Source organism: Mus musculus, chromosome 10 (genome assembly GCF_000001635.26).
Source record: "Mus musculus strain C57BL/6J chromosome 10, GRCm38.p6 C57BL/6J".
NCBI classification, from domain to species: domain Eukaryota; kingdom Metazoa; phylum Chordata; class Mammalia; order Rodentia; family Muridae; genus Mus; species Mus musculus.
In genome coordinates this window covers 42,714,201-42,844,413 of record NC_000076.6, presented here as the reverse complement: position 1 = coordinate 42,844,413, position 130,213 = coordinate 42,714,201, and the positions used below count along the sequence as shown (strand labels likewise).

At 41.6% G+C, this 130,213-nt stretch overlaps 1 protein-coding gene and 1 long non-coding RNA gene across 6 annotated transcripts; one reads left to right on the top strand and one right to left on the bottom strand.

The window, feature by feature from the left end:
- Positions 1–11,899: 11,899 nt before the first annotated feature.
- Sec63 (SEC63-like (S. cerevisiae)) lies at positions 11,900–82,918 on the bottom strand. Of its 5 annotated transcripts, none has more exons than NM_153055.3 (21): positions 82,526–82,918; positions 60,873–60,972; positions 55,000–55,114; positions 53,123–53,235; positions 49,578–49,639; positions 48,150–48,208; positions 46,681–46,731; positions 45,559–45,667; positions 42,687–42,781; positions 42,460–42,592; positions 40,432–40,524; positions 39,184–39,338; positions 37,743–37,890; positions 33,489–33,571; positions 31,919–31,978; positions 31,576–31,749; positions 29,201–29,359; positions 27,945–28,046; positions 20,435–20,533; positions 16,433–16,537; positions 11,900–15,523 (listed from the first exon to the last, which is right to left on the bottom strand). In NM_153055.3, the coding sequence occupies exons 1-21, from the start codon at positions 82,647–82,649 to the stop codon at positions 15,380–15,382; spliced, it is 2,283 nt and encodes a 760-aa protein (NP_694695.3). In that variant the 5' UTR covers positions 82,650–82,918; the 3' UTR covers positions 11,900–15,379. The 5 variants fall into 5 exon arrangements, with proteins under 5 accessions (NP_694695.3, NP_001346212.1, NP_001346215.1 ...); NM_001359283.1 differs by having other exon boundaries at positions 31,576–31,746; NM_001359286.1 differs by having other exon boundaries at positions 39,184–39,334.
- Positions 82,919–89,888: 6,970 nt separating this feature from the next.
- Gm15199 (predicted gene 15199) lies at positions 89,889–104,395 on the top strand. The gene is made up of 3 exons (NR_166108.1): positions 89,889–90,003; positions 98,285–98,373; positions 103,569–104,395. It is a non-coding gene; the product is annotated as a predicted gene 15199 (long non-coding RNA).
- The last annotated feature ends 25,818 nt before the right edge of the window (positions 104,396–130,213 follow it).

Below are 130,213 nucleotides of genomic sequence, written 5' to 3'. Positions count from 1 at the left end.
TCCCTAGAAAGAGCCAGGCTTCCCACTGCTTTACCTTAAGATACACAGCTTGCAGGACTCTAAATCTCTGCTGTTTAAGGACACACCATTTGAGAGACCCTGTTACAGCAGCCTCACATACTAGCATATCTAGCTTCCGGATTGCCAAGGCCAGATTGTTCAGGGGGAAACACCATGACTCCAAACAACTTGAAGAGGAAGGGGTTTATTTCAGCTTATAGGTCTACCTCACAGACCATCTCTGAGGGAAATCAGGGCAGGAACCTGGAGGCAGGAGCTGATACAGAGGACATGGCAGGATGCTGCTTACTGGCTTGCTCCCTGTGGCTTGCTCAACCTGCTTTCTTATAGAACCCAGGACCACCAGCCCAAGGGTGGTACCACCCACAATGGGCTGGGCTCTCTCACAACAGTCATTTATCAAAAGAAAAACACAAAAAGGAGTCGCAGCCTTCCCCACAGGCCCATCTGTTAGGTGTACTTTCTCACCTGAGGTTTTTCTCTCCCCAAATTCCAGTGTATCTTATATAAATTTGACATGAAACGAACTTGCATGAAGGTCGTGACCACAGAAGCAAGTATCTATGGCAGAGCCAGTCTCATCTCAGATGGGACCCTACAGAGGGGTGAGAGAGGAGCTATGCACAGGGCAACCAGTGTTACTGGGATCCTTGAAGAGATCTGCCCCATTACACTGGGCTGAGTCTGTCCCAAATGCCATGTAATGGACACAGAGTTCTGTGCACCACTCACTGGGTGTGAACTCAGTGTCCAGATGTGAAGTTCCCAGAAGGCTCTTGGCTCAGGGCTGGTAGAGGTGAAATGAGGACAGTCATATTCCTGCCCAGTGGGACAGTTCCTGTGTGGCTCAGAGCCCAGTGCAGAAGCAAATGCCCTGAAATAGCAAAACACAGATTTGCACAATTAAAACGTTATTATACAAATTATTAAGGTCCCCAAGAAGGAAACAGGCCATAGGCATCAAGAGCCACAATTTTTGCTGATTAAAATAATTAAGATGGTTCGTTTCTTTTCTCTTCCTTTTAATCAGTGAAAGAGTTGGCGATGTGAGAGGAGCCAATGCCACAGGGCAGAGCTGTACCACAGCTTCCTGTAACAGAGAGAAGGCTTTTAAGAAAACTTACAAGCCTTCATGCCTACTTTGCCTCAGCCCCAACCCTTCCCTGCCTGCCTCCACCAAAACTCATTCCTATCCAGGAAAAACAAAAACAAACAAACAAACAAACAAAAAACCAACAAAAAAACAGTGGATTCAAAGTTGAATTTGCTTATCAGAAAAATAAGGAATTTCTTTTTGTGTTATTATATGTCTCAGATACTTCATGGGATATACATGACAAAAATTAATTTGTTGTTTATCTGAAATTCACATTTAATTGAGTATCCTTTTGTAAAACCTTAATCTTCGTCGCACAGTAAGTTCTAGACAGAGCTGTAGATAAGTGTGATGGGGTGCCTGTAAGGATAGAATTTGCAGCATGGCCAGGTGACCTTTGAGTCCTTCTCCAGGGCCCCAAGGCCCTGCTCTTCAGAAGCTGTGAAGGTAGCTGTCCACTCCCACCTTAGGAGGACGAGGTTGGCGCTATCCACCTCAGCCGAAAAGAGAAGGAACAGCGACTGTCATCAGCTCCCAGAGAGCCTTGAAGAAGCAGCTGGCTCTAGGGTGGGAGATAGTCGGAACCAGCCCTGTAAAACTAGATGGGTCAAGCCACCCTGAACTCCAGAGGGGCTGCCGCAGGAACATAGCTGGGAGGAGTCCTGGAAATAGAGGACAGCACTGTGGGACTCAGGGCATGGGCCAGGTACCCTGAGCATCCAGCAACCCTCCTCAGCTACCTCGCGCCCCCTGGCGGCCATAGCTAGTCAAGCATGTACGCGTTCCTGATCCCAAAATCCAGCAAGGGAGAGGGGGGTCCCCAGGGAACAGTGCTTCCTCAGTGGCCACTGATCTGAAAGTATCACTTTCAGTGTCACTTTGCAGTGACTACCACCGCAAGTTGCTCACGGCATCTGCCCTGTCCTCAGTTCCTGCTGCAAATGAAGCCTCTGGCTGGATGTCCCAGGAGAGATTACAACCTTGTCTAAGGACATCTTTGCCAAATGAAGTCTGCTCTAGTGAGGTCAAGGCAGCCTAGTTAGTGTCTTCAGACCCCACCACATGACCCCCTGGGCGGAACAGGATGGTTCTGTCTCTTCAAATAGGCTTAAGTGGTGGGGAGGTAGCCAGTGGTAAAGCATATTCAGCTCACATGAGGTTTCTGTCATTGACATCTCAAATATAGAGCTTGTTTGAAAGGTGTAAACAGGACGAGAGTGACAGCCCAGCAGTTAAGAGCACTCACTGCTCTTTCAGAGGATCTGGTTCCGTTCCCAGCCCACAACTGTCTGTAACTCCAATTCCAGGTGGAGCCGGGCCACAGCACCCTCTTCTGGCCTCCGTGGGCATTACACCACGTGGCTCACTATCTCACAGGCAAAATATATACATCAGGTGAAAAAAAATTAAGGTGCAAGTAAAAGACTGTACACCGAGAATGTCTTCCTCATCCCCCGAGCGCAGCACTTCCCAGCTCGGCTTGCTGACTCAAACAAAAGGACGGAAACCTGCGCTCTCAGTTGACGTCAGCAGCTTCAGCCTCATGGCCCTTCCATAAGTCTCTAGACCAAGCAGCCCTCCAGTAGGAGGTGTCCTGAGTGCGAAGCCAGAGTTGCCTCAGCTCCTCCTGTGCCCCAGGCTGTTAAAGGGCGGAGGCAGCCAGCACTGTGTTCACGGGACTGATTTTCTTCGTCAGTTTTGCTATGATTATCTGTCTGGATTTTACCCAAATGCTTCTGAGATGTTGCTATGAGGTGGGGCTTTTTGTTTGTTTTTGTTTTTGTTTGTTTGTTTGTTTTGGTTTTTAAGGGCAATGATGTTTAAACCACTAGATCAAGTCAAGCAGATTACCCACCTTCCTGGCCTCATCCAATCAGGTGAACGCCTTAAGGAAGTGGCTCATTCTTTCCTGAGGAAGGAATCCTGCCATTAGATGCCTTTTGACTCCAGACTGAAGAGCCACTCTCCTGGGGCTCCAGACTGCCAGGCTATCAAGGATATTCCAGACTAGCTGTATTTCATGTGTTTTGTATATGATAGGATCTGTGATCTTTTGGGGGGTTTTGGAGACAGGGTTTCTCTGTGTAGTCCTGTCTGGCTTTGAACTCAGAGATCTGCCCAAGTGTTGGGATCAAAGGCATGTGTCACTATTCCTGCCGTTTTTATTTTCAGAAATGGTCTCACACTGTAACCCAGGCAGGCCTTGGACTTGAAGCAGTTTACATGTGCTGTGGTGAACATGTGGAGTGCTGCGAGCCTGTGCTTTAACCAGCCTCTGCCCACGGACGTGTATGAGGGGGGAAGAGAGGGATTGTTGTGTGAAATGATACATTCCTCCGCCCCTGGAGAGAGGGGGACGTTCAGGACACTCAAGGAATGTATGGGGCTCACAGGGCTGAGGCTACATAAGCAGTAGATAGTGGGGGGCTCTTGGGGAGACAGCTGCCTACAAGTTGTGCAGGACCCTCCAAGGACACAACTTTCATCCGTCCTCACCTGTACCAGGTGGGCTTTGAGGGAAATGCAACCACCCAAGTCGTCCTCGCTTCTGTATGTCACCCTTCATGCATGTTCCTATAAGTGCCCCCTCCCAAAACAAAACAAAACAAACAAACAAACAAAAAACTCAGTGGTTCGCAAAGCCAGACTTAGATGGAATAATTTCTTTGGTCTGCTGTTGCCCCATGGGGACAAACAGGCATCCTGTTCAGGTCACTGTGAGAAGTAATGCAACAGACACATGAACTGTGTTTCCGTTTTCCTTTCCTTAATAGAAAATGAGCCTCAATCGCTTTTCGGGGATTCGTTGGCCATGAAGATGCTGGGTTTTATGAAGTGTGGTAGACATGCAAAGAAGACCAGAGCAAGGAAGACCTACCCATCTGCGGCGGCGCATGGGGTCAGCTACAGACAGCAAACAGCTCTCTGGAAGCTGCCTTCACCACACAGAACCACTTCAAAGCGGTTCACTTTTAATTATGTGTACACGTGTAGGGAGGATATGTACACATGAGCGCAGTGTCCACAGAGACCAGAAGAGGGCATCAGGTCCCCTGAAACTGGAGTTGTAGACTACCGGATACAGGTGCTGGGAGCTGAACCCCAGTCCTCCGTAGCTGCCCAGCCATCTCTCTAGACCCATATAGAACATTTTACTCGGGGTCACCTCCTGGTGGCTCAGCTCTGACTTGGTGGGAGGGCTCCAGGCCCACCCGTCTGTCAGTACAGGGCAGTGGGCTTCACACCTGAGCTTCCCGCCAGCTGGCCCAGGTCTGCACTGGGGCCAACTCCTTTCCCAGTCAAAGATGCTTCCTCTTGCATTTGTTTGAAAGTCCTGATTCCTAAGAAACATTTTAGGGGGAAAAAAGAAATCTTTTGTACTTCCCACCCCTCAGGATCTGCCCCTAAAAACTGTTTAGGAAGGAAGGGCTGTTTTCAAGTCACTAGCCCATTTTCTTCCCAACCCCTGCCATTTTTTTTTAAGTTTGTTGTGATTTTGCTTAGTGGAGAGGCCAGTTTTCTGCCAGTTACGTGGATGGCAGACACCTTCCCCACTCTGTGGCCTCGCTTTTATGCTCCCTCACTGTCTTTGAAAAACAAGAGACTCGTCATTCAAATACCATTCAACTTTTCAATTTGTTTTTTCCATTGGGGAATGTTTATTGCATCCTGCTTAAAATGTATTTTCCTACCCTTGGGTGATAAACATATTCTACATTATTTTCTAAAAGACCCCATTGTTTTGCCTTTCAAAGTTAGAATTAGATGCCACCTGGGTTTAATTGTTGTATACGGCAAGAGACAGGACCATGTATCATTCCTCCCCCCAAATGGACGTGCTAGCGTCGAAATTCTGTATCCTAAAATGCCTCTCGCCATACACCACCCCAGCGTGTCCTCTGGCACCAGCCTGGTGCATACATCAAGTGGGTACCATCCACAAATGTGGCTTATTCCAATGCCAAACTAGATCTCCTCTCCCCCTCTCCATTTTAGTTTTATTGTGGCAAATTACACAAAATGAAAGTTACCACATTAGTTAGACATTTGGTACGCATCCTCCAGTGCTACTTAGTACACTCATCATAGGCAGCCATCGCCACCATCCACCTCCAGAGAACTTTCTGTCTTGTAACACAAGTGCTGTGCCGATTGCACGGTAGGAAACTCCCCACCTTTCCTTCCTCCAGTGTCAGAAACAACTGCTTTACTCTCAGCTTTGGACAACAGTAAAGTGCCTCAAATACTGAGAATCACAGAGCAGCTACCTTTTGTGACTTATATTTTCCATAGCACAATATTGTGTATGACGCCAAGGTTTGTGTGTGCTTTAGCATGTGGCAGAATCTATTTCCTTCTTAAGGCTGAGTAGCCAGTTCATTTTGTCTGTTTGTTCAACAGTAGTTGCTTGCGTCATTTCCTGTAACCATTCTTTTACCTACCACCCTTCTCCACCCCAATCCCATTCAACCCCCTAACACTAGGTAGGAGAGAAAGAGGTGTTTAGAGGAGAAAGAGGTGTCCATCTCTTTAGACTATTTCCTGCTGACTAGGAGTGTCAAATTCCTTGGGGCAGTGTTGATCTTCTTCATCAAAATATCCTATTTCTTCTTGTCTCTTTGCTCACAACCACTTGACAAACCACAGCAATAGAAACCACCAGCAGCAGGAAGAGCAGTAGCCTCCCCTACCTCTCTGAACTCTGGCACGTTTTATACCCTTTCAAGAGTCCCCAGAATTCCAAACGTAAACTATTCCGCAGCTGGCAGAATCACGCCCCTGCCAGAGCATGAGACAAATCATAGTCAGCTGCTGCAGACAATCTGAAGCAGCCCCATATCCGTACCCAGGGTTAAAACATAATCACATAACATAACTGGGTTTTTTAAAGAAACCAACATTTCTCACTACACCTGTTTCCACGTTTTAGCTATTTACAGCAAGGATCACACTGTACCAACATCTACTGTCATATCTGTCAGGTACACAGCAGAGACCGCTCCCCCAGGCCAACTGAGGAGCCACTGTGGTGGGAGCATCTGGGGGTCAGTGGAGCATCTGGGGATCAGTGGAACAATGCACAAGAGTCCCAGCTTCCTCGGCTTCTTGCCAACACTTGTTACTTTGTTTCCTTTACAGTAGCCAGGTTACTGACACTGCACTTCTGTAGTTGAGCAACTCCTGGTGAATTTACTTGAATATTTTTATAATCTTCATAAAAGTATTTATCCAAGCCTTTGTCCAATTTTGAAGCAGGTAGCTTGTTTTTTTTTTTTTTTGTTTTTTTGTTTTTTTTGGTGAGTTTTTTTAACTTCTCTATATATTCAGGATATATATTTACATAGAATTTTATTTAATATTTAATTTTATATAACTATTTTTCCACTTTGTAGCTTTTCTCTATGTTACCCTCCCCATTTTTAAAAAGATGTTTTCCTGTATAGCCCAGGCTGCCCCTGAAATTTTGGTCCTCCCAAGAACTAGGCTTATAGACATTTTCCACGAAATCAAATTTGTCTATTTTTTAAAATTTTGTTGTGCATACCTTAGGTGTCTTATCCAAGTGATCACTGCTAGACTAAGAGCATGAAGGGTTTCCCTGTATTTTTTTTTCCTAAGAGTTTTTTATAGCCTTAGGTCTTAATACAGTTAGCTCTTTAGTGCTTTGTGAGTTGATTTTTGTGTATGATGTTAGTAAGTAAGGCTCCAAGTTTATTCCTTTCCTATGCATGTCTGGTCTTTCCAGTACCGTTTGTTGAAAATGCCACCTTTTCTCAATTGACTGGTCTGGATACCTCTGTTAAAAATTATTTGACCAATATGGGTGTGGTGGTATATCCCTTTAGTCCTGGCAGCCCTTTAGGCAGAGGCAGGCAGATCTCTGTGATTTCCTGTGTACGTGATCTTCACTGTGAGTTCCAGAACAGCCAGGACTACATAGAGAGACCCTGGCTCAAACAAAATAAAAATGGACAAATGACAAAAAATTGACCGTATATGCAAAGACTTATTTCTAGACTCTCTATTCCCTTTCATTAGTCAGTCTGTCTGTCTGTCGCCATGTCAGTAGCATGCTGTTTTGATTATGGCAGTGTAGTAAGTTTTAAAATAAACACGAGTGGCTCCTTTAGCCTTGTTCTCCCCCAACCCCCCACTCCAAGGGCTCCCTTGAAATTCCATATAAAGTTTAAGGCTGTTTTTCCGTTCCTGTAAAAACAAAATGAAAAATGCAACAAAAACTCTGAGGATCCCACTGACTGTGGATAACTCGGGAGTACTGACGCCTCACTAATTTTCAGCCTTTCTATCAGGAGTGTGGAATCTGTGTCTTCTTTAATCTCCTTCAGCAATACTTCATAGTCCTCATCACCGTAGTTTAGTCCTAACGCTTTTTACTCCTTCTGATGACACTGTAAACAGAATCGTTTTTTTTCTGACTCCCTTCTCAGACTGTAATGTACAGAATATACAATTAACTTTTATATGTTGCCTTTGCATTCTGCAACTTTGGAGGAACTCATCTGTGAGATCTAACAGGTTGCATACAGAACCAGAGCGTGTGTGAACAGGAATGAGCTCGCTTTTTTTTTCTTTCCGATTTTGTTGCCTTTTGTTTCTCTCTCTTCCCTAATTGCTCAGGCTTGAAATCTCAGCTTCAGGTTGAATAGACCTGAAAATGGGCACCCTGCCTTGCTCTGATCTTACAGGGAATACATGGGGTCTTTTCCTGCCTTACATACACTGTGAGTTCTTCGCGTGGCTTTGTTAATTTCTACCGTATTTTACTCTCCCTTGCCATTTGCTAGAACTGCTCATATGAACATCAACACTGTCTCCTCTGGGGAAAAGTCAGTTCCCACCCCTCATTTGCTCAACTTCTAGCAGCTGTGAACATCGGCAACTCTAGTCTTGACCCCATGATCTCAGGACATGTGGACATCATGGTCTCCTGGCTTGCTCCTTGCCCCAACCTCACAAGCCCTGTGCTGGGATTTTAACATACTTTTTACTGCATCCAACCCGAACCCTAACCTTCTCAGGGTCATGAGAAGTAACACAGGGAGTCTCACCCTCAAATATCTGAGCAGGACACCACTCCCATTTCAGTTCAACAGTATGCTCAATGAGCTAGACTTCAGTTACTCTGAAAGCCTCCTACCAGGGCAAACAGTAGCTCAGTGGTAAGGAAATCATGCAGACTGTGCACTGCATGAGGCAAGTTTAAGTATGTCTTTTCTTATTATGAGCATATTGCTGGGTACCAGCAAATCGAACTGAGAAGAGCTTTTATGAGCCTTTGAACTTGACCTAGTGTTCATGCCCGGAGCAGCTCCTTCACTTTTACCCTTCATCTTTGTTAACATCAAAAAAATTCTCCAGGCCAGGCCTGTAATTCCAGCAGGAGGACTGAAAGTGCAGCCTTAGACAATTTACTAAAAAAAGGTTAAAGAATAAATCCATACAAAAGTTTAAGGTGTGAGCACGGGAGGTGTGCTGGGAACATAGCTCAGTCTACCTGTGCTTCTCAGCATGCCCAGGGCCCTGGATTCTACCTCTGGGCAGGAAGGCAAGTCTCTAAGAAACAACAAACTATCTGATTTGGTTAAGAAAGGTGTCTTGAACAGATCTTTCTAATGCTTTGGGTTAAGGTGGTAAAAGTGAAGGCTCTTGGGCCCACACTGTAGAAAACAGTGAGTGAGTGGGGACGGTGTTTTGAGCGTCTGGGGTTCTCTTGGGCTCCTAAGGCCACCACATTCAAGACTGGGGGAGAGTATATCACTCAAGACAGACCTACAACGAACACTTCAATCTCTGACCTGAGAGGGATTTAAAAAAGCACTTTCATGCTTTTAGCTAACATGGGTTACCCAACTTGGAATCTCACAAAGCTGGACACAGCTGGATCCAGTGTTGTTGCAGCCTGCGAGCCCTGAGCTAGGGGCTGAGTCATGTGTAACCCCAGGCCGACTGATGGGAACACTCATGGCTGAGGTGAGCTGGTGAGGTAGGGTTGCTGAACACACTAGGATGGGATTTCCATATCCACACATGCATTGGAAAGACAAAGGAACGGGGGCTTTGGAGTGTGCACAGGGATGCCTGGGTCCCCACTGCAGCTCTCCAGATGTAACAAACCCCCTCTTCTCTGGCTCTTTGTTCTTTATGTTCCTTCTTCATATCATGTCTGACTCTCAGAGGGGAAAGCCAGGAGCCAAGTGTCTCTCAGCACTCTCACCACTCCTGCCGTGGTACCACTGCAAGGAAGGCGCGTCGGGCCCAAGCCTCAAAGATTCTGTTTGCATGTGCTTTTCTTTGGAGGGACTTAGATTAATTGGATGCTAAGCACCAAAGAAAATTCCAGAAATCAGGAGGTAAAGGCTTTTTAAAGATTTCATACTCTCAGAAACTGTTCCACCGTGTAACACACCAAATATAAGAATTCTACTCCACCCTTAGTACTGCTAAACTTAAAACTCCATGTGAAAAATGCGCTCCTGAGGTGTCTGTCACTCCTGACATTTGGTGGGATACCCTGTCATTAAGTCAGAACACTTGAAAGACACAGGGGCTTGTCTTGTGCAAAGAAATACTGCAGTAGATCATAACACCAGTCTCACCCCCACTCTCAAAGGCACTTCTCAGATAATCACATTAATCCTGATAATTTCCATCATAATAGATGCAGACCTGTGAATAGGGGTGGGGAGGTGGGGCAGGCGCTCCTAGGGATCGTGGGAAAACTTACCCACAAGTTCTGAAGCCGGAGCTTTGAGCCAAAGAGGGTGCCTTGAAGCCTGTCACATGGGCATTTCTCCTGCCCTCTCCATTCTCCTTGCCACTGCCCTGTGTGTTTAATGTGTTGTCAAGAGGAACAGTAAGCTTTTGAAGGGAAGTGACTAGAGTCCCAAGAATGTGGCAGAGAATCAAGGAATTAAGAAGCTGGAGAACCTTTGCATGTGATTGTGAAGACAGACAAGTTAACAGGATGGGGATGAAGGTTGGCAGTGCATGGCAATGAGGAGGTACGGTCACCCCAGGCCTCTTACTGGATGCCATATTCCCCTGAGAAATCCTCCAACCTGTTTCAAAGTCCAGCAATTCTAGTCCTTCACTGAATTTTTTAAACCAACATTCTCACTGGTAAATGTGACCAGCCTCTCTGTTCTCTGTACTCTCTCCAAGTGAGATGTCAGAGACAGAGCAGTAAGCAATCTGCCCTCAGAGGGCAGTGAGGATCACTGGTCACATTCAGAACAGGCTCTCAGGGGCCCCCTGATTACTCCCAGCAGAGGGAGGCCCACAGCAGCCTGGCAGGGTGCTAGGGAAGGGTGCAGATGGCAATAATCAAAACCTTCTAAGGTTACAATGTACAACAGGTGTAGTGGTCACTTTTCAGACAGCCCCTTTCTCACTGTAACAGACTGAATTCCATGTACAAAGTTCTAGATTAGTAGCTGCATGTAAGTGAACTATCTTCAAATGAAACAAAGCTACCCTTAATAGTAAGACAAACATTTGCAAGAGGCTTAAATGTACATTACCAAATGAGATGGTCTTTTTTTTCTTTTTAAACTAAGACCGTATTCCATTTAAAGTAAGTGCCCTGCACCTCCTGGTATAATATTATTTATGCATACAGTATCCCACATGCTAAAAGGCCACTGCCCATCTCTTACCTTTAGGTACACTTTAGTGCGTGCCATCTGTCTCTCTGTTTCTCTCTCTCTCTCTCTCTCTCACACACACACACTTTGGTTGCATGCTGCCCTTCTCACACGTGTGTCTAAACAGCCATGGTAGACAGGCATCATCTCCCCCGTAACAGAGGACATGCTGTTACAGCAGTAAAGAGTGAACAGCTCTGTACACACACTATTTTAAATGACTAGATTTCCAAGTTCCTCTGTTGATATGAACAATGTCAACCTGAGGCACTTGGCATCGCCCCCATGTAACTTGGAGGACAGGAGAGGTTTGGGTGACATAGAGCTCACGGTGTACCTTACCTGGGAGTTGGAGCTAGCATCCAGAAAATGTGGCAGATTAGCTTGCACAAAGAGAAAAATGCCAGACCCTTGTAGCTGACACCATACAAAAAACTGAATTTTATAAGGAGCACATCAACGTTTTACCTGACTGGCCCTTCTCTCACAATATAAAGCTGGGCACAGTGGTGCTGTCCTACAGTCCCAGCTGTTCAAGAGACTCAAGGAAGACTGTGAGTTCAAGAATTTGAGGCAAGACTGGGAAACATGCAATCACTCATCTCAAAAATAAATAAATAAAAATCATTTTTGAAGTATTGGTTTAGTCTCCCCAAACATTCTTATAAAGAAAATGAACTATGGCCCTATCGCCCTCTACTGGAACCAGGCTGGAAAATACAGGGTAACTGTGATGTTTACAATCGGCTCATACCTAAGTGGTGGTCACTGCTACCATCATGCAGGCACGTGGCTCCTTCTGCACTGGAGGGATGGTCCTTCCCACACCAGCCTTTAATTTGCAGCGGCTAATGACTACCCAGCTCATGGAAGGTACAGTCCTTCCTCTTTCATGGCCCCACTCCAAGGGCATCCATCCTCTTTGTTCTTCTGGGCAGCAGGAGATCTAGATACAACAAATGAAGCCTTGCCTCCTGGTGTCAAAGTATGTCACTGTCAACTCAGATAGCAGAGTGCCAAAAGCCCCAACCTTCAGCTCATTGAAACGTCATCCTATCTATACGACAAAACAGTAGTATACGAATCTTTTCATCACACACCGAAATCAGGGAAAAAATAATGCACCAATAAATGTATTATTTATTTATAAATTATATAAGTGTACAACTGTACAATATATTATGTACATTATAAAACACATAAAAATAGAAATTTAAAAGGATGAGATTAAATACAAAGAATCATTATTTTAACATTTTCTCAATGGACTTAGTATCTGCATACCCCCAGGATGTATACCCCTGCCTGAAACCACAGTTCTAAAGCATGCCCATGATTGCTATTTGGATTTTTAGCTCAGTAACAGGATAATGTACAAGGTGGCATCTGTTTTGTTTGTTAAGGTTTGTAAAATAGCCCTAGTGTCAAGTTTAAGTGCATGATGATGCTAACATCTCAAGACACACTTAGCTAACCACTGCACAGCTGGTAAAATGTCATGCTTCGGTTCACTGGTCGTTGTTTCACTTTAAGGCAGACTAAATAGGGGATTCATAGAGTCGAGAAAATGCTTCAAAAAAGAAGCATTTAACAACAAAAGATGCATGTTGCTTTATTCAAAAGGGATAAGGGGCTAGGCAAAGGCCACCTAACTTAATAGCTAGTTCCTTCAAACAGAATTCCTCTGCCTAGTGACAAGCTCAAGCAAACAAACAAACAAACAACAACAGGAAAGGAAAGGAAAGGAAAGGAAAGGAAAGGAAAGGAAAGGAAAGGAAAGGAAAGGAAAGGGGAGGTATTGGCCACTGTGCCAGTGGAGAAAGGAGAAATTCCCACCATGTGCTGACTAAAAGTCCAAGTTAAGTCCTTAACACAGAGAGTGTCCATATAGCTACAGTGCCTAATGACAGAGCCCGGACATGGAAATTCAGTAAATACATGATAAACAATCCCTCAAAAACATGTAGTGCATTTGAAATACACATTATTACTAAACAACACTCCAGTGTATGGTAGGAGGCAGCTGGAGCGGATACCTGAATACATGTAGCAGATACGTTAACACCAGGCGTGGTGGCTCTTGCTTGTAATCCTATTACTCCGGAGACGGAGGCCAGAGGAGGATTACAAGGTCCACATCCTAGGCTACACTGTGGGTCAAGGCCAGCCAAGGCTATATAGTGAGTCTCAAAAACAAAACACAAATCAAGTCACACAAAGAAAGCCTCAGTACACTGCCTCATTCCACATGGCAGGAACTGGTGTCGGACAGGCCCGAACGTCCCAGCACAGCAGGACAGTACCACTCAACAGCCTGTTCTTCTCCACCCCTAGGGCATGCTGGGAAAGGCAGAGCAAAGAACGAGATTGCTCCACACACAGAATCTTAATTCAATGTCTCGAGTCTTCTCAAAAATCCCAACAGTTTAGAGACTGCGAACATCTGCTTTTGGGTCTGAGACCTCAGTCAGGTGGCCCGATGTCAGCCTTCGCACCTGCCACACTTTCCACTAGCAGGAAGACCCCTTGTGGAAAGCTCTATTTTGACAGACATTCTGCAGATCTAGAGATTAAAACTTTTACACAATGTAAACTACTTAATTTCATAATCAATTTCACTCTGTATCTCCCTTCAACTAAATGCAAACTCAGACAAATTATTAATCCAGAGAAAAATAGGGATGTGGAGTTAAGTGACTGAGTAGAGAGACGAGCACCCTAGCTGGAGTCTTTCCCCAAAGCACTTGTTAAGAGGAAAACTGGTCCTTTAGGTTGAGATGTTGCTACACATCACAACATAGGCAAACAGAATCAAGTTGTTGGAATTTCCAATCATGGAAGACATGCTGTTTTGTAAGCATGGTGCTGTTATCAGGGTGTAAAATCCTCACCAGAGACTCTCAAGCCAGAGAAGCCAGTTGTTTGAACAGTCTGTATACCTTTCAGAGGGCAAAGAGCCACTAGAGAAGCGGTCCTTGAGCCTGGCTCCCTCAGGAAAACTAGGAAATGTGACCAGCACAGCTCTGGCTGTTCATCTCTGCTCACCTGACACAGCTGACTCCCTCCCTCCCTCCCTCCCGCCTGCGTCTAACAGCGCCAGCCAACCCTGGAGCTTCCCAGCCAGTCTCGATCTGAAGGCAAAGCCACACCCCCGGGCCTGCAGAGGAAGGAAGCAGGGTTCCAGTGAGAACAACTATTACATGTTACATCTTAAATTTAGAACAATAACAAAAAATTCATTTTTGGTAATTTTTAAATTTTATTTCCAACTACTGTAGTAACAAAATACCAGCGATAATTCTGCAGGAAGAGTAGCAACCTTTTAAATAAACAGGTGATAAGTTAGTATTGCAACAGTACTTTGGCCTATGGAGAGTTTGATAGGATTATTGCAGTCAGTCTTATAGTACTGTAGACGTGTGTGTCCTCTATGTCTAGTAATAAAAATATTCCTCTGACCTCAGTGACTCATCACACACACATTTCTACTCTGTGTTGAGCACTATCTTTTAGGTTGTACTAAATGAGAGAGAAGAGTTCTTCCTCCTGGGCTTTCCAAGAGTAGACAGAGATAGCAGTCACTTCCACAGTGAGGTACAATATTAAACTTTAGAGTTGAAAAATAAAACATTACCCTATTTATGCCCTTTCTCTAGGAGTAAAAAGACACACACGATTACAAACATAAAATGAGTCAAACTTCTATTTTATTAACAGGAGTCCAAATGAATACAAAAGTGCCTCCTTTGTATGCTGTAGTTACTGTCTTCAGAAGGCTTCGGACAGAGTCAGGTAGGTTAAACTACGAATGTAGTGCAGCTTTTCTAGTGAACCTTTTCCAAAAGGCTGAATGACATCAACCGAGCGTCAGAGAACGTGTGGTCCCGGAGTAACTTTTGGCCCTGAAGCTTATCGGATTAATTCGATCCTGCACTGACACCACCAGAGGCTTTAAGAGGCTGTAAGCCAATAAAAGCCACTTTTATAACGTCTGCTAACTCTGGGCAATTAAGAATGGAAAATTCTAAAATGTAGCCCTCTGTATTATGTGGAATGTGTGAGAATGCTAAGTTATGGCCAAGATAGATGAAAATTATGGTTTCAACTTACATATGGAACTGTTACAATCTTACCATTTGTAAAATATTGATAAATGAATAATAGAGCTTACTAACAGATTAAAAACTTGAGCAGACATTACTTAAAACATGTGTGATGCTTATCATATTTTAATGTTTACTAAAACTAAAGCTGAACAAAGAAGAGCTCCTCATTTATAGATTGTTTTCATGTGCCTTGACTTTTACTGAGAGCATAATCTATCAGGTAATGCACAGCCCACACTTCTGGACAGTTGGAACATCAAAGGATTTATTATCATTTGCAGATGAGATAAACGCACCACCCCATACCTGAAAGGCTTTAAAAACCCTTTTCAGATTGTACCCTGGCACCAGCGGCCTCTTTTTTGCATCCGTTTCTAGTAAAGTCGGCAACCCTTCCCTCCATATCAGCCCTCACTGCTGCTGCTTTATGACCTCTCACAGAGCAGCAATGTTTGCAAGGATGTGCAAACGCTGTAGTCCACTCACTCGGGTTAGTCTCCACCTTCCTCTTCCTCCTCCTCTTCCTCAAAGCTGTCTTCAAATCCTTCACTGTCTTCCTGGTCTTCGTCACCTTCTATCGCTGTGTCCCACTGTGGGTGGTTTTCTGGCACAGGCTTGGCCTCATGAACTTCCAACTATAAACAATTAAATACGTATGTCAGAAATTTGGAGAAGAATAATGAAAACACTATCTAGTGAAGGTTTTCTCTGACTGTGGCAATCACAGAGAGTGAACTTTGTAGCTGCAACTCTACATTCAGCACATTCATTACAAAGATTCTTCATTCTGCAAATAAAAACGCTAAATATACTTAGTAATGTAATTCAATTTCTAATATAGTTCAACATTTTGACTCTGTGGAAGTTCAAGCATTTAAGAAAGTATTTCTATGGCACAAACTACTAGCAACCATGATTCCTAAGCAATAACACTGAGTGGTCTCTAATTAGAAGTCTTTGGCTGAAGAAAGAAAAATTCAAGTATGCCTTCCAAAGACTTCTAGGAAGTAAAATTCTATGGCCAACACAAGAAATACAGAGCTTTCAGGAGGAAAGACAGACTCACCTTTCCTGTCTCCTTTACTCTCAACAGTGTCACAATCATTTAGCACAATCTCACTAATCTAAGAGATGACGTGTATGAAAAGCTCAAGGGAAATGAGTAAAGTGTGTTTCAAACCATACACAAAGTTTATGTTCTAAGATGATTTAAAAAAAAACAAAAACAAAACAAAACAAAAAAACCCAAAAGTACAAAAAAAATCTTCATTTCAGAAATCAACAAACACTCCAGTAAAGTCTAAGGAAAAATGAGTCCTGTCTCCATCTGACCCCCACCAGCCTTTTTAAAGCCCTGAGATGTATCACATGTTACAGTGCATTAAAACGACCACTAAAGCAACGTACAATCTAAGTTCAGGGCTCCCTAAAAATCTAGCTATTACTGAAGGCGTATGAGGTGGTCTTTCTCTGTCTCCAGCCTGCCTCAGGCATTTGCTCAGGGCCCACTCCATGTGCCCTCAGTGACTGCTCACTTGTCCTACCTTCAGTGGTTTAATCTGATCCAAGCCCATATAGGAGTCTGATCTCAGGAACACTGTATACTGATAATTTCCAGGCTTGCCGGGTGCGGGAAACTTCAGTTCTACCTAAGAAGATAAAAATCAACACTTTAAAGACCAAGAGAATGCCTTTAAACTTCCTGCCTCAGAGGGTGGAGCAGATGATTTGCACACACTGTCATAATAACAAACAGCACGTGTGAGTTCCATCTCATCTATTATAAACTCTAAACAAAAAGGAAATCAAATTAAGCAGAACTACTGGGGTTCATTTCTATGTACACAGCTCAAGAAAGCATATTAAATTCTATGCTGCCACCTTAACACTCAAAAGAAATGCAATAAAGAATGAAAGTATGAATAAATGAAAGGTTAAATAGACTTGGCTAGATAAAAAGTAATTTTTGCCAAATTCTATTTCCATAATAAATTATTTATGCCTTAAAAATCCAAAAAGAACACTTCAAGACTCAGGGAGGAAGGTGCAGAAAGAATGTAAGAGCTGGAGCAGGGATCTGCTGCAGAAAAGAGTCTTGAGGACATGACAGGGCCGCTGAACTCCCAACTCACTGCAGCGGTGGTTATACCACATAAGCCAGCAAGACCCAAGACTCCCAAGGGACTGCTGCTGGCAGTTAACAGTTGCTGGGGACGAAGGTGCCCACTTTCCAGTAAACAGCTTTTCACCCACGTTCATGCGAGCATCCAAATGAAACTCAGTAGGAAACATACAAATACACACACACACACACACACACACACACACACACACTTACTTGTTGGGAAAAAGGGCTTCAAAGGGCAAGGGAAGAAGAAATCAGAGGGAAGAATAGATACAAAACAACTAAAAATCACTATATTCATATATGAAACTCAAAATTATGAAAACAAATTTAAAAAGAATTACATATTTTTACTCCATTATATTTCAATAAATGATTTGTTAGTTTTAATAAGGCCCTTTACTACCCTAACATCTATCCATAGCAGAAAAATAAAGTATAAATTACATAAAACTATATAAAAACAAGCCCAAAAGGATATTAAATTTCCAATCAAGTCATAAACAAATACAAACAGTAACATAGCTTTAGAGATTTCAATTCCATATGAGAGTAAAAATGCATATTTAAAATAACATTTCTATACTCTAGTTATCTGCCTCCAGTCTCCAAATTCCAGATTTTTGTAGCCAATATTATAAATTAATATAGGTCATTGTGGTGAGAATCTGTAACCCCAGACCTTGGAAAATTGGGGCCCGAAACAAATAGGGGGAATACTCATGTTCATGTTTAAAGACTCACTTCCTCACAATAAAAGAAAGACATCCAAGTTAAGAGATAAATAAAAACAAGGGAACAAACGTACACACAAAAATATGCCCGACCTCACTGAGTGTCTACTTTCACTGTTAAAACAAATTCAGACTATAGAATAAAAAGTGATTTACAGCCAAACCATCACTGCATGCTAAACATTTGGTAAAAATATCCAGAGAACAGTACGATGCCCAAATAACATACCACAGATGAGGTTCACCAAACACTCTGGAAGTAAGGAAACCTTATCACTACAAATGGGGACAAACACACACAACGTGTGACACATGAAATATGTGACCAGTAAGAAATGTAGTGAGTAAGCAGTGAGACAAGTTACACTGATACTCTAACAAAACAGCCTGGCGGAGTCTTGCAAAGGATTGTATGAAGAAACAAAAAAGGAGCTGCAAGTTCTGACTCCAGTGATCGCCACGCTTGGCTGGCGTGTATGTACCCAGAGAAAAAAGGACTGAGAACAAAAACCAAGTGACCTTCCTTTTGCTTGTGAACTTGAAGAGGAAGCAGAGCCTGTGGCAGATATGCAGGGCCATGAACTGAACTGTGACGCTGCATCACATCAGTGCTCACTCTTAACAACTGCATTACACTTGTGGCAAGAGACTGTAACTCAGGAGATCCAGGCCCAAGTTTTATTGTTAGAAGAAAAAAGGTCGGTTGTGAAGCACAGTATTTGCCAACTTTTGTGTAAAAATTTGGGGAGGGCAAATAATCTGTATATTATCTACATAAATACCACAAGGAAAATACATTAAAAATGGAGTGCTGGGCAGTAGTGGCACACGCCTTTAATCCCAGCTCCCAGGAAGCAGGGGCAGGTGGATCTCTGTGAGTTCGAGGCCAGCCTGATCTACAGAGCTAGATCCAGAGCACCCAGGACCACATAGAGAAATCCTGTTGGTGAGGGAGCCCCAGTAACAACAAAATAGATGACATGAACTGTGTAGGCGAGCCGAGCACTTGCCTGACAAGGAGAATTGCAGACTGGGAGTGGAAACAGACTGAGAGAAGTGTGTTGCAGTCAACAAAGTTGAAAGGAATTGAAGATCTAAAGAGTGTTTTGGCATGGAGATACAGAATTTAAAGTTTGCCCTTCTGGTTTTAAGACTTGCCCTGGCCCATTATTTCTTCACTATGTTCTCTTCCTTCCTTTTGAAATGACAATGTTTATCCTGTGCCATTGTATGTTGGAAGTATATGATCTGCTTTTTGATTTTGACCTTATAGGGGGATACAGTTAAGGAAACTGCCATGAATTTCAGAAGAGAATTTGAACTTTAAAACAATGTTGAGACTGTGTCAGATTATGGGGAATTTTGAAGTTGTGCTGAACCCATTTTTATATTATGATATGGCTATATATGGGGGTAGAGAGTGAAGTGTGGTGGTTTGAATAAGAATGGCCTCATATGCTCATATATTTATTGAATGTTTAGGCATCAGGGAGTGGCTCTATTTGAGAAGGATAAGGAGGTGTGGCTTTGGGGGAGGAACTGTGTTACTGGGGGTGGGCTTTGAAATTTCAAAAGCTCATGCTAGGCCTAGTCTCCCTTTCTCTGCCAACAAATCAAGATACAGCTTTCAAATACTTCTCCAGCACCATACCTGTCTGCTGTCATGCTCCCTGCCATTATGCTAATGGTCTAAGCTCCTGAAACTGTAAGTAAGACCCCCCCACTGAATTCCTTCCTATGTAAAAGCTGCCTTGGTTATGATGTCTCTTCACAGAAAAAGAACAGTAATTAAGAAAGATCAACTTTAAATCTGGATCATTTAAGGTCAGAAGACCCACCCTAAACCTGGGCCACACCTTCTAGTGGTAGCTTATATAAAAGACATGGAAGACAGCAGCTTTTGCTCTTTATCTGCTTGCCCTCACTCTTATTGGCAAGTTCATATATCCTACTGCTTTGGGATTCCAACATACACTGAAGACCATCTGAGACATCCAGTTTTGTGGACTGTTGAGAGACAGCCATTGTTGTACTAGCTGGACCACAGCCTGCAAACCACTCATACACACATCCACACACACATCCATATACCCCAAGATACAGTAGAACAGAATACAGCTTCCATGAGTAAACAACTTATTGAGTAAATGACCCTTCATCACAAACTTGAGAGCTACAATACAATCTATGATTAACCCTTTGATGGCAACATAATTTGATGACATATTGAAAGGTGATGGGCAATAGGAGGCAGACCCTGGCTAGAGGAAGTGGGCCACAGAAGGGGTGTGCCTATGAAGGGTCTATCTTGTCTCCTATCCTTTCCCTATTCTCTCTGCTTCCCGACTGCTATAAGAACAAGTTTACTTCTGTGTCTTAACCTTGTCATGAAAGTAAAAGTAAAGGACTATTTGTCAAACATGGATGACCCTTCTGAGATTAATCCTCCCTTCCTTAAAACAAAACAAAACAAAACTATTTTCATTCTAAATTAGATGTGTGTGTGTACATACACATAAGTGCAGGTATCTGGAGAGACCATCATGTACCCCAGAACTAATGTTACGGGCTGGCCCCAACAAAAACAAAGAAAATGCAATGAGCAAAATACAGTAAGCCACATTATTAAAATTTTAATGAAACATCATAAAGGTAAGATATTAAAACAAATATTGTTGGCTAATTACCTCTTCTGTATCCTTCAGTGTGCACACATGATATGGCATGGATATTAATGTTTGTTCTTTCCTATCTGCAATATAAAGCCACCACCACTCTTGTTTTTCCTGCAAAGGGGAAAGAAAGAAAGAAAAAAAAAAAAAAAGAGTATGAGTTATCAGAAAGAACTGGAGAAACAGTTTAAATTTGTCTTGATTTTGAAAATGCTATCCTTGTTACAATCTTAATACTGATCCAGGCACTGTATCAACAACGACTGCAAGATACATTCATTCATTCATTCATTCATTACTCCCCAAATAATTTTTGGAGTTTCAACAACCCCATAAAGGCTACTAATAGATCTCAATCTTAAAAATCCACAGTTTTTTTAAAAAAGATTTATTTATTTATTTATTTATTTATTATATGTAAGTACACTGCAGCTGTCTTCAGACACTCCAGAAAAGGGCATCAGATCTTGTTATGAATGGTTGTGAGCCACCATGTGGTTGCTGGGATTTGAACTCAGGACCTTTGGAAGAGCAGTCGGCACTCTTACCAGCTGAGCCATCTCACCAGCCCCACAGTTTATTTTAAAATGACAAAAGGTATTCTAAAAAAGGGAAACACTTTATATTAAACAACATCATAACGTATAAGTAGAAGGGACTTGGGCAGCGTAATACATTAAACATTGTATCTGTCATCTATATCTATCTATCTATCTATCTATCTATCTATCTATCTATCTATCTAATTTATTTTTGACAGGTTTCTCTGTGTAGCTGCCTGCCCTGGAACTCCCTTGTAGACCAGGCTGGCTCAACCTCAGAGATCCACCTGCCTCTGCCTCCTGATTGTTGGATTAAAAGCATCCGCCACCACTACCTGGCAACATCTTAAAAGAGAGCACCTCAGATTCGAAGGGCTTCTATCCATCTTTAATTGCACACTACTATTTTAGAAAGTTCAGCATTTCTAGCTGAACTTCAGAAGATCAGAACAACAAAAAGCTCATTAGGAAACTGCCACTAGAATGCACAATGAGAGAGAGCTGGGAATTAGAAATGATAGAACAAAGGGCAGAAAATGCTTTTATTAATAAACACAAGCCTCCATGTGCCCGAAACCATCACTGTGCTGCAATAGTGAACTAATGCTAGGTGTCTGCTTACATCACTTCTTTTAAGTAGGGACTGAGCAGGAAAGATACCTTCTTAAGTGGTTTAAAGGAAAATGTTAGAAGCTAAAAGTAAACTCCAGGATGTGCTAAATATATATTAGTCAAAAGAGCACTATCCGAAACTCTCAATTTTCCAACACTTAGAAGAGGTCCTGTTTTTAAAAAAAGAAAAAAAAAGAGAGAGAGAAAAATTCTATTGAAATAATTTCTTTGGAAAATATTTAAACCAGTATCAATACCTTTTCCATTTATTTTACCCTTAAAAGGTCGCTTAGAAACATTTTTGCTTGACGATCTTTTTCATTTTTAAATGTTTGTGGTTTTGTGTGTATTTATTTGTGTGTGTTTATATGCATGCTGGTGCAAGTATGCTATGACACATGTGCAGAGGTCAGGACAACCAGTGGAAGCAGTCCTCTCCTTCCATCATGTTGAAACTCAGGTCAGCAGGAGGTTCCTTATCTACGACCCACCTCACTGGCTTTTTCATTATTACTTTTGTGTATCTTTTTAACAATGCTACTTTAACTCAACAAAGAGCTCTTTTGTTAAGTGCAATAGGTTACAGCACTCTTAGAATGAGCAAGGCTAATAAGTAAATCACACATGTGCACTGATTAGAGCAGGAGAATGATTGTCTCTCTCTGTATGTGTGGAGAGAGGGAGAAAGAAAGAGACGGAGGGAGAGGAAGGGAGAGGGAGGGAGGGAGAGGAAGGGAGAGGGAGGGAGGGAGGGAGGGAGAGGAAGGGAGAGGGAGGGAGGGAGGGAGAGGAAGGGAGAGGGAGGGAGGGAGGGAGGGAGAGGAAGGGAGAGGGAGGGAGGGAGGGAGAGGAAGGGAGAGGGAGGGAGGGAGGGAGGGAGGGAGGAAGGGAGAGGAAGGGAGAGGGAGGGAGGGAGAGAGAGAAATATCTTTTATTTGCCAGAATTAATTGTTGCCTCAGAGGCTTACTGTCTCCACTAACCTAGCCTCTGTACAATCTAATCCAGGCCTAGAATGTTTTCAGCCTCTGAGACTTACTGCTAAATAAGCTCACCATTTCTAGTTTTCTTGCTGGCTGGTCAACTCAACTGTTCTGGTCCAAAACTCCTCTCCAAGCTGACTGATTCAATCTGGCTTCTTTTTTCCTCTCTTAAATTGCTTTTCTATCTTGACCACAGCAGCCCCTCTCTCCTCTCTTCCCAGCCCCACCCTTACAAATCCCTCTTTTCTTGGCCTCCCTGCTTGGCCTCAAACTAACTCTATCTGTTCAAATCTTCTGGCGCCTCATTCCCTGGCTTGTTCTCTCTGCAACCTGTCTCTGTACAACCGTCCTGGTAAAATCTTTTTCTCTGCACTGCTTTAAGTAACATTTTCTCGTGAGAGTTGGACATAACCTATCCTGTCAAATCTTGTACTCAATTAATTTGCCACTCAATTAGACATCACTTTCAAACATGGCTTTCTTCTATAAACTAACTTTACCTTCATTGTTTAGGATTAAAAGTGTGTACTAAGGGCATGTCTGTATTCCAGCCAAAGAGATTAAAGGTGTGTGCTAAGTGGCAAGCCACACCACAACTAGAAACAGGTTTTATCAGTAAATATCACACTGTAAAGTGTGTGATCACATATCCTGCAACGTTTGTTTCGTATACAAAGTATACAAAGTTTATACAAACCAAACACTCTCAACATGCAGTGTCAATGGAGACCTCGGCAGGTGTTCAGATTTGCTGTTGCAGCATGAAAAGAATGAGTGAAGCTGTGCTCATGTTTACAATATAGCTTAATTATGAAAGCAGGCGTGGTGGCACATGTCTTTAATCTCAGGAATAGGGAGGCAGAGGCAGACAAATCTTTGGGGAGACAGGGCCCACCATAGTGGCACTGTGTTGCACCCCAGCGGTGTGTGGAGGGCTCTGTGCCCCTTCTCAGTGCTGCTTGCGGGGCCCTCCCTGCTGCTTCCCACCTGCTTCCCACTGGCTGTGGGACACATAGAACCTGGCCAGCTCCCTGACAATTCGCACAGGGGTGTCAAGGGCTTCCCTTGGCCTGGTGGGGTGGCAAGCTGCAAGCAGGCAACTCAGCTGAGCACAGGCAGGGGTGGGGAAGCGTCCTTGGGCCCCTAGAAAGGTCTGAGACTAGGGCCTCCTGTGGCCCTAATGAAGATCTCCCCAAATGGAAGATGAGTTCCCAGAGAACAGGGCTCCAAGCAAGGACAGCCTGGACCGGAGAGACCCCAATTTGGCAGATGTCTCCTTCCACACCGGAACGTAGAATAGACTCCTGGTCACTCATTTTGTTCAGTGAGTGGCTGCTACCCTTCCTGCCAGGAGAAGTGCTCACTCCCTGTCTGAACAAGATGCAGATGTAGGCTGTAGATGTAGCCTCTGAGTTGTAATGAGAGGGTCTCCATTGACACCATCCTGCCACACTTAGCCCACCTAGAAACAACAACCACTCCCTTCCACGTGCCTTAGGGTACTCTGTGCAGTCACCTACCTACTCAGAGCTAGAATAAACAAGACAATATGCTGCTATGTTAAGGTGGCAACCCAGGACGGCTTCAGACTGAATTCTTAGAGGCTCTGCCCCCAACGCCCTCTGCCCAAAGATTAAAAGTTGAGATTGGTCTTCTGAGCCCAAGTCTATTGTCTGTCCTGCCCTTGTGTGCAGCTGGGCTAGTCGGTGATCAAGGAAAACAACTTCATCCTATTGGCCCCTTGCCACTAGTGACTTTTACTGGAGAATTCAGAACTCCCGCTTTTCAGAGATTAATTAAACCCTCAAGATTTAATTAATTTCCTAGAGACAGTCCTCTTCACCCACAAGCCCACTTGAGATAATTACCAACAGCTCTGGCAGGTTGTCTTCACCTCAGACAGAGGCCAGGAAACTTCACCAAGCAGCTATCTGTGCTGGCTTTCCCTGAACCCACCCAGATTGGGACTCCAGTCCTGATAAAGTAAGGAGGGTTTCTTTTTTGTTCTTTAATAATTAAAGATTTATTTATTTATTTTATGCATTTAATACACTGTGTTGCTATCTTCAGACACACCAGAAAAAGACATCAGATCCCATTACAGATGGTTGTGAGCCATTGTGTGGTTGCTGGGAGTTGAACTCAGGACCTCTGGAAGAGCAGTCAGTGCTCTTATGCACTGAGCCATCTCTCCAGCCTGTAAGAAAGGATTCTTAAGTCACCAGTCTCTACTGGCAGGTATCAAAACGACTAATTTGGCCAAAGATGAAAGTAGTGGTAGCTCTACCCTTTATCAGGCAGCACCAAATATTAAGAAAAAAAATGACAAGGGGTTTAGGGACTAGAAAAAGGTCTAAGAATGAAAACAAAAGACTGGTGATCTGACAGAGATCCTGTTGGCAGCCACGGCCAATCCCAGAGGACTATAGGAGATGCCTGAAACAAATGACTTCTAAGAAAGAGCTAAGGGGAGCTGGGGGGCCCTAAAGTGCAACATGGGAAAGAACCAATGTACTTATTATAAAAAAAGAGGGCCACTGGGCCAGAAAATACACCAAGGAAAAAAAAGCCTATTCAAACCATGGCCTTAAAAGATGCCCATGGTAACCCTAAAAATTAAAAAAAAAGAAAGAAAAAAAAAAAGAAAAAAGCAAAGCAAAGCAAAGCAAAGCACCAGCTTCCTTGTTGCTAATAGAGCTTAACATTCTACTCTGTCTTACTAAAACCTGAAAATGAAGTCTCTTCAAAAAAAAAAAAAAATCCTAGGTCCAAGGAGCAACAGGAATTAAATAACACTCATGGCCTACCTACCCAAAGAACAGTGGACTTGGGAGTGAACAGGGTAACCCATTCATTATCCACCCAACAGCCCCTAATCCCTACACCTCCCCCCCCCCCTTTGAATGCTGTTCCTCCTAAGCGCCAATGGTATATGGTGCTAGATTTAAAAGAAGCTTTCTTTGGCTTACCCTTGGCACCCAAGAGCGAAGACCTGAGAACCCAGCATCCTAAGCTGACTCTCCTACAGTTTGTGAATGACTTCCTGGTGGCACCAGAAATCAAACAAAAATGTTTAAAGGAGACTAAGACCTCTTGGAGGCCCTGGAAAGTTCAGATTATCAAGCCTCTGCTAAAAAGGCCCCATTCTGCCAACTACAGGTGATTTTCCCAGATCTGGGAGATACATATTAAGAAAGGTCAGAGGTGGCTCACTGAGACCAGACAGAAATTTCTACACAGCTTTGGGGTTGCCAGATGTGACTAAGCCCTTCCATCTCTTCATGGACGAAAGATCTGGCCAGTGGCCTACCTGTTAAAGAAATTAGACCCAGTAATAGGTTTAGAGGCACAAAGCCCAGAGTTTAAGAAACATAATTCATAGAGGTAAAACCAGAAAAATTTAGATATAAATATTTACTGATGTTTACAGATACCTTTTCAGGTTGGACTGAGGCTTTCCCCACCAAACATGACACCACATTCATAGTGACAAAGAAGCTCTTAGAGGACATACTGCCAAGGTATGGGCTTCCTCAGATGATAGTCAGACAATGGACCAGCTCTTGTGCCCCAGGTAAGTCAGAGACTAGTCAATATTCTGGAGATTGATTAAAAACTTGTATATATAGACCCCAGAGTTCAGGACAGGTAGAAAAAATAAACAAAATCCTAAGAGACCTTAACTAAACTGACCTAAGAGACTAGTGATGACTGAATAACTCTCCTTCCCTTTACTCTCTATAGGGCATGAAACTCCCCTTACCAGATGGAACTCACCCCTTTTAAAATAATGTTCGGGATACCACTCCACATGGTTCTTAACATACCAGGCAGAGGTCATCACTGAGTTCGAGGAGTGCCAATTGCTAGACTATCTCAAAGGTGTCCAATGAATTCACAAACAGGTTTGGCCTAAACTTCATGTTATCTATGAAACAGGTCCCCCTCCAGCCAGGGGTTATTAAGAGCCTCGTTAAAAGGTCCCTATGATGTCATCTTGACCACATCCATCACTGGGAAGGTCGACAGGATTACAGCATGGATCCAACACATACACGTTTACAGTTGAAGATGACCCTGACCAACAGGAAGAAACTCAGCCTCAAGACTCCCTTCTGTCTCCCACTGTTGGGGCCCCTATCCAAGCTATAGGGACACCATGAGAACTGGACAATGACAAACCTGACCCCCTCTAAAATATGATGGTCCAGTCTTTTCAGGTCACCAACACAACTTGGCCTGAATTAGCTGAGTCATAAAGACATAGCCCTGTTACTAGCTGTTTTCATGAGATTAGACATAGCTGACACTGGCACTGAGATGACTGCCCTGATGTCACAAACAAACATGATGATAGACTGAGACAATAATTCACTGTCAGCCTCTCCATAACACAGCCTATAAGCTTCAGGAAGTCTCATTAACCTTCTAGTTACCAGAGAAAGGGGGGAATAAGAGGCTAGGCCTACTCCATCTTGGGACCAGACTCCCATCTTAAAAAAAGGTAAAAGAAAAAGAAAAGAAAAAGAAAAAGAAAAAAGGCTGAGAATCTGACCTGCAGCTATAAATTCAAGCACCAGGAAGGACCCCTCAGCTTGTCCTTGGCCAGAGTTACTCCCTAGCTACTCCCTAGCATCAGTTATTCAAAGATTAGTCTGATTGTTTCAGATGTACTTTCAGACTATAATTGTATACGGTCTTGCTTCAGAACACCCACCAGACAGCTTATGATAGACATTCAATTAGATGCTTGCCGGTTGGACCCCACCCCCTCACCTTCTCCTACTTTTTTGTAAAACCTTGTCCCGATGAGAGGTTGAGGCTGTTTCACCAGACCTTCCTGAAGGTCTGCGGTGTCTGCGGTGAGTAAACCCAACCTCGAATTTGTACTAAAGAGATCCTTACGTGATTACATCAGTCAGCTCCTTGGTGGTCTTTTGGGGTCCACGAACACTTCCTGGCACAAGAGTACCAAGTAACTATGTAAAGAACCCTCGGAAGAATTTTTTCATCCTACTTAAAACTCCATGTGGGTGGAAGACTCAGAACAGCCAAGTAACCAAAGTAAAACTAATGCATTCATCTATCTTATAAGCCTCCTCTCACTTCTAAATGAAACAGCCATTAAGCACAATACTCAGTAACAGGACCAGAGATGACAGAAGAATAGGAAACCATACAGACTTAAAAACTAATCCCCTGTCAGCAACATATTCATGGAAAATAATTCATGCTACAATATATTCTTTGTTATGAGGGTGACCTATCAAAAATAAACTAGTTATCACACCTTGGAGCAGTAAGCATCCCACAAAGCAGTGCACAGCTAGTGAGAAATCTACAGAAAGCAGAAATGGAATAACAGCAACACTGGGCTGAGCGAAACTCACCTCAGGAAAGTAGAGACTATAGACAGGGTGTGTTATCTTTGACTTGGTCTCCAGAAGAGCTCTCTCTTTCCTCTGTATACTCTGTTGTAACTCTTGCCACTCCTGGGAGAAGAAAACATCAATATGTGACATTTGATATCTCTCAGAGATCATTTAGATGCGTTTTTAGCTTTTACTCTTCACAATGCCAACTAGCTACAAAGGATTTGAAGTTCATTTCCACAAACCTCATGTAACTATGCCTCTAAGCCCTACAGCACACGACAAGACTGCTCCAGATCTGACCTTAATGAGCCTGCAACACAGCTTCCTTCCCTCTCCTTCTTGTCTTCATCTCTACCTACACTCCTCTCAAGTTACCAAACTATTTCACTCACCCTAAACTCTTAAATGCATGTTCCCAGTCTTTTAAACTTCTAACTCCTTCAGGACAGTAAAACCCTAATGTATAAACTTCTGAGAGAAGCCTACAAGAAATATCCCTCTGCCTCAGAACTTAGCTGATCACATCTTTATGCCATTACTTCAGCTTTCATAACATATATTAATTTACTTTAAATCTGCTGGCCCTGATATCTAGCATGTTCAAAGACAAAGAAAAGAAAAAGAAATAATACAAAGTAAAAAGAAAAAGAGAGCAAGAAAGAAACTCATCTGTAAAACCTTGATTTGCATCTGAGAATACTAGATACAGAAAACAACACGACAAACCTTTCTTAGAGTGGAGCTGGGAAAATAATTTCTGAAATTCTCCGAGTCTAAAAGCACTCAAGATCTAGCAACTAATCAAAGCTTTCCCCTTTCCTGATTATCTAGTACCAGGGTTACTTCTAAATATGCTCTGGAAGGCATGGAAGGTCCTCTAAGGGCTGCTCCTGCCTTCCCTTACTGCTATCTCCAGAGACACTTTCCATCACTGCACTTTTCCTTAAGAGACCAGACTAGTGTCACTCAGACACAGGACCTGCTTCTGCTTTGTAATTTCAACAAACTTAAGAAAACTGGGATTTCTAATCCTTGTCTGAAACAATTTTCCTTGAGAATACCTCAAAACAAACACATTTGTAAAGTAATGAGATTCTAAAATGGATGAGTTAAGGCAAGCAAACAATTAAACAAATGAACCCCCAGCTCCAGCAGTCATCAGAAACAGGATTCAAGTGATGTAACTAACACATCTGGACCTGGGGTGTGCACTGGCTCTGCTCTCAGCATAAGAGGGTAAGGGGGACATGGATAAGGACACCAGGTCTTACTGCTTCATCATCTTTGCTTTGTTTCTCATCTTGCTCTCTATCAGACTCCCTGTCACTACCATCTTCTTTCTCACTCTGAGAATCTCTATTGGTTTCTTCCTCTTCAGAATCACTGCCCTTGTCAGAAATGTCGTCTTCTTCCTCCTTTATTGCAGCTTCCTACAAGGCAAAATCAAAAACAAAAGTTCTGAGCATCCCAGTCAGTATTTATCGTTTTGAGTCTCTGAAGCTAATTCACTGTCCACAAAACTAAACTAGCTCGGGATTAGAAAGGCAAAAGGCAGAAATGGAGGGCATAAAGGTTAAAAGAAAAATTGTCTTCCCTCACAACAGCTGCAACTGCATATGTGGAGTAATTAGAACATCTATAAATGGTTAAAATCAATGTCAAGTCATTAAGATGCTTGATACAAGGTCAATGTTTTAAGAAAAAGCTATTACATGCCTGCAAAGCAGTAAAAGCCACTGAAACAAATTTTATTTCTTTCATTTAAAATAACCAATAAATGTTATCAAGTGCACAGCAATACAAATGTCCACACCTGTCATTTACTGCTGAGAAAATATAAAGAAGCTCTAAGTTAACGAAGACAGCCAAAGAGGGTGAACAAAGACTCGGTAACAGTACTATGTTAATTCCCCGTTCAAACCAGAGACCCAATTATGTCTAAATTTAGTAATTATTTTTTAGAGAAAATTACTCACTCTAAATGTTTAGCTGGATGCAAAATAGTTAAGAAAATCAGTAAAATTACCATCTAGGGAATTTACACTATCATGTGGAAAGGCCGAGAGCCGCAGTAGAGCTAGCGTGACACTGGCTTAAGGAGAAGCACATGCAGTGGGTTATGGTGATGGAGGGACACATTACAAGCACTATGGCCACTTGTTCTAAACAAAATGCCAATGTAATTCAGCAAGAAAAGGGTTGTATTTTCAATAAAGACTGGAATAAATATCTCAGAATTTACATTGTCAGGGAAAATTCATTTAAGGTAGATCACAGAGCTGAAGATAATATTTAAATGAATTCACAGGTTGCACTCATGAACAAATACACACACACACACACACACACTTACACACACCCACTCACATGCATGCACACCTACACACAACATACATTCACAAACACATAAATAATAAGTTTTTGGGGGGTTTTTTTGCTTGTTTTTTGAGAAAGTTTTTCTCTGTATAACCCTGGCTGCTCTAGAACTTGCTCTGTAGACCAGGGTAGCCTCCAATTGCCCCTGCCTTCTTAAAGATGTGCATCAACATGCTTAGCACAAACAAACAAACACACAAACAAAAACAGAAAGGAAGGCGGGAACGAAGGAAGGATGAATGGAAAGAAAAGAAAAGGAAAGAAAAAGAAGAGAAAAGAGAATACACATGTTTAATCTCAGCACTGAGGAGGCAGAGGCAGACGCAGGTTTATCTCTGGCCATCTTGGTCTACATACTAAATTCCAGGCCAGCCAGGGCTGCATAGTAGGATTCTGTCTCAAAAAATGAAAGAAGAGAGGAAGGGGCAGGACTGGAGAGATGGCATAGAGGTTAAGGGGCACTGGCTTTTTTTCTAGAGAACCCAAATTTGACTCCTAGCACCCGTGTGGCAGCTAACATCCATGTGTAATTCCAGTTCCAGAGTACCAAGTGCCCTCTAGAGAACCTAATAGGTTAGGTATCTGGCTAACTAGGGCACTGTATATATATGGTACACAGCCATTTATATAGACAGATTAAAAACAATCTTCCACATAAAAATAAACCTTAAAGAATGATTTCACTTATATGGATTTATTAGTAAGTAAAATCACAGTGACTAAGTCCCAGTAGTGAGAGATGAATACTGAATGGAAGAGCCACTGACTATGAAGGGACTCACAGGAGCTCTCCTGAATGCTAACAATGTTCAACATACCTTTTAGGTATTTATTTTTGTGTGTACATGCCTGTATCTCTATGTGGTATGTGCACATGTGAGTGCCTATAGACATTGGGGATGACAGATGCCCTGGAGATAGAGTTCCAGGGAGTTGTGAGCCACCTGATCCAGGTGCTAGGAATAGAATTCAGGTTCTATGCAGGAACATAGATCCTCTGAACTACTCCCAAGCCCAGAGCTTTGAAATCTTTACTTGGGTACAGCTCAACAATAGGGTACTATCCTACTACACATGAGGTACTGGATTCAATTCCAGCATTTGGAAGGGAGAAAATAAAGAAAGGATGGCAAATCTTGGCTTGGACTTAATGTAGATGTTCGTGTGTGAAATGTAGGAACGGTATGTACATTTGAACAGTTTAACACACACACACACACATACACAGAGTACATCTTAGTAACAACAGTAACAGAGACTGCAGACTCACACTCCCAACAACTCCATTTGCTTGCTTTTGCTTCTGCTGCTTTGCCTGAGGTAAGGGTACAGTTGTGGGTTTCTTTTTTAAAGGCTTCTTTTTTTTGGATTTGGGCATTTTCTTGGGTCCTTTGTTCTTCTGCTGCCATCCTCCTTTTGCCTTGATCTTGTTGGCATCACTCTGCTGCAAACCACATATGACAATTAAGGCTGAACAGTCATCTTTAGAGGAGACTGATGAAAATAAGTGTTTTCATAATCTGCATTATGCCCCGCAGTAATGTAAGTCAACCACAGAAGTAAAGAGAACATTTCTTCATCAAGAAGGTAAGAGAGTTCAGGTTGTTAGTTACCCCGTCTTCTGTGGGCTGCTCCTCAGCGGCGCAGATGGACTGCTCCTTTTCAAACACTTCCTAGGGCAACAAGAACAATACTATTAGCCCATAGTTGTCTTTCAGATGGAAAATAAAATCTTTCAAAATGTTTGTCCATAAAGCTTTTGTTAATCAGTTGCAATTGGGAGGGTGAGTAGGCTTGGCAGTTATAAGTCTGTACATACCCAGGTAGTAACCTTCAGAAGTATCTCACAGCTATTGTAAATAGACTTCAAAAGCAGAATCTACTTAAGTTAACAAACTCGATGACTTAATATATGCTTACTCGTTTTAAAGTCAAAAATACTTCAATTTAAAATATCACTTATTCTAATACTAATCAAGCAAGAATATTATAGTGGAAATTTGAATATATAACACTATTCTAATTTTCACCATCAAGGGAGTACTGTAAATTTATTATTATCAGATTGCCAAGAAAATCCACATATCCTAAAAGTATAACCACTTATCATACAATTTAAAGCTCAATTAGAACCTAGTAAAAATGCATACTGAAATATGACAAGTGGTAGAGATTATGTGTAATAAATATCTTTAGAATTATTAAAGCAAATAAATTAAAGCAAACATAATTATTAAGCTCTAAGAGACAGGCTAGTCTTATTAAGAAGTCAAGATGGCACTACTATTTTGTTTGTTTTTATAGTTTTGACAGGGATCATGTAACCCAGCTGCCCTAAATTCACAATCGCCCCCTCTCAGCCTCCTGAGCCCAAGTTGCTGGGATTATAGGCATGTGCCACTACACTAGAACTGTAAAGTATTGCTTTCTCAGTTTGTCTGCAGTGATGGGTAAAAAGCCTAGCACAACACTACCAACACTGTGTGTGCAAGGGTGCACATGTGGAGCCAGAGGTTGGTGTCAAAAGGCTTATTTTCATTCACATTAGTTTTTGAGGCAAGTTCGCTCACTGACTTATAGACTTGGCTGGACTGGCTGGCCAAACAGCCCAAGGGATTTTCCACAAACACACATAGACAAAATAAAAAGCCTGAGTGATAACTTTATTAATTAATTTGAAAGGTAACAGAAATATGTAACAGAAATAGGTCCTGGGTTCAATTCTAAGAACCCATATGGTGGCTCATAACCTCCATAGGTATAGTTCCAGGGCATCCTATGCCCTCTTCTCACCTCTGTTTACCAGGTACTCATGTGGTGTAAATGCATACAAACAGGCAAAACATTCATACACACAAAATGACTAAATCTTAAAAATAAATTAAAGCCATACATGATGGATAGCACATGCTTACAATCCCAGTTCTAGGAAAGTGGGCCTCTGGAATGAGCTGGACAGGCAGCCTCACTAAATTGGCAAACACAAGGTAAGTGAGAGACACCATCTAAACAACACCACTGCAACATCAGATACTGACCTGCAGTCTCCACACACATCCATGTGTACCATGTGCAAATACATGTGCATTCTCACACAAACCAACAGATACACAAACAAGTCTCCATAGTAATAACTCTACGTAAGTAAGTATAGCTACATGAGTAATACAAATAACTACTCACAGCCATGGTCTGCCTCGTCAACTTAACCAACACTGTAACTAGGGATCCTACTGTGATGTTGTTGCTATCTTCATCATCCAAGACTGTGAGACAGGAGGAACAGAACAAAAGAGAAAAAGAAGTTCTCAGTCAATGCAAACAGAAATATTTACCTTGCCCAAAACAACTTGGTACTTCAGTATTTTGAACATATTTTTAAAAGAGTATTAAAATAATTCTCCAGGTCATCTTCAACAATTGTTTCATTTAATTCTTAAAGAACTATTATGATTTATTACCATTTCCACTTTAAGAAACCAAGGTTCACAGCTGCACTAGCACTGCCTTCAAAACCAACTTTGTAGATACAGTATAATTTTACTTCTCTGACCAATGCCTGAGTAAAAGAATAAAATAGTAAAATCCAACATTCCAATGACCTTAAACATTTAAAAAGCAACATTTAAAGCAGTAACTTCAATATATTGTCTTTATAGTAAAAGAGCGGCTAGCTTTGGAAAAACATGTTACAACTAGAACAGGCAGGCAGGACGATTAGCACTGCCTGTGTACAAGAATGACATACATGCACGTTTGTGTAGAATTCCATATTTCTATAAAAGAACACTGTCCAGCAGATGTGGTGGTTTAAATGAGGGTGGCGCCCATAGGCTCATGTCTGAATGTTTGGTCCCCAGCTGTAGCACTATTTTGGTAAGAATTAGGAGCCTTGTTGGAAGAGGTGTGTCACTGAGGGGCTGGGCAATGAGACCCTTCTAGCTGCCAGAGTGAGTCAGTCCTCTCCTGGCTGCAGCTGGATCAAGATATAGAACTCTCAGCTCTTCTTCAGCACCATGTCTGCCTAAACGCTGCCATGCTTCCTGCCTTGATAAAAACTGAACGTCTTAACCAGTAAGCCAGCCCCAATTAAATATTGTCCTTTATAAGAGTTGCCTTGGTCATGGTGTCTTTTTACAGCAGTAAAACCCCAACTTAGGCAATGATCTTCGAAGTTTCAAAGCCCATACCAGGCCCAGTCTTGCATGCTCACTCTCTCTGCCTCCAACTCCCAGATCAGGATGCAAGCTCTCAATTACTCCTCCAGTGCCACACCTGCCTGCCTGATGTCAGGCTCCCCATCATGATGGTCATGGACTCACCCTCTGAAACTGTAAGTCCCAATTAAATGATTTCTATTGTAAGTTGCCTTGATCATAGTGTCATCCCAGCAATAGGAAATTAACTAAAAGAGCAGAGAAGATGGCTCAGGAGTAAAAGGGCTTGTTCTACAAGCTTCGGGTCCACAGTGTTACTTGTCAGTGCCTACATGAAAAGCCAGGCATGTAATGTATGTGTAGTACCAGCATTGGCGGTGGAGACTGGTGGAATCTGAGAGCTAGTTGGCTGTCCAAACTAGTCAAAAGAGCTAGCTTCTGGCTCACTGAGAGACCTTTTACTGCAATGTAGCAGGAAAAGGATAGGGAAAATGACCAAACATCTTGCTCTAGTCTCTGCATGCTTGTTTATCCACATGTATATTCTCATGCACGCAACACACATACACATACTCTCACACACACACACACACTCACACATACACCCCTCCTGTACACCAAGACTTCCTCACATGATGGACTATACTTTTCAAAACATGTGTCAAAATAAACGTTTCTCCCATTTTCCTCTTAAAATTGCTTGTAAGACATTTCTTTTTTCTTCTTCTTGGTTTTTCGAAACAGGGTTTCTCTGTGTAGCCCTGGCTGTCCTGGAACTCACTCTGTAGACCAGGCTGGCCTCAAACTCGGAAATCCACCTGCCTCTGCCTCCCAAGTGCTGGGATTAAAGGCGTGCACCATCACTGCCCGGCAGGCATTATTTTTTTATCAAAGCAATGAGAAAGATTACTTTTTATACCGTCTACTCAAATGATATTCATTTTCTACAAGATTTTATCTGTAAGAAATTTCTACACTGAGAATTTTTGTTTTTACTGTTTATACTGCCTTACAAATTTAGTTCAGCACATCGTTCTGACCTTTCTGACACACCAACACGTGCAAAACAGCAGTCTCCAACAACTTGTAACTGCTACCTACCTCCACCATGGTTGTTAAGTTTGAATGTGTGGCTCACCCTACAAGCCTCCATTGTCAGAACTCAAACCTGGCCCACATATCATCTAGACTTTCACTTGGCAGTACCTGTGACATCTGCTGTATCAATGTGTTCATGTATCTGGTGGGGAAACAGCTTGCCATGAGATGCTATGTAGCCTCGAGTGATAAAGGGAGAACAATTATCTCCAGCACCATATTAAGACTTGGTCCTATATTTGCTACTCGTCCTTCAAACTCTGTGACTCCCATGACATATACAAATAACATAGTGAAATAAACTCTTACTTCCTTGAAGACAGCCTCTTCTAACATTTTTTTCTAATCATGAGTTTTACAATAATTGACCATAACAAAGATTATTCTTAAACCCCCAACTAGATTTGGTTCAAAGGTAAAATTGTAAATGCAGTTTTTAAGATTTATTTGTATACGTATGTGTGGGTGCCCACAGGTATGCATGAACACAACGTGAGTTATATGTGGGTGTGAGCCACTAGGTAGAGGCTGTGAATTGAACCTGTGTCCCTTGCTAAAGCAGTAGGTGGGGTTTTTTTGGGAGGGAGGTGTTTTCTTGTTTTGGTTTGGTTTGGTTTTTTCAAGACAGGGTTTCCATGTGTAGTCCTGGCTGTCCTGGAATTTGCTTTGTAAACCAGGCTGGTTTGAAACTCACAGGATCCACCTACCTCTGCCTCCCAACACCTGGGATTAAAGGTGTGAGCCACCACCTGACACACTTAACATCTGAGGTATCTCTCCAGCCCCTAAATGCAGCATTTAGATTAGTGACTTTAAAGTCTAAAAACTCACTAATCTAGAAGAAAACTCCCAAATCCCAGAAAAAGTTGTCTAAAGTATTTACTATATGTAAATACTCTGCAAATGTCCTATATACTACATAAACCAAAACCAGATGACACTATTTGCTTCCCTGTTCCAAGCAATTTTAGAAAATCATTTACTTCTCATTTATGTTAGGTTACAAATTCAGTAAGGCAACGTGCTGTAAGCATAGCTCTCCAGCTAGTAAAAGTACAGAGCACTCACTATTTTTAACATGAATATAAGGTGCAATGTCTGTCATCACCTAACACTAAGCATCCATTATGCTCTGCTGTTAATTCTATAATCAGCTAGATGGTGAACTCTTTATGGACAGAAATTATTCCTAATATGTCCCTGCATCTTTGTCCTCTCAACAGTGAGTTGATGAATGCTATAACTCGGAACTATACCATAAGACAGACTAAACTAATAATCTGTATTTCTGTGTTCAAAGATATTATTCAGCTATGAAAATTGTGACAGGGCAATTATATTGGTAGGAAATAAGTCGTTTCAATTAAACAGATACAAAGTTTAGAAAAACACACGAAGCACAGGCACAGTAATTTTCAAAGCTTACTATAGATGTTATTCTCAGCACTAGATAACTATTTCGTTTAATAATGTACGTGAGACATCTCCTCCTTTCATCACACGTGGACATCTCTTGGATTCTTTGGGAAGTTGAGCTAGCACAAGAGGACAGCTACCACGACTCCACTGAAAAAGCACTGAAGAAGCTGCCAATGCACCCAAAGGCACTTTAGAGATTGTAACTGGTATTTTAAGTCCATCAGCTTGAAGAAAGACTCCACAGCATAGGCAGGATTAAGACAAAAATGGCAGCCTATGACATGACATGAAATAAAGCAGGAACCACAGGAAAGGGGTTCTACATTCTACACTCTGGGCATAACCTCCTGTCCAGCTCCATGTGTGAAGAATTCAACTAAGGTTAAAATTCCCATATCCTCACTCTATAGGTGATTAATACACACACAAAATAAAAATCCAATGTCCAACTATAAAGCAGTATCCTCGTACTCAGCACAACTGTGACAAAAATAAAAACAGGGTTTTGACAAGAAAACTACAGCTCTGCAAAGTCCAGTTGCAAATCACATTATTAAGGTGCTGTAAAGAAGGACACATTGGAGCATGCCTGACTATATCAGCACTAAGAGGGCAGAGGGAGATTTCTCCACGTTTGAAGGAGCCTGACCTAAAAGTAAATGCAGGCTAGATAGGACAATGTAGTGAGATGAAGGGACAAAGGACGAGTTGAGTCAAATAAAAGAGAGCAAGTCATCAATGTGCAAAGGGAAGCTCCACTCACCCTGTGATTTTATGTCCATGGTCACATACGGGAAACTCCCAAGGACCGCCATGACCTCTTCATACTTTTCATCTTCAAGGAAGTGTAGCAGACTATGACGATCTGATTCTTTTAAACTAACCAAATCCTGGATAGTTTTAATTTTGTACTAAAAAAGAAAAATAAATATATGAATGAATGAATGATGGAATGAATAAATAGTTTCGTCAAATGAAAACTACTGGCATGCTGACCAAATAAAATCCAGCAACTTCATAAAAAGTTATCATTATGGGTATTTCAAAGCAAGACCATTAAAACTAGGTTTTTGTTTTTTGTTTTTAATAAATTCATTACAGGGTTTGTTTTTAATCAAAACAAAAAAAAACAAAAAAACAAAGAGCATAAAAATAAAAACATGTTCATACAGAATCCTGATCCAATCAGTAACTATTGTCTTAAGTTTACTTTCAGCCTCAGAAAGAAACCTTCTAAGTACAGGTGGCCTCTACTTAAGTACTAAGTACTTAATTTTTATTTTCACAGAGATTAAATCATGAGGTAGGTGAATTTCAACTCTAGGATTCTGTTGTAAACTGTTGCTTAATATAATGGCAATATGATTAATGAGCAGAACTTGGATACTGATTTCTTATACATTTATTTCCTTTAATACGACCAAATCCAAAGCTATCTTCTGCTTTCTTCTTTTACTTTTATCTTTTTCTCTTTTTCTCTTAAAACAGGGGCTCACCCTATGGCCCCGGTTGGCCTCCTGTTCACTACTTAGCCTAGGCCTCAAATTTTCTACAACCCTCATGCTTCAACCTGCCTCCCAAAATGCTGAGCATACAAGCTCATATGACCACGCCCAAAAGTAATGATTAAAATTACCTACCACAACTATAACTTTGGTTTCTTTTATTTCCCAAACTTTTTCATTTCTACATACTTCCGAGATATTCAAGTGTTTATTAAAGTTTCTAAAAAAGCAGTTTTCTTCATCAATGTATCCTCCCACACCCTGTAACTAGGTGGTACTGAACCCAGGGCATGCTGAACCCACGCAGACCACGCACGCAAGCACTCTACTGCAGAGCTTCAGCGTTAGTCCAACTGTATTTTTGTGAATGCTTCATTTTTTTGTTTGTTTGTTTTGGTTCATACTCAACTATAACAACTGCCCAACTTTAAGTCAAAAATGAAATGAAAAGTATATGGTGTATTATTACTTGATATATAAATCTTTGCAATGCAAAAATAACAAAGTACTAAAATTTACTCAACGCAAAACAGTAATCCTATAGTAGTAAAATACTATAAAACCACCTAATCAAGAAATACGAACAAAAAAGATATTCTAAGTCTAAGAAACCCACACAACAAAGTCTAGAAAACTTTTTTCCTCACATTCCCTTGTGATACAAGTTGCTAAACTCTGAGTAGAAAGCAGTCCACAAACCTTTTTATGATTCGAAACTCTCCTAAGATTGTCCTCTTCAATATGAGGGAGCTGCAGAAGGGGAGACTTAAACTGCTGGAGCCCCTGAACAGCCATCTGGGAAAGCTTCATACAGTTTTCTAAGGATGCCAAAGTTGGAGCACGAAACTCCCTTTCTTAGAAAGAATAGGGAAAAAAGAAACAAAAGAGCTGTATTTTTTATACTTTCATTGCAAGGAATAAAATCACACTAACATTTAACACCTAAAATTCAAGATCCAGATATTGATTTTCCTTTAAAAGCTACTGAAAAAAATGCTAAAAATACATAAAATTGGTCAAATGTGTATTACCCAGCAACAACTACTAATTTAACAAAGACCTCTATATCAACTCCAATAATCATAAAGTATCAGGCACTAACAATATAACATGACTTAATTTGGAGGGCACCTATAATCTCAGCCCTTGGATAGCAATCCTAGCACTCAGGTTGCTGAGGCAAGAGGACAGTGCTTTTAAGACCAGCCTGGATGATGTAGTAAGATGCAGCCACAAACACACAAATCACCAAAATGTTCTGAGCCAGGCATGGTGGAGCCACAGCGGAAACCTATTGCTTAAGAAGCTGAGGCAGAAAGATGGAGTGCAGAGCCAGATTTGGCTACACTGCAAGAGCCTACCTCAAAAAATAGAAGAGTAAGAAAGATTTTGTAGTTTTAGATGTATTTTTACGTTTACTTTTTAAAACAATGAAATTGTTGTGTGAAGTCCAGACTGGCTTCAACCAGGACTCCTACCTCGGCCTAAGCAGTGCTGAAGTTACAGGTTTAAGTCACGCCTTGCTAAAACCTCTAGCGTTAACACCAACAAGTAGATGTTGCAACATTCCAAAGGTACTGTAACACTGCCAAGAATTAAAATCACCCACAACAACAAATTTTAAAGTCTCCATTTTTTAGCCCCTCCCTTTCCATTAATGACCAAAAATTCCTTTTCTTTTCACACAAAAAAACAAAACAAACAAAAAATATGCCAATTAAAGAATTATTTTAAACTCACTGTGAAAATACAAAAATAACTCAAAAGTATTCAGAGGAGGAAGATGCACTAAAAATAAAGCAATGAAAAGAATGAGACCATAAGCAAATCTGAGAGCCTGACTGATCTGGGATACAAAGTTGTAATTAAACACTCATAAATCTTTACACTGTGAAGTATTGTAAGCAAATGATTTCAGGACAAAGTATAGTTACATTTCCTCCTCACCTTCACGGCTCCGGGCCATTATTATTAGCTGGCAGATTACATTAACCATTTCTTGAAGCAGAGCAGGACATTTTTTCAGCATGAACTGTTGATCTGAAAAAAACAAAACAAAAGAAACTGAAATAAACTATTCTAATCTTATAGTCAAAATATCTTTCCCACTTGAAGCCCAAGGCTAACACAAAATGTGCAGGCCCTTATATATTTTACCCAGTCTCAGAATCTTAATGTTTAAGAGAATATTTCTCAACATTACTGCAAACAAAAGACAGAAAGCCATCACTAGCATAAGATTTGGCAAAGCCAAAATTCTAACATAATGGGGTACTATTTATTATACATCCTGTTTTTTCTTTATAACAGTCCTAATCATAAATTCAATTCCAATCTTGCTGTCTTTGAGAATGTTCTATCTGTGCTGCTCCGCTACATTCCTATAACTGTGATGAGAATAAAAATCAATAAATACAGAAAGGGAAGGAAAGAAGTTAATTAAGGGGGATAGCTAAGCACTTCTTGTGCTTAGCTTGTGCTCAGCTTGTGATGCAAGTCTGACAACCTGAGTCCAATTTCCAGAAACAAATATAAACAAAAACAATGGGCTGGCAAAGATAACTCAGTGGGTAAGAGCACTGACTGCTCTTCCAGAGGACCTAGATTCAAGTCCTAGCACCAACATGGTGGCTGACAACAGTACTATAGTACCAGGTGGCCTCCTCAGGCACTAAACACATATTGTAAGCAAAATGCTCATACACATTAAAATAAAAAATATATTTAAAAAAATCTAACAGCCTGGAAACATAGCTAGGCAGTAGAGATTTGCATAGCATATTAGGTCCTGAGTCCAAGTATCAGCAATACAGAAAAATAAATGTGTTTTAATTTTCCATTTGAGGGGGCTGGAGAGATGTCTCAAGAGTTATGAGCACTGGCTACTCTTCTAGATGACTTGAGTTCAACTTCCAACACCCACACAGTGGTTCACAACTTGTAACTGCAGTTCCAAGGGGACACAATGCCCTCTTCAGGCTTTTCTGGTACCAGTATATACATGCAGAAAAGAATACCCAGATAGATAAAACTATCTTTCAAAATGAAATCCATTAAATTTTGTATTCTACCTAAAAAGCAAGCCACCTATGTGTAAGAAATGACTAGTAAAAATGCCTATATATGTACACAGAATATCAGTAACAAAACTACTAATGTATTTCAAAGTAATTCCAATGATGATGCCTAAAACTGTCCCTTCCTCCCACCCTAAGCACCCTTTCTAGCACCAAGCACTAAGCACTGGATGGCCTTATTTTCACAAGTCCTAGATTACGTCACTAGTTCAACAGTGATGCAGTAGGAAGATTTCATTCAAAAAGAACATTTGTTTTTAGGATGACAAGTTTCTAAGTTCCAACTGAAAAGGAGATGACATTCATCGATGGTCTCTCTGGAAATACTTCCATCTCAAGCCAAGGCCTTTGTTTTAAAGAGTAAAAGTAGATAACTTCAATCACAAACCCATATCTCTGTAGCTACTACTGAGAAATGGGGGGAATCATGTTGGATTAAGAGGGTCAGATATTTGCTGTAAAATATACTTTTGTCCCTCTAGAAGGCTTTCAGGTTCTTTTTTTAAGAAACAGTAGGAGTCAAACATGATGCTCCACATCTACATTCTTAGTCCAGAGGAGCTGAGAAAGACCAAGGATAGCAGACAGACTATTGCGGACCCTGTCTCAGAAAGCAAAGCCACTGCAAACGCTTCTGCTAACCTGCAACTATTAAACATTTCATACAAAATACTCTCATCTTCAAATAACGTATTTTGTATTTGCCAAAGCATCTAATGCAGAATTTCAACTATTTGCAAAGTAATTATATACCATATAGTTTTTTTTAAAAAGAAATATAAACAACTATTTGATTGAAAAAAAAAAAAAAGACCAGCATCTAAATGTTGGGTCACCAGGACCACTTATATCTGTTGCTTCGGTCCCTTAAAACCCTTCAAATGTTAGTCACAAATACCTTCTTCCAGTGTCTCAGGAATTTTCATTCTAGCAAGATGAGACAGTAAAAGAACTCTGGCCTTCAGGCTGTATGGACAGGTGAGTGGAGGTTCATTCTTCTTTAAATTTATGCTGCCAATTTCCCTGATTAGCTAAGACAAATAAAAGAATTATTCAGAAACATAACATGAATCATTCACTTTTGAACTTTATTGCTCATTGAGGAATTTGTAAGATGAGCCTAACCTGTGGTATTAAAATATTATCTGTTGGCCTGCTTGTGGAATCTTTATTATACTGAGGGTCAAATTCAGAAGCTCCAGCTAAAACCATGATGAGACCTATGGGAACAAAACCAATATAATGGTAAATAGTGATTTGTTTATTGATTTTTCTTCCTAATCATGCAAAATGCTGAAAATCATCTAAGTAAATTAACATGTCCCACTAAAAACAACAACAACAACAAAAACCCAACAAAAAAACCTTTACTTTTAAAAATACACACAAGTGTTCATCAAACTAAGGACACAAAAGCAACCGGTCATTAAAATGGCATGCTTCTAAACTAAGCATGTGTTCCAGAAAAGCCTGCTGGAGAGCACTAGTGTGTCATGTGATGTTAGAGTGTTGCATGTCAGAGAGTGACCTCCAGTTTAAGTATTACCAAGAGTGAGAGATTCTCCTTATTCCATGACTTTTCAGACTGTCGAGTAAATGAAAATTCTGGAACCTTGGCACACATGATTTCATTGCCACAGTATTATCCTAAAAAGCTCTTTAAGGGCCAGCACTGTGATCGCCAATCTCATTTTAAGCACCAGTCTTACCTTTAACACAGCAGAACATATCTACATAACAAAAGGAAAGTGGGACTGCAGCAGTGCTGAAAAGCGAAGACTATAGGTCTGTCACTTCCTGGCTAAATGACCTAGGCAATAGTCTTCACATTTCTCCTTGTACTTTTAGTTTCTTCAGCTGTGCCCCAAAACTAGCAGGCATAGCAAATGTATGTACTACTGGAAATTTTTTTTTTTTTGGAGGGGGAGATAGTCTCACCACGTAACTTTGGCCTGGAACTTGGTATGTAGTCCAGGCTGGCCTGAAACTCACCAAGATCTGCCCGCCCCAGTCTCCCAAGTACTGGGGTTAAAGGTGTATACCACTACACAGGGCTCAAATATTTTCATGTGGGTCAAAAAAAAAGAAGAAAAGAAAAGAACTGTTCCAAAGACAGATGAAGGATGTATAAATAAATCCACCAGCTGAAAAGTGCTTTGTGACAGAATGACATGAGACTAGTTACCATTCTCTTAAGTCAGTAGTATCCCAGGGGAAAACAAAGACCATGAAATGTTCTTGTAAGGAACTAAGTTTCTATAGTAGTACTAGTTCCTATACTAGTCCAACATAACAGAAAGTGATATTCATTCTTTTCTACAGTCTATTTACTATACACAGTGAAGGATTTCACATTCGTACTCAATTATATCCTAGATTTGGACCGTATCTGTCCCTCCCTTTTCAGCTAGTATTCTTTCTTTTCCCAGATAGTCTTGCTTTAACTTTCATGCCATATGTATGTGTCTGTGAATTTGTGTGTGTGTGTGTGTGTGTGTGTGTGTGTGTGTGTGTGTATGTATGGGTAGATTTATATATGCATATTTAGGATTTTATGTGTACACATAAAAATCTAGTATATACTTGAAAGAAATCATGTAATATTTGAAGGGACACTAGCCAGCTTGTAAACATAGCTCTGGTAGGCCTTGCCCTTCTCCCTAAGTCCCTCTGCCTTTCTAAAAAACATTTAGATTACATTCCTAAAGCTAACCACCAAGGCCTATTCCCTTATTTGGCCACTTATTCCTCCTGAGGCTGATTACAAAGGTCCGGCTATCAAAGATTTAAAGTCCAGCAATCAAAAGCCCCCTTTTGATTAATTAACATGCCCAACTAAAACTCAACAGCTCATCCTTACACGGGGTTTCCCCTTGTACCTTCAGAAACTGCCATCTGCCTATGGAGCACATCAGTCTCCTCTCTATCCCAAGGCAGTCCTCTGCCCCTCAGGAACAAAAGCCCCTCCCCTACCTCCTCATCTTCATCCCCATCTCTTGTCTTTGTCTCTATCCCCTGTTCTCTGTCTTTGTGCTGAGACCTTGCTCTTTGGGTTTCTGAGATGCTGATTTCCTACAATACTGTTTTGAATCTCATTTATTTTACACAATATAGTTATCTCCTGTTTCATCAACTTTCTTGCAACTGTCCTAAGTTCATTCTTATACACCACATCTTCCTTGTCCATTTATCAGTTGACAGACACCTACACTTGTTCTGTAACTTGGCCATTGTAAACAACACCACAGTAAGCATGTATGTGGAGGTACCTGAGACCTTTAGGTACATTCCCAGAAGTAGTATAGCTTATCGTATGCTGACTTCTATAGCTGTTGGACTAACGTACATTCTCACCAACAACTGCATCCTTGCCAGCATTTGTAAAACAGCAAGTCTTACTAGAATTAGATAGACTTCTTCCTTTTGAGACACTGACTCCTAGGCCAGGCTGTAACTCACTATGTAGACCAGGCTGGCATCAAACTTGTGACAATCCTAATACCCCTGCCTCTTCGAGTACTAGGATTACAGGTGTATACAATTACACAAGACTCTCTAACTCTTTATGTGTTCTAGACATGGATCCTCTCTCAGCTCTATAGTTACCAAACACTTTCTCCACTTTTTTACTCATTTAATTGTTGCCTTTGCTATGCAGAAACTTGGTAATTTTATACACTCTCATCAGTCACATAAACTAGTCACCTGACAAGAGGGAACCTTAACTGAGGAAATATCTACATCAGCTTCGCCTGTGGGCATGACTGTGAGGGCATTTTCTTAACTGCTGGTGGAAGAGGTACCATTCCTAGGCAGGGGGCCTAAGTCACTGAATGTGAGGCTTGAGAGGGAGCCAGTCAGCAATGGTCCTCCTGGTTTCTGGTTCAATCTGATAAACTATAAAACTGAATCTACTATAGAGTTTAAAAAATATATAGCAACATATAAATGACTCGGAAAGCAATGCAACGAACAGCAGTTACTTAAGTTTACTTACGTTTCATATCCATATTTCGAGTTTTATAAACAAAGTATGTATAAATCTGTGTTGTACGTATTAGAATCTGGTCTCCACTATATCGTATTGACCGATACCACCAAGAGCCCTAAACACAAATAGAATCAGACAAGATATAAAGCATGAAAAATGATAAACGTCAAGCCTGATGCAGTGCAGTGTGTGTGTGTGTGTGTGTGTGAATTTTCCAAAAATTTATCAAGAGCAAAGTGTTTGAGCTTGGTCTATATTTCAAATAATTTAGTTAACAAATACTTAAATTGTCAGAAACCCAAACACCAACACAAATCATCAGGCATGATTAAAATACTTTAGGTTTTAGGCAGAAACAATTTAGAAATTGTTTACAATATAAAACAGTAATAAAACCACCCATTGCTATAAGCAAACAAAGTAGCTTCTAACACAGAATTTTCTAATAAATATTTAATACATTTAGGAGCCATTTTATAGCTGACACGATTATTTTCTTATGAGATTGGATCTTACACAACAATCCTATGAAGAAAGAGGTCAAGACAGATGCATAACAGGACTCATGGACCCACACAAACTCCAGGATCAAAAAGAACACAAGGCACAAAAGAAATAAACTATGTAGTCATAAACTTTTTAGTAGCTCTGCAACTAAATTACTACACAGTTAGAGGTTACTAGGGTCTGGGGATATGCCTTAGTGGTTAAGACCATGTTCTACTCTTCTAGAGAAGCCACAGTCTGTTCCCAGCAACCATAGCAACTAACCCACAATCACTCTAGCTCCGGGTACTCAAACACTCTCTTCTCAACTCCTCAGACACCTACTCTCATTTGCAGATACTCTATACACAAACATAGATACATACATAAAAATAAAAAAATAAAAATAGGCTGGGTGTGGTAGTACCTTTAATATCAGCAATCAGGAAGCAGAGGTAGGCAGATCTGGAGGCCAACCTGGACTACCTATCAAGTCCCAGTGCAGCCAGAGTTAAGTGGAAAGACCCTGTCTCAAGCAATAATTGTACCTTTTAAAACATGAAGTTGAATGGACTAAATTCTAATAATCAAAATCTTATCAAGCAACTACCAAAAAAAATAGTAAAAAGAGGTAAAACTTACCACCACAACAGGAAGAATAACCATAAAAGCCAATCCATACACAAGTAAAACCTAGAATTCAAGAGAAAACAGCTATGCCTTGGTCAGGTAAATTATAACAATGTTCAGACTTACAAAGAAGACCCACTATTAAAAGCACTCTGTTATTTGGTTCTATATAATGGAGGTGCCATTTTTTTCCTTTAATTCTGCAGACAGCATAGCTGAAGTATAAACAGAGCTTGTCCTATGTCACACAAACAACAGAGTTACTACATTCAAACTCGTTTTTATCTGCTATAACAAATCATAGTTTAATTTACTATTTACAGATATAATATAGATAACTGCAGAACTTTTATAAATTTTGTTTCCCTTCCAGTCAAGCACTTTCTTCTCTATTCAAATCTTGCAAAAATAGTGCTAGGAAATAAACTGTAAGCCCTTACAAACTACCTCCTGTGCCTAACTACAAATGTGCCATTTTATTATTTGTATTTGATAGTAACTATTGAACTATTGAATTTCCATCTACAGCTTCATCTGAAATCTGTCAACTATCTTTCTCTTTTCTATTATTCCCACAGTAACCCTAAGCATGGCAGATGCAGTTAAAGCAGCAAGCACAGAGCTCTGAAGATTATCAATTTTAATGTCACAAAATAGCAATTTTCAAAACGTATTAGAGCTAAACTGTATATAGTCTACTTTGAAGATTTAAAAAAAAAAACACTCCTCAGATCAGCAAAATAGCTTAGTAGCTAAAGGCACCTGTCACCAAACCTAACAACCTGAGTTCCATCCCCAGACCCATATGATAGGAAATAACCAACTCCAGCAAGTTATTCTCCGACCTCCACACTTAGGTTGTAGCATGGGAACACCCACACACAGACATAAACATAGGGGGAAAATACATTTAAGAGTAATAAGGAAAATTATATTAAAATAAAACAACTCCTAAATAACTACTTTCATGAAACCACAAGTAGAAAATCGTCAATTTTTAAACAATATATTAAGACAAATCCTGATTTATAGTAACTATCACTGATGTAGCAAATCTGCCCAATGTCCCAATGCTCCTCCTAGTATGGAACAGATCTTTAATTTAGCATAAAATATCTTGGCATGAGTAAAGGTGAAAAAAGTAAGTGAAATTATGAATTCACTTTAGATAAATGCATAATTATATAAATCTAGTAGTTCTCAAGCCAAAAGTAAGACACTATCCAAAAATACTTTCAAAATAAGTTAGTAAACCTTGAAGGTTTCAAGCTTATCCTTAGAATACATTGTTCTAAGCCAGCAGTATAATAATGGAACCAATTCTTTTTCTTTTGCTAAAAATTACCTTTCAAAACACAGTAAAAATGTGAACTGCATGCCAGATTTTGTTTGTGCGAGCTTTCATTATATTACACCCTATAAACAGCATATAGCACAAGTATACAAACACATTAGAATAGGCTTGATTTAAATGCACTTACCAGAATTGAATTTTTCTGGTCAACTATCCAAGCTGGCAAAGCAATTCCAAAGCTTGTAGCTGAAATAAAAATAAACCATTATTTCAAAAGACTTTGAAATAAACTAACTTTATTTACCTGTATCTCAAACTTATGTTCCCTCCCATTTCCCCCCAAAACCTTTAAGACTCCGTTACATGTATCTCTATTATACAAACTTAATAAAATGCACCCAGGCGTCTCAAACTTTTGAGAGACTGAGGCATGAGGATCACTGCAAGTTCAAGATCACTGTAGGCATGTCTCAAAATAAATAAATTTATCTATGTGTGTATGTAATGTATGTATGTATGTATGCATGCATGCATGTATGTTACAAAATAGTGTGCATATGAAAATTCATAGTTCTCAATGGAAAACTTTTCTCAGTTTCTTTTTCCTAGAAAACACAAATTCTTTCATAGCTTGAATACATATAAACATGAAGATGCAAGAACTTAGTAAAGAAAAAACTTCTTACATGTCTCATGGTATGTACACATATGTGTATATGCATGTTCATGTGTGAAGGAATATGCTTACATGCAAATGCTATGTCTATGGAGAAAAAGGTCAACATCTGTTGTCTTCCTCAAAAGCTCTTAGATACCTAGGTCTAAATAATTTGCAGAATCTAAGTAGCCAGCTCGCCCAAGGGATCACCTGTGTCTGCTGAATGCTGGGATTATGAGTAGGTACAAAAATTTTAGGTAGGTGCCAGGGATCTGAAATCCAGCCTTTTTTTCTCACTGAGCCAGCTCCCCAGCACTCAAACAAAAGGAAAACAGATTTTTCTTAGATTTTTTTTAAAATTATTTTTAAACTACATGCTTGTGTTTGTATCTGTGAATAGGTTTGCTGCCTTTTTGGTTGTGAGCCTCCACTTTAACATAAGAGCCATCTCTCCAGTCTCAGCTAGCTCACTGGGTCAGAGTACTTGTTGCTCTTGTAGAGAACCTGAGTCAGTTTCTAGGGCTCACAACTATCCATGGGATCCAATATCCTTTTCTAACCTTATTATATACACATAAGCAAAACACATAAATAAAATAAATTTGATAAAAAGAAAAAGGAGGGCTTGTTGCTCTTTTAGGACCCATATTCAGTTTCTAGTCCTACAAGATGGCTCACAAAAGTCCACAACTCCAGTTATAGGAAATCTGAAACCCACCCCCACCCTTTCTGATCTCTATGGGCACCAGTAACACATGTGGTGCACAAACATAAATACAAGCAGAATACTTATACAAATACAAAATATTTTTAAAATCTCTTTAAACAGGAAAGGTTTGATTTATTCATCTAATCCATGGTTGTAATTTTCATACCCACAAACTGAGAAAAATCAATATTCCTCTGACTCTATAGTTAATATTTTCATAATATATAACACTTTTATATTCACCACACCTTGAGGCCCATCTGGATTTCCAAATTCTTCCCAATTTTTCCGAGACTCTTCATCTGTTAAACTAGCATGAAGAAAAAAAGTATAAAAATTAGAAAGCCATACCCCCAAAAATAAATATTCAAATGCAATAATTGTATTAACCAATTGATTGTTTTAGATTTATTTTATTTCATTGTGAGTGTGTGTGTGTGTGTGTGTGTGTGTGTGTGTGTGCATATGTACACCCACACACAAGTACCCACAAAGACTCTGAAAGACCCTGGAAGTGGAGTTACTGTTACAGGAGGTTGTGAGCTACCCAAACTGGGTGCTAGGAACTGAGCTCTTAGGTTCTTTGGAAGAGTGCTAAGCACTTAACTGTTCAGTGTCCAAACTCTCCCCATCTGCAGCAAGGCTGAGGTTTTGGCTCACTCACGAAGGGCTTGCTATGTAGGAATGAAGCCTGGAGTTTAGACTCCACAGTACCCATATAAATCTGACAAAGGTATGGTAGCCCACTAACCCATCACTAAAGTGGCAAAAACAGGATATGCCTGGAGCAAACTGGCTAGCTGCTGTGTGATTTAAGTGAGTGAGGCTTTCTCAATCAATAAGATGGAGTGTGATCTAGGGAAACACCCCACACCAACCTGCCTCAACATGCATTCACTCCCACCTGTGTAACACACACACCACACCACATAGATATGATATATACCCTCCCCAAAAGGGATCAATAAATCAAAGAATCAAAAACAAAATCGCTTTGAAGTCAAAGAAGGTGTGTGTATGTGTGTGTGTGTGTGTGTGTGTGTGTGTGTGTGTGTGTGTGTGCGTGCCCTACTGTCAGAATATGCTACTAATTCATAGACTTTGATACAAATTCTTGATTACCTCAATTTAACCAGTGAAGTCAGATGAATTTCAAAGGCTACTTACTACATTTTCTAAGAATGTAAGAAATGTTTTTAAGTGGCTTTTATTTATTTCTCTACAGCCTATTTGTAAAATTTCTCCAATGAGCACACTAATAATATTGTTAATCATGGTGATAAAGATAGTATGGTACAAAAACTGACATGTACAGAACAGAAAATAGATTTGAACCCAGAGTTCTGAACACCTCAGTTTTAATAAAAATGTCAAAGACATACACTAGGGGGGAGAATTCTTTTCAACAAATGGTGCTAGCAAAAGAGGATCTCTTCCTGAAGAATGAGATTAGATCCACGTCTCACAGTCTGCACCAAAATAAACAAACAAGCAAACAAACCCCTGAATCAAAGATCTTATTTAAAAATCAGAAATGCTGACTATGCTGAAAGGACAAGGACAACACTTCAGTACAGCAGGTGCAGGCAACAGACTTCTGAACAGAACTTCCACGAATAGGAAACAGGCCACGGAACTAACAAATGTAATCTCAAATGCGATCAAATGAAACCAGAAGGGCTTCTGTACAGCGAAAGAAACTACTGACTGATGGACAGAGTTTACAGAATGAGAGAAAAATCTTTACCAACTACACTCCACACAAGAAGTTAACTTCTAGACTATATAGAGAACAGGGTAAGATATGTCCCCTTTGTCCTCCATACCATTTGGTCTTTCCCACTACAACTATATCAGATTTGAAGAGAGGAAGAGAGCAGGATGAAAGCTAACTGGGAGGAAAGAAAAAAGATAGGTTCCCACACACACACACACTGCAATAGAAAGAGTTTATATTTCACCTTCTACCAATCCTATACCCTAACACTTGGGGTTTTTGTTGCTCCTTCTCTGCCCACCAGACTAAGAAAGAAAAAAAGGAAAAAATGCAATAGCCAATTAAGATTTTTTTTCTTTTAAAGTGTTCAACATCTCTAGTCAGACACAATGGTGCATACCTTTAATCCCAGAACTCAGAGGCAAAGGCAGACAATCTGAAAGTTCCAGGCTCTAGGGCTTCTTAGTAAGACTTTGTCTCCAAAAATAAAAAATGAATAAAACATTTGGGATTTCATCTTACCCTTTTCAGAATGCATATCAGAAAAACAAAGAACAGAAGCAGAGAGGAAATCCAACCACCACTAGGATATAAACTAATGCAGCCACTATCGAAATCAGGATGGAGGCTTCTCAAAAATCTAAAACTAGAAACTAGCACTCCTGGAAGGCTCTACATTCTAATACCACACAGATACTTGTAGTCATGTTTACCAGTTATAAGAATTTTTTTCTTCACAATAACAAGGATATAGAATGAGCTTAGACTGCCATCAAAAGAAGAATGGATAATAAAAATGTGGTACATTATTATTATTATTTTCTTGTTGACCTAGATGTAGACATAGATAAGATACATTGTTATTGTTAAGAAAGCTCATGGGCTAAGAGTATAGCTCAACAGAGTGCCTGCCAAGTGTACACAAAGCTGGGGATGGGGGACAGCTATATTATTCACAAAAATATGCACAGATATTTGCACATTTATAAGCTTTTTTCTTTCTTTTCTCAAACACAGGATCTCACTATGTAGCCCTGGCTGCCCAGGAACTCAACATGTATATCAGTATGTCCTCAAACTCAAATATCTTCCTGCCTCTGCCTTCTAAGATTAAAGATAGACACAACCATGTCTGACTTAGAAGTTTTTGTTTGTTTATGGTATTTCTGTATGTGCATGTGTGCGCTATGTGCATATCTACAGAAACCAGAAAGGGGTATTAGATCCCCAGGAGCTGGAGTTATAGGCAGCTGTGATCTCCCTGAGAAGTGCTAGGAACTGAACTTGAGTCCTCTGGAAGACCTGCAACTGCCCTTAATTTCTGAGCTCTCTCTCCAAACATGAGCCCTTCCCCTTAAAAACAATTAATATGATAGGTTCCACTTTGTAGATCAGGCTGGCCATGAATTTAAGCCTCCTGAGTGCTGTAGTTGGATTCAACGCTAAGACCCAGCATGAGTAACATAGCCATGCATACCTTCTAGGAAATAGGAAAATTAAAACTGTTCCTTGGGTATTGATTCTAAGAGAAGAGTTACCTGGATACTTCATAGTAATACATGTTGAAGATAATATATGAGGGAGGGAGGACTTAAGTGTTGTATAGTTTGTGAACTAATTTTTTTACAAAGTAAATAAAGATGTAACAGCAAGCTGTGTAAGTGATGTGAATGCCAAAAATTTGGAAACCACTGTATAAAATGTTCAAAAGGACGTTTACTGTGTTACCTACTAGTTAAAGAGATAGATAACTGTATGTGGGAAATGAGAGTCATCTAACTACTGTGGTGTTAGTTTTCTTTTTCCTTTGAGGAAGGGAATTACTACATGTCCCTGCCTAGAATTGATTATGTGAACCATGTTTGGTCATGGTGTCTCTTCAGTGCCAGTTCGAGTTACTTCAGGGTTAATTAACTACCACTTTGAGGCTGCTGAGTAGGACCATCAATGTCAGGTTCAAATATACCTGGTTAACATGTAATAAAAGTATGTCACTCATTTTACTTACTACTTTCTTAAAACAGAAATGTGTCTTTACATTTCCTTTCTAGAGTGCAGCAGGCCTGTGGTACTCACGCTGCATATGCTTTTGCTATCCTCATGAACATGACTTCATCACCTCCTTTATCTGGATGATATTTAAGTGACAACAAGCGATACTGTTTCTTAATTTCTGCCACTGTTGCTCCCTAAAAGAAAAGCTTTGTTAATACATAAGAGCACAATGCAATAAGGAAGGATACAAATTTTATCTTAAACCATGAACCATTTAATATTCTGACAAAAGAAGCTAACAGCTTTCCTATACATTTTGTCTCTCAAATTTCATCTCGTATATACTTCTTTTGTTCATTATATTTATTTTTATCAAGCACTTAACTATATGGCATGGAATATACTAGTCACTGATGATAATGGCGGTGAAGCCGGAGAACTCCACATTTAAGTAGAAGTACACTGGTTTTACGTATACAAAGATAATCAAGAATAAACAAACTAAGTGCAGTTCAAAAACCAACAAACCAAAGATTAGCCTCCTTTACAATCTAAGCAATATCTCATTTCATCTGCTTGCCAGTATTTTAAAATTAAGTAAATATTTTTAAAAATGAACTGACCTTGCTTCTCAATCTCACTTTTTATCAATAATTTTTAGATCATTTTATTTCCCCACATCTTTTTATTTTATACTCTTAATAACCATGATGATCACAGTTATAAAAAAAAAAGAGAGATACTGGGAAGAAGATATAGCTCAGTGGTTAAAAGCTCACACTGCTCTTAAAAAGGATGCACAAGTCTAGTTCCCAACACCAAGGGTGGGCAGCTTCAAGGAATCCAATGTCCTCTGCTGGCTTCTGTATTCCCACTTGAACACATACACATTCACAATTAAAAATAAAATAAAATCTAAAAAAAAAAAAGGTGTTTGTAATAAACAGAAATCCGACTATATGCAAACTTTTCTACAAAGCAGAAACCTACAAAAATGAGCATGCTCCTTAATCTGAATTATATCAAGATAAAATCAAGCAATCCATTGAAGAAATAAGATGTTTAAAACCACAATGAGCCGGGCAGTGGTGGCGCACGCCTTTAATCCCAGCACTTGGGAGGCAGAGGCAGGCGGATTTCTGAGTTCGAGGCCAGCCTGGTCTACAAAGTGAGTTCCAGGACAGTCAGGACTATACAGAGAAGCCCTGCCTCGAAACCCACCCCACCCCACCCCTAGCCCCCACCCTACCCTACCCCTACCCCCCCACCCCAAAAGACCACAGTGAATTATCAGATTCAATCTGGCTACTAAGCTGTTCTCCAGACCTCCTTCTCTCTCTTCATTAACTTCAGTTCTCACTTCATTCTGTAGAGGTTTATCAACCAAAATCTCACCAAAGAACATATCAAGAATTATATAATTTCAATGATAATGATAACAGTTTCTTACAGGAACCCCCAACACAGACTTAAGATATTTCATGCATCAATCAACAAAAATGTTTTAAAACTATAGTAACTTCTCATCAAGGTCTTTACATTTTACCAGTTATAAACTAATACTTACTAGTAGCAACCAACAATAGAACAAATATATTCAAATGATAATGAATGAGATCTTATTTTAATAAAAGAATTAATTTACTGACAGGGCTGAAGAAATGGCTTGGTACATAAAAACTGTATGTACTACTCTCCTTGAGGTCCTGAGTTCCATTCCCAGCACCCACATTAGGCAGCTTCTAACCACCTGTAAACTCCAAGGGACCCAACCCCCTCTTCTGGACTCATGACACCCAAGAACACACACAACACAGACACAAATAAATGAAAAAGGGGGGTGGGGTAACAGACGAAGTCTGACTTCTTTTGGAAATATCTAATTTGTTTTAGAGCATAGACCTTTGGTGTTTAAGGAACTGTTGAATTAATGATTATTACACAAGAATACTACTTACAGGATCCAAATTTAGTACTTCATAAGGATTGTACTCTTGATATTCTCGGTCTGTTTTGGAAACTTTGTATGCAAGAAATAAGAACAGTGCCCATCCTGCAAGCAGAACTATTTTCCTGTTTAGAAAAAAACAAAAACGAAAAGACAAATGACATAAACAAATCCATCTGTATGGCTCTCTGCAAGCTAAGGACTAGAACAGTTTAAAGTGATTCCACATCACTATGCTACACTACTGACTACTCAGCTCTGTAAACTCCTGTTACAGCAAGGAGTGAGAAGTATCTTTTTCACTTGAATTCTCTAGAATCTAGAATGTCTCCCATGTAATAAATACTACCATTTATTACATTAAAACTATACTATTAGTTGCTATTTGCAGAATTAAATACTGAAATTAATAGTAGACTCATTAAATTAGATAAACTATGTAAAAGGTAAGCAGTCAAGAAACCACTTAGTGTAAAAAGATTACTCCTGACCTACAAACTACATTTAGTAAGATGGATTTTAAAAAATTGGTCAGGCATACAAAGGAATTAAATAGCCTTCTTTAAACTGCAAGCTTAAAAATATTCTAATGTCCATCAGCAATAACTACTTTAGAGGGACTAGTCAAACCGTGATGTAGCCACACAAAAGAACACTTTATAGCTAGCACATTTTCTCTCTGTACTGCCTTGGTTATCCTGGAACTCACTATGTAGATCAGAGGGCCTCAAACACAGAGATCTGCCTGCCCTGAGTGCTGGGATTAAAGGTGCTCACCACCACCCGGCTTAATGTTATGTGTGTGTGTGTGTACACATATATTATATATGTAATATAATACATATAAACCAAATACAAACATCTTAAAATGTCTATCAATGAATTACTAGACAAAAAAAATTAATTTTGATCATTCAACCACAGTGAATTTACTGACAGTAAAATTTGGCATGAAAGAGAAAGATTTTTTTAACATTAAATTTGAAAGGAAAAACAGCTTCAAGCTAGGTAAAACATAATCCAATATCTATAAGAAACATTAGAAATAAGAGTATGAAGTAGTCATTACCTTTAGAGATGTTATTTTAGACCCTTTGTATCACAATTTGTTATAATTAATAGGATTTGTTAGATATAAATATAAGATAAATATTAGAATGACTAGTTTTAAGAACAAAGGAAAAAATCCTCTGTGCTCTTGGTTTCTATCACTGCACTGAGAGTGCACATCTAGGGTGTTCCCATCCATGCTAGGCAAGAACTCTTAGTTACACTTTCAGCCTGTGCTTCTGCTCTTTGGCAGGAACCTAGCATGAATGCACTTATCATTCATTTGGAAATAGGCCTTTACATCTGGAATCATCTAGGCACTTCTTAAATTTTTCTACTTACCTGATTTTCAACAAAAACACTTTTTATACTTCAGTGTTTCATAAGCTTTCCCCACAATCATGAATTTGCACTCTTGGATCTTTGTCAAATTCTCAGTCCCCATGTATGTGTGTCTACCTACACAAACTCTATATTTGTCCTTCAACTCAGCTAAAATGATCTATCCTTCAAAAGCAATCCTTCACCAAAGATGAAGAGAACACAGTTACAGCCACAAAGCAGCACAAACAACCTTTAACTTGCTGCAAATTCCTTGTGTACCTGAACAACAACTTCTAAACCAAATGCACGCTCTTGCTCTCTCTCTCACTCACTCTCTCTCTCTCTCTCTCACTCTCTCTCTCTCTCTCTCTCTCTCTCTCTCTCTCTCACACACATGTAGCCCCAGCTGCTATATAAAGGAAGATGATCTTGAACTTCTGGCTTCTCCCGACTTGACAAGCCATGCAAGTACTAATCATGAAGACATGGCCATTGTACCTGTTTTATAGAATGCTAGGGACCAACCAAAGGCTTCCAGCATAGTTGGCCAACACTCTACAATAATAAGTACCATCCCCAGACATATTTTAAACCTTATAAGAGTATATAACTTCGCTGGGCGTGGTGGCGCATGCCTTTAATCCCAGCACTTGGGAGGCAGAGGCAGGTGGATCTCTGAGTTCCAGGACAGCCTGGTCTACAAAGTGAGTTCCAGGACAGCCAGGGCTACACAGAGAAACCCTGTCTCGAAAAACCAAAAAAAAAAAAAAAAGAAAAAGAAAAAAGAAAAAGAATATATAACTTCAAGCTGTTTTCTAGCCTATCTAAATGCCTACATATATGCCCAAAGAGGAGAGAGAACCCTATGTTCCCCATCTCTTTCCTGGCCATGTACAGGCAAGGAATAAGCCACAAAGCAAAACTCACTAGCTTAACTCCCACCACTATTACACATCAAATAAAGAAAGTTTGGCAAGCTGCCTAAGCCTTATACATCTCAAATTCATCTTCTATGATAGGTCTGACAATTAAATGAGGTTTAGAATGTTAAGGACTTTGAAAGTGACTCATAGACAGTAAACAATAATCAATTCATGGTAGCTATAGGCTATTATTAGTAACTCTTCCCCAAATCTCAAAGGCTAGGGATATAGATCAACAACAGAACACTTACCTAGCATTAACAAGGTTCAACCCCACTAGAACAACAACAAAAAAACCCTTACCCATACTTATAGCCCACTTAAAAGGACTTCTCTGTCTTGGGCCAAGAAAGGAGCCCTTCTGCTCTTAGCAAGTCTTCTCCCAGTCTTTACTGCTATGGTTTAGAAAAAGAGTGGAAAAAGGTGGTAGAACCAGGGTTGGGGTGTCAGTTCAGTGGACAAGGCTGAGAATCAGAATTCATATCTCTATACACCCTCATAAAAACCAAGCAGGTATGACGGCCCACCAAACGCCCAGTGCTTGGGAGGCAGAGATGAGATCCCTGGGACAAAATGGCTAGACTATCTAGGCAAACTCCATGTTTAGGGACAACTATGTATAATAGGTTGAAATGTTACCTTATCACAATCTAGATCACCTAAAAGGAGAGCTTCGATTGAGGAAATGCCTAGATCAGATTGGCCTATGAACATGTCTGGGAATCATCTTGATTATTAACTGACAAAGGAAGACACAGCTTTACTGTAGGCAAGTACCATTCCCTAGGCAGAAAGTCCTGAGCTACATAAAAACAGAAGAAATCTAGATGAAAGCTAGTTAGAAGAAGAAAAAACAGGTATATTTCTCTCTGCCCTTGATGACTGTAACTGGCAACAGGAAAACAAAACAAAACAAAACAAAAAACCCCTAAAACTCCCTACACCTCAGTAAATAAATTAGAGAGTAATCAATACCAGATGTCAACCTCTGGCTTCCATACAAAGACATATCCATGTTTAACTGTAGTTATGAACCTACTCACATTTGAACACACATGCACCTGCACACCATACACAAAAAGATGTAGTGGATCTTTAAGAGATAAGGTCTAGGGGACCAGAGAAATGGCTTAGTGGTTAAGAGCACATATTGCTCTTACAAAGGACCAAGTTGAGTTTCCAGCACCTACATCAGGTGGCTCACAACTGCCTGTAACTCCAGTTACAGGGGATGACACCCTCTTCTAAATATCAAATATGTATGTATGCATGTGTATGAATATATGTGTGAATGTATAGATGGATGGATGGACAGACAGACAGACAGACAGGCCCTTCTGACATCTACCAAGTTGTAGTGCTACTCCAAGGACACAAATGAATGGGGCTTTCAGCCTCTAAAACTGAAATAGGCCAAATAAGTCTTGTTTCTTTATAGTAACAAAGAAAAGAATGAACTAACATATTTACTAAAGTTAAAATTGTTTTTTTGCAATCCCTCCTAAGAGTCACGTCTCTGAACCATATCTATGTTGTTAATCACAGTGCATCAACACCTTCTATACCTGATGCATGAAGGCACACAACAATTACATATAAAATTAATAAAGATAATTTAAATTAGAAAAATCTAAACATAAAGCTGAAGTTTACTAGTGCTCCCAATAATCTTTAAAGAACACTTGAAAATGTTTTTTCACACACAATGACTCGTCATCAAAACAAACATCATAAAGCAAAGATAATAATGAAAAACCACAAAAGGCAAAGCACACATAAGGAAAAGAACAAAATATGCCAGATATGCTAAACTCTATTAAACTCTTCACATTTGGCATCTATTATCAAAGCCAAGAAGAGAAGAGAAGGCTCATGGCGGGATCCCGAGCTGACAAAAACTATCCCAGTCCATAAAACCACATTCTAATTTTCAGAGCGCCAAAGCAAAGAAGAAAACCATATTTATGCTATGTGTCCAATTTTCTAAAAGACTATATGGTTTCTCCAAAAAGACAAATATTTCCCTACATTTAGATTCGGTAAATTAACTTAGAAAATTGTCTGTTTTTTAGCCATATTTTAAATGTAATTTGGAAGTAACTTCCAGAAATTACATGGCTTTGTTTCAAAGATACTGTCAGAAAAGAAGCAATATATAGCATAAAATAGCAAAAGGTTTCATAACTTCTAACTTTATTTAAATGTCATGCCCTAATCTTCATTTGGAATTAAAGATTATTTATTACTGAAAATGCCTTCAACATTTTTTCCTTGAAAGCTGAGGTTCAAGGCTGACAGGATGGCACCTGCTTCACAAGCCTGACAACCTGAGCTCAATTCCCAGAACCCTCAGACAGGTGTAGAAGAAAAGAAATAACCCACAAAGCTGTCCTTTGTCCTCCACAATAAGGTAGTGAGTGGCACACGTATGCCCACATACACATCATATACACACAGTAAATAAAACAAAAATAAAAATTGAGTGGAGGTTTAAGTGCCTCAAGTATTGAGCAAAAGCAAGGTGGGGGCTTAGAAATAAAAAGATTGGCCTAAAGCTAGGAGTAGTGGTCCAAACTTCCACTCAGGAGCTGGGAAGACAGCAGCAGATGGACTCCTAAGAGTTTGAGGCCTGTCTGATCTATTAGTTTCAGGCCAGTCAGGGCTACATGGTGAGGACCTATCTCAAAAAGTGTGTGTGTGTGTGTGTGTGTGTGTGTGTGTGTGTAAAATCTTAACTTAAAATGAAAATGAACAGCAATTAAAAGTGAGCAAAAAGTGCTATTGGTCTCAAAGCTAACTTTGCCTTTAGCTTTACATCACTGAGTAAGACCACCAAAGCTAAGATTCTCTCTCTATGCAAAAACCCTCAAAAAAAATCATCTTATTTCAAACCCCTGAAGTAACACAACTGTATTTAAAATAATCCTCATCATTTAAAATCATACTTGAAACTACTACATGTCTCTCTTTTGAGCAGGTAGACCAGTAATTTACCAGACACTCTTCAGCAGTAGCAACTTCCAGTTTCTGTCCTAGATAATCTGGTGACTCTGAATTCCAGACTTGATGTAAAGCCTCACAGAGTTAAACACATCCCAGTGACTGCTCTAAGCAAATAACCTGCCAAAATAAAGGGGAGGAGGCTCTGCTCCACCACTGTTTACTGCATGATCTTGGCCACATCAGTTCACTTCTTAGCCTCAGCCTAAGGAAAACCATCACACCCTGAAGGTAAATACAGAATCAAATAAACATCGTAAGCACCTGGAAACACATGTGCTAATAAACTTCAGTTATCCCTTGAAATGCACATCTGATCATGCTAAAATCTTTATTTCCATATAGACCTCAACATAAAACTCCAATTCTAACACATGGCATACAGTCTTCAGATAAGAGCTGACTACATACCTTTTCATTTGACTTCTAATCTATTCACAGCTCTCAAGCTTACTATTCAAACCTCACCTCTCTCACAGGCCACAATTTCTTTACAGCCACACATGTAAGCCATCCTCCAATTCCCTATGAAACCTAGAAAAGAATAAGTACTCAGTATGTGTTGTTATTGAAATCCATTACTTACTTTACTGTAGGAATAATATTTGGCTGGGGTTTTAATAACCGTAAACGATACCACATACATCTTCCATATACTTTTCTGATATTCTTTAATCGAATTTGCTCTGTCAAGAGAGAAAAGACGAGTTAAATTATTTTTTACAATGAAAGCTGAACCAGAGTTAATATCATACTAACCTTCATTATTACCCTAACTTCTTGTCGAAACATATGCCCTGCCTATTTATATAATCCCTATAAAAATTCATAAACTATGCTAAGTTGTCTGTAAAACAAGTAATACCTAGAAATTTTTAACTAAAAAACAAGTATTTTTTCACGTGAAACTTCTCTGAAACTTTAGAAACTAATTTAAACATAGAATGTCTTGGTCATATAATCAGTTGTCTGAGCATTTCACTCCTATTCTCTCCTTGTACTGAACAAAAAGTATAAAGTAGTTAAAATATGGTTATTTAGGAACCAAGGATAAAACAACATTCTTCAAGTATAGAAATAATTACCTGGTAAGATATATTTTAACCAAGAAGGTTCAGAATTGTATCTACTGAAAATATAAAACTAACAGAACTTATAGTTTTAATGTGAAAATCAACTGACAGCCAAAGTCCTATTGGACAGTAAAATTCAGTATCACAAGTTTTAATTATTTTGTTTTATTGGGGAAGTAGGCCCAATCTGTAAGAACTTAAGACAGATTTGTGTAAGAGTTGTGACAAAAGTTATTTTCATCACTATGAAAAACTGCAATTCAAAGAGAGGCCCATTGGACTTGCAAACTTTATATGCCCCAGTACAGGGGAACGCCAGGGCCAAAAAGGGGGAGTGGGTGGGTAGGGGATTGGGGGGGTGGGTATGGGGGATCTTTGGGATAGCATTGAAAATGTAAACGAGGAAAATACCTAATTAAAAAAAAAAAAGAAAAACTGCAATTCAATTAAAAATTTTAACCAATCCTAAAAATGTCATGCTCTGTTTTACTAATCTTGTATTAAATAATTCCTCCCTAGATTTAAAAAAAAAAAAAAAAAAAAAGTCCACAGGGCTGGAAAGATGGCTCAGCAGTGCAGAGCATAGCTGTGGGCATAGCTGTGGGCATAGCTGTGGACATAGCTGTGGACATAGCTGTGGGCATAGCTGCAGCATTCGAACGGGCTGGGAAGAAGCTCTATGAATGAAGTGCAGCTAAGGTCAGCAAGCCAAACCATCTTTAGGGGGAAAAAAAGTACATGCTTAAAAATTCCACAGCTCCTAGCTATGATGCCTGGAATGTTCCCAACAAAGGTAGGATCGTGTAGCTGGGCTAATTCTGTTTTTTGTTTTGTTTTCTAGGGGTGGTGTTGTTGCTGTTTACCATATTTTTAAAATATATACAAAACTGAACTCTTTACATGAGATACCAAGTAAGTAAAGCAATTTGGCACACAGGGCCAGTGAGGCATTCACTGGGTAAAGGCACTGACCACCAACAATGCCAACCTGTTCCATCCCTGGTATCCATATGGTAGAAGTAGAGAAGTATCTCTGGCAGGTTCTCCTAATGTCCACGTGTATACCAAGGCATGGATATGAATCACATATATCTCTCGCATATTTTTGAATTCTTAAAATACCAATGGGGGGGAGGGGGTTAGAGTGATGACTCAGGGTTAAGAGTACTGGCTGTTCTTCCAATTCCCAGCACCCACATGGCAGTTCACAACTGTCTGTAACTCCAGCTGACACCTTCTTCAGTCCTCTGTGGGAACTGCCCACACGTGGCTTGTAAAACATACTCAGGCAAATACTTTTATAAGACAGAAGTGGTAGCATACACCTTTAATACCAGCACTTGGGAGGGGAAGGCAGACATAGACAGGCAGATCTCTGTGAATCTGAGGCCAGCAACCTGGACTACAGAGCTAGCTCCTAAACAGTCAGGGCTAAATAGAGAAGCTCTGTCTCAAAAAACAAAACAAACAAAAACAACAACAAACACCCTTACACAAACAAAAACAAAAACAAAAACAAAAGCCACCAGGTAGGAAGTTCATTGCCCTATTACTAACTAAATAGTGTAATAGAAGTATCCACATGTTACCTAGCAGGAGTATCAATGTAATGAAGAAGGATCCAAATAGAAGAAGAGGTGGTAACAGAGAAGGAGTTTTATATACGCAGGTAGACTGACCAAAAAAGTTAATATATCAAAAGCTAAAGTCTACTTTTCCATGTCAGAGAAGATAATGACAAATATGAAAAGATAGGATACTAAGCCTGGACTATTAGTCTGGAATTGAAAGTACCTATATGAAGTACTATATTTGTACAGGTACTGCTCTCTCTATAAATTCCTATGTATTCTCTACCTCTGTAAACTAAGTAGAACTAAGCAGCAAAATCCCAGTAGCAGTGAACATGGTATACAGAGTTTGGCCTCTAAACAACTGGAACCAGAAATCTCAATACCCAGAAACCAAACATCTCTCTACCTTCCCACCAAATATTAATTACCACAGAGGAAAAGGGTAACTATCCAAAGTGGAAGCAAGCAGTCCAAGATGGCAACATCCTCACGCAAGGAACTAGCAAGTAATCTTAAAATGACAAATGGATTTTCAGATAAGCGAATTAAGGATCTTAAAATGGGGAAGTTATTGGAGTAGGCTCAACTATAATCAAATAGTGCTTCTCAGAGAGACATGGCAGCTAAAGACAGAAAATGATAGAAAAAAAGAAACCAAAGGTTTGACTGATGCTCTTTTGAAGATGAGCAAGGGGCCACAAGTCAAGGAATATAGACTGTCTCTAGAAGCAGGAAACAGTCAGCAAATTCTACTTCAAGGTCCCCTCGCCCCCAGGAACATCATTACTTTCTAGTAAGACCCATTGTACTTGTAGCATCCAAAACTATGCAAGATTAAATCTGTGCTGTTTTAAGCCACTGTATGTGATGAACTGTTACAACAGCAACAAAAATTTAATACAGAAAAATCTGACAGACAACATATTAAGTGACCAATGAATAATGCCAGTAAAAGAGCAAACTGAAATCATATGCCATCTGACAAAAATGCAATGAAAAGACAGGCTCATCACATAAAATCTGAATCCAATCATGGAAAAGCACCAGACAACCCAAATTTAAGTTCATTCTATTAAATAATTGGCCTATAATATTTAAAGTCAGGGAAAGATAAAGAACTATTCCAGACTAAAAGGAAGACTAAAGAAACATGTCAACTAAATGTCATGTATAGTTCAGAACTTGAATTTTTGCTACAAAAGACATCACTGAGACCAATGATAAAACCTCAATGAGGTCTGACAGTAAGATACAGTAATGTTAAATTTTCTGGCTTTCATGGTTAAATAATGAACTTTAAAAAGTAATGCCATTGTAAAGTTTTAATCTGCTTTTCACTAAGTTTCAATGGACTCCCATTTTCTAGTATAAACCTAAAAATCCCCTTATAAGACTGTATAATAATAATAATAATAATAATAATAATAATAATAATAATAATAATAATGCTAAAGTCTATGATATGAACCAGACAGCTTAATCTAATCAAAGGAAGTTTCTCCTAATGTCCCTGGTCAAAAGAACATGCACATGGTCTTCAGCTGTGCAAAATACATACCTTACAAGCCATGCCCTTGGACCCTAAAAATAGTAACTTACACTTTTGAAAGAATGTTTACATCAATCAATGAATATTATAGAAGACTGTTACATATTAGGTCACATGTGGTTATGAGCAATCATGTGGATGCTGGGAACTGAGCCCTGAGTCCTCTGCAAGAACATAAGTGCTCTTAATCTCTGAGCCATCTCTCCAGACCCTAAGACATGCTTTTTAAAGAAATTATACATTTACAGAAAAGGAAGCAAGTTTTCCCTTTACAGATACATGTTATGAAAGAGGATACAAAACTAATTGTTTTTCTAGTTCTAATTCTGCCTGGATTTGCTAGGTTTGGTGGTGGATAAGTATATAAAATATATTTGATACTTAAAGTGTAAAACTTAATGTAAAACTCCACAGGTTACATTTCAAATGCCTACTATAGAAATTCACTACATTGTATAAACTTTTGGTCTGGTTAATTTTGATATATATTTTTTATTCATTTACAAGGGTTTTTTATAATATAGTTTCTAAAATTAAATATAAGGAATCATATAGGTTATAACCTAACTAGCAAAAGCCATCACCTAATAAATAAGACTCTCAAAGAGATCTGATTTAAGTTTTCAGTTAAACAGGTATATCAGTACATAATTTGATAGTTTAAAGACCATAAAAACAGAGAAATAATTCTTAGAACATACCTGTACTCAAGTTACTAACCTTAATAAGATAATGATAGATGCAATTTATTTAATTACAATTAAAAGATCAAAAATGTGCCACTTTTTTCTAAAGTAGTAAGTCCTTAAGCATTCCCTAAATCTTCTAGTGTCCAGAAAACAGTAATAAGAATTAAAGATTATATTCAACATTCTGAGAAGTTCGAGAATGTTAGTTTTCTAGTTACCTGACGCCTCTCGGCATCTCGCTGACAGTGTTTCAACTCACTTGGACAATACCTGTTCATTGTCTACAGTTTTTTAAATCGATTAAAAAGTAAAATGGGTGATGTCTTGATACTTGGTCCCCAAGTGATGGCACTATTTGGAGAGGTTTAGAAGGTGTGGCCTTGTTGGAGGAGGTATGTCACTGGAAGTAGGCTATGAAAATCTAAAGACTCTCACACCATTGTGGAGTTTACTCTCGCTTCTTGAACTTGGAGTTGAAGAGGTAAAGGCTCAGCCTTTTGCTCTAGCCTGCTGCTTGTTCCCATGCTTCCCCAACAAACAGACTCTTATTCCTCTGGAACCATACGCCAAATAAACCCTTCCTTCTATAAATTATCTTGAGCACAGTGTTTCATTTCAGCAATAGAAGTGATCAATATAACAAACAAGCAAGTTTTTCTACAACAATCATCTAAAAGTATCCTTTAGATACAATGAGAATTTTATTTTAAAACATTTAAAAAGCCAAACATCAACAACAAAAGACCTGTGAAAAAACTCAGAATGATCTTAGTTAATGTTTGTCTGCCATTTTTTGCATGTCATCTAAAGGCAAATCAATAAAAGACATAATTATCCCTAGGGGTATATTCTCAACTGGAAGTATTGGTTGCCACTGTAAGCAAATTTTGTTTAAAAACCACTTTAAAAATACCATGGCTGGAGCAGGAGAGACGACTCATCAGTTAAGAGCATCTGCTGCTCTTACCGCAGACCTGAGATCAGTTCCCAGTACCTACAACAGAGTGTTCACAAGGACCTGTCATTCCAGCTCCAGGAGACCTAATACCTTTTCCTGGAGGCCCCCAAACACATGTGCACATACATGTGCACACACATAACACATAAGCTACACATAAAATAAAAATCTTTAAAAAATGCAGTGTGTGGTTTTAGTACATATACTTAATGTAATATGTTGTATTTAGCACTTATAGGAAAATTTCTAAGATCACATTCAAACCCAAAAGCACTACATCCCTAATACAAATGAAATCATTTGAGCCAGGCATGGTAGCACATGCCTTTAATCTCAGTACTCTGGAGGCAGAGGCAGGCAGATCTCTGTGAGTTCCAGGTCAGTCTGGTCTATAAAGTGAGCTATAGTTATGTGCCAACATGTCTGAATAAAAGAGTTTTCTAAAAAAAAACTGTTAGGTGACTCAAAATAGCTTTAATGAGACAGGCACTGGGCTATTTGCCTAGAACCCCAACTAAGCAGGAGACTCAGACACAATGATCACTTAAACCTAGGAGTTTGAGGCCAACCTAGACTTGGATTAAAAAAAAAAAAAGACTAGGGTCAGAGAGATGGCTCAATTGAGAGCACTGCCTGCTCTTCTAGAAGACCCAGGTTCAATGTCTAACATCAATATGGCAGCAAGCAACCATCTGTATGTAATACCAGTTCCAAAATATCGGATCTTCTTTTCTGGTCTCTTCCAGTACTACACATGCATGTAGTGCACACGCAGTGCATACATGCAGGCAAAACACCCATATACAAACAAAAAATACCTTTGCTGACAGTAACATTGAATATACAGGGAACTTGGAAATAATTACTTCTTGAGAGGCCAAAAAGATGGCTCAGTAGTTAAAGAGCTCTTACTGCTCCTGCAGAGGACCTGGGTTCAGTTCTCAATACCCAACTCTAACTCCAGAGGATCCAACACCCTCTTTTGGGTCTCCATTAGCACCAGACATGCATGCATAAAGCAAAAACACTCACGAAATAAATCTAAAACTGGTAACTGTTTCTTAAAATGTAAAGGAACAAAAATGTATTTTAATGTAATATACTTTATAGTGTATGGTTTTAAATAGACAAGTTTATAAATTAAACATTTTATGAAAATACGACTTTATCCATAAAAGGGCAATCAAGCTTATCAGAACTTTTTTTCCCATCTTATTAAGAAACAGAAAATCAGGGCTAGACAAAGCAGTGTACTTACTGCTCTTCCAAGAGGACCCAAGTTTGTTTCTAGCCCTTGAAGGTAAGCAGCTCATAACCACCTATAACTCCATCTGGAGGGGAACCAAAGCCAACCTCTGACCTCCAAAGGCACCCACACATATGTGATATACACTAACACAGACACATAAAAGTTGAGTAAATAACTTTTTAAAAAATCCTTGTGTTTAATAAAAAGAAATTGCAAATCTGACCTCCTATGGCTTCACTTCCTAAAACTCTTCAATAGCTCCCTATTGCTCTTAAGATGAAATCCAAGCTTCTTATAGACACATCTGTGAACGAGAGCAGCTCTCTGACTCTTAATCCCAGACTATTTTCCTCATCTGCCACAGCTCTGCCACTTTAATCTTTTTTCTTAGAACATGTCAAACACTTTTCTGTCTCAAAAGCTTTCATACACAATTGTTCCCTCAGCCTAAAATAGGATTTTCTCAAGCCAACATAGAACAGTAAATGATTAGGCTCCTCTTTGACATTCAATTTCTCAACCATTGAGAATGCTTCAGGATGGCCTTCAGAGAACACTAATACACAACACTTGTTATAGGGCAATTTAATGGTTTATATGTAAAATGCCAATTACTCCCTCAAAACTCCCAGGAAGTAACCATCAGTACAAGGATGTCTGTATTGTTCACTCCTCTATTCTACTAACAGTTTGGTATTTAGTATTTGTTAAGTATATAATTTTCATTTAGACTTTCAATGAAGTCTATAGCATTAAGCATGTAAGTACATTCTGTTGTAAATGCTGTGGATGTTGCCAATTTTGAACAGTTAGTTCATTCCTCCAGGAAAGCATCAAGATGGACAGAAAAGCTAGAAATCTCGATGGAGGGTTTGTGACCATCAAACAGAGCAAGATTACTGTCACTTCTGAGATAACTTTGTCCAAAAAGTATGCACCAAAAAAAAAAAAACTTGAAAAAGAATTAAGACTAGTTTCATATTGTTGCCAATAACAAAAAGAGCTATTAGATATGTGACTTTCCGATTAACCAAGACTAAGGGGAGGAAGAGAATTAAGATGCATTAGTCTATAGTATTTTGTATGAATTCATAAATAAAATCCAGGAACAAAAAGGAATTTAAAACAGCTGATTATATGCTATCTCTAAAAAAAAGTCAGGTGAAACAAAGTTTACAAAAAAAAAAAAAAGTACTAGAATAAAATAGTAAACCGATTTTGTGCTGAAGAGTGAAAAGGCAAAATACTAAATTAAGTTTGGCAAGAGTATCAAAACTTGATCTTCTGAGCATCAATACTGGGAAGTGATATGAGATCTAAGAGGAGAGCCTGCTGAGAGATCCTTAAACCACTAGGGGCATGGCTTAGGAAGAGATGGTGGCACCTGTATCACTCTGGCTTCTAGTTCCAAGATGTGATCCTTCCTCTACGAACACTCAGAGAACTACCATAGAGCTCTTATCAGTCAGCACTATGCTGTTTGGTTTTCAGCCTCCAAAACACTTAGCCCGGGTTATATGAGACCCTGACATAAAAAGACAAACAAACACACAAAGGAAAATTGTGTTATACTGTATGACAAATAATAAAGGAATAACAACAAAACATGCATGAACCACTATTTTTTTAAAGGACTTTATTTTTGTGTTTATGTGTAGGTATGTACATGAACCCAAAGAAGCCAGGAAAGGGCATCAGCTGGATATAGGTGGCTGTGAGCTACTTGCTGGATGTGGTGCTAGGAACCAAACTTGAACAAAAGCAGTAAGCATACTTAGCTGTAAAATCATCTCCAACTCCCAGAACCACCACTCCACAACTATTTTCATTTTATATAATTAGCTGATCTGTTTATTTGCAGATAGGGTTTCACCAGCACCCTAGATGCCCTGAAACTGTATGTTGTCCAAGCTGGCCTCCCTAAGATCCACCTGTCTCTGCTTCCCAAGTGCTAGGATTAAAAGCGTGTACCACCACAGACTGGCAGGAACCACCACTCTTTTTTCTTTTTTTTTAAGATTTATTTATTTATTATATGTAAGTACACTGTAGCTGTCTTCAGACACTCCAAAAGAAGGAGTCAGATCTCGTTACAGATGGTTGTGAGCCACCATGTGGTTGCTGGGATTTGAACTCCGGACCTTCGGAAGAGCAGTCAGGTGCTCTTACCCACTGAGCCATCTCACCAGCCCGGAACCACCACTCTTAAGCAGCCAATATTAAAGCCAATTTTAACTCTTCTATACTCAAGGCTGTTGAAGGCTGAAAATTTATCTTACCCATTAATTATAAATGTCTCTTCTGTCTGCCTGGAGTATATTAAGTACTATATAAATATGTAAAAAATGATAAACTCTTTTAAAATAGTGCTTAGAGAGAACATCTACTATGTACCAGGACCCTTTAGGACACAAAAGATACAACAAAAACATTCTTGGTCCAGACATATAGTTCAGCTGGTAGGATGTTTGCCCAGCATGTGAGGCCATAAGTTCCAAACTTAGTACAGTATAATAAACCAGGCATGATGGCACTTGTCTGTAACAGCATTTCTGAGACATATACAGGAAGATCAATGGGAGATCGAGTTAGAATGACAAGTTTATGGTCATCCTCCATTAGTTAGAAGAGCTGGGGGTTCTCCTGGGATGAGACTCAAAACTCTACACACTATATAGTCTAGAGGATTAAAGAAATAACAACAAACAAGTAAACACAGCAGAGGAAATTGAGGGTAGGCAGAGCATCTAAATTTGACAAAGGGAGCTCAAAGAAGATACTGCTGTGAAGATGACATTTGAGCAAAGAAAATAGGGATAGAGGAGGTGGTACCAGAGGAAAAGCACTGCAGGCAAAGCAAACAGTAACATGCAAGGGACGTGAGGGAAGAGTGGTCTTCACAGAGAAGTTAGTGAAGATTCTACTGAGAAAGGAAGGATTCATAAACACAGGGAAGGCTCATGACCCCTTTCCAGATAAATTTTTACACAACCCTGGACATATGTGTATAAAATAAGTACATACACTGGTCAAGTATTTATTGATAAATTATAAAATTAAAAATACTTCTTGGCATACATATTGTTTTTAACATTTGCATACTAATAAGATAGATTTGCTTGTTTATTTTTAGTCTTGGTTGAATATTTAATACTACAGAATATAGAGCATTTTCAATGTTACTTGAAACCTTGAGTTTTATAACCCTCAAGGCTGATAACTATACTTTGCATACATACTACACATTTACTAAGTACTTAAGGCCATTTCAGAAATTATTGGAAATTTGTCCTAATCCCAAACCAAAATTCATTTAATGGTTTTATTTTTTCGATTGAAACTCAAGTCAACTCACCACACAGCAACTGTAAAAGCCAAACATTCCAGGATCAGGAGAGATGGCTCAGGAGTTAAGAGCACTGCCTGCTCTTCTAGCAGACCTGAGTTCAATTCCTACCACTCATTTCAAACTGCTCACAATTACACCTAACTCTAGCTCCAGAGGTTCAGACACTCTCTTCTGGCCTCTGTAGAAACATATACACACACATACATCTAAATAAAATAGAATAAATTTTAGGGGGCTGGCGAGATGGCTCAGTGGTTAAGAGCGCCGACTGCTCTTCCGAAGGTCCGGAGTTCAAATCCCAGCAACCACATGGTGGCTCACAACCATCCGTAACGAAATCTGATGCCCTCTTCTGGAGTGTCTGAAGACAGCTACAGTGTACTTACATATGATAAATAAATAAATCTTTTAAAAAATAAATAAATAAATAAATAAATTTTAAATCAAACATTCTGGGCTAGATAAATGGTTTAGCAGGGAAGAGCACTCTTCCAGAGAACACAAATTCAGTTTCCAACAACCACATGGTGGCTCACAACTATCCAGAACTCCAGATCCAATGCTCTTCTGAACTCCACAGGCACAAACACACATGCATATAAGCACTTATATATACCACATAAAAATAGTAAATTCTTTAAAAATATTCTAACAATACAATACAAACATATGCTAATCTTGTACTTAACATGCCAAGGAATAACAGAAATATTAACTCTTTTTTCCAAAACTAAATCATTATGGGCCTCTAAAAACAGAAAATATGTACTATAACAACACAGCATTTACAGGAGTTTTGAATGAGCTGCAGTGTTTCAGGCAGTATATACCAAAACTGTGTTCAGAACCAGGGCTCCAGGGAAGCTCAGGGGCACAATGCAGGTCAGTTGTAACAGAAAACCTTGAACTCATTTTTCATCTGATTTTGAACCAAAAATTAATTCCAAATATTCAAAAGTTTCAAGAATTAAAGCCATTACATTTCTTAGAAAAAAATGATTAAATTTGTATAACCTTGAAATTGGCAGTGTTATTCCAATAATATAAACAAATAAAATAAATTGGACTTAACAAAATTAAAGCTTTTGGGTTTAAGGTTCATTAAAGGTCATTACCAAGAAAGAAAGTACAAAGAAAATGAGACAAAATACTTGCAATTATTTATCTAACAAGAATACATAAATAATTCTTACAAATTAACACAAAAATAAAAAACAAACAAAAAATGGGCATAGGATCTGAATAGACATACAAATGGCTAGAGTGTACAAAAAAGCAACAACAACAAAAACTCAAAACAAAAGCAAACAAAACAAACAAACAAACAAACAAACCCTCTCAGTATTATTAAGAATTAGGGAAAACTATATCACTTCAAATCCATGAAGATAGCCACGATTACAAAAGGGAGGAGGGAAGAGGCATTCATTAGTGCAGCTATGTAAAAACTGCTGGCAAGAATCTAAAGCGATGCAGCCATTGTGGACAAGTCTGACAGTTCCTCCAAAAGGTAAACACGGGGTTTGACCAGCAATTCCACTCCTAAAAACCTTCTCGAAAGTGCTCATAAGAATCCAAATGATGGCTTGGGAGAGGTGGGGAGTGGAGAGAGGGAAGGACTCATTTTGCTGTAAGGGGCAGCTCCACTGAGTAAGTATATAAGCAACACAAATTGGACTTTTTGTAGAGTGGAGACATACAGGGACACCTGGGAGGACTGCAAAGTGAGTGTGATCAGAGTGTAGGATGTGAAATTCCCAAATAATCAATAAAAATATTATGTTAGGGGAAAAAAAAACACGTCCAAACACCCTGATACATACCACTGCTCACTGCACTATTTGCAGTAACCTAAGAGTGGACAGTTTCATGTACTCTTCAACAGATGTACAACATATAGAATATTCTGGTAAAATATTATTCTGTCATAAAAACAACTTAGTTTTAATAACAGGAATGTAAAAGCTTAAAGCTCAAGTGAAACAAGTCAGATATAAAAATCACCTAGGGCCGGGCGTTGGTAGCGCATGCCTTTAATCCCAGCACTCAGGAGGCAGAGACAGGCAGATTTCTGAGTTCCAGGCCAGCCTGGTCTACAGAGTGAGTTCCAGGACAGCCAGGGCTACACAGAGAAACCCTGACCCCGGAGGGGGGGGGGGGGGGGGGGAGGAAATCACCTAGGATTGTAAGAGACATATATGCCAGGAGAGGTTGTACTTCAAAGCAGCATGTCTGGCACAGCTGTTTAGATCAGCTTCTTAGATTCTGTTTGCTCTCATTATGGAAGAGTCTACTGACTGGCACACGGTGCAAAAGTGACATAAACTCTTCAGCTGGGCTTGATACAAGGGGCTTTATGACTTCAGTTGTGTTTTTCACATTTTTTTCACTTCATGAAGCCAGGTCCCAATGGATCTGATGTACCTTTTGAACACATCCCACATTTGTTCATACTATTTTTTTATCACTATTATTCAAGCCTGCATGTCTGTCTGTATACCACTTGCATCCTGATACCTGCAGAGGCTAGAAGTGAATATCAGATCCTCTGGAACTGGAGTTATGGTTGGTTATAAGTTGCCTTGTGGGTGCTGAGATCAAACATGGGTCCTCTGGAAGAACAAACAGTGTTCTTTATCACTGGATTATCTCTCCAGTCTTAATTCTAAGGCAGAAGGACTGCCAAGTTCAAGACCAGCCTGGGATACATAGTGAAAACCTGTATCAAATCCTGCCCCACAAAATCCACCAACTTCATAAAACCTTCTCTGGGGGCAGCAGTTAGCATACTGACTGCTCTCCCAGTTGACCCAGGTTTGATTACCAAGACCCACATGGCACACACTTGCCTATAAATACAATGCTCTCTTCTAACTGCATGCACATACACAGTGTATATACATACATGCAGGCAATATACATATACACAAAAATAGATCAGAAAAACAAATACAAATATTTTAAACTTTCCTAACCACCAGGCGGTGGTCGCGCACACCTTTAATCACAGCACTTGGGAGGCAGAGGAAGGCAGATTTCTGAGTTCAAGGCCAGCCTGGTCTACAAAGTGAGTTCCAGGACAGCCAGGGCTACACAGAGAAAGAAAACCAAAACCAAACAAACAAACAAAACAAAACAAGACAAAACTTTTCTAACCTTTAGTTTGCCACTATTACCTCAACTAGATGCTAATACTCTATCCAGCTAACCTCCACAGCATTTGTTTTCATTCCTCTTACCCTCTCTTTAGAGTACTCTGGATAGAGTTAATTCAGGCATCTAAAACTATACCTCATGCAAGTTACCCAAACAAGACCATGTTTACTGTATTCAACATTTTATTGTTTTCTGTACCTGCGAATGTCAACCAGTGAATACTACTAATCAACAACTATTAGATTGAACTACATGATCAAAAGTCCAAAGCTGAAAAAATTTTGGAATCTATATGACAAAATTCCTTCATCCATGACAAAACACAATTACAAACAGTAAGGAGTATTTTTTTTCAAGAGTATGAACATGAACTTTCAAGGAAACAGTGTGGCCTTGGCAGGCATGGTATAACACTTCTCATTGATAGAGTCTGACCCAGCAGTGGTGGCACATGCCTTTAATTTCAGCACTTGGGAGGCAGAGGCAGGTGATTTCTGAGTTCGAGGCCAGCCTGGTCTACAGAGTGAACCCCAGGACAGTCGGGGCTATACAGAGAAACCCTGTCTCAAAAAAGCCAAAAGAAAGGGTCTGGGTAATGATGGGAAATGGTGTTTTGCTTCTTGTTTTGTTTTGGTTTGGTTTTTGGTTTTTTGGTCTGTTTCGGTTTGGTTTTTACATTTGTATTTACGGAAGGGGGTGGCACAGGAATATGCATGTGAAGTTGGGATAAACCTGCAGAACTCAGCTCTCACCTTCTAGCATATGGGTTCCAGAATTCAAATTCCAATCATAAAACTTGTTGAGCCATCTCACTAGACCCAGAAAATATTGTTTTCAAGAGTTTCTCTATGCAACCCTGTCCTGTAACTCCCTCAGTAAACTGGGCTGATCTTGAACTCGGAGACCCACCTACTTCTGCCTCCCAAGTGCAGGGATTAAAGGCACACACTACCACCACCATGCTCTTTGTGACTTTAAGCCATGTGTTTCAGTTTTGAACCAATGAGATCTCTGCCACCACAGCCTAGCTAAATCCAGGAAATTTTTAAAGTGGCATCTAAAGGCTGAGCACGGAAGGAGGAGGAGGCAGAGCGTCCTTGTCCGCCCTCCCCACACCGTGTATGTGTGTGTGTGTGTGTAAAACTTTCTTTTTTTTTTAAAGATTTATTTATTTATTATATGTGAGTACAGTGTAGCTGTCTTCAGACACTCCAGAAGAGGGAGTCAGATCTCTTTATAGATGGTTGTGAGCCACCATGTGGTTGCTGGGAATTGAACTCAGGACCTTCAGAAGAGCAGTCAGTGCTCTTACTCGCTGAGCCATCTCTCTCCAGCCCCTGACTTCTTTTCTTTTCTTTTTTTTAATGTTCATCCCAATCTTTTTCACTACACTCAGTTCCCAAACTATAACTGCAATCACCAAATAACTTTAAAGGGAACAGAAATCAGTTAAGGGGAAATAAATATATAAGAAATAAACAGTCCAAACTATCTCAGAATTTTTTAAATCTAGTTATACTTCTAAATCCTAACATCTCAATGAAATAAGCTGAGATGGACTCTCAGTTATACTTAGGGTCCCCCAACTTCCAAACCATTCTCCACTAGATTCACAAAACCCACACCAGCCAGGTGTCATTGCTCTACTGTTCAAGTCAATAATAGGACAAAGAATCAACTCCAAACTGCTCACTTGATCCAAAGTGCCCGTTACATTTCAAGTCCTCATCACTTATGTACAGAGCACCCATGCTTTTGCAGTGTTTCCCCTAGTTAAGAATGTCCTTCTTTTCAAGATCCATCTTAAATCACCTTTGCATGAAGCATTTGCCCAAGCCCCAAAACAGAAATTCCGTTCTCCTTCAGCACTTTCCACTTGCTGTATTGATATTATTATAACATGCAATGTTTACTTAATTACAGAAAGGAGTACAAAGTAGCAACTAAAAGAGAAGCTTTGGAATAAGACTAATTTGGGTCCAACATCCAATCTTACAGCTAATGGCTTGAGGCAAGTTGAATACCTCTCACCTCCCTGAGGTCTCAGTTTTCTAATATAGGTAGCACATTTCCTCAAGTGCTATTCAAAGAGCATTAAGCACACCTCACCTTAAGACTAATAAACAGATGAGGTGAAAAGGGCTGTAGTTCTATAACTCTTCCTTGGAGGGGCAAGTGGGGACAGCCCAAGTAAGACTATTTCTAAAATGATCCTCACAGAGAATTCAGGAAGATGGAGACGCAACAGAAGAATCTGTCTCCCTCAGCTGTACAACTACACTGGCAGAAGCTGTCTCCCTCGCAATACGACTACACTGGTAGGATCTGTCTCCCTCAGCTATACGACTACACTGGCAGGATCTATCTCATGAACTGTTTTGAAGGCTTACATCTTTTGAAGGAGGACTTCAAATTAAACTGTGATAAACTTGCCAATTTTGGCCTTGGACACTACTCCAAGTCCATGGAGCAAGTCACTCTTCAGGTGTTTCTGGAGTAGCTTGCTGCTAACAACAAATAGAGACCCAATATTTAAAAAACAACAAAACAAAACAAGTTCTCTCCAGTCATGCACAAACCAACAGCAGAAACATTCAGTTACCCCATACATAGTATTTTCTGGGACTGGCCTGTATGTTAGGCCACAAATTATCTTTCATGTGACTACATGTGATGACATTTTTAAAAAGTGACAAGTAAAATGACAACAAAAGTAAAATTTAATAGAACTATAATCAAGAATCTAACACATCAGAGAACTTGGAAAGCTTTAAAGATGAATGAAAATAAAACAGCCGGGCGGCGTGGTGGCGCACGCCTTTAATCCCAGCACTTGGGAGGCAGAGGCAGGCAGATTTCTGAGTTCGAGGCCAGCCTGGTCTACAGAGTGAGTTCGAGGACAGCCAGGGCTACACAGAGAAACCCTGTCTCGAAAAACCAAAAAAAAAAAAAAGAAAAGAAAAAAGAAAAAAAGAAAACAGCACATACCAAAAATTTTGGGGGCACAGCAGGAATATTCAGTGGAAGGATTCATAGTTTAAATACAATAAGATCATGGCTATAAGAGAAAAAAGATCAGCTTTTGTTCTGTTCATTCCTTCATGCTTTTTAGTTTTTAAAGGTGTATTTCATTTTTTGAAGGGGCACATATGTGGCATCATACCTCAAACTCAGAGGACAAATTGCTGAGGTGAATACAGCCAAGCTGATGCTGTCCACCAGCCTCTCTCAGTATCACCAGTACCTGTTTCAGAACCACCCTGGCTAGCATACCCTGCTCCCTATCCTAAACTCTCTAGCATCATGTCTTCATTCATTTATTTGTTCACTCATACAGGTACACAGTGAGGCCAGAAGAATGTGTTGGACCCTCTCTGGGAACTGAACTGTGGTCCTCTGCAAGAACTGCTGAACATCCATCCCTAAAAAAAAAAAAAAAAAAAATGGTGTGTGTGTGTGTAGGAACCATGGTGAATATGCAGCTTTTGTGGATAACCTGCAGGAGTCAGTTCTCTCTTTCTACCACGTGGGCTCCAAATATGGAATCTAAGCTATCAAGCTTAGCAGCTTGTACTAGTAGAGATGTCTCTAGCCCCTTTGTGTTTTTCTGCACTGGGTATTTACAGCTTAAGAAAAAAACACTAAGACTGGAAACAATCTATCTATCACCTAGCAGCAGCATCTACAAAAACTGAAAACATGTTGGGCGTGGTGGCACACGCCTTTAATCACAGCACTTGAGAGGCAGAGGCAGGTGGATTTCTGAGTTCGAGGCCAGCCTGGTCTACAAGGTGAGTGAGTTCCAAGACAGCCAGGGCTACACAGAGAAACCCTGTCTCGAAGAAAAAAAAAAAACAAAAAAAACAAAACAAAAAAAAAAACTGAAAACATTATTTGCCAAATGGAAGAACTTCTATTGTAGTTTTGCAGGCATATTTACACATACCCTTTTTTTCCCCCTCCTCTAAACACCTTGGGAGACCTGGTTGGTTCGAGGTTTTCTGTTTTTGAGATAACGTCTCATTTAATAGCCCAGAATGACCTGCAATCTCACAATCCTTTTACCTCAGCCTCCATCCCAAATGCTGGCTTTACAGGTGTGCACCACAAGCCAGCCTCATAACCAGTTCCTGATTCCTTTTTTAAGAGGGTCTTTTTTTTTTTAAGATTTATTTATTTTATTTTATGTATATGAGTACACTGTAGCTGTACAGATGGTTGTGAGTCTTCATGTGGCTGTTGGGAATTGAATTTTTAGGACCTCTACTTGCTCTGGTCAACTCTGCTCGCTCAGTCCCTGCTCGATCCAGCCCAAAGATTTATTTATTATTATACATAAGTACACCGTAGCTGTCTTCAGACTCACCAGAAGAGGATGATCTCATTACGGATGGCTGTGAGCCACCATGTGGTTGCTGGGATTTGAACTCAGGAACTTCGGAAGAGCAGTCAGTGCTCTTACCCATGTCCCCAGCACCCAGTTCTTGATTCCTTATGGCAAGCTATTATTTTAACCCCTAGGAGAGGAAGCTTGAAGTTCAGAGTTAACTAAAATAGAGACTAGGCTAGATCTGAAACCTTTTTAAACTGGGATTTTCCTATTATAGTACTAAAGGATATAAATGGAACTACTCACATCCTCAAATAAAAGGTGATTGACTTATATGCTAGTTGAGAAAACAAGTAACATTTTAAAACATTTCACTAACCTTTCAAACAATAAAAAAACTTGAGTACCTAAGTAATAAATCAAAACTGTGTGATAACAGTATCACTGCACGTCAAACACTGTTCTCAACACTTACCATAAAGCCCAGTTTAATCTCCATTCTAACTCTATAAAAAGAGACTTCTCTATCCCTAATTTACAGAGGACCATGCTGAAATACAAAATCCACACAGTAACCTGCCAGGCCAGGTTTCAAAATCAGGCAGTTTTGAAAAAGGTCAGGGAATCTGAAACTAAACAGACATCTGAAAGATGGCACACACAGATTAAGAGTATTTGCACCCAGGCTGGGTGGTGGTGGCACACACCTTTAACCCCAGTGCTCATTAGACTAGTAGGCAGATTTCTGCAAAGTTTGTAGCCTGGCCTATAAATTAAGTTCTAGGACAGCAAGGACTACACAAAGAAATCCTACCTCAAAACAAACAAACAAACAAACAAAAACAAAACAAAAAAGAGCATTTGTGCTCACTTTTCCAGAAAATCTCTGTTTGGTTCCTATCACCCATACCAGACAGGTCACCACTACCTGGTAGATAATTCCTGCTGTAGGGGAATCTGAAACCTTGTACTGGACTCCACAGGAACGCACCCTCACATATTCGTACTACCCTTCCCCCACCACACACACTCCCCCACACACACACACCATTCAAACGTTATTTTTTAAGGTATAAATAAATAGGCTGTGCATAGGTGGTGGCACATGCCTTTGATCACAGCATTTGGGAGGCCAAACTAAATCAAACCAGAAATGTAGGCTTACAGAAAGAATAAAATGGCAATGCACATACAAAGTCACAGTACAGTATTGGTGGGAACTGTATATGTGTAGGAAGTGGCTGAGGGAACTGCAACTATTTCAGAATTTTAAGAATGTCTAAAATACTAAAGACTCAGATCACAGTAACTACTTTGGAATCTATGAATGGATAACTACAATATACTGCTTATAAACTGCATTTAAACTTGTCTTTGGGAATGGAGAGATGGTTTATAAATTAGGGAGCACTTTCTGCTCCCACAGAGGACCTGGGACTCTGTTTCCAGCACCCACAGAGTGGCTCACAACCATACATAACTCTATCTTGACTTCCTGAGGATCTGATACCATCTTCTGTCTCCTCAGGCACCAGGCACTCACATGGTACACCTACAGACAAGTAGGCAAAACACTCATACACATAAATCAAAATCAAAATCTGAGTTGTCTTGACACAAAGTATTACTTTCAACTACCAGAGCTTTAAGCACTGCTCTATAAGTGATTCTTTAAGCTATGGAAATCAAAAAGGTTAGGGCATTAATTCTTGTTTTTATTCTATGATGGTAATATCCATGTAGACCAGTATCTATGTGTGAGGTTAGAGGACAAGTTTCTAGTTTTGGTTCTCCCAAAAGGGTCCAGGATCAAACTCAGATGGTCAGGTTTATAGGGGAAATGCTTTTAACCCACTAAGCCAACTCTCTGGTCCTAATTTCTGGTTTTCTGTTGGTTTTGGTTTGGGAGGGGTAGTTTGGTTGGGGGGGGTTGTTTGTTTTGTTTTTTAGCAAAAAGCTCACACCAAAACAAATGTACTACCCAACTAACTCCAGCAAAAGCCAATTCCAAGAAAGTTCTCAGGGCAGCCCTCTCAAGTTTAGTTACAATTTAGACCTTTTGTTACAAAGTACGGAAAGTACCGTATATACATACGAGCTCCCTGAGTTCCTGAGTTCCTTTACCGTGTAGCCTCTCCTGAGAATCACTCTTATAAGGAAATCTATACCCTTCATGTCATTCTATAGATCCAGTTTATCAGCCAATATGCAAAGAGCCCAGAGGACCTTTTGCTATTAAAAGGAGTATGAATTAAGTATACTTAGCCCCACTCAAAACATTAAAACCAAGACAAAAAGATTCCACTAATAATGTTCACAAAATAAGTTCAGTTGCCATATCAAATATGGCAAAGACTCTAAACTCAGTTTTGCCTGCCTGTGTCTCCCAAGTACTGAGATTAAAGAAATGTGCCGTCCCATACCAAGTTCCTCACCACCTTTTAAAGAAGACCTTATATTCAACCCACCATCCCAACACCCCTTTATCTTCTAAAAGCAGTGAACAAATGACTACTGAAAAGTGGGCCCTCCCTCCTTGTTGCTTTTGTTTCTTTTTTTCTTTTTATTTAATCACTAAGTATGGGAGTGGATGTAGTCCTCTGAGGTCGTCAGAGGACTACTTAAGAGTCAGTTTTTCCTTTCAACCTGTAGTTCCAAGGAGCTGAATCAAGTTGCCAGGTAAGCGCCAGGGCCCTTTACCTGCTGGGCCATCTTGCCGGCCTATTTCTGAGAGGACATCTCTCAGGTTGCCAGACTGACTTTGAACTCACTATGCAGCCTATGTCAGTGGCCTTGAACTCTTATTAATCATCCTGCCTCCACCTCTCAAAGGCCTGGAATAATATTTGTGAGCCATCACACTGGGCATTTAACTTAAAATACTGAAAAAATTGGCTTAAGTGGGCGAGCAGTCAAGGAAAAAAAAAAAACATTTTCTGTATTATGACACCAAAAGTACATACAGCCACTGATTTAAAAATATATATATATATATCTAAACAAACTTGGAAACACAGAACTCAAGAGTCCGAAGTGAAAATTTCATAAAGCAACCCAGAATGAGAAACGACGGAGGCTAGTAACTTTGGGTAAATTGTTGCTACTCCGCTTATTGTGAAATGTACAAAAGAGATGCAAGTGTTGCTTGCTCTTTATCTTAAATTTACTTGAGTTCTATTATGAAACTAGATAATTTTATAGGACATTGAACTCTCTCTTCAAAGTGTAACAAGTCCTGAGCTTCACTGCTAACAATTCTTCCCAAGCTGCAGTGCACAACCTAGACAACTTAGATCATCACCACACCCAACCTAAAAGCAACTTAGCAGACACAGAACGCTCTCCCCCAGAGCCGCTGTTATACTCGAAACCTACTAATTATGGTTACCACCACCAGAAATAACCCATTAGGCGCTTGCTGTAAGTGCCATCAGCTTTAAGAATAACCGGTGCCATATGTCTTAGTAAAGTGCAACACAGAATCCAACATTACAATCTTAAACCTAACATCCCCGGAAACTGCACTGGGTTGCGTTCTGACGCGACCTTTAATGTGGAAAGACTCGAGAACTAAAAGCAAAGGAGCTTGCGACCCCACCAACTACCTCCTTCCATCAACGAATCCCGCTTAATCCTTCATGCCTGCACTTTTCCGTTGTAAACAGGAAACTCCAGAGGAAAGGAAACGGAGAAAATCCTATTTGTGCTTTTATAAAAGGAATAACGGCAGCGCTCTCCAACCCCCACGATGTGATTGAACAAATGAAAAAAGCAACCGGAGGAAGTGACGGGGTGGGCTGCTGGTGAGCTCACTTGGAAGTCCCAAACATGACACCCAGCTTAGGGGTGCCCCCAAACATCTGTACCAACAGCTGCAGCGGGGACACCGGGACAAGAGGGAGAAAGGGTGACGGGAGCGAAGGATGCGGAGTTGTGCCCACACGCTCTTATTCCCCCTCGGCCAACTCTTCTCTCGCCCCCCGTCCCAGCCCAGCCCGCTCCCTCCAGAAAGAACACCCAACAAAGCCGAGGCTGGGGAGACAAAGAGGCGGCAGGCGAGGGGCGTCCAGAACAATGCGGATCGGATCCCCGCCAAACTCCCGCGGACCACGCAGGCGGGCGGACAGCCCCGGAAATCGCCGCCGAGCTCCGGCCCCGTGGACAGCGGCCCTCAGGCCCCGCCGCCCAGGCGGCGTCCCTGGGACGCGGAGCAGCACCGGCGGGCAGGACGGCGCGGCCCGGAGCGGAGCGGAGAAGAGCGGAGCGGAGCGTCCGCCCGAGCGCGCCAGAGCGGGCCGCCGACGGGACTCACCCGCGTTCTGGTCTCGCGGCCAGAGGTAGTAGGTGGCGGGGATCACGATGAGCCCCACGAAGGAGGTGAGGAAGTAGAAGAAGGTGTTCCCGCTGTCATCGTACTGGAACTGCTGGCCCGCCATGGCTCCGCCTCCTCCGCCGCGCTCCCCTCACCGCCGTCGCCACGACCCCGCGCTGCGCTCCGGCTCCCGGCTCCCAGCGCCCCGGCCCCGTGTGGCGTAGCTCGGACGCCGCTACCGCCGCCGCCGCCGCCGCCGCCGCCGCTCTCCTCCCCGCCCCCACGCCGCTCTCACGGACACGCCGCCGCCGCCGCCGCGGCCGTCGCCAACTCTCGCGAGAGGAGCTAGTTCCCGCCCCACGCGGCTGTTCCCTCCCCGGCCGTCTCCTCCACACGCTCACTGAGGGAGACGTGGCGCGCGCAGCAAAGAAACTCTGTTGGACCCCGCCCGCGGCCCCGCCCCTGAGCCACGGACCACGCCCTCTGTTTTCCATAAGCCCGCCCCCGGGTCCCGCCCCCTGCTTACCAGGCTTTCCTTCCCAGCACCCTTCCCGGATTCCAGGAGCTTTCTTGCCAGGGTCCCCCAAGCAGTGAGCAGAGGCGAGCGTCCTAGGTGCGATTGGGACCTGAGCTTTTGCAACCTAAGCGAGGTTGCCAAACCTCTCCACTCTCTCCTATCCCTCTCACTTTTCCTCCACGTGAACCTCATGGAAACAAGTGCCATTAAAATAGGGAGCAAGGAAAAATAAATAAATGAAAAGAATAGGGAGCAAGGAACTCCTCAGAGTTCCAAAGCCTTGGTATTTGGAGCTGCCAGTTCACTAATGCTTTCTGTGACCCAAGCGATCATGTCTTCAATTTGTCAGTAAAACATGAAATAAAGCAAAATATAGATCGGTGGCTCTCAACCTTCCTAATGCTGCCACACTTTAATACAGTCCCTCATGTTGTCGTGACCCCGAACCGTAAAATTATTTTCATTTCTAGTTCATAACTGTAATTTTACTACTGTTACGAATTGTAATGTAAATATATGATGTGCATGATATATATACTCCCTCTAAAACGGTCTTTTGATAACTCCCCCTTAACAGGGTCAGGACCCACATATTGAGAACCAATGTCATATATGCTCTATTGATGAGAAAATTCAGACTCAAAACATTTTCCAGAGGTAACGCTCAATGGTTTGGGTTTGCTCAGGGCTTGAGGATCCAAACCCAGATCGCTCTGACGCCCCAAAGAGCCGCTGGCACTCCCCTGCAACCTGTGGGCAATCTGAAGAGGCAGTCACTCTCTGCTCCTGGCCACCGAATCTCAAGCTGGAGTCAGCTGAACTGCAGGATAGTCCTCTAACCTTGCAAAGATCCCACCAGAGTCCAGTGGTGGCCTTAGCAGGGTGGGTCCCAGTGTCTGCACTGCCCTCTGTGGATCAAGAGGACACAGGGCACTTTACACAGGACCGCTGTGAATAGTAAAGGAAACTGTGCAATATCTTTAAAAAGAGAAGCTACCGCGCAAGTACAAACATTCTGCTGTATTTTTTTTTAAGATTCATTTTTTATTTTTATGTATATGAGTACACTGTAGCCATCATGTGGTTGCTGGGATTTGAACTCAGGACCTTCAGAAGAGCATTCAGTGCTCTTAACTGCCCGTTTTGTTGTTGTTTTGTTTACTTTGCTTTTTGTTGGGGGGGGTGTTTTTTTTTTTTTCTTTTTGAGCCAGGGTTTCTTTGTGTAGCCCTGGCTGTCCCGGAACTCACTCTTTAGCCAGGGTTGGCCTCGAACTCACAGAGATCAGCCTGCCTCTACCTCCTGAGTGCTGGGAATAAAGCTGTACACCAGCACCAGCGTTTAAGGATTGTTTCAAGACTAGTCAGTTAACTACATGGCTTTTCAATATGCCTTCCATTGTCTGAGAGGAAATCTGGTTACACAAGCTCTTTCATTGAATGTCTCAAAACCAGTATTTATCATAATGAGTCATGCTTCCCCTTATACTAGATTATGTTCACAAGTATTCTGTCTCCCCTTTCAAATTCCAATTTAACAGCACATTTCTGAAAGCCACTTTTGCTACATTTTTCTGCCTTGTTCCCCCCCCCCCACTCCCCCGTAAAGTTTCCAAGGACTTTATTGTAAGAGGGAAACTTAGAAGTGGAAAAGAAACTTGGACTATGAAATCAGAACAGAACTAGGGCCATCCTGAGGCAGGATAGACAGGGAATTTGGGAGATTGAAGACAGAAAAGGGGACCTCATCCCAGAGTACTTAATGCCAGCACTCAGGTAGCAGAGGCAGGCAGATCTCTGTGCATTTGAGGCCAGCCAGGGCTATACAATGAAACTATCAAAAAAAAAAAAAAAAAAAAAAAAAGCCTGTCAGCAGGTGAGAATCAAGAACTCAACATTTTTGTCTAGGATGCTGACCTAGAGTTGACATTCATTTCAGACATAGATATTTCATGTTAAAGTAGCAACAACCCAAACTTACGGCCTGAACATATATGACCCAGGCAGGCTCTCATTCCTTTGCCCAGACATTGCCAGAAAAATCACAAACAATACTATTTACAGTAAATCTATCCAACATCTCTGGGGACCAGACTTTTCCTACTGACTGTAATGCCACAAAATGTGCCCAGGAACCATCCTGTGGAAACATAGTAACTTCAAACTCCATCAAAATCTCGTATGACTATTGTATCAAACAGTCAGCCATGGCTGTCTTTGAGTGGCCCCAAGCCCTTGCTCTCTGTCCAGCTGCAGTTCCAAACACTCTTTCTCCTGACCTCACGCTTAAGTCTCAGTTCCAGTAGAATTGACAGAAAAGAAAAGAGAAGAAAAAAAACACCAACCCTCCACTTTCTTTAGTTTAGTTCCAGAATTCTTTTTGAAAAACAAACCCATGAGTCCTAATTGAGCCTGAGTGGTGGTCCCTAAACTCTAGGGGACCTCCTGACGCTGCTGGGGAAGAGGGCTGCCACTGGAGAGCTCTGCTCCCATTATTTGCTGACACACAGCCTTACTGAAAACATGCACCACTCACAGACTTGGCTCCTCTGCAGCAGGTAGCCTTTGCCTTGGGTAGGCTCTCTTGTCAAGTCCTTGCATGTTTTCAGGATATTGAACTGGATTTTTTTATAACTCCATTTATGTTTAACTCAGCATTTCTGCAAAGATAATAGATCTGTTTCATAAACTTATGGCAAAATAAATTAGCGATTATAACTCCTGCCAGTTATGGTGGCATGTGCCTTTAACTCCAGCACACTCCTTTAAGCCCAACACTCCAGAGGTGGAGGCTAGTAGATCTCTGAGTTTCAGGACAGTCTGATCTAAAAGCAAGTTCCAGGACAGCCAGAGCTACATGGTAAGACCCTGTCTCAGAGAGAGAGAGAGAGAGAGAGAGAGAGAGAGAGAGAGAGAGACTGACCATGAATTCCTGCCTCTCCTTTTTCTACCTCATAAGCACTGGGACTGCAGGTCCTTCTACTGATGATATTAACTTACAAAACTATTTCTTTTAAGAGATCATTTTAGTGAAATTGTTAATAATAGTAAATGAATATGAAAGAAAATGAGCCACAAACACTTATTGTCCTTAATTTCAGCATATGTTAAAATGTATTTTAATATCATTTGTGAATATGTCTGCAAGAGCAAAATTGAATCACTTTCATTTTAACCTCTTGGTAGTTTATTTTCTCTCAGGTACAGAGGTACAGAAAGCTTATTTTTGGGCTTCTGTTAATAATTTGCTTTTTCCTTAGAGTGACTCTTTCATTTATTGGTAAGTCGATGTTGTATTACTGGAATTGACTTTCATTTATGCATGCCAAAGTGTTTGTGTGGCTGTAATGACATTATTCAGATTTCTGTGTGGTGAAGTTAACTGCAGAGACTAGAAGAAACCAAATTATTAAGTAGGTATGTACAGTTAGTTCTATCACACACACACACACACACACACACACACACACACACACACACACATCCACACCCACACCCACATCCCAATAGAGTAGTCCCTTCATCATGATGTGCTCCAAACCTTCCAGCTGATGCTTGGAAACCCTATAGATACTCTCTGGGTTTTTCCTACACATGCACAAATGCTGCGGTTTCTCCATCTCAGTTATATCTTGTGCTTATACATGGTGGCCAGGAATGTTGAAGTTAGAAATATAAGAGCAAACCTAGAACAATTTTCTTTTTCTTTCTTCAAAAGCAAGACACTGATTTAAAATCACATCTAATGATGATGATAGAGGACTTTAAGAAGGACATAAATAACTCCCTTTTAAAAATACAGGAGAACCCAGGTAAACAGCTAAAAGCCCTTAAAGAGGAAACATAAAAATCCCTTAAAGAATTACAGGAAAATAAAATCAAGCAGGTGACAGAATTGAACAAAACCATCCAGGATCTAAAAATGGAAATAGAAACAATAAAGAAATCATGAAGGGAGACAACCCTGGAGATAGAAAATCTAGGAAAGAGATTAGGAGTCATAGATGCAAGCATCAACAACAGAATACAAGAGATAGAAGAGAAAATCTCAGGGGCAGAAGATATCATAGAAAACATTGACATGACAGTCAAAGAAAATGCAAAATGCAAAAAGCTCCAAACCCAAAACATCCAGAAAATCCAGGACACAATGAGAAGACCAAACCTAAAGATAGTAAGTATAGAAGAAAGTGAAGATTCCCGACTTAAAGGGCCAGTAAACATCTTCAACAAAATTATAGAAGAAAACTTCCCAAACCTAAAGAAAGAGATGCCCATGAACATACAAGAAGCCTACAGAACTCAAAATAGATTGGACCAGAAAAGAAATCCCTTCCATCGTATAAAAGTCAAAACACCAAATGCACAAAAGAAAGAAATTAAAAGCAGTAAGGGGAAAAGGTCAAGTAACATACAAAGGCAGACCTATTAGAATTACACTAGACTTCTCACCAGAGACTATGAAAGCTACAAGATCCTGGGAAGACGTCATACAGACCCTAAGAAAACACAAATGCCAGCCCAGGCTATTATACCCAGCAAAACTCTCAATTACCGTAGATGGAGAAACCAAGATATTCCATGACAAAACTAAATTTATGCAATATCTTTCCACAAATCCAGCTCTACAGAGGATAACACAAGGAGGGAAACTACACCCTAAAAAAGGCAAGAAAGTAATCTTTTAAGAAACCCAAAAGAAGATATCCACACAAACATAATTCCACTTTTAATAACAAAAATAACAGCAATAATACTTAAATAGGACCCAGCATTTTGCTGCATACAGGAAACCCACCTCAGTGTCAAATCAAAGACAGAAACTACTTCAAAGTAAAGGGCTGGAAAACAATTTTTCAAGCAAATGGTCCCAAGAAACAAGCTGGAGTAGCCATTCTAATATCAAATAGAATCAACTTTCAACCAAAAGTTATCAAAAAAAGATAAGGAAGGACCATATGAAGCTCAAGAAGAAGGAAGACCAAAGTGTGGATGCTTCAGTACTTCTTAGAAGGGGGAACAAAATACTTACAGGAGGAAATATAGAGACAAAGTGTGGAAGCTGAAGGAAAGGCCATCCAGAGACTGTCCCACCTGGAGATCCATCCCATATACAGTCACCAAACCCAGATGTTATTGTGGATGCCAGGAAGTGCTTGCTGATAGAAGCCTGATATAGCTGTTTTCTGAGAGGCTCTGCCAGAGCCTGACAAGTACAGAGGTGGATGCTTGCAGCCAACCATTGGATTGAGCATGGGGTCCCTGATGGAGGAGTTGAAGAAGGGACTGAAGGAACTGAGGGGGGTTGTAGTCTCATGGGGGGAGCAACAGTGTCAGCTGGCCTAACCCTGTGGAGCTCCAGGAAACTGGACCACCAACCAAAGAATATACATGGAGGAACCCAGGGCTCCAGCTGCATATGTGGCAGAAGCTGGCCTTGTGGAACATCACTGTGAAGAGTGGCCCTTGATCCTGTGAAGGCTCAATGTCCCACTGTAGGGGAATGCCAGGGCAGGAAGGCAGGAGTAGGTGGGTGGGCAAGGAAGCACCCTCATAGAGGCAGGGAGAGGGGATAGAGGGTTTCCAGAGGGAAGACCTGGAAAGGGGATAACATTTTAAATATAAACAAAGAAAATAGTCAATAAAAGAAAAAAACTTATACAAAAAATTTTTTGTATAAACAGACAGGTTTTGGTAAACTTTTCATTTTCAATGCCAATCCCAAAATCTGGGGTGTCGCACACACTAAGAAAGTATTCTGCCACTGAACTGGATTCCTAGCCTTAGTTCTGGTCAGTTCTATTTTGCAAGATTTCCATCCAAGTTGGAGCTAAGGAGTTGAACCTAGAGCTTTGTGTATACCAGACAAATAAGTGTTCTACCACTGAAATACACCTCAGCCTAGAAAAGAAAATTCCAGACATTTATTATTGTATATAACCAACATGTTGAGTACTTTTTTTCAAGGCCAAACAAAGGGTATCACACTTTCTGCTTACAATTTCTGAATCTGACAGTAGTTTCCGGCTCCATAGATTCCAAACAATGCTTTTCCATTGCCAATACAGTTCCTCCTATGATCTGTCCACAGTGTGAATCATTATCCCTTCATGGTCCTTTGGTGAGGAGAGATGTAGGACCTAGTGCCACTTAGGCATCTATAGATTATAAATATCTGTATATGCGAGTTAACTACTAAAAGTAATTTACTTTAGCATCTATCTCCCATCAATAAATGTTCACCATCCAGACAGGAACAGATCAGAAAGAGTCACTTGTGTTTGACACAGACTGAAAGCCAGGCTGGATGATATGTGAGTCTGACCCTGGGGTAGAATGAATATTCTTAGAAGTAACCACATATAGGGACAACTATACAGCAAGTTAGAATATCCCTCATTCAAGAAGAGATGATAGGGGGATAGGTGGCTCAGTAGTTAAGAGATTGGCTGTTCTACCAGAGGTTGTGAGTTCAATTCCCAGCAACTACATGGTTGCTCACAACCATCTGTAGTGGAACCTGATTCCCTCTTCTGGTGTGCATGAAAACAGAGTACTCATATACATAAAATAAATAAATATTTTTTCTTTAAAAAGGAGGCTATAGCAACTGTAGAGTCATGGTTGACTCCAGGCAGCATAGGCAAAACTTCCTTGCCCACCAAAACATATTATTCTGAGCCATCACTGCCATCCCTAATTCAGCAGTGGGAAGGAACTATGACCTACAGACTGACTAAACCCAGCCCTCACTTTAATATCTGATTCACTGGACAAGCTGGCAAGAGCTCAGAAGTCTTGAATGAGTAAACTTGCCCTGCAGGTTAGGTCATTGCTTTGCCAAACAGTGAGACAATGGCCAGACTCCATAAGAACAGAACTGCAACGAACAACTCTTCCAGCAACCAGTCCAAGAAGGCAAGCTTCACCCTCTGCTACAGTTGGCCTTGAACTTCAAGACTTGGTGAGTGGCTATTAGCTTCACATGGTTTTTGCTTCACTTCCAAATCGGGATCAATTAGGCAAACACACTCCCCAAAGCAAACAGAATGCCCAGCTTCTAGTCTGCCTGTCTCTAGCTTCTCCATACCCTAAACAACATTCAGAGGATACCCAAGGCCTCCCTTTCTGCTAAGTCTCTGAAGGCCTCTCTTTATGCTAAGTGTCTCTTACCTTCCAGCCTGACTATGAGTCTCGGTCAAACACAAGCGACTCTCCTGCCACAGTAGACCTCGAATTCATAGCATTGGTTTGTTTCAGTCTGGGTAGTGATCATTTATTGATGGGAGGTAGATGCTAAATTATTTACTTCCATTAGGTAACTCTCTCGAACTCTCATATACACACATATTTACAATCTAGCGAAGATTTGGAGTCTAGCCTAAATGGTACAAGTATCTACATCTCTCATTAAACTCCGAGCAAACAAGACAATCACTTGTCTGTACAGGACTACAGAAATAAAAAGCTGTTTCAGAATATAACCTTCTGCCTATCAGCTTGTGGGACATTCCCTGTTCACATGAATGAGAAACAATTACCAAGCCCTGGACAGATGCACTTTTCAAACATTTTGTTGACTACGATTCACATCAAGAACATACTTGGGGCCAGAGCGATGATAGCTCAGTGGTTAAGAGCACAGGCTGCTCTTCTGGGGTTCTCGAAAGGGTAGCCAATGCTCTTATGATCTGAGTCTTCTCTTCACCTCCCTCATCTCCATTCTCTCTACAATGCAGCATACACGCAGGCAGCATCCACATTAAATAAAAGTATTAAAATCTTAGGCAGGAGAGATGGCTCAGAAGGTAAGAGCTGGCTGCTCATGCAGAGGACCCTAGTTTGATTTCCAAAATCTGTGGGGGCTCACAAGCATCTATAACTCTAGTCCCAGGAAACCTGATACCCTCTTCTGGCCTCCAAGGGTATCAGACATGCATGTGGTACACAGATATACATGTAGGGAGAGCACCCATACACACGAAATACTTTGTGTTTTGAGACAGTCTCTCTGCATAGCCCTGGAACTCACTATTTAGATCAAGCTGGTCTCAAACTCACTGAGATTTGCCTGCTTCTGCCTCCCAAGAACTGTAGTTTTTTGCTTTCAAATGAGATGTATTTTAGATTGTGGCCCTGTATATTACTAAAGAAATGTCACGAAATGAAACGCCTTCACCATGTGCAATGCAATGTGATATTTTCAATCTGTTTTTAAATTATGGACTTTTTTGAGCCAAGGTCTCACTATGTAACCCCAGCATGGCCTTAAGCTGTGTATACCAGGTTCTTCTCACAGTGATCCTCCTTGGCCTCCTGAGTGCTGGGATTTCCAGTGTGCACTATAACATCTGGCTTTATATAGTTGCTTACACCAATATAAACAAATTATGCATATTAACATGTAAAATATACCTTTCAGTATAATCTAGTAGCTTTCTAAAGATGTACGGGGATACACTACCATAAGTGGTAGATGATACCCTCTATGTGTATTCTTAAACATTGATCTTATTATCAGATGGGAACTTTGACTTAAACAACTCCGCTGCAGTTTTCAATCTTAGCATGAAATCACATGTGAGATTGCCACTGGGCTCGGTGACTCACACCAGTGATCTTAACTCTTGGAAAGCTGAGGCAGATCTAAACTCTGAGGCCAGCCTGGGCTATATAGCAACACACACACACACAGTATTTCTGGGTCTCACTCCCAGAGTTTCGGATACAACTCCACAGGTCAAATTTTGAACAGATTCTAGGTGCTGCTCCTGGTCCAAAAACCACACTGCTCTAATCAGTCATTTTCATAAATCAATGTCTCTTTTTATAGAGTGAATAACCACTTCCAAAATTATCTGATTGCCATGTTAAGTTCCTTGAAGCAAAGAATATTGCATTAGCTGAATATTTGTAAGTCTGAGTCAAAAATAAGGATTTGCAGGGGTCTGTGAGATGCTCACTGGGTGAAGGCACATGACACCAAACCTGACAAGCTGAGTTGGATCCTGGAACCAACTCCACGTGCCCACCGTGACACATGCACACACACACACACACACACACACACACACACACACACACACACACACACACAGACACACACACACACACATGTGCACACACACAAGGAGGAAATTAAAAAGTAAGGACTTGAGGGAGACAACCAGCTTCCAGGTTCCACCATCTCCGAGTTATTTAAGCGTTTATTTCTTTAGTTAATAGTGACGCCGTGTGCTGAGGGCCCATTCTAGGCTCCAGACTACAGGCATTCTGTAGTCTGGTAAGGGAAGATTTCCCTTCCGGGTGGTTTAGAGCAGCTCGGAGACCGGCGTTTATTGGGTCTTTTGACAGTTTAGTTCCCTGTAGATAAGGACAGGTGCACTTCTGTCAATGGAAGGGTGACAAAGCAGGCCACTGCAGCAGGTTTTATAGCCCTGCAGCTCTCTGAAAGCCACTGTCTGGAACACAGCAGAGCTGCTGGGTGCTCATTACCATGACGGTTTCCCACCCACTCCTCTGATTCTGATAAGAACGCTGTGCAAGTATCCCTGGAGAGCCCTAAACTCCATGGACCACGGGAAACACGTTTTAAAATGTCTTTGAGCACACAGTTCTCCAAATCGTGTTAACCAAAATTAAAAAGTTCTTACAGCAGCGCTCAAGAGCTGTGTAGGAATGTCTTGAGGAAACCTAACCTAAAAACATCCCAGTGCTGAGGTGGCCCTCTATAGCGATTGTATGAGAATCTCTCTCAGGTGGTTCCAGTTGGCAAGCAAAGTTTTGAAGCATATTTCGCGGACTCCATCCCATAGCTGCCTCCAATTACCATGACAACCAATATCCTGCTTAAGTGTGTAAGTACATGGGAAGGCAAAGAGATGCTATCAGGTGATCTCTAGGTCCCCTAATCCACTTGGGCCAGTGGTCCTGGAAAGCTCTGGGAAAAAAGGGGTTGGGGACTACCAAAAAGCTTAATGGCTTCAGGGCTTCTGTTCATATGTGGAGATTAGTAACTCCTCAATATTAACATAAACATGAATCCCTTAGGGGACTTTTTAACTTTTTAAAATGCAGCTTCTGTTTTAAAAACTACTTTTTTGCCTTGTGACTTTAAAAAAATGGCTCTTTTTTTTTGACTAGTTTTGTTCTTTGATAATTTCATACCCATATATAATTTTAAGTGATTTCTAAAATGGCATTTGTTTTTTTTTGTGAGGGTGGAGTTCACAACTTACAGGAGCAGGTTTTCTCCTTCCACCGTGTAGATTGCAAACATCAGTCTCAAGTCATGGGGCATGGTGGTGAGAGAGAGAGACAGAGACAGAGACAGAGACAGAGACAGAGACAGATCTCATTTCTCTCCTTTTACTTTGTAGTGTGTTCAGGGGACAAACTCACTCACTCCTCAGCCACTTTGCCAGCTCTGGTAGTGTATTAAAGTGGGGCTGGATAGACAGCTCAATGGCCAAGAGTGCTTGCAGCTCTACCGGAAGGCCAGGGTTTAGATCCCAGCATCAACATCAAATGATTTGCAAATACCTCTGACTTCAAACCATCTGATGCCTCCTTCTTGCCTCTGTGTGCACATGAGTATGAAAACACACATATAAATAAAGTAAGTATTTTAAAAACAATAAAAAGAAATGAAGGTTTTGATTAGGTCTGTAGCCTTTCTCCTGCTGGGAACTGAACCCAGGGTCTGCCCCACAGGAGGAAAATATTCTGCCACCTAGGCAGCCCTTGAGCTTGTAATCTTCCTGCTTCAGCTTCCTAAGTACCTGGAATTAGAGGGATTTGGTTATTGCTAATGGAGTGTTTTCAGAATTTTGGTTGTGACAAGAGAAGCCAGTAAAGAAATTCAAAGAGTTCTGGTCTGTGTACGTAGCCCTAAGAGAATGCTGGCTATTGTGAATAAAGACCTGGGTTAGAGTCCCTGCACTTTAAACTAAAATCCTGAGCATCAGCTAGTACACAGAGGCACCCCTCACAGCTAGTGACATAGTCACCCCTCACTGCTATGCTAAAGGCAAGAAGTGGTGACACAGTCATGGCCCAGTTGATGTCATGTCACAGGGACCCATGAAGCAGGGGCTACGACTACATCCAATTTCCTCAGAAAAGAAAGAGGGGTTAGGATGAAGAACCAGACCTGGGAGCACACACAAGTAGGAAGTGGGTATTTCTATTTTGTTTCATTATTTTATTTTGTGGTGTTTGTTTGTTTGTTCTGTTTTATACATGTGCTGTTTGTTTGGGGGCTTTGGGTTTTATTTGTTTTGAGATAGGTTTTTTACTGTATGTTCCAAGCTGGCCTCCAACTTAACATCCTCTTGCCAGCCGGGTGGTGGTGGCGCACGCCTTTAAACCCAGCACTTGGGAGGCAGAGGCAGGTGGATTTCTGAGTTCGAGGCCAGCCTGGTCTACAGAGTGAGTTCCAGGACAGCCAGGGCTACACAGAGAAACCCTGTCTCGAAAAACCAAAAAAAAAAAAAAAAAAAAAAAAAAAAAAAAAATCCTCTTGCCTCGCCTCCCATGTGCTTGGACTACAGCCATGTACCACTCCTCCTGGCTTAGAGGCAGGTCTTAAAGACAGACAGTCTAACTCCAGGATAGAGGTGTGTAGCGCTGGGTCCACCTACCAGTCCATTCCCTCACCAGACTTATTCCTCTTAGCAATGTGTTCTTCTAGACGTCTGGCTTCCTCCTTGTAACTTTAATTTTTTTAAGTCTATTATTAAGGATAGTTCTTAAATGCTTTAACCTCCCTTTTTAGTCAACCACCCACCAGAGGTGTGGGATAGAAAGGATACAGAGGAAATGGACCTGTTTAGAAATGGTTCTTTGGAGCAACTCCCATCTGTGTTGTCTGGAAATCAGCAGTTCAGTTCACAGGTCAGCAGCTGCAGCAAACACTTACAAACACTTCACAGATCTAGCAGCAGTCCTGTTTAGTAGAGTCGGGAGAGCAAACAGGAATCAGCAGCAGAGAAAACCAAGTCTCAGCATTGGCACAAGTCAGCAGGAGGGACCAAGAGGGGCACCAGGAGAAGTTCTCAACTGTGCCTCTCAGGGAAGTGAAGATCAGCGAAGACACGAGACCAACAACTCTTGCATAGCTAGCTCTATCAGCACGCCAAGCTCCCAGGCTCCATCACTGTCAGTCAAGTCCTATTTATACCCTCCAAACATCACGTGTCCTCCACAGGTCTTACCTCAACATGTGAGTCTGTCTCAGCTGACATCACTTTGAGTCCTCCAAAGCAGCAAGAAGGTGCAGCACACCACCAGAAGTTTCTTGGTGTGCTTCTCTCTATGGAGCTCATCCCCCAATGTAAGGCGGACCAATACTTGTATGATGTTAATGGAAAATCTTTTATCATGTGTCCTTTCACGTGCTTGCTTTAGCAGAACATCCATTTACCCGTGTCTGTTTCAATGAAACGTTTCTTCACAAGTCTGCCTTAGCCTTTCACCCATGTCCACTTCAGGAAAAGACTCCTTCACATGTTTGCCCCAGGAACACACCATCCAACACAACTGACTCTCCAAAGAACCCTTAGGTTCCACATCACCACCTAGTTTCCTTCTCAATCAGACCTGTGTACATACATCTGCCCACTGCGGACAGGGCTCAAGGATTCTACTTAAAGGGCTCCTTAGAACTTTGCAGACCAATGAATGCAATCAGCTACAAAGAAGAAGCTGCTCTGGGAGCCCCCAAGGCTCAGCTCCAAACAGACCGTGTTAGCCCTTTATAGAATTAGGAGGGTAAGGAGGAGCCAGTTTGGAAAGGGCTTTGAAGGTCAGATTAACTTAACCTAAGCTTTATAGGCAAATTTTATGATTATAGCATTAATATAATCAGCAGGAATAAAGAGAAAGAAAAAAGGACAAGATTTTGATTGCAAATCCATTCACTCAGGCTGCCTGCTGCTTGCAGAACATGAGTTCCAGCCCTAGCAATGAAGATAGTCCTGGTGTGTCAGCTCTAAGGATTCACCTCCAGGAAGGTAGCCTGTGACACTACTGTATATTCAGTGCTTGTATTAGGATTGTATTGCTGTGAGGAGACATCATGGCCATGACAACTCTCATAAAGAAAACCATTTTTTTAAAGATTTATTTGTTTGTTTGTTTGTTTGTTTATTTTACGTGATTACATCGCTGTCTTTAGACACACCAGAAGAGGGCATCAGACCCTATTACAGATGGCTGTGAGCCCCCATGTGGTTGCTGGGAATTAAACTCAGGTCCTCTGGAAGAGCAGTCAGTGCTCTTAACTGCTGAGCCATCTCTCCAGCCCAAGAAAACAATTTAATTGGGACTGGCTTACAGTTCAGAGATAAAGTCCATTATCTTCGTGGTGAGAAATATGACATCCTGCAGGCAGATATGGCACTGGAGAAGGAGCTGAGAGTTCTACATCTTGATCCACAAGTAACAGAGAGAGAACTAAATTGAGCTTCAGAGACCTCAAAGCCCACCCTCACAGTGACACACTTCTCCACACCTACTCCAAAAGGCCACACTTCCTAATAGTGCCACTCCCTGTGGGCCAAGAATTCAAACACATGATTCTATGGGAGCCATTCCTATTCAAACCACCACAGTGCTGTAGACATTGTGACCCAGTCTCCCCTGTAAATGTGGTACGAAGGTGTCTTAAGTTGGAATCAGATAGGGAGAGAGAACAAGAAAAGACACAAATCCAAAATGTACCCTTATGGAACTAGAAAGAGGGTTAGTGATTAAGAGCATCTGTTGCTCTTGCAGGATACCCAGGTTAATTCTCAGCACCCACATGGTGGCTCACAACCATCCACAACTCCAATCCCAGGGGATCCAACACTGTCTTCTGACCTCTGCAGACAACAGTCATGCACGTGGTGTACAGACATAAATGCTGGCAAAACATTCACACTCATAAAATAAATAAATAAATCTAAGAAAGACGAAAGAATATTTATATAGAAATACATATACATACATATATATATATATATATATATATATATATATATATATATATACATATACATACCCATTTTCTTAATTGTTAAAAAGCATAAAAACCTTTAAGATGAGATACAATGTTGGGCATGGTGGCTCATACCTATAATCCCAGGACTATAGGTAGTGGCAAAAGGGCTACAAGTTCAAGGTTATTGTCAGCTACACAGCAAGTTAAAGGCTATATGGATCTTCAGGCTGTGCATCATTGTAGGAAGTGGTTTTGTTGTTGTTAATTTTTTTTCAGATTTTCTTTTTTTTTAAATTAAGTATTTTCTTCATTTACATTTCAAATGCTATCCCAAAAGTTCCCCATACCCCCCACCCCCTACCTACCCACTCCCACTCCCACTTCTTGGCCCTGGCATTACCCTGTACTGAGGCATATAAAGTTTGCAAGACCAAGGGGACTCTCTTCCCAATGATGGCCAACTAGGCCATCTTCTGCTACATATGCAGCTAGAGACATGAGCACCTACAGGGTTGCAGACCCCTTTAGCTCCTTGGGTACTTTCTCTAGCTCTTCCATTGGGGGCCCCATCCACTTCTATGTTTGCCAGGCCCCAGCATAGCCTCACAAGAGATAGCTATATCAGTGTCCTTTCAGCAAAATCTTGCTGGAGTAAGCAATGGTGTCAGTGTTTAGAGGCTGATTATGGGATGGATCCCTGGGTGTGGCAGTCTCTAGATGGTCCATCCTTTCATCTCAGCTCCAAACTTTGTCTCTGTAACTCCTTCCACGGGTGTTTTGTTCCCACTTCTAAGAAGGGGCAAAGTGTCCACACTTTGGTCTTCGTTATTCTTGAGTTTCATGTGTTTTGCAAATTGTATCTTGTATCTTGAGTATTCTAAGTTTCTGGGCTAAAGTTTCCATTTATCAGTGAGTACATATCATGTGAGTTCTTTTGTGATTGGGTTACCTCACTCAGGATGATACCCTCCTGTAGGCAGCCGGCGCCTAAAAGATGGCACCGGTCTCTGGTACACTGTCGCCGTAAACAATGCCACTGTGCAGGCGCTAGCCCAAATCTGGCGCCAACGCCTCCCGAGCGGGTGCATGTAAATTAAAGTTCTGGCAGACTGACCAATCCCAGGAGGACACATAGCCCTCCCCAGTGCTGGGGTGTATATAAGCAGTCCTCCCTGGGTTCCCGGGGTTCCCGTAGCACTGAGGCGTTCCTGCAATAAAGCTGTTGAGAAGAATCCAACCATGTTGGGTTTTTCCTTGCCAGACGAGGTGAGCGCAACAAATTGGTGGCCCATACGGGGACCCGAGGATCTCATGGATTCAGAACTCTTCAGCTGAGGAACAACGGTACCAGTAAGTCTCCCAAATTGATCCCCGGTTAAAAAGGGGGATATGTTTTTCTCGCCCATAAACCCAGTGTGGGTAGCTCTTAGCGTTTTTGTTTCGTTTTTTTGTAATTTCTGGCCTCTGCTTTTGTTTGATAGAAGCAGTTAAAGCAGGTCAGAAAATTCTCACGGAACAACAAGAAAGTATGTCAGAGGAAGATAGGAAACACATAAGCAAAAGAAAGAAAAGGGGCGAAAAAGAGAGAGAAAAGGAAAAGGGAGAAAAGGCTAATTCAAAAGGAAAAGGAAATAATGAGAAAGAAAAGGAAATAATGAGAAAGAAAAGGAAATAGCAAAAATATATCCCTCATTAAAAGACTTAACAATAAGTTCAGCAAGTTCTGACTCCAGTGACTCAGAGCTTGATAAAGATGAGGAAGCTGACCTAGAAGAAGAGGCAGCTCGGTATGAGAGGGATAGGTATGACCCAGATTGGTCATACAAAACCAATCCTTTAAAGGGGGGGGGGCTGGCAAAAGTGTAAAATTGAAAGTGCTAACTGCTCCACCTCTTAACCCTGAATATACAGGAAAAAAGGAATCCACAAAAGCTGATAAACAAGGTACCTCATTTTGCCCAGAGGTTTGGAAGGAAGTTGGACTGACTTTCCCTGTCTTCTTAGATGGCCAGGGACAATGGTATCATGAGCCAATAGATTTTAAAACTATTAAGCAACTGGCTGAGTCAGTCCGTACCTATGGGGTGAGTGCAGCTTTTGTAGTTGCACAGGTCGAGGTGCTTGCTAGATATTGCCTCACCCCGGAGGACTGGAATAATATTACTTGGGCTTGTTTGTCATCTGGACAGTATTTAGACTGGAAGTCCTTGTCCTATGAATATGCAAACAGTCAGGCAGCAGCAAATTTAGCCACAGGACAAGATCCTCAGAGACATTGGGACGCAGACATGCTTCGGGTTTAGGATGTTTTGCTTTAGATCAAACAAATTATCCTGAAACAGTCCTAAATGAGGTAGCTACCAAAGCCTGGAAGGCATTGCCGAACAAAGATGCAGTCTCAGGCAATCTTACGAAAATCTTGCAGGGTCCCACAGAACCATTTTCAGATTTTGTAGCATGCCTCGTTAAAGCAGCCACTAGAATTTTTGGAGACCCTGATACAGCTATGCCCTTGGTAAAACAGCTAGTGTATGAGCAATGCACTAAGGAGTGTAGAGCAGCTATTACACCCTATAAACATAAAGGTTTAGAAGTTTGGATGAAGGTTTGCAGAGAACTAGGGGGCCCGTTAACCAATGCAGGCCTGGTGGCAGCTGTAGTGCAATTAGGTAGATCTAATAATGATACTTGTTATAAGTGTGGCCAGAGAGGACATTTTAGAAGACAATACCCTGAAAATGAGAAAAGGACTCCATTAGATAAACCTAGACAGCCAAGAATATGCCATAAATGTAGAAAAGGAAAACATTGGGCTAATGAGTGCAGATCAACAAAGGGCATAGAAGGCCGACCATTACAAGCAGGATATGGTGGCACTAGGCCAAAAATTGGACAGCAGAGCCCAAGTCCCCAGGGCCCTCAAATATATGGGGCTCTTCAGAAAGACCAGAAGAAACCTTGGCCGTCTCTCCATCATCCGAGAGACCACGGAGAGCCACTACTGGCTCAGCAGGATTGGACCTCCACTCCACCACCAGACTCGTATTAACCCCACAGATGGGGGTACAGTCCATAGATACAGATTTTAAAGGCCCCCTTCCCAAAGATACTGTAGGACTATTGCTTGGCCACTCATCTTCTGCTTTAAAAGGATTACAAATCACCCCTGGAGTGGTTGATCCAGATTATATGGGGGTTGTGAAAATCTTAGTGGCCTCCCCAAGTAGCATTTCAGCTATCTCCCCAGGAGATAGAATTGCTCAATTATTACTGTTGCCAAGTTTGCATAAATATTTTCCAGCAAATAATAAAATAAGAGGAGAGAGTGGACTAGGTTCTACAGGTTCTAGGTTCACTTTCTTATCAATGGAATTAGGAGATCACCCCATGTTAACTTTGGAGGTTGAAGGACAATCCTTTCTGGGGTTGTTAGACACAGGTGCAGATCGCAGCATCATCTCCACTCATGATTGGCCACCAAAATGGCCTTTGCAAACATCATCTCAAAGCCTCCGTGGTCTAGGTTATGAGACTGCTCCCCTTATAAGTGCTAAGGAATTGACTTGGAAAAATGAGGAAAGTAAGTCAGGGAAATTTTTTCCTTATATTGTGGATATTCCTGTGACCCTATGGGGTAGGGATGTCTTAACCAAAATGGATCTTAGACTAACTAATGAGTATTCCCCACAAGCCCGAGAAATTATGTCTAGTATGGGCTACACTCCAGGAAAAGGGTTAGGAAAGTCATTACAAGGCATGACTAGGCCAGTGCCTGCAAAGTTCAAACAAGATAAAAAGGGATTGGGTTTTTTCTAGGGGCCGTTGAGGGTGGTATACCCATTACTTGGAAAACAGAGGAGCCTGTATGGGTTCCTCAATGGCCTCTTTCCTCTGAAAAATTAGTAGCTGCCAGAGAATTAGTAGAGGAACAATTGAAATTAGGACATATTAAACCTTCCCAGTCACCTTGGAATACACCCATATTTGTGATTAAGAAAAAAATCAGGCAAATGGAGGCTCCTGCATGATCTTCGAGCCATTAATAATCAAATGCAGATTATGGGCCCTATACAGAGGGGTCTGCCCCTACTTTCTAGTTTGCCCAAAGAGTGGCCTATTATAATCATTGATATTAAGGATTGTTTTTTCTCTATTCCCCTTGCAATGTGTGATAGTGAGCGCTTTGCCTTTACTCTTCCTTCTGTAAATAATGAAGAGCCTGATAAACGGTATCAGTGGATAGTTTTACCTCAAGGGATGGCAAACAGTCCTACTATGTGTCAACTTTTTGTAGGAGAAGCCCTACAACCTGTCCATAATGCATTCCCAAAATTAAGGATAGTACATTATATAGATGATGTCCTTCTTGCCTCAAAGAATAAAGAAAGTTTAGATGAAACCTATATTAAGCTAGTAAAAGAATTAGAAATGAAACAATTATTTATAGCTCCTGATAAAGTTCAAATGGGAAATTTAGGAGAGTTCTTGGGTGCTCGAATTACTCCACATTTTATTACACCTCAAAAGATAGAATTATGTAAAGATCATTTGAAAACATTGAATGATTTCCAGAAGTTGTTGGGAGATATAAATTGGATTCGTCCATATATGAGGCTATCAAATTTTGAATTAATCCCTCTTTTTGATATATTGAAGGGTGATCCACAGCTTTTGTCACCTCGTGCTCTCACCCCTAAGGCCCGAGTAGCATTAGAAAAGGTAGAAAGGTGTTTAGAAAAGGCCAAGCTGTATAGATGGAAAGAAGGAGAGGACATCCTCCTATACGTTTTGGAGACATTCCGTCAACCAACAGGAGTGTTGTGGCAGTCAGGTCCTCTATTGTGGATTTATCCTCATGTGTCTCCCAATAAAACCCTTGAATATTATCCCATTGCTGTAGCTCAACTAGCGATTTGGGGCATTAAATCGTGTATTCAACATTTTGGAGCACCCCCTCAGAAAATCATTACACCTTATAATGCTAATCAAATACAGATCCTAAGTTCTTTGATAGATGATTGGGCCCTATTGTGCTGTAGTTTTGATGGGGAATTAGATAATCATTATCCCAAAGATCCTTTGCTACAATTTTTTAGTGAACATCCAGTGATTTTCCCCAAAGTCACAGCATCTAAACCCATATCGGGTGCATTGGATATTTATACAGATGGTTCTAAAACAGGTGTTGGTGCCTATGTAGTTAATTCTCAAAAACCCGTTCTTTTTCAATACAATCCTGGCACCCCACAACTTACTGAATGTAAAATTGTGTTGGAAGTATTCAAAGCTTTTAAGGAATCTTTTAATCTAGTCTCTGATTTGGCTTATGTAGTAAATGCAGTGCGTGCATTAGAAATTGCAGGACCCATTAGACCCACCAGCCCTGTGTGCACCATCTTATTAGAGTTAAAAAAATTGATTTGGAAAAGAACACATAAATTCTTTATTCAACCTATTCAAGCTCACTCTACCTTGCCAGGCCCTATGGCTGAAAGAAATGCCTTAGTGGACGCTAGCACTCGCATGGAATTTATTTTTCACGCCACCCCACTGGAGCTTGCAAAAGATTTTCATCGATTGTATCATGTTCCTGCTGCCACACTTCAGCAGAAATTTGATATCTCTCGAGCCTCAGCACGAGATGTGGTGTTATAATGCCCACAGTGTGTACAATTTCACCACCCTCCTCATGTTGGTATTAACCCTCGTGGATTGCTTCCTCTAAAACTGTGGCAAATGGATGTTACTCATGTCTTAGCATTTGGAAGATTAAAATATGTTCATGTTTCAATTGACACCTGTTCAGGTGTCATTTTTGCCTCCCCCATGTCTGGTGAGAAATCCTACAACGTGGTTGGCCATTGCCTAGAAGCCTGGGCAGCTTGGGGAAGGCCAGATAGTTTAAAAACTGATAATGGCCCCGCATATACATCAAAATCATTCCAAACCTTTTGCAAAATAATGCAAGTTAATCACTCTACTAGCCTTCCCTACACCAGTAGGGCCACAGGGCCAGGGCATTGTGGAAAGAGCACATCGAACCTTAAAAGAACTCTTAACAAAAACAGAAAGGGGGAATTGCCGATGGCCGGCCACCCAAAGAACAATTATCTTTAGCCCTCTTTACTTTAAATTTTTAAATTCTGGACAAACATGGTCGTTCAGCTGCAGATAGGCATGCCATGACCTCGCCTATCCTTAAACAGGATGTCAAATGGAAAGATGTCCTAACTGGAAAATGGTATGGCCCAGATCCCATTATTTTGAGATCCAGGCGAGCTGTTTGTGTTTTTCCACAGGGTCAAGAACACCCGATTTGGGTACCAGAGAGGCTGACGCGAAAATTGCTCCCCCTGACAGAGATATAGATTGTAATAGTTCCGGGAGGACATTTTTTTTTAGCAGTATGTTGGCAGGGTATACTGCTGTGGTTGTGAAACTTCCCACCTTTGTGCCTATAGTAGATTTTGAAATGTTTGCCACCTATGCCCATTGGTGCCCCTTGTATAAAGTTGTACAAGCTAATTTCTCTGTCTCTTGAACAGATTTGCCTATTATCTGAGTTGGAAATTGGTCGACTAAAGCGGAGCAGTTGTCCAGAAAGCTGCTCCTCCAGATTGCCAGATGCAACAGCACTCGACTGGACCCCGTCACCTTGGAGGACTTTACCTCCTGGATCACCAATGCCTTCTCATTTTTTAAGGAATGGGCGGGAATGTTGGCCTGGGGGGCAGTGGTCCTCCTGGGTTGTGTCTTTTGTATCTGGCTATTATGTCGATTCAAACGAGAGCACGCTCAGTATAAGGCAGTGGTGTACCAAGCATTGATGGTGATTAAAGATGGTGCATCTCCGAATGTTTGGCTGGCCTCTTTAAAAAATTAAGAGTTCGCCCTAGGTCGTCTGGCAGTTGTAGTCACACAGATCCATGGTATCTAGTGACAGGCAACTTTCCTTATGCACAGACCAACCTAAGACACGGGGCCTGGAGGCGATAGGGTAACCCTAGAACAGGTAAGGCTGTGACATGAAAGGATCGACCTAAGACAGGAGCCGTGGCCGATGGACAGACTTGCCCAGACCTAGTCTAGCATCATATTATTAAACAAAAAAGGGGGAGATGTAGGCAGCCAACACCTAAAAGATGGTGCCGGTCTCTGGTACACCGTCGCTGTAAACAACAACAATGCCACTGCGCAGGCGCTAGCCCGAATCTGGCGCCAACCCCTCCTGAGCGGGTGCATGTAAATTAAAGTGCCAGCAGACAGACCAACCCCAGGAGGACATATAGCCCTTCCCAGTGCTGGGGTGTATATAAGCAGTCCTCCCTGGGTTCCCGGGGTTCCGTTCCTGCAATAAAGCTGTTGAGAAGAATCCGACCGTGTTGCATTTTTCCTTGCCGGACAAGGTGAGCGCAACACCCTCCAGGTCCATCCATTTGCCTAGGAATTTCATAAATTCATTCTTTTTAATAGCTGAGTAGTACTCTGTTGTGTAAATGTACCACATTTTCTGTATCCATTCCTCTGTTGAGGGACATCTGGGTTCTTTCCAGCTTCTGGCTATTATAAATAAGGCTGCTATGAACATAGTAGAGCATGTATCCTTCTTACCAGTTGGAACATCTTCTGGATATATGCCCAGGAGAGGTAGTAGTAAGTCCAATTTTCTGAGGAACCGCCAGACTGATTTCCAGAGTGGTTGTACAAGCTTGCAATCCCACCAACAATGGAGAAGTGTTCCTCTTTCTCCACATCCTCGCCAGCATCTGCTGTCACCTGAATTTTTGATCTTAGCCATTCTGACTGGTGTGAGGTGGAATCTCAGGGTTGTTTTGATTTGCATTTCCCTGATGATTAAGGATGCTGAACATTGTTGTTAATTTTTGTTTTTTGTTTTTTGAGACAACTATGAGTCACTATGTAGTGCTGGCTAGTTAGGCCTCAAACAGAGAGAGAGAGAGAGAGAGAGAGAGAGAGAGAGAGAGACTTGCCTCTGTTTCCTGAGTGCTAGACTTAAAGGTGTGTGCCACCATGCCCACAGGAAAGTCCATTTTACAAGGGAGAAGGTGTCTAGTTGACTCAGAAACTATGCCATCTCTCAGGAACCTCTCTCATCCTGTTGGGACTGATAATAGCTTAACAAAATCTGGAGTATAATCGGTGTCACCCAATGGGTGACAGTGAATTGAAACTGTAGAGCACAGGAGTGTACTGGAAAACCAGGCTCAAGAACTTATTGGACACAGACCAAAGAAAGTTGATAACTCTCTCTCTCTCTCCTGGACCCCTATAGAGTGATCGACATATTTTACTTCCATGGAATGGTCTCATACCAACATATCGCCTAATACCTTGTGTGCATTAATAGCCAACAAGCCGAGGATGCCCCATCTGGCCTTGTAGCTGTGGGTCCATCCCCTCTCCACTCCTTGCTCTTTATAAAGCCTGCTCACCTGTAGTCTAGATCTGCACCCATAGTTTCCTGCTCTCAGACCCCAGTTTGGCCTTCATCTCATAGCTGACCTCTGCAGCCTTCTCTTAAACCCTGAATCCAGCAGCTCCTTCCTGGTCTTATTTTATTAATTTATTACCCTATCAATACAGCCTTGCTGCCCCAGATCTGCTTTTCCTTCAGGGTATTTAGGTACCATTGCTCACTAGGCTAGACTGGTAGAAATGTGCTCAGCACTGGCAGGGGCAAGTGGATTGGACAGGATCTTAGTCAGCATGAGTGCAGGAGAAACAGCCTTCTCCAGAGACAGTTTTCAGTAAAACAGCTCTTTTTATTGAGGGAGAATAAAGGTATATAAACCGTGGGGAGTGGGTAGGGATTTTCAGGTGAGTTTACATCAAAGGCTGGGGCCAAGGTGCGAGAAATGCTTCATTTGCATAAAGAGGAATTCCAGGTACTAGCTAGTCATGTGTTAGTCTCAAAAACCCTTCAAATTGAATGTCCCTCCCTTCTACTTCCTGTGTCTCTCTATACATCCTCCTGACTTCTTCTTAGTCTCTATGGTTCGTTCCCTGTCAACTGGTTGCTTGTTCTGCCTCTTGACTTAAGGTTGACTTTATTTAATCCTGTTTACAATAAACAGAAAACTCTTGGATAAAAGTGCATGCTAGGGCACACAACTAGAAATAGGTTTTCCCAGTAAATAACACAATCCTAGGGCTCACAGTGTGATCAGATATCCTGCAACAAGGGTCATAAGGGTTACACGTGCTGTGACATTCAGGCCCAGAGCGAGGAGGAAGCAGTCCTACTCCTACTGATCTCAGGATGAGCTTTTCAGGGTTTGGACTCCTCTCGACCTCTTGCTCCTGACTGGCTCTCCCAGTCACATGGCTTTCTGGCCCCACACAGACTCTCTCAGCCTCTAAATCATATTCTGTAGGCTTATATTTTTCAAAACCTACTCTTAAATGCTTCAGTCCCCCTTATTACTGAAGGAGGGTAGGAAGATGGCTGATAGACGTGGACCTGTTGAGAAGTTCCTTGGGGCCATTCCAATCTTCATTGTCTGCAGTCCAGTCCACTAGCAAAACACCAAACATGCATCAGCAGCAGCCGCTCGATCTAGAAGAACCTGAGAGGCTCCCCCAATTGGCACAAGTCTGCCTAGGCAGCAAGAAGCAGCCAGAATGTTCTCTATGAAGTCAGGACAAGCAAAGACCATCGAGGAGCAGCAAGGCGAACCCATGGCAGAGCACTGTCCACTGTCAGCTGGCTTTTCCTTACACTCTTCCCAAGCATCACAAGTCCTCTCAAGTGTCTGCTCCAGCAAGACATCACACACCTTTTCACCAGACAGCTTCCAGAAAAACACACGTCTGTTCTCAGCAAAACACCCTCTCATAAGACAGCTTCCAGAAAAACATCATACGACACAACTGAGTATCCAATGAAACCAGAGATTCCCACCTCAATATCATTATATAAAACACACACATACACACACACCCTGAGAGAGAGAGAGAGAGACAGAGACAGAGAGAAAGAGTTATAGAGATATATTAACTGTATGAAATGAGAGTTAATAATTAAAACTGAAATCATCCTGAGATCAGTAGGAGCAGGACTGCTTCCTCCTCACTCTGGGCCTGAATGTCACAGCACGTGTAACCCTTATGACCCTTGTTGCAGGATATCTGATCACTCTGTAAGCCCTGGGATTGTGTTATTTACTGGGAAAACCTATTTCTAGTTGTGTGCCCTAGCATGCACTTTTATCAGCCGGATCACCAAAGTTGGTGAGATTATATGATAAATTGCTGTCATTAAATCTGCTAAAACTTGTAAACGTATCATCATTCAATAAATTCTGACATCATGGATATACACAAACATGTCTGTTTCTAGCATAGAGCATGTATGACTCTGAAGCAGAAATTTCTCCATGAGTGTTAAGATGGCCTTGGTTTCATAGCAAATTCCTGGACAGCAGGGGCTGCAGAATGAGACTCTGTCTCACAAGAAACAAACATCCAAGGGGTAAAACAAGCGAGCCATCAGCTCCCACTCTGACCCAGTCCCATAATTAGCTCAAACTCTCTTTCCTTTATTTTATTTTGTTTTTTGTCCTTGTCGTTTGGTTGGTCAGTCAATTTTGGCTTTTTGAAACAGAGATGCACACAGCCCACAAAATTTTAAAGCCTGAAATGTATTTGTTTGTGTGGCTGGCTTGGATGTCGTGGCATGAGTGTCGAGGGCAGAGTTCTCTAGTTAGAGGAGGACAGCACTGATCTTAGCATTCAGCTTCCCATGTGCCAGGATTAGCACTCACCATCACAAATGGCTCACAATGCTTTTGTTGTAATTGAGGATGGCTTGGCCATGTTCCTGTAGCTTGCTCTTGGCCTACACTTCTGTTCCTTATAGGGTACTTCTGGCTTCTCTTCTGGACAGAACATTACAAAAAGCTACCTTCAAGGTCTGGGTCTCTTCTGGTCAGTCTTGAGGTTTCTGTGACCCTTCTACTAAAGACCTGGGGTCTCTTTTACTTTCAGTTAAGTCTGAATTCCAGTCCTTAAAGAAAATATAAGAAGCAGTTTATAGAAAGGTTTAGGGAAGAATTCTAGAACCAAGCTTTAGTGGTAGTAGGAGTTGTTGGCAGGAATAGGAAGAGTGTTAGGGGGTAGGGAGGGGTATGGGGGGGTATGGGGCAGGAATAGGAAGAGTTTTGGGTGTGGGGAGGGGTGTGGCTGGGGGGGGCAGGAATAGGAGGAGTGTTGGGGGAGGGGTGTGGCGGGGGGGGGGCAGGAATAGGAGTGTTAAGGTAAGTTTCCTAAGTTACTAGCCAGCCACTTTGCCACCAGAGTGCCTTTCACCCTAAAGTGGGGCTTTCTAAAATCTTCTCGGCCTCTGAAGCGCGGAGCCTCCAGTGGGGGCTCTGGTCCTAGGAATGGAAGGAAAAGAAACGCTGACATTTCTTTGTAATGTGTCTTGCATTTGGGACTGTTGCTAATCCCCCTGACCTAGACTGTCTGAAATTAAGCCCTTGAAGGCTGTTGCTGAGCACTAAAGCTTTTTAACTCTGATGATTAATGTAGTTATAAATAAGCCTGGCAAGAAAAGCATCAAGTATAATTTATTGTCTCCAGAATGAAAGTCCTAAACTTTAAAATACTACTCCTAAAAAAAACTGGTCCTGAGTATGGCCTTGATGGTGACCTTGGCTAAGTCACTTCATAGGCACTTAGAGTGAGGTGTATATGGGTGGGTTTTGGTTTGTTTTTGTTTTTGGTTTTTTTTTTTTTTTTTTTTTTTTTTTTGTCTATTAAAGGATATAATACCACACACCTTATTTCCTTTAAAGGATGCCATGAAGGTCAAATCAGACTGCATTAAAATAGTTACAACTTTAATTACTTGCATTTGCATAGTACTTTGTCGCCTGCAAAGCATTTCTGCATATATTATTCCATTTGCATGAAAGAGCTCTGAGAAGTTATAAAGCAGAGGGAAAGGACAGTACCAGGGTTTAGCCACTGGCTCCTTCGCTTTTTGCTTCAGTGCTTCTTCAGCAACATGGGCAGTCGCAGGATCGAGCTCTTGGCCATGGAGAGGGGTTATACCATGTGCTGCACAGGAAACTCGGCTCTGGGTCTACACAGAGAAATATCCAACAAAATTCACTTTGTTCAGGCTTATATGTAAAGTGCCTTCTAAAGGCCTGCCCAGACCTTCCTATAAACAGCACCCTCCATCCGTCCGTCCACCAGCAGTCTGTCTTCTGCCCTGAGTTATTTGGCCGGGAACACTTAGCACCATCTTAATTAGACACCGGACATTAGCATTTGCTTCATCTCTCATGCCCAAGAGTAAAATCTCTATGAAGACAGCTTCTTGAGCTTCGGTTTTCCGTCTCCCCCGCATCTAGACTGTAGTGGAGGCCCAGCAAATACCTGTTGAGTTGGTGAAGGAATTTGCTATAATGGCTGTCTTCCCCTCCCAATTCACACCACCACAACCACATTGCCTTTGACTCTCTTTCCCCATTGTGGGTGTTCAAAGTCTTGTTCTGAGTCGGGTTTGGTGCCACACATCTGTAGGAACACCCCCTTGGGAAGCAAGAAGATCTCTCCAGGATGCACCAATCTTCCAGGGAATCTCTGTTTTCTAATATGGAGACCCACCAGCAGATGGCAATCAAGGAATACAAAACTGGACCTTGCCCCATTTGACAAGACTGTTCATAAGTGAAGTCGATAGCTTTCATGGCAAGTGGACTACTAACTCCTGACTCTTTAATACCATTTCTTTAAAAACTCTTGATTTCATGTGCTCCAAACACACATGGCTTCTTCCACTGGAGAGACTGGTGGGTGAGAGGAGAGAAGAGGACACTGCCAGAGACAAATTCTTAGTCTTTAGATGGTCAAGTAGACACTTTGCTTAGGCTATAAAAACAATTAGCATTCTGGGCATGGTGGCTCATACCTATACGCAGCACTTGTGAGGCTGAAGCAGGAAGACATTACAAATCTGAAATCAGCTACATGGTAAGTGCAAGGCTATCCTAGGCTACACAGTGAGAACTCAGGCTAGCCTAAGCTACACAGTAAGAACCAAGGCTATCCTAGGATACATAGTGAGACTCTAAGATAGATAGATAGATAGATAGATAGATAGATAGATAGATAGATAGATAGATAGATCATACATAAATACATACATACATACATACATACATGGATGGATGGATGGATGGATAGATAGACATACGTAAGTAAATAAAATGTAGAATGATGACTCCTGCTACACCCTGGAGATTCTTACTTTAAAGACCTTGTGTGGAGCCCAGGAGGTTGGATTTTGGAGGTTGGAGAGTTGGTTGAAACTCTCCTAGTGACTCTGCAGCAGGGCTCTCCTAGTGACTCTGCAGCAGGTAACTTCTGACAGAAAATACTTTGAGAAATCCAGACCCAACTCAGTAGACTATCATCTTTCATGAGGATCTTATAAAGAAAGCTTAACAAATTTGGGAGTAAATTACAGTTAAAAATATTTATATACCTGCTGGCTCTCGTGGCAAGCTTTGCCTGTAACCTGCATACCCACTTAAAAAAATTATATTTGTTAGTGTGTGTGTGTGTGTGTGTGTGTGTGTGTGTGTTTGTACCAGAGGATATGTAAGAGTTGAATTTCTCCTTCTACCATGTATAGTCCTGGGTGTTAAACTCGGGCCAGGCCATCAGGCTCAGCAGCAAGAACCTTTACCCACTGAGCCATCTCACCAGCCCAACAACTCCCATTTTGTCTGCAGTTGTAGAAGTTCACAGACCCTCTGAAGTCATGGGTACTAGGTTTCTCTGTCTCAGTTAAAATAAACCCCTTCAGTCTCTCTACCTAAAGAGGTCACACTTCAGCTTCAAAAGCTCTCCCCCAGAGTCCAAGGGGTTCCCTCTTCCATTCTCCCACCTGCAAAGGGAAGGGAAGTGCTCCCTAGAAAATGAGCTATAGGGTGAGAAACAGCGCAGACTGGCCCAGTGCCTCAGGAAACTAAGCTGGGCAGAAACAACCGTGCTGTCTGTGGTCACCATGAAAGCAATTTGGGGTTGAGTGAAAAGCAGTAGCGGGCGGGCCAAAGGACAATAGGAACCAGCCAGAGAGAACAGGCCCACATGGCTTACCTCAGGAGCCCCTTCCCCAGCCTCCCAGTCCCGAGGTCTCTTCATCTAGCGCCATCTCAGCCCATCCCATTGGAAGACATACAAACAGAGCTGACAGCAGAGTCCTCCCAAACTTGTTTGTAAGATGTTCTAGAGGCTGGAAAAGCAAGAAAGGCTCAGGGGAGCAGGTTGATCTCTGGAAACCAAAACTAGGTTTCTCCACTCAAAACCTGTGTACAAGTGAGGTCCCTGTGTCTGCACACTCCTGGACATTGTATGCAAATGACATGTTTGTGGATTGTGCTGGGAGAGATTCCAATGTTAAGGAAATCTTCAACAGGATTTTTAAGTTCTTTTAATTTTTAAGTTCTCGTACAAAGGAATGGATTTCACTGTGGAATCGTCATACACGTGTGTCAGCCCCTCTCTTCCCCCCCCCCCAATAGTTCGCTCTGACTGGTTCCTTTCCTTCTCCCAGATAGTCCCCTTTCAGCTTTCCTGTCACATGTATGTGCTCCATTACTCTGTTGATCCCCTGCCTTATGATTCCTTCATCCCCTCTCATAATACCCTTGCTAGTTTTGTGTCACACACACACACACACACACACACACACACACACCATATACCACAGACAGCACACACACATACCATAACACACATACACACACACATAGCATACACACACCACACACACATATATACATATACCACACATACACATAACACACCATGCCACACATACACATAACATACATCCATACACATACACACACCACTACACATACATATAAAGTCCAGCTTTTTTTTCACATTTCTTCAAATGTAGAAATAACCTTTTACAGTAAGAGTCTTGTCTGTCAAACCCAGACAAGTAAACCCAGCGGGCAGAGCCACAGGAGGCAGGGACAAGGTGAACATGGGCATTAGTAGCAGCCACAGCACACCAGGACATGCTGAGTCCTGGTTTGGGATTAGAGTCTAGGCCTCAGTGACAATGGGAAGGTTATATAAATTCCTCTGAATGCTTAATGTAATTGTAAACTAAGTCCCAATTTATCAGGTGGTTGGGAGGTGCCAGGGTAGTCACCTGTGTGACACTCCTGTGTGTGGCATACAGCTGCTGCAGCATATGATTCTTTTTATCTTGGCGCTATGGACAGACCCCAGGGTCTCGTGCAGACTGAGAACATGTTCTACCCTAGCCAAGGGAGATTTGGTTTTGTATTTCTTTCTAATAACCACCCAAGGATTTCTCCACAGTGAGGAGGCTGAAAGAAACTATGGCCCAGCCTGGGACTGCACTTGGTTAGACCGACCCAGAATCTAAGTTATAAAACCAATTTTCTCTAGGACACCCATTTTCTGGGTCCACTTCCATGTCTATTGTAAAAGTTAAGCAAGGGGCTGAAGTCCAGAGCTAGCCAAGAACCGAACACAAGGAGTCACAAGTGAGGGAAAGACATCTTTTTTGTCCTTAGTGACTGGACCCACACTGGGCAGACTATGAAAATAAGTTAGCAGAAGACACCAGGGATAGTATGCACAAGCAAGCATAAATATCTCACATTCATGATGAACGGGTTCTAACAGGAAGGACAAGTATTCATAAGAGGAGATGATCACTGATCAATACTTTTGAAGAGGAGAGGTATATAATTTAGGAGAAAGAGAAGTTGAAGAGGGAGACAAAGGAGAGTGGGGTGAAGCAGTCTGAGGAGAAAGATCTGCAGGGGCAGGGAAGGCACCCTAGCAGGCTGGTGAAAACGACATCCTCGGTTAGGTGTGGGGGTGGAGAAGTGGTTAATTGGTAGAGACTCTTGAAGCCAGGATTAGGACTTTTAATTTAATTCAAGAGGCAATCGGAGTTCTTGGAGATGTCTAGAAGGGACGCTACCCTTGCTTGAGGGCAGTGGTTCCTGCAGCTGTGGGCTGCAGAGTTAAGATGGAGACCCTTGAGCAGGAGAGCTGAGTGGACTGAGCCTGTTTCCTGAATCTGGTGTGAGCAAGGATGGACCAGGACCGGGCTCTAGGGTGGGCTAGGTCGAGGAGAGCTGGAAAACGGAACAGAAAGTAAACATTCATTTTTTTTTTTTTTTAATCAGGCACTGGGTCAGGCACCAGGATGCCATATGTAACCGGCAGAAGTTGAGATGGAGGGAATTGGGCAATTATACCATTTCAGACTGGTGCTATGACTTGGAGTAGACAAGCTTGAGCATGGTGTGTTGAGATTTATCTGCTGAGTTCTGCTTGCCCATGTGTAAGGAACAAATCCATGGTTCCTGTCCCTGGGACAGGGCCAGCAGGCATGGGCCCTCAGGAGTCAATGGCTACGGTGGGCATAAGACCTGTTTGTATAGTAATGTACATATCTTCAAGGTCCTCCCTGTTAATGTTAATGACTCCATGAAAATTAAGAACAGCACAAGTCCAGGAATCGAAGATGTGTCTATGTCACTACCAAAATGGTAAACACTGGGACCTCAAGGATAGCCCTGAAGGCTGTGGGAAAGAACTCTAAAAACATGAGTTTGAAAATAGAGAATTTTTCAATTATGTAAAAATATAAGGATGCAATGTATGAATTGTATAAGGAGCTTCACAGATCTAAGGGAATAGAGAGGCAGCTGCACTATGAGCCAACTTGTCAGATATAAAGACAGGCAGATACAGGTGCATTCAGATTCCCATGTTCAAGGTCAGCCTGGGACAGAGTGAATTTAGGTACAGGCAAAGTCGGAATGGTGATTTCAGGGCAGGATCCCACCCAGCATCTTACTGTCTGTGCTTGTGCTTGCTGTCTCTTCCTAAGAGTCAAGGGACTAAGGCTGTGGAATGCTGATTCGTGGGATAGTCAAGAGGGAACCTGAGTCAATAAATAAATTGATATGTAATAAAAAAAACTCGGCCTTTGGTCTGCTTGAGATGAGCTAACAGAGAGTGTCTTAGTTAGGGTTTTACTGCTGTGAATAGACACCATGACCAAGGCAAGCCTTATTAAAAACAACATTTAATTGGGGCTGGCTTACAGGTTCAGAGGTTCAGTCCCTTATCATCAAGGTGGGAGCATGGCAGTATCCAGGCAAGAATGGCGCAGGCAGGGCTGAGAGTTCTACCTCTTCATCCAAAGTCTGCTAGTAGAAGACTGACTTCCAGGCAACTAGGGTGAGGATCTTATGCGCACACCAACAGTGACACACCTATTCCAACAAGGCCATACCTCCAAATGGTGCCACTCCCTGGTCCAAGAATATACAAACCATCACAGAGAGCAATAGCAGTTCTTTTTTTAGAACTTTTTTTTTTTTCCTTGAGAGAGCTGAGCTATCTGGAGATCTCTGGAGAGCAAACAGCTCTTCAACAATTTTTGTAGCAGGATTTCTGGTTTTAGTTAGAAAATGCATGGAGAGTGAACAGGGCTCCTTTAGAATGTTTTTCTAATGAGGTATTGACCTTGGTCAGCTATCCCAAGAGTTACTTAGAGATCTGACTCAGCTCTTTTAGAATGTGTTCTAGCAGCTCTCCAGAGATGGCTGTCTGAGAACGAACACAGCTCTGTCAGACTGTTTTCTGGCTTTCTGGTTTTAATTGGAAAACCTAAAATTTACTTTTAGAATTTTTCTAACGGGGTTTCTAATTTGGTTGGAAGATCCAAGAATCTTTTATAGCAGGTTTTCTGACTTTGCTCAGAAAACTCACAAGCTATCCAGAGAGCTTTTAGAATTTTTATTAGCAGAGAGAGCTGTCTCAACCAGAGAGCTGAGCAAAAAGCTAGTTGTCTTAACCAGAGCTGAGCAAAAAGCTAGTTAGTTGTCTTAACCAGAGAGTTTTTTAGAATGTCAAGAAAAAGCTGTCTCAAGCAGAACACACACACACACAGCAATTAAAAAAGCTGTCTTGAGCAGACTACAGAGCCAAGAGCCATCTACAGAGAGTTCTCAAGGGAGTCATCTTGAGCAGATCATAGGCCACCAGCTCGAACCCAGAATTTGACTTTTAGTCATTTGTTTTTGATTCCAGATATCCTTTTTCTCAGGAACCCCTCTCCAAGCTGAGGCTGATCCTTGGCATCTATCTATCTATTTTTGAGTGAAGGTCTCACTACGTACCCTCACTAGACTCACATTACAGTAATTATAATAATCTTCCTACACTGCCTCATCAGTGCTGGGACCACAGAGGTGTGATACAGTTGAGCTGTTTTCTAGGCTGGGAACTAATGAAGGGACAGACATTAAGAACCAAGAATGAGGCTGGAGAGGTGGCTCATTAGTTGCACTGGCTGCTCTTGCTGAGGACATGAGTCTAATTCTCAAACATCTGTAACTCCAGTTCCAGGGAAGCTGAAACCCAGAAAGACACTCAGACGGCCTCCATAGCAATCAGGCATGCTTGTGGTTTGAAGAGAAAACAACAATACAGGGGTGTGGAGACATATATATATATGTAGAGAGAGAGAGAGAGAGAGAGAAGCCATTGAGAGAAATGTTCCACCAGGGATCTTCAAAACGAAAGGACAGGAAGGTTCCAGGAGAGTCTCAAGGGCCCCTAGTCTCCAGTATGGGAATATGGGGAATTGGCTTGGTATTAGACTATGAAAGGCTGAAAGAGAGGAGTGATTCAAACAGTATCCAGCACAAGACCCACACAAGCTCAAGCCAGACTAAAGTCTCAGCATGGGTGGGAAGGTGGGCAGGAAGCTCCAACCCCTGGCTGAGGAGCTAACTGATGGCTGCCAGGAAACGAGTTTTTGAGAGGGTGTAGTAGGTCCCTGGCAGGTAGGTACCACGCTCCAGTAGATGGTGTATGTGCAGCAGGAATGAGACTCCGTGGACTTGAGAAGGAAATGAGAACATAAGCTGGGTAGATATGAGAGTGGGGAGGTGGATTTGGGAAGGGGAGGGAATATGATCAGTATACATGAATGAAATTCTCAAAGGATTAATTCTTTTAAAAAAAATAGAAGAAGGGACAATTCAGTTTAGAATAATCTTGTACATTGGAAAGAAATGGATTAGAGGTGGTGATAGAGCTCAGGTTGGAAATCTGGGTCACTTTGTGACAGTCTAAGGGAGAAAGGACTGGGGAGTAAAGATAGAAGCCAAGCAAGATGGCACATACCTGTAGCATTTCTGTAAGTTCAAGACCACCTTGCTTTGTTTAGAGAGCTCCCAGCCAGCCAGGATGTGCTGAAAGACCCTATCTCAAAAAAAAAAAATGTAGAGGGTAGGGGAACAAGGAATACTAGTAGGGGGATGAAAAAGGAGAGAGAAGAGGGGGAGTAGGGGAAATATATTCAGAGTACATGATATACTCGCGTAAAAGTTGTCTTAGTAACCCAGTATAATACAATTTTTCAAAAAGAGAGATGGAAACATGCAGATGGATCAAGACTTACTCAGGCCACAGAACTTATGGGATGAGATGGAGATGGAGAAGAGGAGACAGAAAAGAGGAGGCAAGACAGGGGGTGAAAGATTATCACCAGCCTAGAGGGGAGAGGTGTTACAGCCAAACCCATAGAAGCATCATGGTATAGTCAAGTTTCTAGGAGTATGAATGTATGTATGTATGTGTGTATGTATGTATGTATGTATGTATGTATGTATGTATGTGTATCTTGGGCTGCACAGATGACTCAGTGGGTAAAGCTCTTGCCATGCAAGTGTGAGGATCAGAGTTTGAATCCCCAGGACCCATATATATCCAGGTGCCGTGCGTGGTACATGTGTAATCCCACTGCTCCTTGTGCAGAGATTACAGAGATAGGAGTATCCCCCAAAACTAACGGGTCCGCTAGCCTGCAAATACAGCAGCAAGCAACAAATAGCTTCTGTCTCAAACTTAGTGAAAGGCATATACCAAGGTCAAAGTTGTCACCTGACTGCCACACTGGCACTGTGGGTATGTACACATCTACACTCACTCATGCCAGAAAAACAGGAAGTAATACTATATAAATATTGTATTTATATGTAAAACATGTTATATATTTATATAACATATTTTTATATTTTATATAATGCTTGTGTGTTATATAAAATATTTATATATATAATAACTATATTGTATAATATATAATGTAATATACAATGTAATATATATAATATATATAATATATTATAATATATATTACATTATATATATTATTTGGGCCATCCCATCCTTCTCATCCTGTAAGTTCTATGGCCCAAATATTATAATAATGTATGTTATATACATTAGTATTTTACTTATTAACATATAAATGTATATGTTTTGAGACACAGTTTCTCTGTGTGGCTCTGACTGTCCTGGAACTAGCTCTGTAGACTAGCTGGCCTCAAACTCAGAGGTCTGCCTACCTCTGTCTCTCGAGTTCTGGGATTAAAGGCATGCACCACCATGCCCAGCCAAAATGATAATCCCTTAAAAATTCTGTACACGTATGATGCAGACATAACCATCCTGGACATCCTGTGTAGTTGCAGATGAAGAGGCACAGAGAACAGCTCAAACCACACATGCTGAGAGAGGCTGGGCTTCTGGGAGACGGCCGGGGGTTGCAGCAGGATGTGTAGAGTACTACTCTGTTCTCACATTTGCAGAACAGCACTTGGTGTGTTGCTTTTGGAACTTTCTGGAAAATGCTTTTCCAGTTTTGGGTTTGTGAGGTTGCTTGTGGTTTTGGATTTTGTTTGTTTCGCAAGTGTTTCACTCTTGTAAAATACTATGTAGCCAAGGCTGGCTGGGCTCAGCCTTGCTATGCAGCCCAGGCTAGCTTCAAATGCATGACTCATGCCGGAGCTTTCCAAGTGCTATTACAGGCATGCCTCACTATAGCCTACTAACTTTCTGGAATTTTATTAAATTGTTTTTCTCACTCCACACTGTTTGAATCCAAGGATGCAGCACCCTTGGACACAGGATAGGAAGGGGGCAACTCTCCAGTTTACTTATTTACCTATGCATGGCTTGTTTGCCCCGCTAGCTTCCCAACTGGACAGGCATGAGAAGGTGAAACCGTTCAAGTACCAGCTCCCACCCCCACATAGTACACAAAACACTAAGAGAAGGAAGGATAGACAGATAAACAAATGGATAACTATGGAAAGATTTTAGTCATGGGATATTTATAATCATCTTGCATTTGGTATGGTCTCTGGGAAGGAACATGAGATTAAAGATAGCAGACAGACACCAGGTGTCTTAGTTAGGGTTTCATTGCTGTGAAGAGACACCATGACCAGGGCAATTCTTAAGAAGCCAAACATTAAATTGGGGCTGGCTTACAGTTTCAGAGGTTTAGTCCATTATCATCATGGTAGGAAGCATGGCAGCATGCAGGCAGACATTATGCTGAAGAAGGAGTTGAGAGTTCTGCATCTGGATCTAACAAAAGCCAGGACCAGGGTCCCTTTCTACACTGTGTGCAGCTTGAGCATAAGAGTCCTCAAAGCCCACCTTCACAGTGACACACTTCCTCCAACAAGGCCATATCGATTCCAACAAGGCCACTTTCCATGGGTCAAATATATTCAAACTACCTCTCCAGGTAACCCAAAAAGGAGCTAGATTCCAGCAACACTTATGATCAAAGCAAGAGTATTACCTGATCAACTGAGATTAGAGTTTGTAATAAAGAATGTGGCATGATGGCTTTCAGTTGCTTGCTTGTTTTTTTGTTTCTCTAGTTTTGGTTTTTGAGACAGTGAAGCCTTGGCTGCCCCTGAACTCTTTTGAGGTCAGCCTGTCTCTGCCTCAGGAATGCTGGTATTTAAGACTTGCACTGCTTACTACTCCTGCCATGATAGATTTTTAATTTTGCTTCCTCTTCAGTCACTTCATATATTTAAAAACAGTACATGTTTATTACATTTTAATTACGTGTGCATCTGTGTGTGGGTATGTGCATGTGGATGTAGCTGTCTTTGGAGGCCAGAGGAATTAAAGACTTCAAGCTGGAGTTACAAGTAGCTATGAGGCTCCCAGAATAGATGCTGGGACCCAAACTCAGGTCCTCCAGGGGTGGTGGATGCTCTTACTGAACCATTGCTCCCAACCACTTTATACATTTAAAGCCTTTTATTTTATTATTTATTTTATGTGTACATGTGTGGACCTGAGTGGGTGTATTTAAATTACATGCAAAGAAGAATGTATAATCCTGGAACTAGAGTTACAGGCATTTGTGGGTCAAGATTTCCAGTATAGGTGCTGGGAGCCAAACCCAGCAAAGGCAATGCATGCTCCTAGTTGTCAAACCATTTCCTTACCCAAGAGCTGGTGGAGTTGCTAATAATTTGAAAAATAGGTTAAGATTTATTTATCTATCTATTTATCTATTCATTTATTTATTTATTTATTCTTGAGGCAAAACCTTTTGAACAGCAGTCTGGCTTTGAACTTGTTATGTAACCAGATGTTACATAACATGTAACCAGATGTTATGTTATGTGGCCTTGAACTCCCGATCTTCCTGCTTCCACTTACTTCCCAAGTGCTGGGATTATAGGTATGTGTCACCACACTAGGCAGAAACAATTCTTCTTATACCCCATGAAATAAAATAAAAATTAAATATGAGGGAGAGAGAGAGAGCAATACCATCCGTCCACCAACTTAATACTTTGGTCCAGAGCAAATGAACCATACCAAGATTTTTTTAAGGGGGGACAGGAAGCGTGGCGGGGAGGGGGTTATCCAGCTTACACGTCCACATTGCTTGCTGTTCATCACCAAAGGAAGTCAGGACAGGAACTCACACAGGGCAGGAACCTGGGAGCAGGAGATGATGCAGAGGCCATGGAGGGTGCTGCTTACTGGCTTGCTCCCCATGGCTTGCTCAGCCTGCTTTGTTATAAAACCCAGGACCACCAGCACAGGGGTGGCTCCACCCACAATGGGCTGAGCCCTCCTGAATCGATGACTAATTGAAAAAATGCCTTACAGCTTCATCTCACGAAGGCATTTCCTCAACCGAGACTCCTTCCTCTCTGATGACACTAGCTTGTGTCAAGTTGACACAAAACCAGCCAGTACGGAGTCCATGTGTCCAAACATGGACTCCAACAGGGAAGAAACAGTGAAGCTAACTAAATGGAAGTTAATGCAATTGGTGGGTCTGCCACACCAAGGTTTCAAGAAAACACAAGTAGAAATCACATCCTCACTCAGGAGATCAGCTGAAGTCCTCCAAGCTAAGCCACGCTGACTCCTGGCCTTGGACCTGGGGGAACAATTTTCTGCCAGAGCACTATTGTTTAACAGGCACACTGAGAGCTTTGATAAGCAGGATTTCAACATAAGGGCTGACAGTCATGTTGGCTTGTACAGCCTGCCTACAATTTTAAGAAACCTGTCATACTTAGCCATGCTTGCCTGTGCTATGTTATTAATACAAATTCTTTCCTGTCAATTAGTTAACAGACGAGTAAAAAGAACCCGGCTTAAAAGATTGTTGCTAATGAATATAATGCTTTGTGCTCTGGCAAAACATATGCTTAGGTTATATAATTAGAAGACGGCCCCCTTCCTCCCTCCTCAGCGGCAGAACATGCGCGGCCAAATGAAAGAGCTTATTATACCTGTGGAGGGTCAAAGTCTGTGGATCAGTGGTTTATGGTTTTATGACAGATTACAAAATCCCTGCATTATGTTAGTCAATCTGTTTCCAAGCACCTAGCAGAGAGCTTGCTGGGCAATAAGCACTCTGAAATAGGAGTCCTACCGGCAGGTCAACTGCCGTTGGCGTCACTGGGCCACGTCAGGCAGATCTTTTCTGTCTGGCTTCTGTATCTCTTGGGAGTGAACTCTCCTCAGAGAGGCTCACGCCTCAGGCCACAACCAGCTCTGGGGAGGACCACAAATAAAGTGGGAGCAGTGGCCACTCATGAAATCCCAGCATTTGAGAGGCAGAAACAGGAAGATTGCTGCATCCTGGGCTACACGGCAAGAACCTGTAAAAAAAAAAAAAAGAAAGAAAGAAAGAAAGAAAGAAAGAAAAAGGAAAAGGAAAAGAAAAGTATAAATGAATCTGAAATCTTTGTAGTCCATCATAGAAAAGAAATAAAATACTACTGTCCCCCCTGTGACTTGCCTCCTCTTCCTGACTTTTTTTTTTTTTTAAATCTCTCTTGGGTTCTCATCCATCTCTTTCCAACTGGGTGACAGATGCCTTATGAAACACATTTAGGATGACAGAAGCGGCCCACCTCCACCAAAACCTTCACGTTGACGTTAATGGTCCTCATTTCAGACTGGAGAGGTGGGAAGCTGGGTGGCTGAACTGCCAAAGAGATGATTTCAAGAAAAGCCAACTTTATTTCCTCAACGCTCTTTGAAGACCTCCTCTCAACAACAACTACCTGCCACAGGTGGACACTCCGTGCGGGAAGGGAGGGAGTGACGTGCCACTGGCCTGCTGCCTCTGGCTTCTCTGCTTCGTCTCTTTAACCGCCCCCAAACAGCCATGAGTTTATGAAGAAGAAATCCATTGAGAATGGGTCAAGTAAAATCATGTTCATAAAATGTACTGAGCAAGAGCGAAACCACATTTTCCAGGCACTGTGGTACTATCTAGAGGGCAAGGTGAGAAACTCGTTGTTGAACTCTGTTCCCCTTGCAAAGCCGCAGCCATTTTGTTCCATGCCTGCCAGTCAGGCCATTTTGTTACTGACACAGAAAAATAGCTTGACTCAGAGCAGGGCCAAGCTGACCACATACCCTGTTATGTTCTGAGGTTTGTTAATCCTAAGAAATTCCACAACCATAAGCTCCACTTAGGACCAATCAGAATAAAGGTCAATTAGAACTATCCTATCTAGCTAGCCAAAATAGCTTGAGTTGGAGCCGACCACTGGGCAGCACTTCTTACATGTGTATATAGGCTCATTGTGGGTTTTGCCTTTATAAACTGGTCCTGGGAAACATTCATGGTCACAGTTAGCTTCCAAGTCTAGTCTGTGGCCCTGATCGATCAGTCCTGGGGCAAATGCTCAATAAACTATTCCTGTCTGGCTGAGATCAATGCATATGTGATTTGTGGACCCAAACACCCATATCTACGGGAACTCGGAGAGGCCAAGTTGCTTTCTTATGGTGGAGGAAGAGGCTGTGCCCAGGAAGACGCCAGAGTATTACAAAGTTACTCTGCTTGAAAAACAACCCATTTCCCATCAATGATTTTGCAAGGACCCATTAGGAACCTCAAATACCTATGATAAGGCAAGAAATGAAAGGAGCCTGGGAAGACTTGGAGCTATACAGTGTTACCCAGAAGGCTCTGTATCCATAAGATAAGGAACAAGCCCCTGATCCCATTGGGTGTCTCTCCGGAGTCACCTCTTTGATGACTGACATTGTATTTTTTCCTACATCTTCTTTGTATTTTCACAGCTCTTGAAGCCTTTTAATGGATCTTTCAAAACAGATTGCCTTTGAACTCCACTCTTTTTTTTTTTATAAAGAGGTATTAGCACTCCTGCAGTTCTGCCTGGTGTTTATATGGTGGTTTCTGATGTAAGCAGAGAAGGAAAAAAGATCACTTGTAGGCAGAAAACGAATGTGCTGGGTCTTGAGCATTTGGTGGCATGACAAATGTCACCACCCATACTTAGACTTAATTCCTTAATACCAACTAGCAGTGTGGTATCTGATAAGATACTGAACTTTCCTGAGTCTTGGTTTCCTCAGTGCAAAACTGAGTAACATAAATTGGAGTGGAAAAACCAAAGCCATTCACAGAAAGGGAGAGAAAACGCTGAAATGCTTGCCTCACAAGCGTGAGGACCCGAACTGATTGCCAGCACCCACACTCCAGGCCAGGTGTTGGGGTGTACCCTTGAAATTCCAGGAGGAATTCCGACCAATTGTGGGGCTCTGTACTGTTCTTCTTCTATTCCAAAGAGAGGTTTCTTAAGGAGTGAAGTTTTCCTTTGTATGGGTCTAAGGTAAATATTTAGAACGGAGTTAGGGATCATGCCAGTTTAGTAAAGTGGGAGCAATATGTTCTCTTCTTCTCCCAGCCTCTGGGAGGCAACCAGGGGTGAAGGCAATAGCCTAAATTCTTTGGGGAGTCTCTCAAGACTCCCCTGACTAACAACACAGAAGCCGGGTGTCTCACGCTTGCTGGTAGAGTTCTTATCAGAAGGGCCATGGCTCTGGAGGTGAGCATGCGCTTGTCTTCCCCAAGCAATGGGACTGCATTTAAACTGTATACAGATATGTCATTTTAGGTAAATACAAAATAATGATTCCTATGGCTTTTCCAAACATCGTTAGTATTATTTTCCCTCCTTCTGCTACTTCCCCCCAGCCACCGCAACATAGTCTTTTCATTGCGTATTTGGGAGTTTCACACACTGCACCCAGATCACGTTCACTTCCCAGTTTTCCCAGGTCCACTCCTCCTCCCTTGTGGCCATCCCCAAAAAATAGAAGAAAAAGATAAAAGAAAAAAAAAAACACATGAAGTCCAGTTTGTGTTGCCCATATACTCCAACCTCTGCCAGAAGCCATCCACTGTGAGCTACACTTCAGGAACCCTTTCACAATTTTAAAGAGTTTTCTTTAACAGCTTTCTGTCTAGGCTGTTTCTTTTATTTTGGAGGTGGGGAGTAGGGAGTTGAGGGGGGTCACAGAAGTCTTCTATGTTTCTCATTCTCAACTGTGAGTCTGCAGTCACACCGTTGCAAAAGAAGCCACCTCCTCTTTTCCTGTGAGCAGAGCATGGGTCATGGACTTGCACATGTGGCAGTACAGACCATGGACATCAACACAGTCCTTGGCTGCAGCAAGGACCATGGACACCATCGTGGCTGTCAGAGTCAGCACAGGCCTCTGGCAGCAACCTGACCAGGGTTTCAGGCAGCACAGACCGTGGACCTCAATATAGCCTTCAGTGGTAACACAGACCCCATCCACACGACCACCCGTCTCAGCAGGACCACGGACACAAACACGGCCCTTGGCAGCAGTATGGCCCACATACGTCCTCATGGCCTTCAGTGGTAACACGGGCCTGCTGACATCATCGTGGTCCTTGGCAGAAGCACAGGCCATGCACAATAACATGGCCTCCTGTGGTAGTTCAGAGCATCGGCATCAATATGGTCCTCAGACGTGTACATGGTCTGCGGAGGCAGTATGAACCACAGATCACATATACCAACATGGCCTCTAGTCGCGAATAGACCTTTGAGGTCTTTTGAAGAGACCCAATCCAGAAAACGCGCCATTCTCCATCTTGGATATGCTGTCAGAGCAATCACAGAGCTGAGTAGAGCATTGGGGGATGGGTGGGCATACCAACCCTACTCAGCAAGGGCATGCTCTCTGGTCCACCGCAGCCTTTTCCCATACCGGAAGCCGCTGTCACATCTCTAGCTCTGCCTTTCTGGAAGCCGCTGTCACATCTCTAGCTCTGCCTTTCTCCACCGCGCAGCACACGTCTCCAGTCCTCCATCTTTCCCACCTCGCCATTGTGTATTTGTTTGTCTAAGTTGCATAACAAACTGCAGTGTGTCACACGGCATATTATTTTTTTGCCCGAACGGCTTTACATGCAAATACTCATTGCAATGAGACATTGGTGTGGTTCAAGGTTTCTAAAGCGCCAAAAAAACCGGACCATCAACAAAGACTGATCTCGGATATCCTGCTGTAGCCCAGAGTCTAGGTGACTCTAGCAAAGCCGCTGGGTGCAGGATCCATGTAAGCTCCAGGCTCAGCACATCTCCCTGCCATGGTGCCAGCCACCCTGGAGTTTACCCTGCACCACCGCTCCCCTGTCCCAGCAGGGAAAGCAGCAGCTGAGGCAGCTCCACGCTGCAGGCTGGCTAGAGCCCTAAGCCTCCAGACATCTCCCTGTCTTCGGTGCCAACTGTCCTGTGGCTCACCAGGCGTGACCATTGTGCTTTTAGTCTTGGGCAGCAATGCTGCAATGACTCTTCTTCCAGCAGGGCAAGCAGCAATGGCGGTCCCATACTGTAGGTTCTCATTCAGTAATGCCATGTTCTTTGTGCTCTCCCATTATGCTCTCATACCCTTCCCTATGGCATCCCTCCACACACACACACACACACACACACACACACACACACACGTGTGAGCGAGTGGGCGCTCTGAAGGTTCTACTCCGCCATCTTTTCCTTCCAACTTTATGAAACCACTTTTAAAAAGCATCTTCCCATCAGACCTATCTTTTTGTTCCTGAGAAACTGTGAGATCTGTAAATTCCTTCTCAAAGTAGGGAGATGCTCTGGCTCAGGCTTGGGTTCTGCTTCTCCACGTTGGCTGTGGGGCCGAGGGCGAGGGCAGGAGGGGGCATCGGCTTGGCAGTGGCATCTCTCATCTGTGCACCAGGCCCCAAATGGCTGCTTCTGGTTGTCAGCTACAGCCTGACACAGGATACTCAGACCCACCTCTCACTACTTCTGTATTGGCTTCCCCAATGCTTCCCCATTTAATTACCCCCAGCATCAATTATCCCGTTTTCCCTTTATATTACCTCTATCCTGCTACTCTACACCCACACCATGATCCCCTTTTACTTTCCTGGTTTCTGTGATACTCCAGGGACAAATAAATTCTCACAGGAAGAATCAGGCAGAGACACAAACAGTTAAGGAAATGAGCTGTTAATTATTTCATGCAGGTGTTGAATAGAGGTGATGCCTGACTCAGGGGAGCCCCAAAAAGAGTTCCCTTGGGAGGAGGAGAAGAAGCCAGTCCAATAATGGGAGAGTGTTCCAGCTTAATAGCATAGGTGAGGACTGGAAAGGGCCCTGAGTCAGGCTGCAAAAAGTGAAATGTTTGGTTTATTTATTTTGTGTGTGTGTGTGTGTGTGTGTGTGTGTGTGTGTGTGTTGTTCCCACCTTCCACAGTCAGCTCTGGGGCCTAAACGCCAATTGTTAAGCTTGAGAAGCAAGTAAGTTTACAAGCTTGGTGTTTTATTTTATCTCCGAAATTGAAACAGGACTATGGAGAGAGCTCAGGTGGTAAGGGCACTTGCCACCAAGACCAACTGATAATCCAAGTTCCATACCCAGAACTGACAGGGCTAAAGGAGAAAGAACTGGCCCCAGAGAACCGTCCTAAGACTTCTACACAACAACACATGCACATGATAAAGAGTAAATTCAAAACAATGACAGAAACCACGGTGACTAGAACTTTCCTTCTTTTTAACTTTTTTACCCCCTCCTCCTTGGGACTGAACCCAGAGTGCATGCCCGCTGGGCAAGTGCTGGACAGCTCTGTATATTCCCAGCCCCCTCTCTCTTTCCTAATATCTTAGAGAGAGAAGCAGGGCAGCATTGCATACCCAAAATGTCTTCAGGTAGGAGCCCAAAGACTAGGTCCCCATTGATAGGGACAAGTCGTTTCACACCTTGGAGACTCAGTTTCCCTTTTGGGAAGTGGTAGTTTGGGAACCCGAATTTTTTGGAGCCCTTCTCATTCTAAAGTGAATCTAGGAAATGGGGAACTGTTTCTAAGAAAGGGTAAAGGAGAGACCATAAAAGCCGAGCAAGAAGACAGAGCAGTGGAGGCGAGTGAGGATCCAGCAAGCTCTCAGCACTGCTTGATGAAGCCAGCCTGCCCTTGGTTGAAGCTCTCTCGTAGCCAAGCTAGCTTTCCTGAGCACTTCTCTGTTTCTGTGTGTAGCTGCTGGCAGACACGTTGCTGAATGCAGAACTGGAGAAAAACAGAGAAGCAGAGCAATAAGAGCAAGAAGCAAGATGTGGGGTCATCCAGATGTCGCAGGGTTACCCCTGACCCATCCAAATACAAAGGTGACTGCCTCCTCTGACATAGCGGCCTTGACTGCCCCGCCTCCTCTGACATAGCAGCCTTGAAGGACAAGAGGACAAGAGGAGTGCATGGCCCCGAGAGACAGCTCAGCAGGGTAAAGTACTTGCTGAGCAACGTTGATAACCTGAGTTCAAAGCCAAGATCTATCTCTCTCTCTCTCTCTCTCTCTCTTTCTCTCTCTCTCTCTCCCTCCCTCTCTCTCTCTCTCTCTCTCTCTCTCTCTCTCTTTCCTAGACAGGGTTTCTCTGTGTGGTCCTGGCTGTCCTGGAACTCACTTTGTAGACCAGGTTGGCCTCAAACTCAGAAATCCACCTGCCTCTGCCTCCCAAATGCTGAGATTAAAGGCATGCGCCACCATGCCCGGCTGAGTGGAAGGATAGAGCCAACTCCAAAAGATGTCCTTGAACTCCACATGTGGGTGGTGGCATGTATACACACACACACACACACACACACACACACACACACACACACAACCATGCGTACAGAATTGTTTCCATGTGTGGATGCTTTCAGTAATCTTTATTCAAAAGTATTCAATACAATTTATCCTGAAACTTCTCTGAAGCCTTTCCCATTAAAAATTTCAATAACTAAGTCAGTTGTGGTGACTCATGCCTTTAAAGCCAACAACACTCAAGAAGATGAAGCAGGCTGTGAGTTCAAGCCCAGCCTGGTCTACATAGCAAGTACCAGGATAGCCAGGGCTCCATGATGATGATGATGATGATGATGATGATGATGATGATGATGATGATGGTACTAAAAATAATCTGTCTTTTAAAAAAAAGAAATAAATTGGATTGGGCTGGAGAGATGGCTCAACAGTTAAGGTCCTGAGTTCAATTCCCAACAACCACATGGTGACTCACAACCATCTGTAACGGGATCTGATGCCCTCTTCTGGTGTGTCTGAAGACAGCTACAGTGTACTCATATACATTAAATGGATAAATAATAAATCTTTTTTTAAAAAAAAAAAGAAAAGAAAAAGAAATAAATGTTAACAACAGATGGTTACTCTATAACACTTTGAGAAACAGAACTTAGAAAAATTTCTTGCCGCTGAACAAAGTCTTACTGTCCAAACAGGTTAGGATTCATTACAGGCCAAGCTATCCTTAAACATTTATATGGAGTTTGTCTCAATGTGTAGAGGCCAGACCTAAGGGAAAGAGTTCCTAACTTCCTAACAGAGACCTAGAAAACTCTTACCAAATGTATTCATCTTTTAAAGAAATCAGGCCCTAGGCTAGCAGGCACATAAGCAGTAACTCCTGCAAGCGGCAATAGGGGCACCAAAGGGGCAGGCCTGCAAATGAGCCATGGAGGAGCTCTGAAGGATGGTGGTGGCAGAAAGAGAAACAGATAAACTAGTGGATGTATGCTAGATTGATAAGCACAGAAGTCTATACATTAGAGGTTAAACCCCGTCAGGAGAGGGAGCGAGCCTACATAAGACACACAGTCACGGCAGCGTTAGCAGCCTCATGGGTTATTGCTATCTGTTTAATGAGGTGAAAACTGGGAATTTTGTTCGGTGCATGCTGTCACGTTTTATCTCCTCCTGGGGAATATGCACAGGCCTTTGGCTAACCTTACAGAACTGGGGGCTTTGCGTTGCCTCCAGACGAGGCTAATTGGGGCTTAATTACAACATTTCTAAGGAGATTGGCACATACTTGGGAGAAAATCTCTGCGGCTACTAGCACCTTCTCTTTCCCTCCCGCCTCCTTTTCCTTCTTGCCTTGTGGTGGTGGTTGACTGTGATTGCTGTTTTGGAGTTGAGGACCTGAGGTTTGGTGCAAGATTTCCCCTCAGCGGCTTTTAACTACACCTTGACCCAAAGAAACCTCAACCCTCCCACTGCGCAGCCTGCCGCCCAAGCCCTGAACAGTGGGCGTGGTTAAAGTCTCCAATAAGCTGTCAGGTCGTGGCAGTACGGGTGAGAGAGACTTAGAGAGACGGGGAGGAGGAAACTGGAATGAGAGGGAATGGATAGTTACAGGACAGAGGGAGAGAGACTGTCACTCCGATCCTCTTCTGAGCTGAGTCTTACTTCTGAGGCGTGACCCTCAAAGCCACGCAGAAGAACAGTGTAAAAAGCTACCGGCCCTCAATTCAAGAGAGGCTGTGCCCAACTCTTCATAAGAAACTCTCGTTCCTCTCCGGAGGAATGCTTCCATTTTCTTAGCCACTGGAAAGTGATGATTGCTACCAGCCTAAGGAGTCTTCTTCTCTTAGAGGCCACCTTTTTAATAGCGATTACACTACCGAGAGAACTAGGGCACGCTCTCTGCAAGATTGGCTGAGCTAGAGGTTTGAAATCTGTGCACTTTTGTAACCAACCTGGCTTTTCATGGACTAGTAGAATCCTTTATTAAAACAGACAAAGAAATAATAATCATCCCATTTAAAGGAATATGCAATTCGATTTTTTAAAAAATAAAATGCTATTGCCTACATGTGACCAAGTTCCATGCCGATTGGTTATATTTTGTAATCCTTGATTTTCAGCCTGGATCCTACTTGGTGTTTATCTGGGCTCCAGCACACCCGCAGTGTCATAATCACTAGATCAAAGGTTTGCGAGATCAGGTGACCCCGCTTCTGTCGGGGTCACCGCTGCAGCCTCAAGACCTGGCATACTGCCTGCCTGTCTTAGGGGACAAATGATATTTCTTCACTAAGCAAATGAGAGGACTTTATCCAGCACCAGGGCTTTGACATAAACTGAATTGGGTAGGATTATTTCTAGAGTGGCTGAAAGAGATGGAATTTAAGGGATAAGTTCGAATCAAAGAGCGAGAGGGAGTGACCACCACAGGGGTATCAAATGTGTTGTTTTAACTCGCCCCCCTGCAGGGATTTCTCTTAAGCCAAATCTGAGGAAAGGAGAAAGCCCCTGAGGGAGAGGTCACCAACTTCTCAGTGTGTGTAAGAGCGGGTAGGAAAGGGCTCAAAAGCTAAGAGTAGGACGTGAGGGTCTTGGGACCACGTTAGTCACGTGATGTACAGTGGTTCTCCTCCTCTCTGAAATCAGATTTCCTTCTGGAGCCGCTAAAAATGTCAAAGCAACACAACACTACAGGTGTTTAAAACAAGATCCACTGGCGTTCAGAAAATTCAGTTTGAGACCACAGTCCTTGAATTGTACTTTTTTTTTTCTGTATTGATTTACATAGGAAATTAATGGGATTTTGTTAAAGGGAAAAAAAAAAGTTAAGCACCGCGTTTTCTTTCTCAAGGGCTGTATTTGTGTGTGTGTGTGTGTGTGTGTGT

Coding starts and splice junctions, on each gene's coding strand:
- Sec63 (NM_153055.3), bottom strand. CDS start 82,649: ATGGCGGGCCAGCAGTTCCAGTACGATGACAGCGGGAACACCTTCTTC. Junction 42,782..45,558: donor TCGAAATATGGATATGAAAC/GTAAGTAAACTT, acceptor TTGTTCCCATAG/GTCTCATCATGGTTTTAGCT. Junction 20,534..27,944: donor ATAGTCTCTACTTTCCTGAG/GTGAGTTTCGCT, acceptor TCCCCTTTGCAG/GAAAAACAAGAGTGGTGGTG.